The sequence below is a fragment of the Gossypium arboreum genome, chromosome 8 (assembly GCF_025698485.1).
Source record: "Gossypium arboreum isolate Shixiya-1 chromosome 8, ASM2569848v2, whole genome shotgun sequence".
Taxonomy (NCBI): Eukaryota; Viridiplantae; Streptophyta; class Magnoliopsida; order Malvales; family Malvaceae; genus Gossypium; species Gossypium arboreum.
In genome coordinates, this window is record NC_069077.1 from 1 (window position 1) to 103,274 (window position 103,274).

General features: G+C 34.7%; 4 protein-coding genes, 3 long non-coding RNA genes and 3 pseudogenes across 28 annotated transcripts; 2 read left to right on the forward strand and 8 right to left on the reverse strand.

Moving 5' to 3' along the window:
* Window positions 1-1,243: 1,243 nt before the first annotated feature.
* On the reverse strand, window positions 1,244-27,149 carry LOC108481907 (peroxisome biogenesis protein 5-like; annotated as a pseudogene).
* On the reverse strand, window positions 13,511-15,274 carry LOC128279434 (uncharacterized). Its single transcript, XR_008269608.1, has 2 exons — window positions 13,870-15,274; window positions 13,511-13,771 (listed from the first exon to the last, which is right to left on the reverse strand). It is a non-coding gene; the product is annotated as an uncharacterized LOC128279434 (long non-coding RNA).
* LOC128279433 (uncharacterized) lies at window positions 17,677-19,217 on the reverse strand. Its single transcript, XM_053018320.1, has 3 exons — window positions 19,035-19,217; window positions 18,833-18,951; window positions 17,677-17,949 (listed from the first exon to the last, which is right to left on the reverse strand). Exons 1-3 carry the CDS (start codon window positions 19,114-19,116, stop codon window positions 17,830-17,832), a joined length of 321 nt encoding a protein of 106 aa, XP_052874280.1. The 5' UTR covers window positions 19,117-19,217; the 3' UTR covers window positions 17,677-17,829.
* A 327-nt stretch (window positions 27,150-27,476) lies between the features above and the next one.
* LOC108465595 (lariat debranching enzyme-like) lies at window positions 27,477-59,564 on the reverse strand. 20 transcript variants are annotated; one of them, XR_008269606.1, is made up of 11 exons: window positions 34,549-34,563; window positions 34,314-34,407; window positions 34,118-34,196; window positions 33,894-34,024; window positions 33,493-33,575; window positions 29,655-29,739; window positions 29,204-29,310; window positions 28,994-29,107; window positions 28,667-28,807; window positions 28,247-28,312; window positions 27,477-27,919 (listed from the first exon to the last, which is right to left on the reverse strand). XR_008269606.1 is itself a non-coding variant. In XM_053018312.1 (11 exons), exons 3-9 carry the CDS (start codon window positions 34,659-34,661, stop codon window positions 29,711-29,713), a joined length of 588 nt encoding a protein of 195 aa, XP_052874272.1. In that variant the 5' UTR covers window positions 34,662-34,711; window positions 35,100-35,171; window positions 35,464-35,518; the 3' UTR covers window positions 29,050-29,107; window positions 29,204-29,386; window positions 29,655-29,710. The 20 variants fall into 20 exon arrangements, 10 of the variants coding, with proteins under 10 accessions (XP_052874275.1, XP_052874274.1, XP_052874272.1 ...); XM_053018312.1 differs by lacking the exons at window positions 27,477-27,919; window positions 28,247-28,312; window positions 28,667-28,807; window positions 34,118-34,196 and adding exons at window positions 30,508-30,596; window positions 33,709-33,776; window positions 35,100-35,171; window positions 35,464-35,518 and having other exon boundaries at window positions 29,050-29,107; window positions 29,204-29,386; window positions 34,333-34,407; window positions 34,549-34,711; XR_008269602.1 differs by lacking the exon at window positions 34,118-34,196 and adding an exon at window positions 35,100-35,150 and having other exon boundaries at window positions 34,314-34,647.
* On the reverse strand, window positions 39,789-43,180 carry LOC108451760 (uncharacterized). The gene is made up of 6 exons (XM_017749413.2): window positions 42,693-43,180; window positions 41,996-42,134; window positions 41,127-41,260; window positions 40,695-41,038; window positions 40,041-40,599; window positions 39,789-39,898 (listed from the first exon to the last, which is right to left on the reverse strand). The coding sequence occupies exons 2-5, from the start codon at window positions 42,041-42,043 to the stop codon at window positions 40,085-40,087; spliced, it is 1,041 nt and encodes a 346-aa protein (XP_017604902.1). The 5' UTR covers window positions 42,044-42,134; window positions 42,693-43,180; the 3' UTR covers window positions 39,789-39,898; window positions 40,041-40,084.
* Window positions 53,733-57,490, reverse strand: LOC108451764 (lariat debranching enzyme-like; annotated as a pseudogene).
* Window positions 59,565-60,414: 850 nt separating the features above from the next.
* Window positions 60,415-63,125, forward strand: LOC108451770 (uncharacterized; annotated as a pseudogene).
* Window positions 63,126-66,108: 2,983 nt separating this feature from the next.
* LOC108451347 (U-box domain-containing protein 35-like) lies at window positions 66,109-72,031 on the reverse strand. 3 transcript variants are annotated; one of them, XM_053018311.1, is made up of 10 exons: window positions 71,310-72,031; window positions 71,102-71,214; window positions 70,779-70,900; window positions 69,197-69,411; window positions 69,023-69,080; window positions 68,510-68,816; window positions 67,897-67,998; window positions 67,382-67,810; window positions 66,463-67,221; window positions 66,109-66,323 (listed from the first exon to the last, which is right to left on the reverse strand). In XM_053018311.1, the coding sequence occupies exons 1-10, from the start codon at window positions 71,515-71,517 to the stop codon at window positions 66,252-66,254; spliced, it is 2,385 nt and encodes a 794-aa protein (XP_052874271.1). In that variant the 5' UTR covers window positions 71,518-72,031; the 3' UTR covers window positions 66,109-66,251. The 3 variants fall into 3 exon arrangements, with proteins under 3 accessions (XP_052874271.1, XP_052874270.1, XP_052874269.1); XM_053018310.1 differs by having other exon boundaries at window positions 69,197-69,408; window positions 71,102-71,220; XM_053018309.1 differs by having other exon boundaries at window positions 71,102-71,220.
* LOC128279435 (uncharacterized) lies at window positions 67,110-68,435 on the forward strand. The gene is made up of 2 exons (XR_008269609.1): window positions 67,110-67,223; window positions 67,348-68,435. It is a non-coding gene; the product is annotated as an uncharacterized LOC128279435 (long non-coding RNA).
* A 7,646-nt stretch (window positions 72,032-79,677) lies between the features above and the next one.
* Window positions 79,678-85,081, reverse strand: LOC128296380 (uncharacterized). The gene is made up of 3 exons (XR_008286993.1): window positions 85,025-85,081; window positions 80,525-80,606; window positions 79,678-79,837 (listed from the first exon to the last, which is right to left on the reverse strand). It is a non-coding gene; the product is annotated as an uncharacterized LOC128296380 (long non-coding RNA).
* Window positions 85,082-103,274: the final 18,193 nt, after the last annotated feature.

Genomic DNA, 103,274 nt, shown 5'->3' on the forward strand with positions numbered 1-103,274 from the left:
CAAACGGAGATGGAATGAAACGGTGGAGTTTTATTGCCGGAGATATATCAGGAGAAGAGAGATTGAAATCGAGGTTATTCATAAACCCTATAACAAAGGACAGTGAAGCTTCATTTCTTAGCGGATGGCTTCCTTAGTCTCTTCCCTCATTGAGACGGTCCATTCGGTTTGTTGGATTAAAATCATGAATGGCCTAGAGTTGGCTTGTTGGATTTATTAAATCCACAGCCCCAAACAAGGAAACAAAAGCCCAAAAACACCAGCCCAACCATAAACCCAAGCCCCAAGCCCCTGGACCCCAAACCCGGATATCCTTGGACTGGGATATACCAAACCGGGGTGTCCTTACTTAGAATATCCCCCAACCGGGAAATCCGTTGAATTGGATATTCCTGGTTGGAATAAGTACGATAGGTAGCCCGGTCCAGACATGTAAAAAAACCTGAACCGGATACAAAAACAACTGAACCTGTATGGGATATAATGGGGATATTCCTGAAATAGCTTATCCCCAAACGGGATATGACGGGAATATTCCTGGATTAGAATAAGAATGAAAATTAACCCTTTACTTTTCTTTTTTTTTTTTTGAATGCAATTAACCCACTACTTTTTTTCTTTCTTTTTTTTTTTACGGGGATATCCCTGTACTTACTAAAACGTGGTGGTGAAAATATTTAATGTGATTCTCTGAAAATATTTAAAAACTCGATATGATTTAATGAGTGTTTTCTTATTCCCTCAACAAATGTAGTGTTTTTACTTGAAATAGGGAAAATGAGGAAACAATAAAAGGGAAAGAAACAAAAAAATGTCACCATTTATTTTCTGCTAATCAGTTAGGGTTTTAGGTTAGATACTTATATAGTTGTTAGAAACATATCTTCGCTATAAAATCATATAAATAGGACTAAAGATTTCCATGAAAAAGTCCCTCAATACAAAGGGAAGCAAACAATCGAAAAAAATAAAATAAAACAGATAACAGGTGATAAACTATCAAAAAAATGACGACATCACAAGATTTAAAAAGACGAATATAAGCAGCGTTTCATTAGGGTTTTAGGGTAGATACTTATATAGTTATTATAAACATATCTTCGCTATAAAATCTCATAAATAGGACTCAAAGATTTCCAAGAAAATGTCCCTCAATACATATTACAGAGGGAAACAAACAACTGAAAAAAATAAATAAAACACATAACAGGCGATAAACTATCAAAAAAATGACATCACAAGATTTAAAAAGATGACTATAAGCAGTGTTTCATAAGGGTTTTAGGGTAGATGCTTATATAGTTGTTAGAAATATATCTTCGCTATAAAATCTCATAAATAGGACTCAAAGATTTGCAAGAAAATGTCCCTCAATACAGATTAAAGAGGGAAAAAAACAACCGACAAAAAAAATAAAACACATAACAGGCTATAAACTATCAAAAAAATGACGGCATCACAAGATTTAAAAAAACGAATATAAGCATAAATCTGAAAACTAAAACAGAGATGAAAACTTGTTCTAAAAGAAGATAAGCATAGCGTTGAAACTAAAAAAAAACTTGAAAAGAAAAAGTTAGTGAAAGTGAAAATCATACCTGAAATTACAATCCGATGCAGCCTACACCCAAAAACATTTGAGCCAGAGGGGTTCACAGGGAACTAGCCCCTAAAATTTTGAAGCTCCCTAGCTAATTCATTTCACTTTCAAAGCTTCAACTCTCCACCCTATATACGAATCAATATAACATATTTGACACTCGCTTGCAGTAAATAAACAATTGTTTTTGTCACTGCAGTAAATATCCAATTCAATTCCCCTAGAAGTGTTTTACGGTCATTTTGACGGCCAGGAATTTTATCAATAAGTGAAGAGTCAAGAGACTCATGAAGCAATGAACGTGTACAAAACCTGGAAGAGATAACAACCATCAGAAGATTAATAAGCTCATTTTATACAAAATAATTAAATAAATTAAAATCAGATGAGCAATTTATTAAAAGTGCTCAATAAGGTGAATACCATGTTTAAAAATCCAGAAACAATGAAAAGTAAACAGAAAACTTAGTAAAGGTTAATTCAAGATGCAAACACAAAGAAGATAATATTTAGCTTAGCAAATAGGCAAATACTATTTGACTATTAAATGCAGCACTAAGTCCTAATCAAGCATATCAAATGAGAACTTTTACCATCTCAATGTCATTTTGATAGGTGTAGTAAGACAAGAAGTAAACACATCGGCAGGACATTCAGCACTTTGAGGAAGAGTCTCATGTGCTTCACACGCAGCCAGAAGAATGCAGTCTCTTGAAGATCCAGGGTAGTTAGAAGTGCCGGAGTCAAGAAGCTATCAATCAAATTCAAATAAAGAAAAAAAGAAAATCAAATAAGGCTAGAGAAGGAAGACAATGATGTCTATTTGAATAGCGCCAGCCAGAAAATATACTAGTGACAAATTGAGGATAGAACGCGAGCAAGTACCTCAATGAAGGCATTAACAACCATTCCTGCAGCAAAGCAATCAAATAAGGCTAGAGAAGGAAGACAAACAACCATTCCTGCAGCAGAGCAATCAAAAACATATATAGAAGGTGTTTTTAGCCAAGAATCAAGATCGCTGATAGGCAAGGGAATATACTGTGTATAACTCAGCACAGGAAATGTTCAGGCTTAGCAAGGAGAAAAATTGCCAAATAGAGCAAAAGAAAAGCAACAAGAATTGATTCCTAACAGTTAAACAAGTGAACACCTTATTAAACAGCCAGATTTCACCATTTGCAGTTGGCTTTGGAACACCATGTCCATTGTAATGACATAAAACTCTCTGACTTGGCATATCTGCAACATGTATTACAAAGTTTCTTCATTTCATCCACTGTAGGATCAACTTCGACCTTACTGCAAGCCTGGCCATGTTTAATAGAAAGAATTAGATTCTAAACTTGATGGAATAGCCTGTAATGAGACGTGGTATAAGATGGTGTTCAAACCTTGGGCTGCCACTTCTCATATTGATCTCTCAAGTTTTTCCCAATAGTTTCCACTGCTTTTTGTGGTGCCGTAGAAAAAGGATCTGCAACAATGAAAGAAAGAAAAAGTGGAACATGCTAATATCAATGAAGAACATTAGCTTGAAAAAAAAAATTATATGTTTTAATCATTTTGCGACCAAAGAATGGATGTTGGATAGAAAATATGATTGAAAACTTATTTTGTGCAAGTGCAGCACTAGGATTTCAACTTTTTCCTTCTTGGCAACCAATAAAGCAAGGCCAGTACAAGGGTTGTATATAGAAACAATAAATAGATAAGCATCCCTGAGACTGCATAACCATTAAAGCTTCAATAACCATTAAATAGAAAAAATGCAAAAATAAGAGAGAATTGACTCAAAAAACATACCAGTCCAGCACTCTATTCTTGCGCAAGGAGATATTTTTATTACATCGGGTGGATCGACACTGATATTTAGACATAAAACTAGGGCCACACATCCTGTCTTCATCTGCATATGAAGTTGTCAGTCAAGTGAATATGGTCAAGCACACCATATCAAGACAAATTAAAGGAAAAATAGTTAGGGGATGGTTTCTAATATTCATTAAGAAGAAACATACTATTATCTAAGAATCAAATTCAGTTCCAAGAAAGAAAATATTACTTAATGTATTGCAAAGAAACCCGAGCAAAGAGGCTGCTGAAAGATAAAAACAGTCTTTTTAATGCACACTTTAGGAAGTAGAATGCGAACAAATTTGGTATAGTATAACACTATTTCAAATTATTTGTATTCTGCATGTTTAGGCTTTATAAATCTCTTTAAGCAGACATAACAATCTTCCACAATATTGTCTCCTTATTTTGCTTTTAGATTCAAAATTCATGTCAAAACCTAAAAGGTAAAAATAGAAAACATTTCACCATGGCATGTTCAAAACACTAAGCTACAGGAGAAGGTATGGGAATTGTTACTTTACTACAGATGAAATTAAAAAGGATTAAAAGAATTGAGTTTCTACTGTGAAGGCTCTACTGTGCAAATACATAAACAACCAACCATTCAAAATATATTCCTTAGTCAGTAGTTCATCACAAGGCAAATGACATACTGGGATGGTAAAAACAACAGCAGATTACTTAATATACAAAGTAGTGAACTCTTCCAGACTCTAATGCTTTGATCTGGAGGAGTACAATGTCTTCATGTCTTCCGTTGCTAGGTGACCACGTCAAATTCAAGGATTTCAAACTTAATTGACTGTACTAATTCCATAATGTTATGCTATCTTGATTTAACGGAGAGAAACTTTGGGTTTTTATTTTATAACATAACAATATTATAATATTTTTATTTTATTTTCATCGGCAAAATAAATATTTAGAGGGGTAGAGTAATTAGTTTCGTAATTTTTAGGAGAGAATATGGGAATAAGCTGGTCATTACGCCACACGCCCAGTACAATTTCAGAATTAGAGTACTTCTCATTTTATTCAATTCAGTCCCAACCTGCTTTTTCTTGATAGAAATATATATCTCGTGTCAACTTTTACAAGATAATTTATTGTTGACCATAATGGGTTTCATTTTAGACCATAAAAATTTATTATTGACCAATCAAATAAGCTTTCATCTTTCCATCAAGACTAGTGTTATTTTGAACGAATTCTTTTTCATTCCTGATCACATACCCATAAATTTTCATTTAGAAGGATTGACCATCTCAGAAATATGCAAAAGGAAATGAAGACAATGAGAGAACAGTGCAGGATATAACAAACCTGGTTGGCGTAACTGATACCCATGTTTGCCCAAGCATACACATAGTTTGGCTTCAAATCTAGTGCCTAAAGATCCAGACATAGGCCAAAAGACTAAATTCAATAGTGCTGAAAATATGGCCACCACAGGCAAAGGGAAGTTTATCATCAAATAATTTTAAATGGACAATCTCAGTAACAGAGGCTAAACAAATCAAACTGCATATGCAAGATCTGAATGCATTAAAAAAAGGCATTTTGAAAGAGATGATCAAGGGTATATGTAAATTGAGGAAGTGCATAATCAAATCATCTAAATTAACCAATAGCTCCAACAAATCAAATAACTAATTACATGGAGCTTAATAGAAGAGCTAGTTTGTTTTCTAAGGTCCAACTAGGTGCAACATGTTATTTGGAGAATCTATTTAGCAGCCTAAGGTTACAAAGATGGAGCAAGTAAATAATTCAACCCTATAAGAGAGCTGTATAACACACCAATGCATCACTTTACCATTGAAAAATAAGAAAGAAGAGAAATAGAGGAAAAGATGATGCAACCCATATGAGTTTGGCACAAAGAAGATTGACATGTTGGGTTATCACATGTTTTGCATTTCTTTATGCCATCCTTTCAATTGATTAAGCACAAGCCAAGTCCTAGGCACACTTTTTTGTAAAAAAGTGCTTTTTTTACATCTTGCACCTCAAATGGTTCAGGTAGTTACAGCACCCTTGCCGACATTGTCAACACCTTCATAATTCATTTTTTTTATTCTGGCCTAACATGCAAAATAGTGAGAAACACACGATACAAATTGATCCTTAGTAAAATCCTAGTACTCATATATTTTGAATTTCACACATTACAGGTACTTCAACTTAGTAAAGAGAACCCCAAAATTTTAGGATAGGGAAAATAAATTTTTAATGATAAAAAAAGTAATTATGAAATTAACATATCAGGTGGTATACAGATAGGCCACCACTATTCAAGGGGGAATCATGAAGAGGCTACCTGTTGATAATTGCATCAGCACTCTGCACACTGGCTTGTGTTGCACCAAGCTTGTTCCAAAGAGAATAATCATTAGGTTTAAGTTTCAAAGCAGTTTTGAAAGATGCAATGGCCTTATCATATTCTCTCGACAAATTATACAGAACACCAAGGACAATGTGTACATCAGCATCCTCAGGAGACATCTGAGCAGCTTCATTGAATAATCTAGCAACCTGTATGGAAGAAAACACTTCGATTAACACCAGAATATAACAATAACATTTCCAAAATATAATCACTGCAGTCATGGAAATCATATGCAAAAAGACACTCTTGTAATCACAGCATTCACAACATAAGCAAACTATCCCACAGTAACATTAGAGGAAGCGGGTTACACTCAAACCAATAAACCCTAAAACCTAAAGACAAAGGTGAACTAAAGATTCATAACTGAAATGACTCTACGATGAAGAAGAGGAGTTCATATATTTTACAGATCAAATAAGCAAAATAAAAATCTGCAGTTCATGCTTTGAAGGAAATAAGTATCATAGTGCATGGTTATTCAATTTATTTTAGAGCTCCAAAAAACCTTTACCCCCCAAGAAATTTCTCATGAACCGAATTAAAAAAATACCCCAAAGAGAAAGACGAAAAATACCATACAACAGAACATATCAAAAAACAAACTAACGCAAACTACTACAAAAACAATAATTATTATTAAGGAACAAAAGGAGCAAACCTGGAAGTGGGGAGGGAAAGAAAGTTGTGAAAATGGTTAATAGCGAGATTTCAAAAATATTTTTCTAAAGGGTACTGGTTCTCAGTCACCATCTTCAGTTGGCGTTGGTATGCGGTGAAACGGCAGAGAAGTGGGTGGCAGTGTTTTTCTGGCTTGCCTTTAACCAAATCTAAAAAAGAAAAAGAAAAAATTGAAAAGAGACGGAGAGAAAGAGAAAGACGAAGGGGGAAAAGAATCGGCTAGGGAGCCATGGAATGAAGAGAGATATAAAATTGGACTGATGACAACGGTAACATTTATGGTAAATAAATCTTTCTTTAAATCACTAATGTTTTACATTTTTAATATTTATAGAATTAAAGGATTTATTTAATATTAAAATTTTTAATATATTTTAATACTAATTAGGATTAAGTAGAATTTTTCTATTCCTTCAATAGGATTATGTACGATTCTTAAATATTTTAAATTAAAATTGTCAATTTTATTATGCAATTCATAAATAATTTTATTATTAGGAAATTTAATAAAATATATTTTTAAAATATAAATGAGAATACAACCTAAAATTTTACACTATAAAGATAAATGTATATAACTATCTATTTAAAAATAAAATAATTTAAATTTACTGTTTAGAAATTTTAAATTGAATTATATTATTTGATTGATAATTAGAGTTACCTACATATTAAATTGGATCAAACTTGATAAATAGGTGATATTTTTCTTAAGTTAAACTTAACATTTCAGCTTTGAAATCTATTTTTTATGTAATATAAAATTTATAAAAATAAATAAATAATATATTTATTAATTAAATAAAATTAGAACTAATTCAATAATTTTTCTTGCAAAAACTACGACTCTTAACTATCAAAATAAAAATAGTTAACAGATTAATTCATTTTGCATAAATAAAAACAATAAAATGAAAATTTAAAGTAGAGTGAGCACACAATTATTATTATTTTTTATTAATAAATTTGTTAAAAAAGTTGTTAAGGAAACCCTTTGCTATTCTTCTATCTTGAAAAGGGTATAACAAAATTTAACATTATATTCAGTTTTTATGGATTGAAGATACAATCTTTTTCTAAATATTACTATCATGATGTACTTAAACCCAGATAAAATTAGACCTATTTTTTCAGGCTTTTATTTTGCTTAAGTCCTGATGATTTTATTTATTTTTACATTTTAATAATAACCCATATATGCAGACATAATTAAGCTCTGTAAGTCTATATTGGATCTGAAATTCTGAGTATTTCATTCTATTAATTTTATTTTATTTAATATACCAGCCTGATTTACTCAAAAAAATAATGGAAGTATGGCAGCTTATACTACCGTGGACGAAACGAGCATATCAATGAGATTGCATTTATGGATTGAGAGAAACTATAAAATATAAGTAAAGGAGGAGGCAGAAAACGTAAAAAATTTTAGATAGAATGAAATAGTGGCGTGTCTTCTATAACCTCTAATGAACACAATATCAATGAAAAGCCCCCAAATAAAATTCACAATCCAATGAGTATTAATAATCACAGAGTAAACCTGTGACTCAGAAGGCTGTACATTCTGAACATTGTTCATGTAATACTTCAGTGTCAACTCTAACAAGAGCCCCACTTAATCCCTGGCATATTCCATAAACTGATACCAACTCAAATATAAAACTCTAATGTATTTCCATTACAAGCATCCTAAGCCAATTGATTAGACCCAAAAACAATATTACAGACTTTTAGATTCATCTCCTTCTTCCATAGCCTTCTAAAAGGCTTTAAGATCTCCTTCCTCCACCATAACTGCACCATTGATTCTAGTTTTAGTTTCTTCAATATCAAAATTTACATTCCAATTTACAAATCACAATATCTTAAAATAAGAGTTCTTTTTATGTTCTATAAAACTAAGAATAAAATGCGAAAATTTCCTTTACAATTTTTCTAGTTCACCCTTCTAATATCCCTTTAAACAATTTAATAATCTTATAAATATGCTAATGGATTGTAACCAATGGCCATGTCTGAAAATTGCTTATTGAAAAAGAACAAAGTTCATGCCTGATTAAGGGTGCCATGCCTTGGATGTTCCTGGATGTCGGAATACAACAAATTACTAAATTTGCAAGAAGCAAGATACAAACTCCATGCTATTGTCATTTATCCATATTAATAACATCAATTCAATTAGAAAAGCCCCAAAAAATTTGAGATTCCAAATTCAAGCTCATATAATGAATGGGTGTGATAATAGCTATTGATATAATATTTGATGTTTATACATTATTTTATATAGAAAGAAAGAAAGAAACTTGTATAGGTGCTCTCCTCTACTGATGAAAGTTGGAAAAGTGTGGGCCATTAAACCAAGTTGCCAACTTCACAAACAAGTAAGGCCTCATAGTATAGCAAGATATTGCCATCAATTTTTTTGCACTAATAAACCTCTTGGTTGATAGAAAATATTATTCACATTCATGAGGACCGAATTTCATTATTCCGTTCTGCATCATCTTCTAGATCATCCTCATCTTCATTGGGAATGTCTTCGCTGTAATCATCTAATGAACCAACAGGAAAAACGATGTCACCTTAAGAAATTTAATGGATTTAGTTCAATCAACGTGGACGAGGCAAAGTTATAGCATTACGTATGATATGCACAAAGCTCAAAACATTAGGCGCATTCAATGTTCTACCTTGGTTGAAAGCAAATGATCAATTATCTATCCCATTAAACTATATTGGAGAGCATCAGCACCATATTAAACACGAGAAGCAAAAGGTATTCCTAGATTCATGTATACTCTAGGTTTGACTGCATCACTATGAAGATTAACAAAAAGCTGCTAAGTACCGTTTAAAGGGACAAGGCATCAAAACTGAGTGGGACAAGGTAAATAGAAAACTCTTTACCCTTTTGAGGCAATGAAGGAGGAGTATCCCTGGAGTCCGATGCATTATGAAGAACATAAGGAAGATCTAGTAATTACAAAAAAGATACAATCTAAGGATTACGGGGAGAACCTACAAAAGGTGAGAAAATTTTAATAATTAAAAAAGAAATCGAGCAAAAACAAATTGCAAAAGTCATGATTATTCTAGTTGCAAATCTAAATAAAAAAGAAAGCATTCACTAACCAACAATTAATTGAGCTAAAAGAAGATAAAAAATGAAGGATAGTGTTTCATAACCACTGTGATATTGAGATGCCTATAGTATAAATATGCAAACATATATGGTAAGTTTCTTAAATCCAAAAGATAGAACCATTAATGGAGATACTATTAGCACCTCAAAGAAGGAAAAGCATCAAAATATCACCATATTATTTACCAGAAAAAGTAAGAATCAAAGGGTTTCTGAGGTGGAGCTGTTTGAGAAAATTCACAAGGTTTGCTCCTCTGTCTTCCATCCTGCTCTTAACCCATTGACGACAATCTTGCATGTCGAGCTTTGTTCTCCTACCTATTAGAACAGTAGTTGTCAGCTCACAAGTTCTTGTAGAGTAATAGTACTTGCAAAAATAGAAAATTGCACATTTTCAAATAAAACATTAGTCCACCCCACCCAAGAGAGAGAGAGAGTGAGATGAGTGGCATGGTCAAAACAAAAATGTCATATATACACACACCCAACGTCTCCACGTCGGAAGGTCAAAGGAAAGACACAGTTCAATTTCCGTGTTATTGCCAGCCTTCTTCATCGTACTGAACCTCATAAGTTCCTAGATCAGATCAATATCAACAACCTAAAAGATCAGAGAAAGCCAGAATTCATTTATTAGCTTCCAGCAAAGACCAAAAGAAAGAACCTAAATGAAATGGTCAGAACATATGACAGATACCTGCAAGAACTTGCGCCCTGGAAGGCATTTATCGAGTGCAAGAAATTTTGTCACTCGACCACCCTCTTCATGTTCAACGAATTATTTTTTTCCAAAATATGTTGAGACCTATTTATTGAAAACAAGGTGATTTAATTCCTGATCACATGCCCATAAATTTTCATTTAGAAGGATTGACCATCTCAGAAATATGCAAAAGGAAATGACGACATAAAGAAAGAAATGCAGTTCCCTTTTCATGAATGTCAAGACAATGAGAGAACAGTGCAGGATATAACAAACCTGGTTGGCGTAACTGATACCCATGTTTGCCCAAGCACGCACATAGTTTGGCTTCAAATCTAGTGCCTAAAGATCCAGACATAGACCAAAAGACTAAATTCAATAGTGCTGAAAATATGGCCACCACAGGCAAAGGGAAGTTTATCACCAAATAATTTTAAATGGACAATCTCAGTAACAGAGGCTAAACAAATCAAACTGCATATGAAAGATCTGAATGCATTAAAAAAGGCATTTTGAAAGAGATGATCAAGGGTATATGTAAATTGAGGAAGTGCATAATCAAATCATCTAAATTAACCAATAGCTTCGACAAATCAAATAACTAATTACATGGAGCTTAAAAGAAGAGCTAGTTTGTTTTCTAAGGTCCAACTAGGTGCAACATGTTATTTGGAGAATCTTTTTAGCAGCCTAAGGTTACAAAGATGGAGCAAGTAAATAATTCAACCCTATAAGAGAGCTGTATAACACACCAATGGATCACTATACCATCGAAAGATAAGAAAGAAGAGAAATAGAGGAAAAGATGATGCAACCCATAAGAGTTTGGCACATAGAAGATTGACATGTTGGGTTATCACATGTTTTGCATTTCTTTATGCCATCCTTTCAATTGATTAAGCACAAGCCAAGTCCTAGCCACACTTTTTTGTATAGAAGCAAAAAAGCCCCCTTGATTCAAGAAGCACAAATTTACATATTCACCTTAATTTACTCAAAAAAGTGCTTTTTTTACATCTTGCACCTCAAATGCTTCAGGTAGTTGCAGCACCCTTGCCAACATTTCCAAAATGTAATGTTAGGAATCTTAAGGAAAATTATATCCTGTCACCGTATGTAAAACTCTAAGTCCAACATATAATCATTGCAGTCATGGAAATCATATGCAAAAATACACTGTTGTAATCACAGCATTCACAACATAAGCAAACTATCCCACAGTAACATTAGAGGAAGCGGCTTACACTCAAACCAAGATTGCAATATCAAGGCATGTTCCAAAAGACAAAAACCAACCAAAAAAACAAAGAATTATACCCTAGTGTACTTACATCAGCATAATACAAAGAATTAGCAAGCTCCAGCGGCGCAAGAGTACCATACTTTGGGTGATGACATAACCATCCATACAGATACTTTAAAGCAGCAGTCTGTTCCAATTCTGAACTTTTCAAACAGTATTATTTGTTTGACACTCCAAAATTTTAATCTCAACTTGATTAAAGGGATAAGCATTCACTAACCATTTGTATGACTCACACCAAGAGCAAGAAGTACTTCCAGATTGGTAGGATCGGCCTCCTGAGCATGCATCATTGCTGCAATAGCCTGTACAGAGATATCTAATCAGCGAACTACATTTTTTCTACAAAGTCAAATAAATGGACCCCAGTAAAAACCACATAAAACTGCAGAGTATAAAAAGGTCTAGCATCATCCATGTAAGTCTCAAGATAATGACAAGCAGACACATTAATCATCCAAAACAATTTGCAATAAATGTGAACCATTACACTTCATAGGCTTGATATAGACATAGTTTAAGATGGAACCTTATCCATTCAAATTAATTTCAATTAAGCCAAAAAGGTTTTGACATTGTTCAAGAATAAATAGAAGCGGATGATAAGTGAAATGTAATGCACTACTAGTTCATGTGACAACAAACGATAATAGGTTAGATATAACCAAAAGCATTTGTTTTTAAAAGAAACAGTAGCTGTTAAAAGCCTTTACGAAGGTTCTTAAAAAAATGTTACTAGATATTGAACCTCGTAACATAAGCACATATGAAAAGAGAACATGAATGAGATTCAAATGTTAAAGCAGACTATTCACTAGGAAAATGAAACATTAAAACACGACTTTCCCATTAAATCTTCTGAAGAACATCAAATAAGCATATATCTAAAGATAAACATCAAACACAACTTTCGAATTTTTAGATCACCAGAAAACTTTCAGTTAATGAAAAAAGTACTTACCGGGTCTTCCCAGGTGATTCTGGCTTGACATTGGGGGTCACTGCATTGTCAGTGGACTCTGGCTATACACTAGTTGTTACAGCACTATCGATGGACCCTCAATTCACACCGTGGATTCCTGCATTATTCACAAACTTGCATTAGTTTTTAAATTTGGCAATTTTGGAACCACAGAGCAAAGGCCAACTTCAGCTAGAAAACATAGGTAAAACCCCTATCTGTTATTTTCTGTTGACCTGAACTTGAGTGGAAATAAACATTGGTTAAATTCGCAGTGGGTTTCCAATGACATAAAGCTCAGTACGGATTACTGAACAGACCAGAAAAGCAGTGTCAATACTGCTGATATTACTGAAACAAAAACAGAATTCCAAATTTATCAAACTGCACTTGTACAAGGAAAGTGGCCTTAAATATATATCAACTGTAGATTAAATGAAAATAGCAAAGTGTTCAACCATGGATTGAAAAGTATATTGATGATGGGGAACTCTAGAATGAAATGATGGGGAAGGAAAGGGATTTGAAAAGACTGAGGACAAAGGGCATCTTCTTCTCGGAAGATTTTTTAAATCTCCAATGTATATTTAAGGCTCTTTCTAAATTACACTTTTACACGCTGAATTTATGAACTGACATGTAGAAAAATTTCTATTTCTCTACATATTTGTTGGCCTTTGTTTTATGTATTTTATACTTAATATATAAATTTTCAATATATGTCAGCGATGACTCTGGTTATGGTCTGCGTTTGCTCTGGCAACGTTTTCAACTCGATTGGCTTCATATTCGGCTTGGGTTTCGTTGAAAAGTACCAAATCATACTCCCAAACATCTTGTGTCCCTAAATTTATAGTAGTTGAGTAGATGAGGATGAACTGTGTTTTATTTCATTTAAAATAAACTATAACAATCCCTATGCCACTCCAAAATAGTTATTTTAAACCAACCAAAAGCATAAATTACAAACAAATCACTTTCTGAAACAACAAAGACAAAGAAATCCAAAATCCATTTATGGATTTATAATCCCAATTCACTCAATTGCTTACAATACAAAACAAAAACCCAATTTGGAAACCGATTCAGTCAACCATCCTATGATCGACCCATAATGCCAAACCAAAAGCTGTGTAAAAACGATAACGGCAAAGATTCAAATGAGAAGAAACTTTAGAAGAAGAGAAATAAGGAGTCGAACTGTGAAACAAAGGCACGAATTCTTACACGGGAGTCAATCTGAGCCGAAACCCAACAAACGGAGATGGAATGAAACGGTGGAGTTTTATTGCCGGAGATATATCAGGAGAAGAGAGATTGAAATCGAGGTTATTCATAAACCCTATAACAAAGGACAGTGAAGCTTCATTTCTTAGCGGATGGCTTCCTTAGTCTCTTCCCTCATTGAGACGGTCCATTCGGTTTGTTGGATTAAAATCATGAATGGCCTAGAGTTGGCTTGTTGGATTTATTAAATCCACAGCCCCAAACAAGGAAACAAAAGCCCAAAAACACCAGCCCAACCATAAACCCAAGCCCCAAGCCCCTGGACCCCAAACCCGGATATCCTTGGACTGGGATATACCAAACCGGGGTGTCCTTACTTAGAATATCCCCCAACCGGGAAATCCGTTGAATTGGATATTCCTGGTTGGAATAAGTACGATAGGTAGCCCGGTCCAGACATGTAAAAAAACCTGAACCGGATACAAAAACAACTGAACCTGTATGGGATATAATGGGGATATTCCTGAAATAGCTTATCCCCAAACGGGATATGACGGGAATATTCCTGGATTAGAATAAGAATGAAAATTAACCCTTTACTTTTTCTTTTTCTTTTTTTTTGAATGCAATTAACCCACTACTTTTTCTTTCTTTTTTTTTTTTACGGGGATATCCCTGTACTTACTAAAACGTGGTGGTGAAAATATTTAATGTGATTCTCTGAAAATATTTAAAAACTCGATATGATTTAATGAGTGTTTTCTTATTCCCTCAACAAATGTAGTGTTTTTACTTGAAATAGGGAAAATGAGGAAACAATAAAAGGGAAAGAAACAAAAAAATGTCACCATTTATTTTCTGCTAATCAGTTAGGGTTTTAGGTTAGATACTTATATAGTTGTTAGAAACATATCTTCGCTATAAAATCATATAAATAGGACTAAAGATTTCCATGAAAAAGTCCCTCAATACAAAGGGAAGCAAACAATCGAAAAAAATAAAATAAAACAGATAACAGGTGATAAACTATCAAAAAAATGACGACATCACAAGATTTAAAAAGACGAATATAAGCAGCGTTTCATTAGGGTTTTAGGGTAGATACTTATATAGTTATTATAAACATATCTTCGCTATAAAATCTCATAAATAGGACTCAAAGATTTCCAAGAAAATGTCCCTCAATACATATTACAGAGGGAAACAAACAACTGAAAAAAATAAATAAAACACATAACAGGCGATAAACTATCAAAAAAATGACATCACAAGATTTAAAAAGATGACTATAAGCAGTGTTTCATAAGGGTTTTAGGGTAGATGCTTATATAGTTGTTAGAAATATATCTTCGCTATAAAATCTCATAAATAGGACTCAAAGATTTGCAAGAAAATGTCCCTCAATACAGATTAAAGAGGAAAAAACAACCGACAAAAAAATAAAACACATAACAGGCTATAAACTATCAAAAAAATGACGGCATCACAAGATTTAAAAAAACGAATATAAGCATAAATCTGAAAACTAAAACAGAGATGAAAACTTGTTCTAAAAGAAGATAAGCATAGCGTTGAAACTAAAAAAAAACTTGAAAAGAAAAAGTTAGTGAAAGTGAAAATCATACCTGAAATTACAATCCGATGCAGCCTACACCCAAAAACATTTGAGCCAGAGGGGTTCACAGGGAACTAGCCCCTAAAATTTTGAAGCTCCCTAGCTAATTCATTTCACTTTCAAAGCTTCAACTCTCCACCCTATATACGAATCAATATAACATATTTGACACTCGCTTGCAGTAAATAAACAATCACCATTAAAAGAACTCCAGAATAAACACAAAATAGACAAGTAAAAGAACTTCAAACCCCACCTAAACAATAATTACGCGCATTGTAAATTCCGGAAAGTCCACCAATACGGATATTGCCAAACTTCACAACCCCAGCAAACCCCAAGAAGTATATATTAGGTGCTGCCCATCCCCCATAATACCTAAAGTTCACATATTTCAATTGCAGAAGGTAACATTCAAGGCCTTCTCATGAAAGAATCAAAATCCCCAAGCTAAAACATATGAAGGAAAATGGGTGACTTACAATTCCCATAAATAATTGGAAGCTTCATGATTTCCACCGATAAAAATGGTGGGAACTGAGGCAACCTCCTGACCCGAATAGTATTTTCAGAATGACTTCACTCTCCGATGAAGCAGGACCAGCCATTTTTCACTCTCCTCAAAACCCTCCTACTTTCCCTTTTGCTTTGCTTCGAGTGATGAATAAATATATCTGAAACAAAAAACTGAGGCAAAGACAAAGGATTTATAAAGATGAAAACTAAAAGTCTGAGATTTGACTTTCTTTTAAGAATCTTATTATTTGTTTTTTTATTGATTTTACATATAAAATATCATCATAATAAAATAATTTACTTTGTAAAAGAAAATATTTTTAATTATTACTTAACTGTGTATTGATATACTATATTATTAAATCTATACTATACATAATTACATATTTAACTTTTCAAACTATGAAGACATCAACTCAAGATAACCAAGTATTCAAGTTTAACCTACGCAATTACTATATCATATTTCATCACAATGCACTTTTGCAAACAATAAACATTTAGGCTTACCTAGCTGAGGCAGCCCTCTGTTCATGGAAATCAAAGGTATACACATATCCCGTTGGCGCCACAGCCCTTGCAAACGATGTTGTTAATGAGCCACTACCGGTCCCGGATTCAAGAACCAAACAACCCGGAACTACTTCCAAGTACATAATCACAAAGCTAATATCCACAATATAAAGAATCTGAGTCCTATGACTTAGAACCACCATAACTCTGGTGTCGAAGCCAATAGGTAAACGAATCCACCTCTGGTGCTGAATCTGAATGTTTAAACACACCGAAACGATTTTGAAGAACAGAATTCTTGCACACTTTAACAGCTACTCAAATTCCATCTCTAATGCAGAGATTGAAAGATATCTTCATCGAGGAATCAATAAGCAATATCCATAAAATACAGAAAACACATTCAATTGAAAACACCGATGATGTTGGACTAATAGGCAATGTCTGTACCAAAATTTACTCCCCAAAACGAAAATATTTACCACATATCCAAAGTTACATTAAGAATAAACTATCACCTAGAATGCCAGGAAGACCCGAATTCATTAATATATATATGTATATAAATAGGAAAAGAGCATCACCATTGTCAATGGAGATACCCATTATATTTGTAGTTTCTAAAGGTCACTTTCTCGAGCCAGTTGCATTCTTTCTAACTCTTACTTGAACATGAAAAGCCCTGGTATCTTCTTTTTTTGTTAAGACAACTTTCACTAATAACTGACAACACTCACAAAAGCATACAAAGGACAAAGACATTTCAGAACCAATATGTAGAATTAAAACATCAGTAGCACAAGTCAAGTAAGAACAGACAGCACCAGGACTTGGAAATACCAATGATCGCACAGAGAACTGAATAAAAAGAACAAATATCACCATCAAGCCATGAAAATACTTCCCTTCAAATGCCAACCTTACCTAATACATCTGCTATCTCATTTCCCAGGAAACATTTGACCAGCTGACTGATCAATTAATGAACCTAATAATTTCAAGGCATAAGGCCACTTCCACGTTTAATCCTTAGAATTCATCCTCTTAAATACAATCAGCATCCATCAAAATTCCAAAAAATTCTCATCTATTTCCCTTAGCAAGACCGCTAGTGAAAATAAATTAAACAAAAATAAAAAACACAGCCCTTATATAGACAGCTCTTAACACAAACAAAAGAACCTCTACTCTCTGTTGCACTGATTTATTGATTTATTGTAATAGTTAAAAGGTAACAACTGGAACTTAAAGGGGAAAAAAACAAGAAAACTCAGCTGTAAGTCTGCAACATGCAGCTTAATTAAAGTCTATTTCGATTATTTCGATTCTCGACCATTTAAATGTCCAAATTCTTGCTTCCAATAAGCTTGTGCTTCTTCGAGTGTCCAAAATGTCCAACTATGAGACTCAGCTTTCTCGCGAGCCTCCAGAATTTCCTGTTTTCAGCAGGACCAGTTCATTATTGGGGAACAGACAGCACAGGTAAAATGCAACTGCAATTTAAGTTTTTTCTACATGGAAAAACCAAATAGTTGGGCTGTCAATAAACCTCTCTACAGTTCCTAGTCATCGTTCCGTTTACATGAATGTTATCATCATTAGCATTCATAAAATGACATGATATGTTTTCTTACTCATCTCCTTCATTTCCCTAAAGCCTTGTTCAACACATATTCAAACATGAGTAAAGGGTATGCTCTTCCGAATATAAGAAGTAACTCTAAAAAAATTAAGTATACTCATATAGGACACATATCCGTATAACACAGTTTTGAACTTAACTAAACATTTTGGAACTTCTCATTAATTCATTATTGAAGAGATGAATTCACAGCATGCGAAACATAACAATAAAATTATGTTTAGTCGGTTATTGATATGTAAACCCTAAAAGTGAAAATGCTATCTTTTTTTCATTATGGTTCAGAGATTTAGGGCACCATTTACAATTCCCAAAAATATGGAAGATTTAGGATACTACAGAAAGACCTAGTTTAACATTACAATTGAAAACAAGCTAATCCCAAGCAATTAGGATTCTCAGTAGAACTTGATATCTCATTTGGATGGCACTCGCAACTAAAATTGAGATTTGTGATCAATGGCTGCTCAAATTGAAAGAGACATTACATTTATAATTGTTGATAGTTCATCTTCGACCATTCTCCAAACAGTTTATGCATAAGGCAACCACTAAGTAGCTTATTAACAAATTAAAAGCTAAAAAATTAAATATAATTTGAAATAATAGTTTTTCCTTAAATTTTTTTCCAATATTTTTAAATCGGAAAAGAAATTAAAAGAAAGAGGAAAAAGAACCTGGAGTTGAGAAGAGGGCTTGGTTTTCAAATACAAACAATCCCAAAGAGCACTCCATTTTCCATAGCAATTATGCAAAACTCCTTCTCTGTAATACTGTTGCAATTGATGAACCGGAGCTGCCCAACGAATTATCAAATCAATTCATATAAAAAATTGAAATTGGTAAAAAAAAATGGAAAATAGAGAGGGGGAGGAATACAATAGCAAAACCAGAGAGCGTCTAAGCATCTAGTGCAGGACAAGTGACGTTGAGAGACAGAGGATTCTTTTTCGGCACTCATCTTTCTTCTCCGTCAATCTAGTACAGGAGCCCCCTCTTAAGTTTGGCTGCTTGTGCAAATGTAGAAGGCCTTATAGATATGTTAAATCATTTTCAAGTTTAGAAATTACCTGACTTCTTGCCAAAAGAATTGTCACAATCCTCATAGTGGCATCATTAACCTAAAAATAAATGAAGAATGTTTGTGCAGTCGGATTGATTAGAGGTAATTAAGTTCATATACTATATCATCTTAACAAGTTGACTTTTCATCCGAAAAGGAAATAAGACGACAACCATCTATTAAACACAATCTTGAGTGTTGTCAGTTTATGTCTAACACTGATTTGTTTAATAATTTAAAGAGTTCTTTATATACTTGGAGGGTCATATAACATATCTATGTCCAGGTGTATATTACACATGGATCTTGAATACAAGTTCTTAAAAATAAAAAAGGAAATTGGGAGCAACATAAGTAACATGGAGCTAAAAAGTTAAAACATACCCGATAGCACTCGCAATACTATTTTAGGCATTTTGACCACCTGCATTTGCATCCGCTTTTGTGCCTGGCTGATGGAGTGTTCATCATGTCAAACACTTATCAAATTACACAAATTTAAAGGGAAAAACGTGTAAGATCATATAATTAGGGGAATCATTAGGTGGGTTAACAATAGGTGGAGCAAATGCGAGAGGGTTACGCAATTCAATTTGATGTCGAATATCAAGAACAATATCCTCATAATCTGGCTTGTTCAAACAGTTATCACATGCACAACAATCCTTGCAGTAGATCCCTGCTGCAAAGCACTCACAATAACTGCCAATCACAACAAACAACAAAACTCAACAGATGTTCCAAACATCTTCACTTTTTTTAAGCACCCTCTGAGCATTTGGAGTATGATGTTCCAAACATCTTCTAAATACATGAAGAAAACTTAAAAGAAAATGAAACATACCGATCTCGAGTATATGCTTAAACCAAGTCCGAGTAACATATTACTCAAGTGAAATGTTCTGTCTCGCATGTGAACTTACAGTTTCAAACATCTGGATCTTCCACAGTTGCAGTGTTTCCAGGCTTCAGTCTCATCTGGGAATGTTTATTCCTGAATTAAATAAATCCCACAGCTAAGAAAGCAATGTGAAACTTGCCTCTCCCCTTTTGAGCTATCTTGTGATTTGGATTGTTGGTCAACGCTGTCAGCAAAATGTTCATAAGGGATTATAATTTCTGAGAATCCTCCATATTTTCTGGTACACAAAGTCCATGGTGATCGCTATCAACATGATCACCAACTCTCCTAGCTGATGCGATCAAGGGATCAGGGTTTAATGGTCGAACTCCATGGTGATCATTATCAACATGATCACCGACTCTCCCAGCTGGTGAGATCAAGGGATCATGGTTTAATGGTAGAATATGAGATGGGAGCTGAATTAACGTGGCCTGATTTCCACCAAGTAAAAAGGGCTGAGAATCCAAACCTTGACGCACATGTTCCATAAATTCATCAGATTCAACATGTTCCCAAATGTTCTTAGATAAAAATTCCAACATCTTATCCAACCTTTCATTATTGGAAATCTCAACCATGCCATCATTCGTGTTATCATTAGTTTTTCCAGTGGTCACTTCCGAGGCATTGAAACAAGCACCATGTACAGAGATATCCTGAGCGCGCATCATTGCTGCAATATCCTGTACAGAGATATCTAATCAGTGAATTACATTTTTTCTACAAAGTCAAATATTTGGACCCCAATAAAGACCACATAAAACTGCAGATGCATTAATAAAGAATAACAGAAGTATAAAAAGGTCTTGCATAATCCATGTAAGTCTCAAGATAATGACAAGCAGACACTTTAATCATCCAAAACAATTTGCAATAAATGTGAAACATTAAACTTCATAGGCTTGATATAAACATAGTTTAAGATGGGACCTTATCCATTCAAATAAATTTTTATTAAGCCAAAAAGGTTTTGACATGGTTCAAGAATACATAGAAGCGATGATAAGTGAAATGTAATGCACAACTAGTTCATCTGACAACAAACGATAATAGGTTAGATCCAGAACATTAGCAGCCAGGCAAAGACTGCGGCCTTAGATCTGGTACTCTTGACTGACGCCTCAGGCCACCAAGATAAACGTAATACCAATCATATTGCAAACTTCAATGTATAAACGAAAAATAGCTCCTCCTATCCCTTTCCAGTAGAAGTTTTCATATATAAGAAATGAACATTGCATGGTACACCAACATGGCTATATCAAGCCAGAAAATAAAACACAAAATGTAGCGGTACAATAAAATAGATCCTTCGTGTTCAAAAGGTTTTCTTGCTTGCTTAATCAATAGGTTGTTCTGTTTCCTAAAATATGATGGTATTCACAGGGCATTAGACAAGATTAAAAATTATTTAGATTTAGGTGGCATAGAAAGGTAAATGGTCAACCTTGCCAGTCAAAGAATCATAACCAAAGATGCTGAACAGATGGCTGAACTAGACAAGCAGTCACATCTCTTAATAGAAATTCTTGTAGTATTAAAAAACATAAAAACAATGTCTTTTGGTGTAAGAATACACATGAACTATCCAACTCTGAACTAGAGCAAAGTGGATTACCTGCTGGTCATCATCATTTTCAGCATGGGTTATTCCTAGCAATCTCCAACCTTCAGCATTCTCAGGATTTTTCATAACTTCAGCCTCTAGGGCAAGCACTGCTTCACTCAAAAGTCCTTTCCTGAATAGCTCTTGACCTTCTTTTAAAGGATTTTGATGACCAACATATGGATTCATATCAGAAAATACATAGCCACCCCTTGAAGCGTCCGACCGCTGAGGAACATACAAGTTTTCACAACCAAAACATTCATGTAGAATTAAGAGAGGTTATAAAGTGAACTTCTTCAAGGCTACCACAATTACTCATCATATGAATTTGCCCAGTTACCAGATGAACTATCTCCCACAGCCCCCTCACCAACTTGACGATCAAATTCTTCTGCCCAGTCATCAACATGCAACTTTGAGAATTCATTGACCCATTGATCATCGACAGACTCTTGTTGCAATCTTTCAGCACCAAATTCATTGGCCCAATGGTCAGGTCCACGGAAAACCTATTAACCATCAAGTCAAGAACATTTAATGAAATGAAGAAAATTAGAATATTTCAAATAAGAATAAGAGCTTCGCACGGTTTAAGAGTCTCAAAATAATACATAACACGCAGAATCATTAGTTGCACTTTGTATCCTGAATAAACAAATTAAAAGACCCTAGTTGTTCACATACAGTAGCAAACTCCTCAACCCATTGATCAGGTTGAAGAAAATCAAAGAACAACCAACCAGAGTAGCAGATTCTGTATAATAAGAACTATTATACAAATTACAATGTTTTTTAGCTGGTTTAATACCAAACAGAGATATACAATTACAAGAATCATCAGTGACAGTTTATCTTCTAACTTATTATAATCAAGAAGCTCTCACTGCTCAATTTAGCAGCGAACTCCATGTCCCATTGGTTTGGCCCATAGAAATACTAAGAACCACCAAAACGGTGAGTAGCATATTTTATAAATAACAAATATAGATAATCTCATATAAGATTTACAGGTTTAGTTGATTTAAAAGTTCAACTGAAGATGTAATAATACAGAATCATTAGTCATTCACACTTTATTTGCTAAATTATAGTAGATATATAGATAATAGCACTAACCAAACCATCATTATCATTTGAGACATTCTCAAATCATTAAAACTAGTTTCAACCACCTAGGGTTGGTGAATGAGATTACTACCTAAGGTCAATGATGTTAGTTCCATTTTAGTCTACGTAGGCAAGGCAGACGAAAAGGAGGAAGAAAATGCTAAAAGGAATTTATGACTGATTATCAGGACATATTAATCTATAAGCTTCTTTAGCATCCACAAGATCTCTACTTGCCCCATCATGAGCAAATTCATCAGCCCAAGAAGCACCTCCATTATACTGTTGCTCATATTCTGTTGCCCAGTTCTCTGATGCTGGTTTGACCTGATTATCATCAATGATAAGTTCACCGCAACTCATCTTGGATACAAATTGAAGAAATTCTGAATTCTGCATGCCCCAAAACATACAGCACATAAGTGCCTATATTAACTCATGCATAGTAACAATTATATCATTAAGAGCTATCTTGACACATTGCAAGTATTTAGCCAACCAGTTTTAAATAACCCGAAACTTAGGATCACTGTTTTGAGAGAGTGTATGTGCAAGCATCCTAGTCTGCTGAATTGCAGCCAAACTTTCTATATTTCCCCCTCTCATTTGATCTACAGATGTTAACTGAGCTTGTTCCTGTATGTTTTAGCTCATTAATTGTGTTATGCAAGAAAACAAGGCTAAAAGGTGACATGCATGCAAAGACTACTCAAAGCACGAGATAGTGGCAAAAAGAAAAGGAAAGATAAAAACAAATTGGAAGGTATATCCATCTGCAATAGCACAAGGAGTTAGATATAGTTCCCTGGTAAAAACACATTAGCATGTCCTTTCAAATTTGCACATGATGCATTGGTAGAGAAACCTACATATCGAATAAAGCACTGAAAACATACCACTGAAAGAAATGAATGGGTGACTCACACGTGAAAATAAGATTGAAGATAATTTCAAGAGACATACAAAAATATTCCTAAATTCCTGTTGCAAAAGAGCAGAGCATGGAGGTCATAGATGCAGGTGATTATCAGCTTCACATTTCAAGCGATCTTATTTGGGTTGCCCAAATAAGTTGTCCAGCAAAAGAAATTTAGGACACTTACTGCTGGGATAACACTTGCCGACAGCAGAAATTGTAGAGAGAGATTGTAGAAAATTCACTTGAGATTGTAGAGAGAGATACCTTGGGTTAATATGAATGGCCGACGTCCTAAAAAGAGAAACCTTTAGAGAAAATATTACACAAGAAAAATAGCTAAACTACAATATTACACAAGCACAGAAACATATCAAAATCAATATAGCACCAATCATTTTAAAATGTCAAAACTTATAATAAATACATGACACCAACATGATTATGACATAGAAAACAAATGAACAAGCCTTGGATACACAAATTGCAAATTCTAACACTAAATTATTTCATCGGACATCTTTGAGCCTTATGTTTGTTTCATTACACACCTTACAAGTTTTTTAGTGATTGCAATAAGTTGATGGATTGAAATAACTTGGTGATGAGCTGTTTAATTCTAGACTCGGTGACATACTTTCTGTTCATTGGGAAGGTCATCTATTTTGACACAACGAAGGAGGGCTATATGCAATTTAACTCTAAAGGCAATTTCTTCCAACAAGGATGAATAATGGATATTGCTTTAAGGTTATATTAGGGTTTTTCATTGTACGGATATATTTAGAAGCTCAATTTATCTCATGGATTTATGGCCTATACCTATCAATACTTGCATATCAAGTTTTAAGGTTTTCCTCAGCATTGATGTTCTTTCAGTTCCCCACCTTCTTATAACCACAAAGACTCTCTTAGTCTTTACCACCAGAATTTCTCGATACAATTTCCATTAAATTTCACTCCAATTTTCCTTCTCTTTCTTTTCCTCATACAGCATCAAGAGTGAGCAAAACGCAAAAGGCAAATCAAATTGACAAAACTTGAGCAGCACTCTTTTAACAATACTCCATACTTTTTTTCCAAATTAATACCCAGCCATAATTGTAGTTTCCTCTATGATAGAGGGCATAAATGTTTACTGCTCAGTTAGTCCTGAGGACAAAAAAAATTGTACCTTAGACAAACCAGTTAGGCCATCCTTTGATTTTGGAATAATTAAAATGTGCGTAGGAGCCCGGGGAGATATGTCCCTAAAAGCTAAGACCTACAAACATAAAAAAAAGGCAAACTAACATAATGTTAGCACAAATGAATGTCAAATAAACTTAAACCTAGCAGAAAAGAATTAACATATTAACCTAAAGAAAAAGCAAGAATATATTCGTGTGAACCTGCCCCCAAACAGATAAATAAGAAAACTAGGTCATTCTCGCATTCAACTGACGAGGTGAATGCATGATTCATACAGAAAACAATAACATAAATTAACATTAGCAAATAGAAATCAAACTAAGAGGTTAAAAAGCTAAAACTTTCAACCTCAGATTATAGTTTTGCAAACAAAAACTATAATCATAGCTGAAGATTTTCATGCTTCTCTAATTAAAACTTTTGATATTTTGTTATCACGTTTCACTTAATGTTGATCAAATATCAGATATCAGCTAGTGTTAACAGAAAGGACAACACATTATCTTTGATTGTCACCTATTTAACTGCTCAACATGCCAAAAGCCCAAGCCAGCCTGACTAGAAGCTACAGAGAAATGAAAGGGCCTAACCTCGAGCCTAACGCAAAACTAAAGGCTATTTCTTAGCAAATTAACATGAGAAAACATTGATCCATATTTGGAGATCAACCAAATCCAATCGAACCAAATTGACTAGAAAAAATTAAAAACCCTAACTCAAAACTGACAGAAAAGTCTATCAAAGATTATTCAAACTCAAGGAAACTTTCCAATTGCTACATAATTGTAAGCAACAGACAAAAATGAAAAAGAAAGTTACAAAAATATGATCAAATGAAAGAAGATAAGATTCACTTGATAGTTCCAAATTAAGTAGTTCCTGAAGAGTCCAAGACTTAGTAGGATAACAAACTATTGATGACCTTCTCATCCAGTTCCATATGGAATTAATCACAATTCTATAAAAATATTTGTAAAATATAGCAAAGAGCTTAAGTTATGTTCTAGCATCTCCAAATTTAGGTCTGAACCAGGGCAGTGATAAATAGACCCAGATAAAATTAGGCCTATTTTTCCAGGCTTTTCTTTTGCTTAATTCCTGATGGTTTTATTTGTTTTTTGCATTTTAATAATAACCCAATACTTTTCATCAAAAAAAAAAAAAAAACCTAAACCAACGGCGGGATATCCTTTGAATGGGCTATAACCAAGCCGGAATATCCATTTATGGGATATTCCCAAACTGAGATATCTCTAAAATGGGATATCCCTGCCTGGAATAAGAGTGACAGGTAGTCCGGTTCGTGGAGATATTCCTCATCACCTTTGCTCTCCCTCCCAGAATAATAAGATAAATAAGATACTCAAATAGCTAGCCTAGTTTGAATGAATATAAAACAGAATTTAATGCATTAATAATCATGGGAGAATTTTTTAAAAATTAGGTGAACTTAAAAGGTAAGGTTGAGATGGGCTCAACCCAAAAAATAATCTAAAATTTTTAAAAAACTCAACCCGTGCATATTAAATTTTTTATATTCTTTTTTATATATAATTTTTTTAAAAACCCCAAACCGGGATAGATCCAAGCCGGGATAGCAACAACCGGTGTAGCCCAAAATTGGAATATCCAACCCCAACATATCCCTAAAATGGGATATCCCTGCCAAGAATAAGTACAAGTAGCCCGGTCCAAATAAGAAAAAAAGCAGGCTAATATTTGTGAACAGAGATAGCATAGAAGTGAGATATACCCGGAGTAGGCTATTCACTTAAAAGAATCTATTCACTTAAAAGATTACAACTCAATTTCCCTTCATATAAGGCTAAGTAACACAGATGAATATAATTCTATCTTTAACCAAAATCAGAGTATTTTCAATACATGCATATATCAATAATCACACAAAACTTCCCATTCAGCTGATATACAGAGATACCATGGGTCTACCTAAAACTTCCAATCAAAATCCATTTGCAAATCATACCCAACGGAACTAGGACAATACCAACTGTTTTAAAGAAAATATACCCAATACTTACTGACTAATGCAAGCACCTAACAGTATGAAAAAGAAAACATATATTCATACACGAATCATGACAATCTCCACCGTATATGATCATGAAACCCAAATCGACAAAAACCTTTGCAATTAGCAAGTCCGTTGAAATTCTCCAATTCTTATCAATATCAACAAGCATCCCAATTAGATTATTATTATTTTTTTAAAACTGAAGTACAGACTTTTTGAGAAATCTAAGAAACAGAATGTCACAACTCACAACAAATTAAAAAGACATGTTATCCAGAAAAACTACCAAATAAACTCTCGGCAGTGGCCATGTACCATATATCTAGATCTAGCTACCATTTTGAAACCAATGGCCATGTCTGAAAATTGCTTATTGAAAAAGAAATAAGTTCATGCCTGAAAAAGGGTGCCATGCCTTGTCCGATGTTCCTGGATGTCGGAATTCAACAAATTACTAAATTTGCAAGAAGCAAGATACAACCCCATGCTATTGTGATTTATCCATTTTAATAATATCAATTCAATTAGAAAAATCCCGAGAATTTTGAGATTCCAAATTCAAGCTCATATAATGATTGACTGTGATAATAGCTATTGATATAATGTTTGATGTCTATACATGATTTTAGAAAGAAAAAGGAAAACAACAAACCCCACAACTTGCATAGGTGCTCTCCTCTGCTGATGAAAGTTGGAAAAGTGTGGGCCATTAAACTAAGCTGCCAACTTCACAAATCAGTAAAGCCTCATGGAATAGCAAGATATTGCCATCAATCTTTTTGCACTAATAAACCTCTTGGTTGATAGAAAACATTATTGACATTCATGAGGACCTGTTTTCATTATTCGGTTCTGCATCATCTTCTATTTCATTCTTGTCTTCAATGGGAATGTCTTCACTGTAATCATCTAATGAACCAGCCGGAAAAACCATGTCACCTTAAGAAATTTTAATGGATTTAGCTCAATCAACCTATATGAGGCAAATTTAAAGCACTATGTATGATATGCACAGATGCTCAAAACATTAGGCGCATTCTATGTTCTACCTTGATTGAAAGCAAATGATCAATTATCTATCCTATTAAGCTATATGAGAGAGCATCAGCACCATATTAAACACGAGAAGCAAAAGGTATTCCTAGAATCATGAATACTCTAGGTTTGACTGCATCACAATGAAGATCAACTAAAAGCCGCCAAGTACTGTATAACGGGACAATGCATCAAAACTGAGTGGGACAAGATAAATAGAAAACTCTTTACCTTTTCGAGGCAATGAAGCAGGAGTATCCCTGGAGTCTGATGCATTATCAAGAACATAAGGAAGATCTAGCAATTCCAAGAAAGATACAGTCGGGGGTGAGAAAATTTTAATAATTAAAAAGGAAATTGACCAAAAACAAATTGCAGAAGTCATGAATATTCTAGTTGCAATTCTAAATAAATAAGAATGCATTCGCTAACCAACAATTAATTGAGCTAAACAAAGATAAAAAATGATGGATAGTGATCCGGAATGACTGTGACAGTAATATCAAGATGCCTAATCATGACAGTGATAAGTGGCATAAATATATAAACATACATGGTGAGTTTCTTAAATCCAAAAGATAAAACCATTAATGGAGATACTTTTAGCACCTCAAAGAAGGAAAAGCATCAAAATATCACCATATTATTTACCAGAAAAAAGTAGTGTTTGAAACTGAATGAGAGGGGTTGTGAGGTGTAGCTGTTTGAGAAAATTCACAAGGTTTGGCTCCTCTGTCTTCTATCCTGTGCTTAACCCATAGACGACAATCTTGCATGTCGAGCTGTGTTCTCCTACATATTAGAACAGCAGTTGTCAGCTCACTAGTTCTTGTTGAGTAATAGTACTTGCAAAATTAGAAAATTGCACATTTTCAAATAAAATATTAGTCCATCCCACCCAAAAAAGAAAGAAAGAGCGAGATGAGTATCATGGTCAAAACACAATGGTCAAAACAAAAATGTCATATATACACACACCCAAAGTCTGCACATCGGAAGGTCAAAGGAAAGACAGAATTTTCGTGTTATTGCCAGCCATTCTTCATCATATTGAACCTCATAAGGTCCTGGATCAGATTCAATATCAACAATCTAAAAGATCAGAGAAAGACAGAATTCATTTATTAGCTTCCAGCACAGACCAAAAGAAAGAACCTAAATGAAATGGTCAAAACTTATGATACATACCTGCAAGAATTTGAGCCCTGGAAGGCATTTATCGAGTGCAAGAAATTTGGTCACTCGACCACCCTCTTCATGTTCAACAAGAGCGGTGAATTTACAGTGCAAGTGAGCTGAAAACCAATATGATGGTTTGAGTTTTTCGAGCAGGTGAGCAGTAGGCTTGCTTCCAAGAGTTCCTTGCTGGATCTAGGAAATATGTTTCAACCAACAAGCAACCAGAAATGGTCAACAAGAGCCCCTTTTCTTCATATGTTCTAGCTTGGGATTTTGATAGTTGCTTGACCATTTCAGCTTTGAAAAGGGGGTGACTTACAATTCCCATAAATAATTGTAAATCAAGATCCCCAAGCTAGAACATATGAAGAAAAGGGGGTGACTTACAATTCCCATAAATAATTGGAAGCTTCATGATTTCCACCAATAAAAATGGTGGGAACTGGGGCAACCTACTCACCTGAATAGTATATCCAGAATGATTTCATCTCCCTATATTTTGGAGGCACATTGAGGCTATCCATATCTCTTTAATTCCTGACTGCCTAAGTTGCAAAGGGAAAAAAAAAATTAAGTTCATATAAAAAATGAGCATTTGGAAAGTGACAAATTTTCATATAAAAACAGCAAATTGAAAACTAAGGGGCATTTGATTCGGTGCCGGGCCGGGTACGACCCATAAAATTTTTATGATATTTATCCAATTATAGAAAATTGAAACTTGTTTTAAATTTTTAAATAAATTTTTATATTATTTAAAAAAATTCATTTTTCCCCTCCAAAGTATTTGGTTGATTAATAATATATGTTTTGATCAGTACGTTTTACTATTTATATAATAAATAAATTTAAATAATTAAAAAAGCATTCAAGCGATAAAAGAAATTCACTTTAAGTGGATATAATTAGGGTTATTTGAGATAAAAGAAATTCAATTTAAGTGGAGTAGGCTTCCCCTAACATACCTATATCTTGACAGTTCAGAAAATTACAGCATAACTTTTTCACATTGTCCTAATCAAATTTCCACATCAACCATTAATGATTGGGGAAATTTTGAATTAAACCCAAAACACCGCAAGAAGATTGTTCAAAGAATCAAATTCATGCAATATAAACCTAAGTCATTAAACAATGGCTTAAAAAGGAAAGTGGGCTCAATTTATTAGTTCCTTCTCCTTGGCAGGAGCCCCCTCTTAAGTTTGGCTGCTTGTGCAAATGTAGACGGCCTATGAATTAAGTAGATTTCTTCATCATGCAGTTCTGACTGCTAATCTTATTAAATAGAAATCTATGTTACTTACATCACTTACCGCAAAAAGAAAGCAACATCTTCCAAAAGCTGCTTAAAATATGAATTACACAAAATCCGAAGCTACTTTTTTTCGGATCAGATGCTATCCTGGAAGACGAGATTCTTCAAACAGCTTCGAAATGACATTAAGAAAAACGAGAACAAATACAGATGTAAGGAACACAAACTTTTAATCATAAAGCCAGTTTATTAGTCCAAGTAATGTTCTAGAGACCGGAGAATTTACGAAGGACAACATGAAAACGCAAACATCTGTCCTAGATGATTGACGAAAAAGATATTATCCATCCTATGACAATTTTCAAACAAAGTGACCCTAAACCCGAACCCCGACCCCAAAACCAAACCCCCAACCCTGAACCCTAACCCCCCAAATCCCAACCCCAAATAGGAAAAGAATGTAAGATACATGATGTAATCAATAGTTAAGGTAGAAAATTGAGAAAAAAAGACTTACCCAGAAGTACTTCTGAATTAGATAGCAATATTTTACAGATATGAAGAAGAAAAGAGCATGGAAGCAGCTAAAAACCCTGGGTTTTATTAAACTTCCATTGTTAACTAAATAGGGTTTTGGATATTTGATTATAGTGCTATTAAACTACACTGTGGTCCATGGGTCACTGAATTAAATGTGAATTTCCGTTTTAATCTTAAAACCATGAAAAATTACACTTTAGTCATCCAACTATTTGAGATTATATATTTTGTTCACCAGAAGACATGGCGTTTCTAATTGGTATATATATCATGTCAATTTGCTTTTAATTCTAAATATTTAACCCTCAACATTTATACACTACAATTTAGTCTTAATATTAAAATTTTAAAAGATTATAAAAAATTGTAATAAATTAAAATACTACATAAACTATTTCATTTTATATTAATTTTATAATATGAATTAAATAATATTATAATTGGTATATATATCATGTCAATTTGCTTTTAATTCTAAAATATTTAACCCTCAACATTTATACACTATGACAACACTGAAAAAAGAAAATCAAACAGCACTTGTACAAGGTAATAATTATCAAACGATTGGTCAAGGACAATTTTTAAATTCTGTAAGCTAACCCAAAACAGAAAAATCAGAAGAAAAAAAATTATTCAGAACCAGAATGCAATGCGACTAGAGACTATTCACTAAAAAGGTTACAACTCAATTTCCTTTCATGGAAGGCTAGGTAACACAAATGAATATAATTCTATCCAGTTTACTTGAAAGACGGAACAAAAGAGATGAAAACCAAAAACGCTAAGAAAAATCCACTGAAATACAAGTAAAAAAGCATGGAGCTGAAACTAAAAAAGAGATTGATACCTGAAATGAGCCTCCGTTGAAGCAACGAATTTCAAAAATCACAAAAATCAGAAACGCCAGAAAAACTTAGGGTTTCTCTTTCACGAAAACTCTCTTCCGACTCTAGCGTGTGTTTTTTTGGCCAGTGTATACCCAAAGCTAAAAAAGAATGACAGGAAAACGTTGAAAAGAGACCGAGAGTGAGAGAGAATCTTCGAAGAAATGGGGGCCAATGGATTGGATAAATATATTTGAGGATTTAAATTTCGAATGATGGGAAGGAAGCTGGCCTGATCGGAGGTAAGACGCTGGAAAGTGTGGAGGAAGCGGCAGCGCTTTGTTAGAAAGGAGAATAAAGGAGGAAGAGAGAAACAAAAGAAAATTAGTAGAAAAACGGGGAAAATAGGAGAGAATCAAGGGAGAACCGAACGTGAGAGAGATGAATGAAGAAAGAGTTTTTATATTATTTATTTTGAAAACGGTTTGAATTTTATTTTATTTTTTGAAAAAATATCGGACTGGATATTAAAATAACTAAATAAATAGTATATATACAAAACTGAATAAAACCCAAAGCAAGAGAACGAAATAATAATAAAAGGGCCCATCTGACTAACTAAATGAAGGCCCAAAGCCAGTCTAGTACATGAGATACAACCTAAGCTCAATAACCCAGTAACCAAAACTTAAGCGGTCCACAGCCCCAAACACTAAAACGAAAGCCCAAAAATACCAGCCCAACCGCAAACCCTAAGCCTCAAACCGAAGCCCCAAGCCTCAAACCCTTAGACCCCAAACCGGGATATCGTGGAATGGGTTATCCCCAACCGGGATAACCGTGGAATAGGATATCCCTACAAGGAATAACTATGACAGGTATCCCGGTCCAAACACGTAAAATATCTGAACCGGTTACTGAAACAGCAGAACCGGGCACCAAAAATGCTGAACCAGAACGGAATATAATGCAGATATTCTTGAAATAGTTTACCCGGAATGGGATATCCCCCATGCACAATAAGAATGAATATTAACTAGCTAGAAAAATCTGCTCCCACGCAAGCTAACCCAATATCACAGTACTTACTAAAACGTCGTCGTGAGAATATCTAACGTCAAATTCTCTGAAAATATTTAAAAACTCAGTATGATTTTATTAGTTTTTTCTTAAATATAATGTTTATACTTGTTGAAAAAGGGAAAATCAAGAGAATAAAAGGGAAAGAAACAAGAAAATGTTTCCCTTTATTTTCTGCTAATCAGTTAGGGTTTTAGCGTAGATACTTGTATAGTTGATAGAAACATATCTTCGCTATAAAATCTCATAAATAGGACTGAAAGATTTGTAAGAAAATGTCCTTAAATACAGAGGGAAACAAACAATCCAAAAAAATAGAACACATACCAAGTGATAAACTATCAAAAAAAATGAGGACATCACAAGATTTAAAAAGACGAATATAAGCAGTGTTTCATAAGGCTGAACACCAAAACGAATAACAAAAACGCAATGAAAAAACTAAAAAAGAAGCATAAATCTGAAAAACTAAAACAGAGATGAAAACTTGTTCTAAAGATGAAAACCACAATACCCACAGAAATAAGAGAAGATAAGCAGAGGTCTGAAACTAAAAAGACGTGAAAAGAAAAAGTTAGTCGAAGTGAAAATCATACCTGAAATTACAATCCAATGAAGGGTGGGATTTCAATATCCTGCTGTAGCAAGTGTGTTGTTTTGGCACGTGGTTACACAAAAGCTTAAAAAAAAAAATTCAGGAAAAAAATGGAATGAGACCCAGATAGAATCTGCGTAGTAAAGAAAGGGAGGAAGAGAATATAAAATAAAATAAAAAAACAAAAGAAAAAGAAAGTAAAAATCCCATCATTGACCTTCGCGTGATCCATTTTCCATTCACAGATTTCATACATGCGGAGCAGCGTTTCAAAGGTCCATATATCTGTGCATATTACAAGAGATAAATACAATTTATTCTAATTGTTGAAGAAAATAAAACATAATTCGTTCAACTCTACACATTATCAGTAATGGGAAGATTATTATACCACAACAGTACCTTTGAAAAACTCAACACCAAGGTTTTCTGCAACAAAATTGAGGTCTCTCAAAACTGTGAACTTGTTCATCCTGTTGAGCCAACAGGCTTTTAGTGTAAAAACTAAGCTACACCAGGCAAGCCAAAAGTATCTGCAAGGAATATCAATGGGATATTGATAGGCATATAACTTAAGTCCGACACAAAACTAGAATATAAGAAAGTGAAGTTGAAATAAAACTGACACTAGCATTAGGATACTTCTTTACTTTTCACTCGCTCTCCCAAAATGGAAAACCTAAGGCTTTGCTTGGTTGCAGAAATCTAAAAGAAAACAGCAAACGGGACCATGTTTCCAACAAAGCACATCATTATTTTCATTTGACACTAGGATCCCTTGAATGCAAAAATGGACATTAACCCATTAAGATAATAGGGTACCTAAAAAATGCCAGGCTACCTATATTTCCTCCGCAAGAACTTTCGTGCAATAAAATAGCGATGACAACTCTTCTTACTTTGCCAAACCAAAGCCCTGCCATCTTATTATACCAAATTTGTCAAGCAGGAAAATATACCTTCAAACAAGTGAAAAAGCATATTCTCAGACTAACAAAACAGAACTGTATGAATATTAGTTATGTTATTGATTAGGATATAAGAAACTTTTGATTACCCAGTTAGAAGGTTCAGTATCTTAAGTTCCTTTCGGAAGTAATAATGATCACCAAATGAATAAACAATACGCCTCTGAAGAGCATCCTTCGCTCCATCACTAGATTTCCTCATAAATCGAAGAAGCAGTCGTTTAATGGGATTCAAGCATAAGAGCCAAGAGTCTATAAAAGATACATGATAACAACAAATATATTATCATTTAGCAACACATAATAATTTCCAAACACAAGTATTTTAACAAATAACTTATATAAAACATAAAATCAGCTGCCAAGAATTTCCATTCAAATACAGTAAATAAAAGGACAACTGCTTTATTAATTATAGGCTGATCTGATGAGCTATAAGCTCAACTAGGACGGTCATAACTCATAAGTCATACGAGCATGGTTATCTTCTATTCTTGTTCGCTGTTTTATTTGTTTGTTATTATTATTGACTACAGATGCATGTAACTATAACTTCTTTCTAGCAACAGAAAATTGAGAATAGTTGATTCACCACACATGCCAAAAAGGAATGAAAAGTTAAATAGCAAAAATATAGAACCTCATTTAGTTGCAGGCTCTTGGACTCACTAAAGGCGTCATAAAAAGGCTTGCTCCAAGAGTCGACCATAGCCTGACAAGGAAAAGGAGTTAAAATGCATCATCAACAACAATAACCAGAAACAAGAGAAAAGAAAAGTTAGCAACCAAAAACATCTTTTGTTTCTCATGTTTTTGTTGTTTTCATGATTGAAATTTAGAGCTAACCCCTCCATTGCCATGGAGTAGCTGATATGCCTCTTATCACAATTTTAAAGCAATGTCTATTCAACATTCTCTTATCATGATAAAAATGGAAGATTTATAACATCATTAAGAAATACATAAATTTAATCCAGAACAAACATAGAAAAAGGAAACCATACCTGAGAGTTTGCTCTAAATGATAGACAGACTAAAGATGCTTCAGGGACAGCCAACTTGCTAGCATCAACGCCCCTTGCATCAAAAACAATCGGCAGCTTTGATTTTCTACCATCAGAATATATAACATCCACGGCAGGAAACTTCCTTGCTGCAATTCCGGGAATTAGAATCTTATTTGCCAGTGCAATCTGCCAAGAAAAAAAACCCACTAACAATTAAAATGTTTACAGAAAGTAACATTAATTTTACTCAGAAATCAGTTGCAATTCAACTAATTTGAACAGATTTTTAAATGATATAGCCTATATGTATATAAAAAGAACAAATCAGTTAATACCTTACCACCGTGTTGTTTTAGCTCAGACATATCATCAAAATATCCTCTATTCAATTCATCAGCACTGCCCTAAATCAAATTAAAACAATTATTTATATTAAATTTCATGGAAACGATTTTGAAGAACCGAATTCTCGCACACTTTAACAGCTTTCATAGTGTCATGCCTATCATATGCAATAATCAAATCTCCATCTTTAATGCAGCGATTGAAAGATATCTTCATTGAGGAGTCAATAAGCAATATCCTTAAAAGATGGAAAACACATTCAATTGAATACACAGATGATGTTGGACTAATATGCAATTTCTGTACCAAAATTTACTCCCCAAAACAAAAATATTTACCACATATCCAAAGTTCCATTAAGAAAAAACTATCACCTAGAATGCCAGGAAGACCCGAATTCATTAATAGATACAAAAGAGGAAAACAGTAAGCCAAATTCATTAATATTTGATGATTTGTTATGAAAGCAGAAGAAAAGAGGAAGAAAAAGAAAACAAAAGAGGGAGATCGAGAGAGAGAGAGAAAACAGCAAATAAATGGGGTTAGATGTAGATGTCAGATTTGAGGAAAACAGTAAGCCGAAAGCCATCATTGCAACTTCCTACTTCTTTTTTCAATGCCAATTCCACTTCCTGATATGTTAAAAGAAACGGAGAAGGTAGGAATTAAATTCATGCAAACTAATACGATAAATACCGAAGTCATTAGCCAATGGCCTAAAAAGGAAAGTGGACTCAATTTGTTAGTTCCTTCTCACAGTTACATCATAATTAATTAATCACTTCTTCTTTTTGGGTAACAATTAATCTCTTCTTTAAGTCTTTTTTTTTTTTTATAAATTAACAAACAACCAAAAAATAGTTGATAAAATGACACTTACAGTTTTGCACTAGCAGAATCAGGCTTTTGAACTCCAATCTCTGAAGTATTCATTGCTGCATACAAACCAAAATTTACAGGAAAATTTCAACTTTTTATAAAACCCATAAAAAACAATTCTAAGTTCTGAATTAAATTACTATTTTATAAAAAAATACCTTCATTGATTCTCACATGCTTGTGATTCCAGTCAAATATGATAGCAAAATGACGGAAACAGAAAGATCTTGTTCTAGTTCTGAAAATAATTGATGTCAGCTATTTCAATTATCGTTACTCAAACATAATGAACAACTGAGCTGAGTTTGGATCTTCTTTTTACCCATAACATATGGAAATAAATGAAAACTGGAAAACGAAACACTAAATGATTAATAATTAAACTTTTAGGGAAATCAATGTTGTTTGATTAATAATAAATGATTAAAATTAGAAAATATTATCTTTATTGATATATTTCCTTCAATTGTGGATTATATTCCTATTATTACACTTTAAAACAATATAAGAGTAACATGTTTAAAAATAGTTAGGAGATAAAATCTTTTAAATATCCTGTAATAAATAAAAAATATCCTGTAACATATTTAAGTGGGAATATTTCCCCCTTACAAGCTTTCGACTTTTAGAAGCCAAGGAAGGAAGTTTAAGCCATCTCAACTCTATAACCCACACCACACACTGTTAATCTTTATCTGACTTCTTATACACTCACCTCATTCATTCCACTATTACCAAAATTGCCACTCATTTTAAACCTTGCCCACCGTACACCCTGCCCTCTATTTTCCTTGTAAGACCTAAAATTCCCCATTTCTGATGGCCCTTTTTTGTAAGGCTCAAGTTAGATAATGCAGTTTCATTAGAGATTTAGAGAGATGATAGCTCCTGCTTCCGCTTCTCATTTAAACATTCAAGGCAAAAGAAAAGAGACAAAACATTGAAGGCAAAAGAATTATACATAATCTTAATAAGGCTTGCTAGAGAAAAACAAATCAAATCAGTGGAAAAGAAACCAAACTAGTGCAATGGAGGAAGCCAAACCAGTGGAAAAATGAGAGGTAATGAACAATTGCCTGCAACTAAATATAAAAATCTTACGATAGATTGGTGATCAAGTTATAATCTCTCTGTCCAATCAACTATCAACATTATGAAGGGGACCCTTAATTTAAATTGCATAAAACAGATGAAAATAGGTAGTTTTTAAGGAGAATTGCTATCCAACATTAGCAAATAGAAACCCAACTATCTGCTGGCTTCAAAATGTAGCGACAGACTAATAACAAAGAAAACCAGTAGATTGTAGAGAGATACCTTGGATTTTATATGAATGGCCGACGTCCTCAAAAGAGAAACCTTTGTTTTCTACATAATTAACAATACCAAAGCAAAAGATGAGTAATTTGGATTTTTTTTAAAAATAAACCAATAATACAATTCAAATATGAAACTTAAAAAGAAAACTCTCATTGTAAGATCAAAAAAGGCAAATATACTGTATTCTTCATAAGAAAGAAAACAACACTTAGTTAACATCTTCTAATGCAACACAATAACCACTCGAAACTACTTTGTAATATACAACCTTTTCAGTTAAATTGCATCCGTAATTCTAGCCATGCCATGCATTTAGATATTACCTGAATATTTCAATCAAAATCCATTTCCAAATCATGTAAGTACCAGCACACAAACAATTCCAACTAAGTTCATTGATGAGCTCCACTCAACTATTTTAAAGAAAATCTACCCCAATCCTTACTGATGAGTGAATGCACCTAGCAGTGTGAAAAGAAAACCAAATATGCATTGATCCATGGACGGACTAATATGCACCACCTTAGCACTAGATAAAATGCAAGACTTTTCACTCTAAATATGACCATGTTCTTCTAGTTAAAATTGATGTTAATTGAGCCCAGTGTCTCTTATTTTCGATTCTATTAGAAAACAGACAACAATGCCATACAAACTGCATTTTTCCTTGAAAAAAGAAAATCAAACAGCAATTGTATAAGGAAAGTGGCCTTAAATATATATTAACTGAAGATTAAATAAAAACAGCCAAGTGTTCAAGTAATTGGAAACAGCTATTCCCTGACCTTAAATATATAAAAAACTGTAGATTAAAGAATATCAACCTCATTTAACACTCAAGATCAAACTTACCAGTAAACAGAGAGTAGGCTTCCCCTAACATACCTATATCTTGACAGTTCAGAAAATTACAGCATAACTTTTTCACATTGTCCTAATCAAATTTCCACATCAACCATTAATGATTAGGGAAATTTTGAATTAAACCCAAAACACCACAAGAAGATTGTTCAAAGAATCAAATTCATGCAATAAAAACCTAAGTCATTCACCAATGGCTTAAAAAGGAAAGTGGGCTCAATTTATTAGTTCCTTCTCCTTGGCAGTAGCCCCCTCTTAAGTTTGGCTGCTTGTGCAAATGTAGACGGCCTTATAGATATGTTAAATCATTTTCAAGTTTAGAAATTACCTGCCTTCTTGCCAAAAGAATTGTCACAATCCTCATAGTGGCATCCTTAACCTAAAAATAAATGAAGAATGTTTGTGCAGTCGGATTGATTATAGGTAATTAAGTTCATGTACTATATCATCTTAACAAGTTGACTTTTCATCCGAAAAGGAAATAAGATGAACACATCTATTAAACACAAACTTGAGTGTTGTCAGTTTATTTCTAACACTGATTTGTTTAATAAGTTAAAGACTGGAGGCTCATATAACAAATCTATGTCCAGGTGTATATTACACATGGATCTTGAATAAAAGTTCTTAAAAATAAAAAAGGAAATTGGGAGCAACATAAGTAACATGGAGCTAAAAAGTTAAAACATACCCGATAGCACTCGCAATACTATTTTAGGCATTTTGACCTCCTGCATTTGTATCCGCTTTTGTGCCTGGCTGATGGAGTGTTCATCATGTCCAACACTTATGAAATTACACAAATTTAAAGGGAAAAAAGTGTAAGATCATAGAAGTTATAATTACAGTAAAATTAGGGGAATCATTAGGTGGGTTAACAATAGGTGGAGAAAATGCGAGAGGGTTACGCAATTCAATTTGATGTCGAATATCAAGAACAATATCCTCATAATCTGGCTTGTTCAAACAGTTATCACATGCACAACAATCCTTGCAGTAAATCCCTGCTGCAAAGCACTCACAATAACTGCCAATCACAACAAACAACAAAACTCAACAGATGTTCCAAACATCTTCACTTTTTTTGAGCAAACTCTGAGCATTTGGAGTATGATGTTCCAAACATCTTCTAAATACATGAAGAAAACTTAAAAGAAAATGAAACATACCGATCTCGGGTATATGCTTAAACCAAGTCCGAGTAACATATTACTCAAGTGAGATCTATGATCTCGGGAGAAAACTTGGAAATTCTTCTTTTCTTGGTGCATGGCCTGACTCCATAGCTGGGAGATGGGGTTAATAAATCTTTAACCTCAGGTTCACGAGTGACATCGAAACTAGGGACATGATCTTTCAAAACTGCAACTTCAGTGGTCAATGGTTTCCCTTTTCTCCATGACTCTTGATCTCCACTGGCCGCTACAAAAGCTGAAAATTGCTTCTGAATCCAATATTCCTTGTCAATAATGCTTATATTGGTTCCTTCAGCTGTCTCTTCACCAGAAAGGCTAGTAAGAACTGAGGAAGATGCTCGTACTGGTGAACAGACAACATCAAATGGCTGCCTGTGATATACTCCAAAAGTGCAAGTTTCCCCTAGCTTTTCATATTCCTCGTCAGTAGTTGATGGTTTCTCTTTTACCGATCGTTGTGGATCTTCATCAGCTTCCACAGCATATTTAAACGGCATGCCCCTCAAAGACTCGTTCCCAGCAATGCTCGTATCTGCACATTCAGCAGCATTTACCATGGTGAGGCCAGTACAATTGAGGTTGCCTTGCTAGGAGGGGGATGAATGAAAACTAGTCACTCTACATTACCTACTCCAAGATTGGATGACTTCCCTGGTTTTCTTGTCCCATATTCTTCAATGTGTTTAGATTGTTCATGACAAGCCTCATGAATGATGCTATGCAAATTATCTGCTGAAACAATAACCACTTCATTTGGATATGTTTCTGGAACAGTTTCACATGTATCACTGACTTCGTCATATTCATCCAAGTTATCACAATCATCTTTGTATTCAAACTCGTTTGGTTCAGTATAGCAGTGGAGCTCATCCATTGGTGAAACTTTAACTTTCATCTGCTCCGGCAAGCTTGGGAAACTAGCAGAATGATTTGTGTATTTGGTTGAGAAGTAGTTTACCGTGATGTTCAAGCTGATCAAACAACAATATAACACATTGGTTAACCAACTATTGACCTAAACAAAACAGGATTTATCAGGGATAAAAGGCAAGTATATACCTCCGCCAGGCAGGAAGGGCGAGCATCATATATGCAAGTTTTATCTTATTGGTGACATCAGAGAAGGATTTAAATGTTGCAGCTGCTTGCCTCACAGCTGCTGGTTCTTGAGGATGCTGCCAGGCCCACTCAAACTGCAGGCATCAACCCATCAGAAAACATTTATATATTAGTAATAAGCCATGAGTCAGAACAGTTATTGGAAGTATTACATATAATAAAATCAATTAGCTCAGAAAATTCTAAATTTTGGAAGCATTCTTCACCAATCAAGAATGTCTCTTCGAGTGTCAAAAAGCTGCCTTTTCTGCATTTAAAAAAATTCCAGCATTCTCTATCTCTTGTTGCCTTATGGCTCAATTTAACATTGCCTTATGGCTCAATTTAACATACACATTTATATATAGCACTTCATCAACTAAGCATGGACAACATAAGACAATTAAATTTCACAATAAAGTAGATAAGAACCCAAAAAATCCCCTAAACTAAAGGTTTCCTGCCACAGCCAAATCTCATCTAGGGTGAGAAGATATTCATCTGCAGTCGCTGGAATAAGTTACCCAAATACCATAAGAATAAAAAAGATAATACAAATGCATGAAAATTCAAGGTAGAATATAGCTGTTGAGCCCAACCAAATTCCTTGTTACAACAAGCAAGCTAGGATCCTGAGCGCATGTATACAAGAAAATCAACAAGCGCTAAATGATGAGACTTGTGAGATAGACCAATTCATAGTCATATAAATGGCATTTCAAGCATAACCTGCCAGTTTTCTACTAAGCCCAAAAGGTGATGCAACAGATTCAAATACAACCATGTTATAGACTATATATAAAATATAAAATATATATTATATATAAGACCTGAAGAGCAGATTCATTGGTTGGAAAACCATATATGCACACAACCATTTCCCACGGGCATCACCTCTTTGTCCTCCAAGCACCCCTCCCTATTTCCCCATTGTGCTGTCTTATTCGACGCAGTGGGTTCACAGTAAATCTGCAATTGGGCAACACTGCCGTTAGATAAATAGTTCAAGCTGCAAACTGTTTGGTCAGCTTGAATTTTTTACTAGAGATCCTCATATCAAAGGAAAACAACTGCAAGCTGATATTATTTAAATGACTTATTAAGCCACATAGATAGTAGCATCAATTTGTTCATGGTAGTGGTAACGAATCAAACATGAACCAGAAAAGAAAACTACACGGAAAATTTGAAGGGAAAAAAGCGAAATTTGAATTTAAAGATCATAACCAAGTAAACATCGAGTTAAAATTGAATTTACTCAGATAAACCTCAAAGGGTGTAAATACGAATCTATTAAAAGCCTTGGAACATATCATGTACCATTCAAAACACTCGACTGAGAAGTACAGAATCATAAAGCTGAACCTTAAGAGGTAAAATTGGAAAAGATATCTTGCCAAAAAAAGAAAATATCTATCTTTGACAGCAAAAAAAAGAAGCTTTAGCATCCATAATGTTGAGATAAGAAAGAAACACGGTGAGGATGAGGCAAAATATTAATATAGGAAGAGAACAGTAGAATCAGACCCGATATAGGTGTGGCCTTTATGACGAGGGCCGAGAGAGGTTAGCAGATAGCAAGCGAAGAACCCTTTTCCCGGCTTGCCCTTGTTTTCATTACCCGGTTCTCTTATTTGTTCTTGATTGTCAACTTCAAGATCCCGGCATTTGAAGTCTTCTGTTCGTGACTTCCTCTGCTAGAAATAGGCATTGAGGGATTTCGGGTCTCCTTTCTCGCTCCTCTTTCTCGCTTTTCTCGCTTCATTGCCACCTGAGGCAATTTTCCCCCTTCTCATCTCTCTCCAATTCACACACGGCACAGCAAATGGACTTGAATTTGGATGTAGTGGAAGTTAATTCGTCAAATTTAAGATAATTAATTTGAGGAAACCGATTAAACAAGAGTAGGGTAACATTGCATTTTACCCCTCTAATTAATCTTTGAGATAGTTGATGGGAACATTAAAATTAAAGTTTTTATGCTTAAAATGTATATAAATCGTACTTGAATGTTTAAATTTTAAAGTTATAGTTCAGATTGTGAGATGGGCACATATGTTGACCAGAGATCCACAGCCCAAACCACTGAAAAAAAGCCTAAAAATACCAGCCCAAACCTAAACCAAGGCCCCAAGCCTCAAACCCCTATTCCCCAAACCCGGATATCACCGAATGGGATATATCAACACCGGGATATCCTTCACTGGGATGACCCCAAACTAGGATATCCCTGGAATGAGATATCCCTTGCTGGAATAAGTATGACAGGTAACCCGGTCCAATCACATAAATAATCTGAACCGGATGCCAAAACAGCTAAACAGGGCACTAAAAATACCAAACCGGGACGGGATATGATAGGAATACACTTGGAATAGCTTATCCCGAAACGGGATATAACGGGGACATCCCCGCAGAAGAATTAGAATGAAAATAAACCCAGTACTTATTGTTATGCAAGCTTTGATTACTTTTAATTGTTATGCACGCTTTGATCACAAATCTTTGTGCGCAAGCCAAGAGGCATCCACATCGCAGAGATATGTTTTATGATGCAAGTAATAACCATATGACATTAAGATTATATCTATACATTTTTAATCACTTCGATATTTTCCAAATGCATAGAACCTAAAAATCAAGAAAGTATCAACCATTTATTACTGAGCAAACCACAAAAAAAAACCACACCACAAGTCTCAGTTTTCACAGTAACATACATGATATGATTAATCTCTCTCTATATAAACCCCTGCATTCTAGGGTTTTAAGATATTAGCATCTTAATTTCTTGTATCTGTAGACACAAGAAAAGGAATACTGAATCACATAATTTGCAGTTAAATAGTTCAATGTAAAATTATCCTTTGAACGTGTTAGGGGTACATAAGTGTTGACTGCAGAACCATCTCAATTCGGGCATTACAAAATAATGGAGGAAAAAAAGAGAAAATACTAGACGTCAAAAAATAACACAAAAATGGGTGGGGACACATCTAAAGTAAAAAGGTTTCTTCAAGCTGGATTACCATTAAAGATTATCTGTCAAAGAGAACCAGATACATGATAGCTGGAACAATGATATGCATGCTACAATGCGTTGTGCAACATTATCCCTTGTCAAAAAGAAGAAAAAATAGTTGTAAGTGAAAATAACTATACAATGTTACTCTGTTATCTCGGAAGTCAGATAGACATCTGCAAAAAGCAAAAGCTTTAACTAGAGGCATGCTGTTAGGGTTGAAAAAAAAGAGCAAATTAGATCCCCTGCCATGTCATTAAGTGTAGTTTTAGAATTCAAGCTTTCTGCAGAACCCCAAATCAATGACCCTTGATCTCCCAGTGAGTTTAATAGGAGCACCAGGGCAAGTATCAGAAACCCCATTTAGGCAAGGAGCTGAAGGGGATGTCTTACTACCATCAGAATCACATTCTATATTTGAAAATTCAGTAAGAAAACCCTCAGCTTGGTTTGAAACGATAACTTCCAAGAGATTTTCATAAACAGACTCAAACATTTCTTCATCTGAAATAGAATCTGCAGCAGTTCTATGGTTTACAGAACCCACTGTTCCAACAGAGATGTCACAATTTAGGCGGCGTGCAACAGTTATCCTCATTTCATCAACATATTTCCTGTAGGAAGGAGCAAACACCATGCATTCTGAGCCAGGAGCAAATGGGTCAAAAATACCATCCTTTGAGGTTCTAGGACTACTATGGTTGACAGAAACCATTGACACTAGGTTTATGGTGGTATCAGGATCAAAGTGAGGATGATTTTGGGCATTCTTCACTTCGGTGGGTGGAGAATTAAATTTATAGGGGAACTCTCCAATTCCTCTGTGCGCATCAGAGGTGATAGGCCCTAGAACCAACGATGGAAGCTGAGAAAGGCAAATTTCAGCAGCCATGTCCCATGCATCCCTGGAATGTGCAGAAGAAAATTTTAAAATAAAAAACTGAAAAACAAGTTGTAAAGTAAGTCAATATCCCTTGTAGTACCACATATAGTGCTGATGTGTTGGTGGCAACATTGGCTAAGAAATTGGAGAACAATTTGCAGAGCGCATAATCCTCTCGGCAAGCAAAAAATTTCTGAACAAACTAGCAACTAGTAAATCCTGTCTAAACAACCTTCGGAAAAGGTCTGGCTCAGAAAAAGAAGAGTTGATTAAATAGATTAGAATACAGGAACCGCTTAAATAAAAGAAGGCACACAACTGATCAATACACTGAAAGAACTAGCATGAGGGAGAACATTCCAAGCAATTGTGTCTGTCACTGCAGTAAATATCCAATTCAATTCCCCTAGAAGTGTTTTACGGTCATTTTGACGGCCAGGAATTTTATCAATAAGTGAAGATTAATAAGCTCATTTTATACAAAATAATTAAATAAATTAAAATCAGATGAGCAATTTATTAAAAGTACTCAATAAGGTGAATACCATGTTTAAAAATCCAGAAACAATGAAAAGTAAACACAAAACTTAGTAAAGGTTAATTCAAGATGCAAATACAAAGAAGATAATATTTAGCTTAGCAAATAGGCAAATACTATTTGAGTATTAAATGCAGCACTAAGTCCTAATCAAGCATATCAAATGAGAACTTTTACCATCTCAATGTCATTTTGATAGGTGTAGTAAGACAAGAAGTAAACACACAGGCAGGAAATTCAGCACTTTGAGGAAGAGTCTCATGTGCTTCACACGCAGCCAGAAGAATGCAGTCTCTTGAAGATCCAGGGTAGTTAGAAGTGCCACAGTCAAGAAGCTATCAATCAAATTCAAATAAAGAAAAAAGGAAAATCAAATAAGGCTAGAGAAGGAAGACAATGATGTCTATTTGAATAGCACCAGCCAGAAAATATACTAGTGACAAATTGAGGATAGAACGCGAGCAAGTCCCTCAATGAAGGCATTAACAACCATTCCTGCAGCAGATAAGGCTAGAGAAGGAAGACAAACAACCATTCCTGCAGCAGAGCAATCAAAAACATATATAGAAGGTGTTTTTAGCCAAGAATCAATGTCACTGATAGGCAAGGGAATATACTGTGTATAACTCTGCACAGGAAATGTTCAGGCTTAGCAAGGAGAAAAATTGCCAAATAGAGCAAAAGAAAAGCAACAAGAATTGATTCCTAACAGTTAAACAAGTGAACACCTTATTAAACAGCCAGATTTCACCATTTGCAGTTGGCTTTGGAACAGCATGTCCATTGTAATGAAATAAAACTCTCTGACTTGGCATATCTGCAGCATGTATTACAAAGTTTCTTCACTTCATCCACTGTAGGATCAACTTCGACCTTACTGTGAGCCAGGCCATGTTTAATAGAAAGAATTAGATTCTAAACTTGATGGAATAGCCTGTAATGAGACGTGGTATAAGATGGTGTTCAAACCTTGGGCTTCCACTTCTCATATTGATCTCTCAAGTTTTTCCCAATAGTTTCCACTGCTTTTTGTGGTGCCATAGAAAAAGGGTCTGCAACAATGAATGAAAGAAAAAGTGGAACATATCAATGAAGAACATTAGATTGAAAAAAAAAATTATATATTTTAATCATTTTGCGACCAAATAATGGATGTTGGATAGAAAATATGATTGAAAACTTATTTTGTGCAAGTGCAGCACTAGGATTCCAACTTTTTCCTCCTTGGCAACCAATAAAGCAAGGCCAGTACAAGGGTTGTATATAGAAACAATAAATAGATAAGCATCCCTGAGACTGCATGCAAAATACTATGTTAGTGCAGCAATAACCCTACAAAAAGTGACACTTTCTTAGCCACCGAACTTGATAATTATTTCAATTTTGTATCCAATTTTCTGTTGGTCGTTTGCCACTGCTTCAAACACCATAAACGGTAAAACAATACTTCAAAAGAACGTACTCCGAAGCTCCAAAATTTACCTTCCTCTTTGAAAAAGTCCAATATGTTAAAAGTTCCAAACTACTTATAGTTACAAAATTTTCCCTTTTTTACCCTAACATAAAAGGAGATACTTGTTTCCCAATTTATAAAAAGAAATATAGAGAAGAGCTCAGTTTGAAGTAGGATCGTAATTAGCACTCTTGGACAGGATTTATGGTAATTCTCAACATTCCAATGCAAATATAGAGACAACTAAGGAGCAGATACCGTTTAGAGCCAAGGGCAAACAATATCCAAACTTAAAAATTCATGCATGCTCAACGAATCAACAAGCATTTAGTTCCGTCATATATTAAAATAACACAAAACTTATTAAAGATTTCTTGAGGAATAATCATAAGCATTAAAGCTTCAATAACCATTAAATAGCAAAAATGCAAAAAAAAAGAGAGAATTGACTCAAAAACCATTAAATAGCACTACATTCTTGCGCAAGGAGATATTTTTATTACATCGGGTGGATCAGCACTGATATTTAAACATAAAACTAGGGCCACACATCCTGTCTTCATCTGCATATGAAGTTGTAAGTCAAGTGAATATGGTCAAGCACACCATATCAAGACAAATTAAAGGAAAAAAAGTTAGGGGATGGTTTCTAATATTTATTAAGAAGAAACATACTATTATCTAAGAATCAAATTCAGTTCCAAGAAAGAAAATATTACTTAATGTATTGCAAAGAAACCCGAGCAAAGAGGCTGCTGAAAGATAAAAACAGTCTTTTTAATGCACACTTTAGGAAGTAGAATGCGAACAAATTTGGTATAGTATAACACTATTTCAAATTATTTGTATTCTGCATGTTTAGGCTTTATAAATCTCTTTAAGCAGACATAACAATCTTCCACAATATTGTCTCCTTATTTTGCTTTTAGATTCAAAATTCATGTCAAAACCTAAAAGGTAAAAATAGAATACATTTCACCATGGCATGTTCAAAACACTAAGCTTCAGGAGAAGGTATTTACTACAGATGAAATTAGAAAGGATTAAAAGAATTGAGTTTCTGCTGTGAAGGCTCTACTGTGAAAATACATAAACAACCAACCATTCAAAATATATTCCTTAGTCAGCAGTTCATCACAAGGCAAATGAAATACTGGGATGGTAAAAATAACAGCAGATTACTTAATGTACAAAGTATTGAACTCTTCCAGACTCTAATGCTTTGATCTGGAGGAGTACAATGTCTTCATGTCTTCCGTTGCTAGGTGACCGCGTCAAATTCAAGGATTTCAAACCTAATTGACTGTACTAATTCCATAATGTTATGCTATCCTGATTTAACGGAGAGAAACTATGGGTTTTTATTTTATAACATAACAATATTATAATATTTTTATTTTATTTTCATCGGTAAAATAAAATGTTTAGAGGGGTAGAGTAATTGGTTAAGTAAATTTTAGGGGAGGGAAGGGGCCTACTGGAAGAACATAAAACTAATCAAAAGAGTAGCTAATAAAGGAGAGAGGAAAGCTAGAAATAAAGGAAAAATAGGAGAGAATATGGGAATAAGCTGGTCATTACGCCACACGCCCAGTACAATTTCAGAATTAGTGTACTTCTCATTTTATTCAATTCAGTCCCTACATGCTTTTTCTTGATACAAATATATATCTCGTGTCAACTTTTACAAGATAATTTGTGAGGTATGTACATGGCAAAGGGTGTGTCAAATAAGGGAGTATTCTTACCAAAAATAAATTAATCTTGGATACATGATGGGTTTCATTTTAGACCATAAAAATTTATTATTGGCCAATCAAATAAGCTTTCATCTTTCCATCAAGACTAGTGTTATTCGAATGAATTCTTTTTCCAAAATATGTTGAGACCTATATATTGAAAACAAGGTTATTTAATTCCTGATCACAGACCCATAAATTTTCATTTAGAAGGATTGACCATCTCAGAAATATGCAAAAGGAAATGAAGACATAAAGTAAGAAATGCAGTTCCCTTTTCATGAATGTCAAGACAATGAGAGAACAGTGCAGGACATAACAAACCTGGTTGGCGTAACTGATACCCATGTTTGCCCAAGCATGCACATAGTTTGGCTTCAAATCTAGTGCCTAAAGATCCAGACATAGACCAAAAGACTAAATTCAATAGTGCTGAAAATATGGCCACCACAGGCAAAGGGAAGTTTATCATCAAATAATTTTAAATGGACAATCTCAGTAACAGAGGCTAAACAAATCAAACTGCATATGCAAGATCTGAATGCATTAAAAAAGGCATTTTGAAAGAGATGATCAAGGGTATATGTAAATTGAGGAAGTGCATAATCAAATCATCTAAATTAACCAATAGCTCCAACAAATCAAATAACTAATTACATGGAGCTTAATAGAAGAGCTAGTTTGTTTTCTAAGGTCCAACTAGGTGCAACATGTTATTTGGAGAATCTATTTAGCAGCCTAAGGTTACAAAGATGGAGCAAGTAAATAATTCAACCCTATAAGAGAGCTGTATAACACACCAATGCATCACTTGACCATTGAAAGATAAGAAACAAGAGAAATAGAGGAAAAGATGATGCAACCCATATGAGTTTGGCACACAGAAGATTGGCATGTTGGGCTATCACATGTTTTGCATTTCTTTATGCCATCCTTTCAATTGATTAAGCACAAGCCAAGTCCTAGGCACACTTTTTTGTATAGAAGCGAAAAAGCCCCCTTGATTCAGGAAGCAAAAATTTACATATTCACCTTAATTTACTCGAAAAAGTGCTTTTTTTACATCTTGCACCTCAAATGGTTCAGGTAGTTACAGCACCCTTGCCGACATTGTCAACACCTTCATAATTCATTTTTTTTTTTATTCTGGCCTAACATGCAAAATAGTGAGAAACACACCATACAAATTGATCCTTAGTAAAATCCTAGTACTCATATATTTTGAATTTCACACATTCAGGTACTTCAACTTAGTAAAGAGAACCCTGAAATTTTAGGATAGGGAAAATAAATTTTTAATTATAAAAAAAGTAATTATGAAATTAACATATCAGGTGGTATACAGATAGGCCACCACTATTCAAGGGGGAATCATGAAGAGGCTACCTGTTGATAAGCTAATATTGCATCAGCACTCTGCACACTGTTGGCTTGTGTTGCACCAAGCTTGTTCCAAAGAGAATAATCATTAGGTTAAGTTTCAAAGCAGTTTTGAAAGATGCAATGGCCTTTTCATATTCTCTCGACAAATTACACAGAACACCAAGGACAATGTGTACATCAGCACCCTCAGGAGACATCTGAGCAACTTCATTGAATAATCTAGCGACCTGTATGGCAGAAAACACTTCGATTAACACCAGAATATAACAATAACATTTCCAAAATGTAATGTGAGGGATAAGCTTCTAGTAACCTTAAGGAAAATTATATCCTGTCACCGTATGTAAAACTCTTAAGTCCAAAATATAATCACTGCAGTCATGGAAATCATATGCAAAAAGACACTCTTGTAATCACAGCATTCACAACATAAGCAAACTATCCCACAGTAACATTAGAGGAAGCGGGTTACACTCAAACCAATAAACCCTAAAACCTAAAGACAAAGGTGAACTAAAGATTCATAACTGAAATGACTCTACGATGAAGAAGAGGATTTCATATATTTTACAGATCAAATAAGCAAAATAAAAATCTGCAGTTCATGCTTTGAAGGAAATAAGTATCATAGTGCATGGTTATTCAATTTATTTTAGAGCTCCAAATCACCTTTACCCCCCAAGAAATTTCTCATGAACCGAATAAAAAAAATACCCCAAAGAGAAAGACGAAAAATACCCATACAACAGAACATATCAAAAAACAAACTAATGCAAAACTACTACAAAAACAATAATTATTATTAAGGAACAAAAGGGGCAATCCTGGAAGTGGGGAGAGAAAGAAAGTTGTGAAAATGGTTAATAGCGAAATTTCAAAAATATTTTTCTAAAGGGTTCTGGTTCTGCGTCACCATCTTCAGTTGGCATTGGTATGCCGTGAAACGGCAGAGAAGCGGGTGGGAGTGTTTTTCTGGCTTGCCTTTAACCAAATCTAAAAAAGAAAAAGAAAAAATTGAAAAGACGGAGAGAAAGAGAAAGACGAAGGGGGAAATGAATCGGCTAGGGAGCTATGGAATGAAGAGAGATATAAAATTGGACTGATGACAACGGTAACATTTATGGTAATTAAAACTTTCTTTAAATCACTAATATCATTTTGGGGAAATTAACGAAAAAAAAGAAATATTAGAAAAAATAAAGCGAAATAGGATTGATTTCTCCAGATAAATATATGCATATATTTTACATTTTAATATTTATAGAATTAAAAGATTTATTTAATATCAAATTTTTAATATATTCTAATACTAATTAGGATTAAGCAGGATTTTCTATTCCTTCAAGAGGATTAAGTACGATTCTTGAGTATTTCAAACTAAAAATATCAATTTTATTATGACTCATATATTTTTAATGTAAATACTTTAAATTTTTCTAGCAATTTATAAATAATTTTATTAATAAAAATTTAATAAAATATATATCTAAAAATATAAATGAGAATATTACCTAAAATTTTGAACTATAAAAATAAATGGATATAACTATCTATTTAAAAACAAAATGATTTAAATTTACTATAAATTTTAAATTGAATTATATTATTTAATTGATGATTAGAGTTACCTACATATTAATTTGGATCAAACTTGATAAATAGATGATGTTTTTGTAAGGTAAACTTAAACTTTCAGCTTTGAAATCTATTTTTATATAATATAAAATTTATAAAAATAAATAGTATATTTATTAATTAAATAAAATTAGAGCTAATTCAATAATTTTTCTTGCAAAAACTATGACTCTTAACTATCAAAATAAAAATAGTTAACAGATTAATTCTTACTGCATAAATAAAAACAATAAAATGAAAATTCAAAGTAGAGTGGGCACACTATTATTATTATTTTTATTAATGAATTTGTTAAAAAATTGTTAAGGAAACCCTTTTGCTATTCTTCTATCTTGAAAAGAGCATAACAAGATTTGATATTTGAAAAATTATATTCAATTCTTATAGATTGAAGATACAATCTTTTTTAAATATTACTATCATGATGTGCTTAGACCCAAATAAATTTAGGCTTATTTTTTCAGGCTTTTGTTTTATTTAAGTCCGATGGATTTATTTATTTTTACATTTTAATAATAACCCAATACTTTTCTTAAAAAAAACCTTAAACCAACGTTGGGATATATAGGATATAACCAATATGAGATATCTATTTACGGGATATTCTCAAACCGGGATATCTCTGAAATGGGATATCCCTGCCTGAAATAAGAGTGACAGATAGTCCAGTTCGTGGAGATATTCCTCATCACCTTTGCTCTCCCTCCCGAAATAATAAGATAAATAAGATACTCAAATAGCTAGCCCAGTTTGAATGAATTAATAATCATGGGAGACTTTTTTAAAAATTGGGTGAACTTAAAAGGTAAAGTTGAGACGGGCTCAATCCAAAAAATAATCAAAAATTTTGTAAAAACTCAACCCGTGCATATTGAATTTTTTATATTATTTTTTATATATAATTTTTTTAAAAATCTCAAACCGGTATAGATCCAAGCCGGGATAGCGGCAAACTGGTGTAGCCAAAAACCGAGATACCCAACCCTAAGATATCCTAGAATGGGGTATCCCTGCTAGGAATAAGTACAAGTAGCCCGGTCCAAATAAGAAAAAAAGCTGAACCGAACACTAAAACTACCAAACTAGGCACTAATATTTGTGAACCGAGATAGCATAAAAGTGGGATATACCTGGAGTAGGCTATTCACTTAAAAGAACCTATTTACTTGTAAGGCTAAATAACACAGATGAATATAATTCTATCTTTAACCAAAATTAGAGTATTTTCACCACATGCATATATCAATAATCACACAAAACTTCCCATTCAGCTAATATACAGAGTTACCATGGGTCTACCTAAAACTTCCAATCAAAATCCATTTGCAAATCATACCCAACAGAACTATTTTAAAGAAAATATACCGAATACTTACTGACTAATGCAAGCACCTAGCAGTATGAAAAAAAAAAAAAACATATATTCATACACGAATCATGACAATCTCCACCGTATATGATCATGAAACCCAAATCGACAAAAACCTTTGCAATTAGCAAGTCGGTTGATACTCTCCAATTCTTATCAATACCAACAAGCATCCCAATTAGATTATTATTATTTTAAAACTGAAGTATAGACTTTTTGAGAAATCTAAGAAACAGAATGTCACAACTCACAACGAATTAAAAAGACATGTTATCCAGAAAAACTACCAAATAAACTCTCCGCAGTAGGCATGTACCATATATATAGATCTAGCTACCATTTTGAAACCAATGGCCATGTCTGAAAATTGCTTATTGAAAAAGAAATAAGTTCATGCCTGAAAAAGGGTGCCATGCCTTGTCCGATGTTCCTGGATGTCGGAATTCAACAAATTACTAGATTTGCAAGAAGCAAGATACAACCCCATGCTATTGTGATTTATCCATTTTAATAAAATATCAATTCAATTAGAAAAATCCCGGGAATTTTGAGATTCCAAATTCAAGCTCATATAATGATTGACTGTGATAATAGCTATTGATATAATGTTTGATGTTTATACATGATTTTAGAAAGAAAAAAGCAAACAACAAACCCCACAACTTGCATAGGTGCTCTCTTCTGCTGATGAAAGTTGGAAAAGTGTGGGCCATTAAACTAAGCTGCCAACTTCACAAATCAGTAAAGCCTCATGGAATAGCAAGATATTGCCATCAATCTTTTTGCACCAATAAACCTCTTGGTTGATAGAAAACATTATTAACATTCATGAGGACCTGTTTTCATTATTCGGTTCTGCATCATCTTCTATTTCATCCTCGTCTTCAATGGGAATGTCTTCACTGTAATCATCTAATGAACCAACAGGAAAAACGATGTCACCTTAAGAAATTTTAATGGATTTAGCTCAATCAACCTATATGAGGCAAATTTATAGCATTATGTATGATATGCACAGATGCTCAAAACATTAGGCGCATTCTATGTTCTACCTGGATTGAAAGCAAATGATCAATTATCTATCCTATTAAGCTATATGAGAGAGCATCAGCACCATATTAAACACGAGAAGCAAAAGGTATTCCTAGAATCATGTATACTCTAGATTTGACTGCATCACAATGAAGATTAACTAAAAGCCGCCAAGTACTGTATAAAGGGACAATGCATCAAAACTGAGTGGAACAAGGTAAATAGAAAACTCTTTACCTTTTCGAGGCAATGAAGCAGGAGTATCCCTGGAGTCTGATGCATTATCAAGAACATAAGGAAGATCTAGCAATTCCAAGAAAGATACAGTCTGAGAATTACGGGGAGAACCTACACAAGGTGAGAAAATTTTAATAATTAAAAAGGAAATTGACCAAAAACAAATAGCAAAAGTCATGAATATTCTAGTTGCAATTCTAAATAAATAAGAATGCATTCGCTAACCAACAATTAATTGAGCTAAACAAAGAAAAAAAAATGATGGATAGTGATTTGGAATGACTGTGACAGTAATATCGAGATGCCTAATCATGACAGTGATAAGTGGCATAAATATATAAACATACATGGTGAGTTTCTTAAAACCAAAAGATAAAACCATTAATGGAGATACTTTTAGCACCTCAAAGAAGGAAAAGCATCAAAATATCACCATATTATTTACCAGAAAAAAGTAGTGTTTGAAACTGAATGAGAGGGGTTGTGAGGTGGAGCTGTTTGAGAAAATTCACAAGGTTTGGCTCCTCTATCTTCTATCCTGCTCTTAACCAATTGACGACAATCTTGCATGTCGAGCTGTGTTCTCCTACATATTAGAACAGCAGTTGTCAGCTCACTAGTTCTTGTAGAGTAATAGTACTTGCAAAAATAGAAAATTGCACATTTTCAAATAAAATATTAGTCCACCCCACCCAAAAAATAAAGAATGAGCGAGATGAGTGTCATGGTCAAAACAACATGGTCAAAACAAAAATGTCATATACACACACACCCAAAGTCTCCACATCAGAAGGTCAAAGGAAAGACACAGTTGAATATTCGTGTTATTGCCAGCCATTCTTCATCATTTTGAACCTCATAAGGTCCTGGATCAGATTCAATATCAACAATCTAAAAGATCAGAGAAAGAATTCATTTATTAGCTTCCAGCAAAGACCAAAAGAAAGAACCTAAATGAAATGGTCAAAACTTATGATACATACCTGCAAGAACTTGCGCTCTGGAAGGCATTTATCGAGTGCAAGAAATTTTGTCACTTGACCACCCTCTTCATGTTCAACAAGAGCGGTGAATTTACAGTGCCAGTGAACTGAAAACCAATACGATGGTTTGAGTTTTTCGAGCAGCTGAGCAGCAGGCTTGCTTCCAAGAGTTCCTCGCTGGATCTAGGAAATATGGTTCAACCAACAAGCAACCAGAAATGGTCAACAAGAGTTCCTTTTCTTCATATGTTCTAGCTTGGGGATTTTGATAGTTGCTTGACCATTTCAGCTTTGAAAAGGGGGTGACTTACAATTCCCATAAATAATTGTAAATCAAAATCCCCAAGCTAGAACATATGAAGAAAAGGGGGTGACTTACAATTCCCATAAATAATTGGAAGCTTCATGATTTCCACCAATAAAAATGGTGGGAACTGGGGCAACCTCCTCACCTGAATAGTATATCCAGAATGAAGTATATTTTGGAGGCACATTGAGGCTATCCATATCTCTTTCATTCTTGACTGCCTAAGTTGCAAAGCGAAAAAAATTAAGTTCATATCAAAATGGGTATTTGGAAAGTGACAAAAATTTCATATAATAACAACAAATTGAAGGGAGAAAGTGGGAGTGTAAGAGAAAGAACCTGGAAATCACCACAACAAAGGAGGAGGTCGATTTTGATGTTGTGAGTGTTTTTTATGTATTTAATGGTCTCGTAGACATTGTCGAGATCTCCATGCATGCACCCTTCGAGATCTCCATGTTGCGAGTATTTTGGACACAATATTGTGGTAGGGTTTGAGAAAAACTGAAAACCTTAGGTTTTTTTCTTAATGACTTTATTCACCATTTTAGCCTTCTAAAATTTTTATATATTTCTTTAACATTTTTGTTACTTAAATTCTTATTCACATTTTGGTACTTAATTATCAATTTTGGTATCTAACCACTAACATCTATCATTTCCAATAAGGAATGAAACAGTGATTCTCTAAAGGTGAAACCATAAACCATGACAAAAACACAGAGAAAATAGAAGTGAAAAGGAGCATACATATTAAACTAAAAACAGAGATGAAAAGGCAAAGACAAAGGATTTATAAAGCAGAAAAAAAAAATCATAAAAATACCCACTGACATACAAGTAAAAAAGCATCAACCAATAAGCAAATTAAAATTATGTTAATCTAAGGATTGAGACTAGAACCTATTCGTTTAAAAGATTACAACTCAATTTCCCTTCATGTAAGGCTAGGTAACACAGATGAATATAATTCTATCTTTAACCAAAATCAGAGTATTTTCACCACATGGATATATCAATAATCACACAAAACTTCCCATTCAGCTGATATACAGAGATACCATGGGTCTACCTAAAACTTCCAATCAAAATCCATTTGCAAATCATACCCAACAGAACTCAGACAATCCCAACTATTTTAAAGAAAATATACCCAATACTTACTGACTAATGCAAGCACATAGCAGTATGAAAAAGAAAACATATATGCATCCACGAATCATGACAACCTCCACCGTAAATGATCATGAAGCCCAAATTGACAAAAACCTTTGCAATTAGCAAATTGGTTGAAATTCTCCAATTCTTATCAATATCAACAAGCATCCCAATTAGATTATTATTTTTTTTTTAAAACTAAAGTACAGACTTTTGGAGAAAACTAAGAAACAGAATGTCACAACGCACAACGAATTAAATCTCACAACGATGGGAAGGAAGCTGGCCTCATCGGAGGTAAGACGCTGGAAAGTGTGTGGAGGAAGCGGCAGCGCTTTGTTAGAAAGGAGAATAAAGGAGGAAGAGAGGAAAAGAACAAAAATAATAGAAAAAAGGGGAAAAGAGGAGAGAATCAAGGGAGAACCGAACGTGAGAGAGATGAATGAAGAAAGAGTTTTTATATTATTTATTTTGAAAACGGTTTGAATTTTATTTTATTTTTTTGAAAAATATCGGACTGGATATTAAAATAACTAAATAAATAGTATATACACAAAACTGAAAAAAGCCCAAAGTAAGAGAACAAAATAATAATAAAAGGGCCCATCTGACTAACTATAAGAAGGCCCAACACCAGTCCAGTACATGGGTACAACCTAAGCTCAATAACCCAGTAACCAAAACTTAAGCGGTCCACAGCCCTAAACACTAAAATGAAAGCCCAAAAAACAGCCAGCCCAACCGTAAACCTTAAGCCTCAAACCCAAGCCCCAAGCCTCTAACACTTAGACCCCAAACCGGGATATCCCTCCATGGGATATCCCAAAGCCGGGATAACCGTGGCATGGGATATCCCTGATAGGAATAACTACAATAGGTATCCCGGTTCAAACACATAAAAAATCTGAACCGGTAACTAAAACAACTGAACCGGGCACCAAAAATACTGAACCGGAAAAGGATATAATGGGGATATTCTAGGAATAGCAATTACCGGAATGGGATATCACTCTTGCAGAATAAAAATGAATATTAACTAGAACAAAACACTAGAAAAATCTGCTCCCACGCAGCTAACCCAATATCACAGTACTTACTAAAACGTCGTCGTGAGAATATCTAATGTCAGATTCTCTGAAAATATTTAAAAACTCAGTATGATTTTATTAGTTTTTTCTTAAATATAAATGTTTTTACTTGTTGAAAAAGGGAAAATCAAGAGAATAAAAGGGAAAGAAACAAGAAAATGTTTCATTATTTTCTGCTAATCAGTTAGGGTTCTAGGGTAGATGATACTTGTATAGTTGATAGAAACATATCTTCGCTATAAAATCTCATAAATAGGACTGAACGATTTGTAAGAAAATGTCCTTAAATACAGAGGGAAACAAACAATCGAAAAAAAATAGAACACATACCAAGCGATAAACTATCAAAAAGAATTGAGGACATCACAAGATTTTAAAAGACGAATATAAGCAGTGTTTCATAAGGCTGAACACCAAAACGAATAACAAAAACACAATGAAAAGACTAAAAAAGAAGCATAAATCTGAAAACTAAAACAGAAATGAAAACTTGTTCTAAAGATGAAAATCACAATACCCACAGAAATAAGAGAAGATAAGCATTGGTCTGAAACTAAAAAAGACGTGAAAAGAAAAAGTTGGTCGAAGTGAAAATCATACCTGAAATTACAATCCGATGAAGGGTGGGATTTCAATATCCTGCTGTAGCAAGTGTGTTTTTTTGGCACGTGGTTACACAAAAGCTAAAAAAAAAAAATCAGGAAAAAAATAGAATGAGACCCAGATAGAATCTGCGTATTAAAGAAAGGGAGGAAGAGAAAATAAAAATAAAAATAAAAAACAAAAGAAGAAGAAAGTAAAAATCCCATCATTGACCTTCGAGTGATCCATTTTCCATTCACGGATTTCATACATGCGGAGCAGTATTTGAAAGCTCCATATATCTGTGCATTTTACAAGCAAAGCTCATGATGCTTTAAAAGAAAAACTGCTTGAACAAGATAGGATAACTTGTTTCTAAGATAGGATAACTTGTTTCTAATATTCTAATTTTCTTCATTTCATTAAATGTTCTTGACTTGATGGTTAATAGGTTTTCCGTGGACCTGACGATTGGGCCAATGAATTTGGTGCTGAAAGATTGCAAAAAGAGTCTGTCGATGATCAATGGGTCAATGAATGCTCAAAGTTGCATCTTGATGACTGGGCAGAAGAATTTGGTCGTCAAGTTGGTGGGGGGGCTTTGGGAGATAGTTCGTCTGATAACTGGGCAAATTCATATGATGACTAAGACTGGTAGCCTTGAAGAAGTTCACTTTATAACCTCTCTTAATTCTACATGAATGTTTTGGATGTGAAAACTTGTAGGTTCCTCAGCGGTCGGACGCTTCAAGGGGCGTCTTTGTATTTTCTGATATGAATCCATATGTTGGTCATCAAAATCCTTTAAAAGAAGGTCAAGAGCTATTGAGGAAAGGACTTTTGAGTAAAGCAGCGCTTGCCCTAGAGGCTGAAGTTATGAAAAATCCTGAGAATGCTGAAGGTTTGAGATTTCTAGGAATAACCCAGCTGAAAATGATGATGACCAGCAGGTAATCCACTTTGCTCTAGTTTGTCAGAGTTGGATAGTTCGTGTGTATTCTTACACCAAAAGGCATTGTTTTTGTGTTCTTTAATACTACAAGAATTTCTATTAAGAGATGTGACTGCTTGTCTAGCTCAGCCATCTGTTCAGCATCTTTGGTTATGATTCTTTGCCTGGCAAGGTTGACCATTTACCTTTCTATTCCACCTAAATCTAAATCATTTTTAATCTTGTCTAATGCCCTGTGAATACCATCATATTTTAGGATCTATTTTCTTGTACCGCTACATTTTGTTTTTTTTTTTTTTGGCTTGATATAGCCATGTTGGTGTATTTTGCAAGGTTCATTTCTTATATATGAAAACTTCTACTGGAAAGGGATAGAAGGAGCTATTTTTCATTTAAACATTGAAACTTGCAATATGATTGGTATTACGTTTATCTTAGTGGCCTGAGGCTTCAGTCAGAGTACCAGATCTAAGGCCGCAGTCTTTGCCTGGCTGCTAATGTTCTGGATCTAACCTATTATCATTTCCCCAATCTTATATAATCCCCCTGGCCAGTGTCCGCTTTCTTCTTATCACAAAACATATAACAAGATCAGAATAAGAAAAACGCTGCTTGGAGTTATATCTCACTACAAATTATCTGTCTTCTTTGTTTTCCACTTTTTAATTTAAATTTTCAATATTCGAAAGATGGTGGGTTGGATCCTCATCCCTCCACCGGAAGATGAGTGATTTGAGTTATGATCAAACCAGTCACCCTTTAAGTTTAGGACTGGTAGTAGCAAACTAGTATATGACCTTTTCTTTTTGATCGTTACAATGTTATTGCCGTTGTTAACTTGTTACAGTATGAGAAATTGTCATGTCTGAAACAATGATGATGATCTGGATCTGGATCTGGATATTTTGGCTGCTGTTCTTCACTTCGATGATTTTTATGTCTCAGATCACTATCTTTCCTTTGTGTTCTGGCTGGCTCCATGTTTAGTGTTTAGATCAAATCCTTAATATTAAGACTCTCTTTTCCAGTCCCAATCTTATATAATCCCCCTGGCCAGTGTCCGCTTTCTTCTTATCACAAAACATATAACAAGATCAGAATAAGAAAAACGCTGCTTGCAGGTATATCTCACTACAAATTATCTGTCTTCTTTGTTTTCCACTTTTTAATTTAAATTTTCAATATTCGAAAGATGGTGGGTTGGATCCTCATCCCTCCACCGGAAGATGAGTGATTTGAGTTATGATCAAACCAGTCACCCTTTAAGTTTAGGAATGGTAGTAGCAAACTAATATATGACCTTTTCTTTTTGATCGTTACAATGTTATTGCCGTTGTTAACTTGTTACAGTATGAGAAATTGTCATGTCTGAAACAATGATGATGATCTGGATCTGGATATTTTGGCTGCTGTTCTTCACTTCGATGATTTTTATGTCTCAGATCACTATCTTTCCTTTGTGCTCTGGCTGGCTCCATGTTTAGTGTTTAGATCAAATCCTTAATATTAAGACTCTCTTTTCCAGTCCCTTCAGCTGTTCCTTGCTTGGCTGCTTCTGCTTCTCTCTTTATACACATATGCCAACCAATTTATATATCCTCTGGCTTTAAATCTTGCTTCAATTGACAGTCGTAGAAGGATTGCGATCTATGTTAACTAATTTATTTAGTATTTAGGGCTTCCTGTAGTTTCTTTTATCAAAAGAACAAAATGTTTTGAACATTTTTCTAATAACTTTATTTGATTAATTACTTGGAAGCTTTGCTATTAAGGTATGTCATCATCCGATAAGCCAGAATTTGTTGAAAGGGATTTTAAGGACAAGGTGGATGACAAAGAAGACAACAGTGGATTTATAGACAAGGTCAAGGGTTTAATTCATGACATTGGGGAGAAGATGGAGGAAACAATCGGCTTTGGCAAGCCTACTGCAGATGTAGCTGAGATTCACCTCCCTTATATCAATCTTGAGAAAGCAGAAATTGTCGTTGATGTCATCATAAAGAACCCAAACCCTGTTCCAATCCCCCTCGTCGTCATTGACTACCTCTTTGAAAGTGATGGTAGAAAACTCATTTCAGGCTTGATTCCAGATGCTGGAACCATCCATGCTCACGGTGAGGAGACTGTCAAAATACCAGTTACTTTAATATATCATTCCATATAGGCTGAAAGTTGATCTCATTGTTGATGTTCCTGTTTTTGGGAGGTTAACTTTACCTCTTGAGAAAACTGGAGAGATCCCTATACCTTACAAGCCGGATATCGATATGGAGAAGATACACTTTGAGAGATTCTCTTGGGAGGAAACTATAGCAGTTCTTCATTTGAAATTAGAAATTAAGAATGACTTTTACTGATAAGGCGAACCGCTGGCCAATTCAATTAAGAAGCTAAAGAGAAGTTACAGAAGTGACAGATAAGTCTCTTAGCCGAGGGAGTCTATCCGGACTCGACTCGAAGATGGAATAACAACAGGCTATTCTAGATCTTTCCTTAGTCGGAGCACTTGCTAACACACTAGTACGGAATGGAAAGAGCGGATTCAAGCTTTGAGAAGAAGAATCAATCACCAATGCTTCTAGACCCCAATTACCAGTCACTCGAGATAGGACTTCTCCGACCTCCATGGTTAGAAGGTAGGAGTTCACACCGGGCAATCTCTTTCTTAATGAATTGAAAGCAGATGCCATTGAAAGAGAGTGAGGGAACTGACGGGAATAAGCTTAAGCCTGACCTCAGGGTAGGAAAAGATTTCATCACAAATGAACTTAGATAGAGGCTTATCCTGTCTAGATAAGAGATTTGAAGGTCGATAAGGAGTTGGTAAGCGCATTGACTTGAGTTCTCCTCCACCGGTCTTGATGTTGGAACCAATCCACGGAATGGGGGAATAAGAAGACTTGGGACTCAATGCACTTGACTGTGAGGTCTGGCTATCTGAGGTCAGCATTGGATCTGCAGAACTTGAAAAATCTGCAAAGATAGACAAAAACGGAATCAGTTACATTGAGATTCCTATCTCCTTCAGGCCTAGGATTTCGGATCTGCTCTGTGGGACATGATTAGGGGAAAAGGAACAGGTTACACTATGAAAGGTCACATCAACGTTGACACTCCATTTGGAGCATTGAAATTACCCATCAGCAAGGAGGGTGGCACAACCCGCCTTAAGAAGAATAGGGAAGACGGTGGTGATGATGATGATGATGAGGTATGTTAATTACTCCTGACTTGTCTTTTTTGAAGTTTGAAACTTGCTATACGAATAGAATCCTATGTTTCCTTATTTCATTCTTGTTTTGGGTTAGGATGTTACTCTTATGTTCGATTTGATTCTTCTTTTAAATACAAGAGGATGGTCTTTATGATTCTTTAGTAACTAACAAATTGGATTCTACCCTTTGCTATTTGCTTGTCTTATTTCTTTGAAAAGCAAAAGGTAGGAAGCATGTTTGAATGTAAAAGCAAGCTATGTTTATGAAGAACTAATAGTTCAAATGTAAGTTTCTTTAGAACGAGAAACATGATTTACTTTACTGTAAATTGATCATGTTAGAATTGTGTTGTCTAACAAGTATTTGTTTATTTTTAAATAATTATGATTTTGCTTTTATCATTTGATTTTTACTTTAGCGCCTTTTAGGAGCAAAAAGCAAATAGCATATATAACAAACCAAACAGGCCTTGTAAATTTTTGAGATTGTTGATGACTGAGAAAGTTCTAATTGGATATTACAATGTATTGAAAATCAGTAGGAGGAAGAGTTCCTGGTTAAAATTGGTAAGAGCCACTCATGAAAAGCATGCACTTCTAGGTGTAACATATCCATATATCATTGTCCTCTAAATGAATATCAGAGATTCAGAGTGAAGAAACTTTGAAAAAGATTGTTATTCATTCTGCTAATTAGTTTACACCTATAAAGAGAGAAATTAACACAAACAAGGAAAACAATCCCTAAAAAACAGTAACTTCCTAAGAATCAGTGACTGAGATTAGTTTCTATTTAGAAGGGAACTCCTAGTAATAAGGTAAGTTTTCTGTCCTTAATCTTAGGAATTCCAACACTCCCCCTCAAGGTGGAGTGTAGATGTTTATCAAACCCAGCTTGCCAATAAGTTCTTCAAACATGTTTCTGTTCAAACTTTTAGTTAACACGTCTGCAACTTGTTGTCTAGTAGGTAGGTAGGTGATGCACACTACTCCTGAGTGTGTTTTTTCTTTTATAAAGTGGCAATCTATTTCCACATGTTTGGTGCGACCGTGATGCACAGGATTATGTGCTATGCTGACAGCTGCCTGGTTGTCACAGTACATCTTCATAGGCCTGGTGTAAGGCACTTTTAGTTCCCCCATAAGTCTTTGTATCCAAACTCCTTCGCATATACCATGAGATAATGCTCGATACTCTGCCTCTGCACTGCTGCGTGTTCTGATGTATAAGTTGTCTGTAATGAATCAAGAAGTATATAGCATGACTTGAAAAATATGCGGCATATTATATGTGCAATAAACCGTTAGATTCGTGCTTGAGACATCTTATGGAGGCCAAGGAACAAAGTCCCGTAATGCTTGAGTTCAGTTAGGTTTTTATTTCGATTCCCTTACCCAACTTTCAGCATAAAGCCTAAAGGCCTCCTTCAAGACCTAAAGAAAGATGACAGGTTTTTACTACTTATATACTAAAAATAAATAAATGCCTATTATTCCCTAATGCATAGGCAAATAATAGGTTCTTGAGCATTATTTGACATTCAAGTGGTTAAGTTAACCATCAAGTAAGCAGAACAGTACATAAAAGTCATTTGATCATTTCAATATCCCAATGATCTAATTTCCACCCTGATCACCAGCTAGCATCTGTGAAATTTCAAATTTTCATTATGCTTCTTTAAAATTTGTTAAATGGAACAAAAGCAAAAAAATATATATTATAAAAAGGAAGTGGCAAAATCATCATATTTGAGTAGAAATTGCTAATAGTTCAAGCTTAAAGTACTTCCAAACATACGTTCTTGATTTAAAGTAAAAAACCATGCATTTTTTTCTTCCAAAAAATGGCTTCAGAATTCTAAAATGTTTTATTGAGAAAATGAACAAAAAAAAAGTTAAAAGAACTAGAATTTATTGAGAAATCTCAGGAAACAAACAAATCGGGAAAATCGAGAAGGATTAGAGGAAGATAGAAAGAGGAACCTTGATGATTCTTCGAGGGAGATTACTATTGGCAATTGGCAAGCTTCGATTGATGAATCAAAAAGGGAAATCAAAAATATATAATTAGGGTTTTGAGAATAGGGAGATAGAGAAAATTCAAGAATACAAAAAACAGAGGAAAGAAGAAAGGTCCCTTTCCCTTAAGGATTTGTGTTGTTCTTTTTATTTACCTATATATGTTGTTTTTGGAGAGAAAGTAAAAAGGTTAGATGAAAACGCGCCCTATGAGAAATTTTCATTAAAAAGCCTCTTTGATTAGATGATTAAATGTTAGACTTGATTTATCATTTAATATAACAAGTAATTTAAAGTGGTCGCAAAACAATTAATTAAAATTTTATAAAAATATTGTGATACAATTGGATCAGACCTGATCTATCATTTAATATAAAGAATGTTTAAAATATAAAATTAACTATAAAAATATTAGTAATAATAAATTTAATTTTTAATATTTACATTTTGTTCAAATTGGTCATTATTTATTATTTTTCAAAAGAGAGAATAAAGGAAAAAGAAACATGTCATTGAGAGAGTTTCATTCATTGTAATCTTTATGGAAAAAACAATATATATAAGTAACATTTTCTCTTTCATTTATCATTTGTTCATGTATCTGTCACATATCTTTAGATATGCATTTTTTTTTATTTCAGTCCTTTTATTTAGAAATGATTAATTGTTTCCGTTTAAATTTAATTGTTTCTATTGTTCTCTAATACTCCGAAATTTTAATACAGCGACGAAGACATGTTAGAGGTGTTACAATATAGAAGTCAACCAACTGCTATTTGTTATTAATTTGCTTGTTTTTTTAGTTTATCTAATTTTACAATTTAGTCCTTTTGCATATTAAGTAGTTAATTAGAGTAATTCATTTCCAAATTATGTTTGATCGTAATATAGAAATTAGTGAGTAGCTAGTTAGACTCATTTCTTGCATGCTTGTTAAATAGAAATAATTAAATCGTTGACTCCTTTAGGTGATGTTGTATGCTTGCTGTTAAAATCGAACTCTTAAAATTGTTTTTTTTTTTGTGCACACACACAAGGAGTCACCTTCCTCCCTCATTTCTAATCATCTCATTACATCTCATTTGATTCCATTTTATCCCATTGTATTCTATTCAAAGTTAGTGAATATGCTTTGAGAGCATTTTTTCAAATACCTTGTAGGCATTACTTTCTTATGATTTTTTTTTGTTCTTTCATTGTTTCTTTGTCTTTTAAGTTGTTTCCGCTTTATTTTTAGTGTCTTGGAAAACTTTCATTGTGAATTCTTATTTTTCAAGAGTTAGGTTGACTTCGGCTAATTTAAAACAAAAAATTCGCCTAAAACTACACAGATTATCAGACTAAAGTTGTTAAAATAAGTTCTAGAAATATAAATTTTCATTTAAATTTTTAATTAAAAATATAAAATAATAACACAACAAAATTTGATTGATAAACGCATATGTACATATTAATTAATTATGATGTCATCAATTTGCCATGGAACGACCTATGGATTCTCGTTGGGAGGGCTTCTTGAGTATTCATCGGAGTGTAGAAAATTAGGACAACTGGAGTGCTCCTGACGTGCGAAGAAAAAGAAAAGGAAACAAATCAAGTGTTATATTTGAAGTAAGTTCAACAAAAACCATAAAAATGTGAAGTAAGATGATATGGTTAGGAAGAAATTAGGACGGACACTTTGTAATTAATTAACTTACTAGTTGCAGCGAAACTTGGCTATAGTTGGGGGAGTGTCCTGGACTTCCAGCTTCCCAAGTGAGGTGCATGGTTTCTTCAGCAAGTAATCGCAGCCTGTTCAGTTCTGGCAGGACGACTTTGCCCAGATCGGGTCTATCTTTCCTCCTTAGCTCTGCACAGTTAAGTGCAATCTTTGCGAAGCTCAAGGCCTCTTGAACCGGCCAATTATCAATAGATGGGTCCAGCATTTGAGCAAATGTCCCCTTCTCAATAGCCCGTTGCACATGGTGAGTCAATCCCATTGGTGGTTTTGCTGTTATTATTTGTAGAAGCATGATGCCAAGGGAGTATACATCCGACTTCACTCCCAGCATGCCTGTCTGCTGGTATTCTGGATCTATGTAGCAGAAAGTTCCTGCTGTGGAGGTCATCCGATACTGGGTTACATTGTCAGCCACAGATGGAGGAACTAGTCTGGCCAACCCAACATCACTAATCTTGCTCACAAAGTTGCGGTCAAGTAAGATATTGGCTGGTTTCAAGTCACGGTGGACTATGGGTTCGGGTTTAGTCTGGTGGAGGAACAGCAAGGCTGTTCCAATTTCGGCTGCAATTCTGAACCTAAGCTGCCAAGAGAGAGTCGGAGTGTTCCCTCTCCTGAAGAGACGGTCCTCTAAGCTCCCGTTAGACATGAACTCATACACTAGGCATCCATACTCTGGGCAGGCTCCCAACAGGAGAACCATGTTTGGATGCCGTATGCAGCTTAAAACTTCTACCTGTAAGTTTAATTCTTAGAGCAGCCGAATTTTAAAATTCATTCTGTAAATACACTAGTAACTAAAGCATGCATATTCAGCCTACAATGTTTTTGTTTCTCAGTAATTAGAATTAATGCTCTACAGGCTCATAATACTTAAATCCATTTGGAAGCCATACCTCTTGCTGAAACTGTGACCTTCCTTGTGCTGCATCTGGTCGCAAAACCTTAATTGCAACGGGAGTATGATCTAGACGGGCTTTATACACGGGGCCATAACCCCCTTCCCCAATCTTGAGAACTTCTGAGAAGAATTCAGTGGCAGCTTCAATTTCCTCTATTGTGTACTTCCTGTACCTGTAATCTGAATGTGCTAATGCATCAAGTGCCTTTTTCTTTTCCACTGATTCCTTGAGCGCTTTCATTTCTGCGTTCACCCTTTTTTGTGATTCAATTTCTGCAATTCTCTGAGCCGCTTCAGCGGCTTCCATTGCTGCTTTTGACTTAGCTTTCTCCTTTTCTGCTATTGCTAATGCAGCTTCCTCAGCAAGTCGTGCCTCTTCCAATCTCCGTTCCTCTTCCAATTTCCACAGCTGGAGTTCTCTTGCCTGTTGTGGTGTAATTATGCACAAAGCTCTAACTAGTCAAAGTATGTTGAGGAACAGTATAAGCAGATATTAGTTGACACTCTAACCTTCTGTTTTGCTGTGAGTGCTTCTTTGCAGGCAGTACTATACATTTCCATAGTTTGCTTTAGCTCCAGCTTTAGCCTCCTCATTTCGGCTTCCACGTCCTCCTGTATGTTTCCCCCAATACCATAAAACTCATCCATATTATTATTTCCAGATATTGCACACACATTTTCCTAGAACATAGAATAATACAAATAATTAATTAAATATATGCATATATTGTAACGTAAATGGGAAGTGTGTAAAGAGGGTGAAACCTGGACTTGGTTACTTCATTCCACTTTCACCGATGATATTTGATGATTTTGAGGTGAAACATCGTATTTTTTTATTGTTATCTCGTTTATAAGTATTAGTTAGACAAACCTGAAAAGTGTATATATCTTTTTTGAAAAATACGTATGATGAAAATTTATATTTTAATCGAAGTGAGAACCGGTGCTTTTGATGGTTTATTTTCGTTGGTGAATATAATGTGTTGTGTTGTACTAGCCTGTCTCACAGTCACATCAATGAATTTATGCATGCTTTCCAGGCTTTAGTCCTTGAGTAATTTAATACACATATATATCTGTTCGTGCGTGTGTGTATATATATCATATCTTTTTTACTTACCATTGAAGTAGATAAGTTTGAAAAATTGTCACTGTCCTGCGAAACGTATGAGAAATCATGTGGAGAGCTCAAATCCACTGAGTTCCGTCCAAAGTGCATTGACTCGAAGCTAAAATTACTTTCATAGTCTGAAACATTGGACAGTCTTGGAGCAGTGGCAGTGCGGCTTGCTTCTTGGTAATCGTAGAATTCGGGAAACATACGGTCAATGCTTGGTCTGCCAGAACTGACAAAGGATATATCTGTAAATGGCATAGGGAGTGCTGGATATGATTTCACATTTTGGCCTCCCCTGTTAAAAGGCGACCTACATTCATCCAAAATTGCTAACAACTAAATTAATAATAAACTAGTTAATTTTAGCTCCAACTACATCTCTTTCATTTATTGTTATTTTGTTTAATAGTAATATACAAGGTAAAAGGGGGGGAATGAAGAACAACAAACAAACAAAGCATTTGAAGTCAAGACAAGTAATTTTGGTTCCGGTCCCAGGTACAGGTAGCTCGTTACCTTATGGAATCCATGGAATCGGTAGATTTACGCTGAGGTTCAAGTCGCGGCTTCTCAACTGTTAAAATTAATATTCACAGATATTTTTTAAATTTAATTAAAATCAAGATTGAGTAATGGCAGGTAACTTGGAGTATTATATAACTAAAGCTTGAAGCTAGGAATGAAACAGACCTCTCGAGCTATTAGCTGGCAGGATATGCGATTCAAGAGGAGTTGGTATTAAGCCTGGCTGGTTAAGAAGGTGATTACGCAATGGGGAGATAGCTGGAGCTGGACGAGAAGCTGATCGCATGGATGAAATTTTGCTTTTGGATATCACATAAACACTACAAAAGTCTGGTGCATTTTTTGATACCATTGCTGGAATATCTGTTGCTTTAAATCTACTGAGACAAAATACAATCTTTTTTTTTAGAAAAGTGATCCACATATATTTATTTATTACAGTCATAAATTTGTATTAATAATAGTATTTATAATCATAATATTTGGTGTGAGAGTTAACACACAAAATGAGTAAATTATAAAAAATCCAAATAATAAAATAAATTTATATAGTTATAAGGTTATTTTTAAGTTAAAATTTTAGAAAATCTACTAATGTTTTCTTAGCTGCTTATGTTTTTATTCATCACTACTAACCTTTTTGCCATGAATTTTTTAATTTTAATTCATTTGGGCGTCATATTTCTAGTGTAATTAAAGATGCAAAGCATGTATATTCAGAAAAAAAGAATGTAGAAAATATTATTTTTTTTAAAACTAAGGATTATTTATAAAAAAATGTAGTGTTTTAATTAAAAGGACTGCATGAGAGCCTAAGAAAAATGTAAAAGTAAATAGTAAAATTAGAAAAAAAATTTAAACAATGATAAAAAATGCCTGGACGAGGAACAATGAAAAGAAAAGTGATTTCTTAAGATTTTTTAAAAATTAAATTACTTAAATATTTTTACTAGTGCATTTTTGTTTGTGATTTACTCAATTGAAATGGTGTTGACAGTTTACACCAACTAGTAAGAGATTTCCTTATAGTATAAATAGATTCCTTCAAATGTGTATGGTACGACAAAGATAACAATTATACAGCCTTATTGACCAATAAACTGGAAACCTATCAATGCTTTAATGAATCCTGTTAAACAACCCTATGCTTAAATCATTTTGTTTATCCAAATTATACAAGCACTAGACTAAATCATTTTAACTGTTTAAATCGTAAATGAAATTGTGATACTTTATTTATTCAAAGCTTTCTATTCTCATCTTGATAAGAAGCACAAAATTTTTAGTAGATATTATTATATTTCTATTTTAATTTGAATTAAGTAGGACAAATCATCTAAAGTTTATTCTGTGGCATAATTAGATAGGAATTATTACTCTCCTGTAAATATCTAGATATATCAACATGGTTATCTACATGAGTCTTTTTACCTTTCCGGTTCTCAACCCTAGAATGGGTGAACTAATCTTTTATTCTCTCTCATTTTTTTTTATCTCCATTGATAACGTGTATCAAGAGATACACTAGCTTAGATGGCCGCTAATAGATTTATCGCTTAGTAAGTCTAGGTATAGAGGTTATATTATACCCAAATTCATTGTTTTCTTTTGTGTCTAGGTATAGAGGTTACATTCTACCCAAATTCGCTCTATTCTTCTGTAAAAACCAAAGAGAAGCGTAGAAGTTGTGATGATCCTGGCATTTATCAATAGAAAATTTTGTTGATGTCGCATAAGAGGCACATACCTAAGAAAGCCTGTTTTTGTGGAGGCACCTACGACCAAAATCTCGATTCCAGCCTGGCTAACATATTCAATCAATGCTTTAGCTACGTCTGTCTCTTCTAGGACAACATCTTTGCAGGGTATCTAAAGCCAAAATTGAACATTATACATAATTAGAAATTAAATCTATGTATTAGAAGCATCTGTGGAATGCAGATGCTAAACTACTGCGAGAATTAATAATCAAAGCCCTGGAAAAAGGTATATTTTAGTGAATACATCTAGAAAAATGTTTGAAGTAATCATTATTAGGAGAGAGTGTATAATGTGATTTAGCAATCTTACATCCTTACGAGTACAAAAGCAACGGAAAGGAAGGAAAAGTTCCCTGGTCTGTGGATCAGGATCTTTACATACCAATGGTAAGTCACCATTCATTTCAGAAAATTGGTTCAACCCTGTACCTACCAGAAATTTAAGTAGGTGACATGTAGACTAGGCATTGGAACTAATGAGATTTTGTAGAATAAGAAACATAAAATAAAAAACATACGAGATGTAGGGAGAGGCGGCGTGTAAGGAGAGAATGGTTTGACTTTTACATGGATGAGAATGAGGGTTTGGCCTTTTTGCAGGAGATGGTCAATTGCCCATTTCAGGGCATTGTGGCTGTTTTTGTCCTTGTCTATGGCCACTGCCACCAACCCCACATTTGTTCTTATCTCTCTCCTTTCGCCATAACTACTTCTTGGCGTCCACATATCCAATCTCTTTCTATCTTAATTATATATATTTGGTAGTGCAAATAAGACGCGCCGCTGTACTTCAAGATCGAATATATGTACGTACGTACCGGTTGTTTTCTACAAATGGGTGTGGTGTCACTGGCTGGCTGGGCAGGCTTTACATTTTTTAGGGGAGAAGATTTAAACTGAGGTTTTAATCCCTAGCTAGGTATATTTCTCTCTAAAAAACCCTTGCCTGCATTATACTTTGGTCTAATAAAAAATTATGTCTTAAGTTGTTTCTGTGAAGAGGAGGCTAAGAAACACCAAAGAAACAAGGGATGGCAACAACCTATTTCTGCATGGCATTGGCATGCATGCATTCCATATTCCCCTTGAGAAGAAAGGGACAATTTTCAACCTCAATCACATATTTTTCTGTCAATTAATTGTCTTATTTTGAATTAATTAACTTGATAAAAATATAAACTTCGAATTGCAGCAAAAATTTCACCAAAAAGTCGGAGTTAGACTATGAGAGAGCACCCTTGTTTTGCGGATAGTAAGGTGCTTGACCTCTTATTCTTATACAGTTTCCTCCATATTTGGTCACCTCCCCTCTCGTTCCAACTACAGATTAAAATCAAAGCCTCTTAATTGCTTTTCTTCTCTAATTCCTCTCATATAACATATAGATACACAGATAAGTTAAACATATATATACATATTGATAGTTGCTAAAATTAATGTTTTTTTAATCTTATTCTTAATATGTTTTTGAGTGATTTGTTGATGTTAATGGTGAATTTTATGCTTTTAGAGCAAAAGGAGCGAAAAATGAGTGAAAATTGAAATATCGGAGTAAGTTATAGGAACCACCCGGGCTGGACCATTCCACACGGCCTGGACACACGGTTGTGTGAGCCACACGAGTTGCCACATGACCATGTGGCAGGCCGTGTCGATTTCACGAATTTGCACTCTAAAATTACAGTAAAACATGATTTTTAGGTTTTTCGGATATTCTGAGACCTATATATGACAAAAATAAGAAGATAGGGGAGAGTTGTCAAAACCATTTTTTGAAAAAGGGAATCGACTTTGTTTAAAGGCGAAAATCAAAACAGGAGTCGCCACCGATCTTTATTTGGTGTGATCGGATCACCTTTGTTTTAATAAAACAATTTTAGTTTACTAAAACAGCATTTTGGTCCACGAAATTGAAGAGAACAAGTTCGGGAGTCAATTACGTGTGAGGAAGGATTAGCACCCTCGACACGCCCAAAAATTGGTACCGAATTGATTAGTTAGTGTCTTAATGTCGAAAATTGAAAATCGGGAATGGATTTGAAATACGATTATTTTTTATTAACATCGATTTTAAAATTCTTGAATTAGCTCAAAACGATTGCTTAAAGATTTCCTTATCCCGAGATATCAGAGTATCACATCCCGTAAGTTAGGACACAATACCATGAATTCCCAAGCGCAAGGTCATCTTTTAATTTAAATAAGAATTTCATGTGTTTTAAAACTTGAAAAGGATATTTGACATTTAGAAACAACGAGAAAATCGAAACCCCATAAGTTAGGGCACAATTCCTCGATGTTCCAAAATGCAAAACATTGCCTTATTTGGAAAATTTCGTTTTTGAATAGTAGCGAATACAATATTTAAACGACGTGTATTAGTTATTTAGGTTAGAATAAAGCAATTTGTTGGATAAATGTATTGGGGTCTAATTTGAGGCAATGATATGAAATGAAGTATAGTGCGACAAGGAACAATGATTCATGCATAAAATATTCTACAAGCTCATGGCAATAATATGAATACGAGTAAGCAAATTAACATACATGCAATAGCAATAATTTCACAACATACATTATTTAACATTAAGCTTAATAAATATAGAAATGAAGTAATAGTATAAAACAAATTAAATCAAATAATAAAATAATCTTAAATATAAAATATATATGTAAAGGGTTTAAAATAAATACTAGAAAAGCAAATTAAAGTAAATGATAAAAATAATTTAAAATCATTAATGAAAAGTCTAAAATAAATAATACATAAAAATAAATTTAAAACAAATAATATACATAGTATATTAAAAAAACAACTTAACCTAAATATATATATATATATATAAAATAATGTATAAAGAGTTTAAGATAAAAATATGTGGCAATTTGAAAATAAATGATCCATACAAAAGGAAGTTTAAGAATAAACGTTGTATAAACTTAAAATAATAAGCAGTTAAAAATAATATATAAAAAGGATTTTAAAATAAACAATAAAAAGCAATGTGAAGTGATGAACATGTATATAATAATTCAAAATGACCTATGTAAAAAGTTTAAAATAAATGATATGTAAGATAATTTAAGATAAATAATAGAAATAAGTTTAAAATGAATATTATGTAGTAATAAATCTAAAATAAGTAATATACAAAACATTTAGAAAGGGTATATATAAAACAGATAACACATATAAAAATTTGGAAGTAATAATATACAAAAAAAATTAAAATACATAATAAAACAATTTAGAATGGATAATACATATAATGATTTAAAATAAACAATGGATAAAACAATTTAAAGTGTATAGTGCATGAAATAATATATCTAAAGCAATTTAAAACAATATAATATATAAATTTTAAGAAAAATAAAAACATTTTAAGATGAATAAATAAATAAAAAGTCCAGATTTATAGAAAAAAAGGGAAAATTACAAATAAAAACGAAAATTTAGGGTCCAAATTCAAATAAAAAATAGATGCAAATATTTTAAAAGGACTAAATCAAAATCTGAATAAAATTAAAGGGAAAAGTCGGGTAAAAAAATGAAGCGACGGGCCCATTTAAATCGCGCTGAAACCTGAAGGGACCGATCGCGCAAATAGCCCATAGGTCCAAAACACACGGGTTCCCCCCTAAACTGCGCCGTTTTGGGGCGTGGGGGTATGTGTGTGTGCAAAACGGTAGTGTTTTGCATGGCTATTAAAGCCAAAATTTTTTATTTTTTTTTAACTTCATTTTTTTCAAAAAAAAAGGCAGAGAGCCTTCCTACACTCTCTCCCTTCTCCTTTTCCTCCGGTCACCGAGGTAGTGATTCACCTCCACACCGGCCGCCATAAGCAGTGGTCGGAGGTGCGACAATGGGCTCCCCTATTTAAACACGCACGAAGGCCCCCTCTTTTTAGCCCCGAAAGGATCGAGAAGAGAAGACCCCTCTTCCCCTTTTGGGCTCGAATCTGGCGACAGAGGAGGAGGTCCTAATGGCGGAACCACGGAGTAGATCGGTAAGTTCCCTTTCCTCCTTTTTTACTTTTGTCTATTTTCGTATAAAAATAATTTAAAAAAAAACAGAGTAAATGAACTCAGAATTTAAAACGAAAATGGAGATAAAAAAAATCAACCTTTTCGGTTCTTTCGTTGTTTTTATTGCTTAATGCGCGTAAAAAACAATACAAGGCTAAAGTTCGAAGCTTTATAACCGGATATAAGATCCGTTTTTGTCCATATTTGTTTTGTTTTCTACCATTTCTTGTATTTTTCTTTGCTGTTTCCTATTACTTTGCGTGTAGATCTCTCTTTGCAGGTGACGTGACGCGGGGAAGGTCGGTGGTTGGTGCCCCGAGTGGTAGCTGAAAGCATGCGGTGGCTGCATCTTGGGGAAGGGTTTGCTGCTGAAAATCTTAAGCAAGTGGGCTATTATTTGGGCTAGAGTTTGATGTAAATTGGGTTTGAGTAGGTTTTGTCTTAATTTTGGGCAATGTGTTGGACTGTTTTTTTGTTTATTTGGTTTGGGTTCTTTTAGGCCAAAATTGGCTACTACAGCTGCCTCTCTTTGCTCATTGTCATGTAACGAGAATGGAGCAAAGACCTTAAAGGAGTCAATTTTGCCTAGTCTCACTGAATCTTGGCTTCTTAGCGCTTCTTTTCTTCTAAAAGCCTCGTTCCATCGCACTGCATCTTCAAGGGTATAGGGACTGGCGCTATGATTTGCTTCAATGTAATTTCAGGAAGAAGAGACTTGTGGCTTCGATCTACTCCTCTAGAACTTCAAAGGGTTAAGATTTGATAATTTTAACTTGCTCCACTGCATCTTCAGGGAGATGAGGTTTGCGACTTCAATCTGCTCCACTGCAACTTCAGGGAGATAAGATTTGCCACGGTAACTTGATCCGACCTACTGCAACTTCAGAGGTATATGATTTATAGTTTTAATCTGCTCTACTACAACTTCAGAGAGATAAGATTTGCTATCTTTAGTTTATTCCACTGCAACTTCAGGGAACTAAGACTTGGTAATTTCAAACCACTCCACTGCATCTTCAGGGAGATAATGCTAATGGCTTTAATCTGCTCTACTGCAATTTCAGAGAGATAAGATTTGCCATGATAGATTTGATCCGACCCACTGCATCTTCAGAGGTATAGGATTTAGCCATAATCTGCTCTACTGCAACTTCAGAGAGATAAGATTTGTTATCTTCGATATGCTCTACTGCAACCTCAGGGAGACAAGATCTACAATATTTAGCCTGCTCCACTACAACTTAGGGAGATAAGGTGGTGGCTTAAATCTGTTTCACTGCAACTTCAAGAAGACAAGATTTGTCATCTTCGATCTGTTCTACTACAACTTCAGGGAGACAAGATCTGCAAATTCACTGATGTTGCTACACCATCCTCTTGTAACATGATCTATAGAATCGGCTTCATATGCCTATTTATGCCAAATGATTAGGATGTCATGATCAGAATGAATCAAATGCTCCTAGCTAGATGTGTATGAATGATGTTTTCATGAATGCGAAAATGTCATTTTTTAATGCTTGATTTGATATCACTCGTTGTTCATCGAGGTTTTATCGTTGCCGTATTACTCTGCCTTTTTCTTCAACTAGTATCTTTGGCAGAAAACCCGAAGAATAATTACAATTTGGGCTATTCTTTCCCCCACGTTTCCAATCATTAAATTTGGATAATTCAAACTAATTAGTCCCATTTCAGGTCTTTGTATCATTTAGGAACATTTCGGAGTAATGCGCAGAACTCTTTTTTGAATATTATTAGTCCATTAATCATTATTTCAACGAAAAACGCTTGAAAAAGATTAATGCGGTAGACAAGATGAAATATTATTGAGAGCAAAGCTAGAATGAATAGGGTAATCCAAATAGAAAATTTGCTAAGATACAAAATAAGAACTAATAAATTAATCAAGATAACACATTTTTACAAAATGAATGAGATAAGAATAGGTACCCCAGATATCGCAGTATGAGCTTCGTTGCGCAAATCCTCTCGAGGACCCTTTGAGCTTAGTATGTGTTTGGGAGACCAAGAGTACTTTGTTGATGCCTTAAAATGTAGCATCATTCCTTCTTGTTAGTCCAGAGAGGACAATATTACTGCATGCCCCATCTTCAATTTGAATTGCCCATTTCTGGATTTTCAATTTAAAACCCCTTTGGTCTCAAAGCGTCTTTTTACGAGTTTTCACTTTGGCATCTCCATTTTTTTTTAGGTAAAATACCTCTTGACCGAATCTGAATTCACGGGATTAGGCAGGCTTTTACCATCCATATCGGTCAAAATCAGAGCTCCTCCAAAGAAAGTCTTATTTACCACATAAGGTCCTTCCCAATTTGGCATCCATTTCCCTCTGAAGTCATTTTGTATGGGGAGGATCTTTTGCAATACGAGGTCTCCTTCATGGAATTCTCTAGGGCGAACCTTCTTATTATAAGCCCGCATCATTTTTTTTGATACATTTGACCATGACGAATGACCTTTAGCCTTTTTTCTTCAATCAAGTTCAACTGATCGTATTGAGACTAGATTTATTCTGCTTCGTCTAATTTTAGTTCTGACAGCACGCATAGAGAGGAAATCTCGACCTCAATAGGTAAAACTGCCTCCATTCCATAAACTAAAGAAAAAGGTGTTGCCTCGGTAGAGGTTCTGACTGACATCCGGTAGGCACAAAGGGAAAATAGTAATTTCTCGTGCCAATCTTTATAGGTCTCAGTCATTTTTCCTATGATCTTATTGATGTTCTTATTGGCTGCTTCCACTGCACCATTCATCTTTGGGCGATATGGTGACGAATTATGGTGTTTGATCTTGAATTGGCTACAGACCTCTGCTATTGTGCTATTGTTCAAGTTCAGTGCATTGTCTGATATGATCCTCTCAGGCATTCCATATCGACAAATAATTTCTTTCTTTAAGAACTTACTGACTACTGACTTTGTGACGTTAGCGTAGGAGGTGGCCTCTACCCATTTGGTGAAATAATCTATGATGACAAAGAGAAATCGATGTCCATTAGTTGCCTTCGGTGAGATCGGCCCAATGACATCCATGCCCCACATGGAGAAAGGCCATGGAGAAGTCATGACACGAAAGGGTGAAGGAGGTACATAAATTTTATCTCCATAAATTTGGCATTTATGGCACTTCTTGGCATAGTTGATGCAATCTCCTTCCATAGCGGACCAAAATATCTGAATCTCATGATTTATCTGGCCATGGTGAAACCATTAGCATGTTTTCGCAGACACCCTCATGAACCTCTTCTAGGATTTGTTTAGCCTCGACAGCGTCTACACATCTCAGGAGTACCTGATCCTTCCTTCTTTTGTATAGGATCTCTCCATCTAAGACATAGTCACTAGCCAGTCTTCTTAATGTCCTTTTATCATTCTCAGTCGCTTGGTCTGGGTATTCACGGCTCCTCACATATCGTAAAATATCCTGATACCAAGGATGATCATCTTTTTCTTCTTCTTCGATGTTGCAGCAATGAGCCGGAGCCTCATAAATACTCATTTGGATAGGTTTCATATTCTCTTGTTTATTCACTTTAATCATAGAAGCTAAGGCTTCCAAGGCATCAGCCATCTGGTTTTCATCTCGTGGGAGGTAGCAGAAAGTGATATCATCAAACTCCTTGATTAACTCAAGAACCAACCTTCGATAATTGATCAACTTAGGGTCTCTTGTCTCCCATTCACCTTTAAGCTGATAGATCACTAATGTCGAATCCCCATATACCTCTAGAGCTCTAATCTTGCGTTCTATGGCCGCACAAATTCCCATGATACATGCTTCGTATTCGGCTATATTGTTTGTGCAATCAAAATCCAATTTACTGGTGAAAGGATAATGATCTCCGTTTGGAAATACCAAGACTGCCCTGATTTCTTTCCCTACAGCATTGGAAGCTCAGTCAAAATTCAGTTTCCAGGGGTGGCCTTCTTGAGAGTATTCTTCCATGGTCGCGACATACATTAGATCTTCATTCGGGAAATCAAAACTCAACGACTCATAATCTTCTAGAGCTCTACTGGCCAGAAAATCTGCTATTACACTCCCTTTTATAGCCTTTTGGTTTACGTAGACTATGTCAAACTCAGAAAGCAAAATTTGCTAACGAGCCATTCTTCCGTTCAAAGCATTTGACTCCATCATGTACTTCAAAGGGTCTAGTTTTGAGATGTGTAACGCCCCCTTTACCCGAGACCGTCGCCGGAGTCGAGCACGAGGCATTACTAAACTTATTTGAGCACTTAAACAAATTCAAACAATTTATATCACACTTTCCAGACAAGCTGTCCAACTGTGTCATAGTTGCTAAATAATTCATATCTCGAGTTATAAAACTCGAAATCCAAATCCGTAAATTTTCTCTGAATTTATACTCATATATCTACTTACCAATTTTTTCTAGAATTTTGGTCAAGCCAATTAGTACAGTTTATTATTTAAAATCTCCCTGTTTCAGGGTTTGACTACTCTGACCTTTGTGTATTACAAATCAGATATCTCTCTGTACAGAGCTTCAATGACTATGCCGTTTGTCTCTAATAAAACTAGACTCAATAAGGAATCTGTACATATAAAGTATGACTTCTAATTATCTTTTTAAAATTTATGGTGAATTTCCAAAGTTAGAACAGGGGATCCAGAAATCGCTCTGGCCCTGTTTCACAAAAATTTAAACATCTCATAAAATATAGCTCATATACCTGTTTTGCTTCTTCCATATGAAAATAGACTCATCGAGATTCGATTCCATAATTTATTCATTATTTAATTCCATTTCTACTATTTTTAGTGATTTTTCAAAGTCAAACTACTGCTACTTATTGAAAACTATTTTAGTACAAATATTGTTAACTAGTTTATAACATCTTTACTTCAATTCATTCAAACTCTATACATGCCATATAAATCTTCAAACATAAAACAAAAGCTACCGAATTGATCTGGATAGTGTGCTTTGTTGTGTTGATCCGATCTACCCACTTCACTTCAAGTCAATCTACATAAAATATTAAACACACACAAGTAAGCTTATTGAAGCTTAGTAAGTTCATAGGTTAAAAGTAATGCTTACCAAACATAATATTTCCAAACAATACCAAAACATTTACTAAAGTTTCTGCGATTCACAACCATTGTTATAATAATTCACATAGTTGAGCTCAACAAGAACAACTACTCAATCTCTTTCATTTGGATCACTTCTCTTTATTTCTTATAATCAAATTAGGAAACGGCTTACGAAATTGAGTACGTCATTGCTCAATGCCACGATTCACAACTCAGTATGGTTTTCCTCATTGAAATACCATACCTACATTTTTTAACTCGGTATGGGAAATGCCATACCTACATTTCTTAACTCAAGATGGATTTGATAATACCATACCTACATTTCACTGATTTCGGTATGGATAATACCATACCTACATTTCACAACTCAGTATGGATGATACCATACCTACATTTCACACTTTTCCATGGAACAACCATGGTCTTGTCCGTCAATTCATCACACGTCACGATACAAACGTACTCAATCCTGCGTTTTTCCTAATTTGCATTTCCACATTTATTCTTTCATTAACAAAATCTACACAATCCCACAACAAATTCGTATATAATAACACATTATATACTTCAATCATTCACAAATAAACATCTAATTTCAACCATATGAACTTACCCGGCTAATTTGTAGAAGATATTGAAATTTAGGGACTATTCCGCAACTTTTTCTTTTCCTCGTTCTTCTTTGGATTCTTGATCTATAATATAAAATATTTCTACTCATTAGCATTTATTTGATTTCTATTTCACTTCACAATTTATGCTGTTCAAATTTCGAAATTGCACTTTTACCCCAAAATTTACAGTTTTCACAATTTAGTCCCTACTCAATTCACCCATCAATTGAACTAATTTTTCTCAATTAACACTTTATTTTATCATTATAAACTATTTCAAAACCTTTTATATTCTGAATTTCAACAGCAACCTTCAATTCACAACTTTTTCACAATTAGGTCCTAAATATCATTTCCTATCAAAATCACTTAATAAAACCACCTTAATATGAAATTAGAACTTAAATTTCATAATAATTCATCATAAAATTCCCTTATCCATCCAGGGTAACTTCCAATTTCACCCATAAAATCAAAAACTAATGAATTCTACAAGTGGACCTAATTGTAAAAGTCATAAAAACATAAAAATTATCAAGAAAAGCAAGAATTAGACTCACATGATGTAAAAATATGAAAACCAGCTTTCTCCAGACCTTCTATGGCGTTTTGGCTGAGAAATTATGAAGAAAATGTCTAGATTTTTCAATTACATCATTATTTAACTATTAACTTTTATCTATTTCCAATTTTGCCCCTTGTTCACATTGTTTTCTTGCTTATTTCATACCCAAACCGTCCAGCCATTAACCTTTGGGTCTAATTGCTCTTTAAATCCATCTTTTTAAATACTTAAGCTATTTACTCACAATTTAACAAATTTTGTGCTATTTTCAATTTAATCCTTTTCAATTAATTAGCCATCGAAGCGTTAAAATTTTCTAACTGAAACTTTAATACTAACTCAATGACACTCCATAAATATTTATAAAAATATTTATAGCTCGATTTTCAACTTTGAGGTCTCGATACCTCATTTTTGACCCGTTTGACCTAATAAATTCTTTTAATTCACTAATTTCACCATTTCACAAATTCTTCTAAATTCTTACTTGACTCATAAATATTAAATTACTATCTTGTTCAATCTTATTTGTCGAATTTAGTGATCTCAAATCACCATTTCCGACACCACTAAAAATTAGTAGTTACAACTCTCCCCCTTTAAAAATTTCGTCCTCGAAATTTGTTACTGAAAATAGATTTGGATCTGTGATCTTATTGACTCCTCTGTTTCCCAGGTTGCCTCCTCCATACCATGTCGATGCCATAATACTTTAACCAATGGTACTCTTTTGTTCCGCAATTCCTTAACTTCACGAGCCAAAATCTTCACTGGTTCTTCTGAATAAGTCATATCCGGTTGAAGCTCAATTTCGATGGGGAATTACGTGTGAAGGATCGACCTATCTTGCCTTAGCATAGACACATGAAACACATTATGAATCTTCTCAAGTTCCGGAGGTAAAGCCAAACGATAAGCCACAGGACCAACCCTTTCCACAATTTCATATGGCCCTATGAATCTCGGACTTAATTTTCCCTTTTTACCAAATCGTAACACCCTTTTCCATGGTGAAACTTTTAAAATACTCGATCACCCCTGCATATTCTATGTCTCTTCGTTTTAAATCCGCATATGACTTCTGACGATCTGAAGCAGCTTTTAGACTATCTCGAATAATCTGGACTTTCTCTTCGGTTTCTCGAATCAAATCAACCCCAACTATTTTTATTCACTCAATTCAGACCAACACAATGGAGTCTTGCATTTTCTACCATAAAGAGCCTCAAATGGTGTCATTTTTATACTAGACCGATAGCTATTGTTGTAAGCAAACTCATAACGGTAAATACCTTTCCCAACTGTCACCAAACTCGAGTATACAACATCTTAACATATCTTCTAAAATTTGAATCACTCGCTCGATTGTCCATCTGTTTGAGGATGAAATGTGTACTAAAATTCAATCTGGTACCTAAGGCTTCTTGCAATTTATTCCAAAATCTTGAAGTAAACCTCGGATCCGATGCGAAATGATAGATATTGGAACTCCGTGTAGTCTCACAATCTCGACACATACAATTCGCTAACTTATTAAGTGAAAAATCTATTTCGATTGGAATAAAGTGTCTGACTTTGTCAATCTATCAACAATCACCCATATCGAATCTTTCTTTCTGAGTCACAGCAATCGACACAAAATCCATTGAAATATGCTCCCACTTCCATTCAGAATCATAATGGGTTGTAATAAACCCATTGGCACTTGATGCTCTGCTTTAACTTGCGGCAAATCAAACATTTTGCAATAAATTCTGAAATTTCTCTTTTCATACCAGGCCACCAATATGTCTTTTTCAGATCACCATACATTTTTGTACTACCCGGATGAATAGAATACATACTATTATGTGCTTCAGAAAGAATATCATTCTTTAAATCAGAATTATTGGGAACACAAATCCTATTATGATAGCGCAATATACCTTCATCATCAATACTGAACTCTGAATCTAAATTATCCCGAACCATTTGTCGTTTCAGCACCAATTTTGGATCTTCATTCTGCAGCTTCTGAATTGTTGAAGAAACATTGGTTTTACCTTCAATTCTACTAATACAACACCTTCTTCATTAAGAGCCAAATGAGCATTCATTGCCCGAAGTGCAAACAAGGATGACTTTCGACTCAGTGCATCAGCAACTACATTAGCTTTCCCTGAATGATAGTCAATAACCAAATCATAGTCTTTCAGCAACTCTAACCACCGTCTCTATCTTAAGTTCAGTTCCTTCTGAGTCATTAAGTATTTCAAACTTTTGTGATCCGTATACATATAACACTTCTCACCATATAAATAGTGTCTCCAAATTTTTAAGGCAAAAACAATTGCAGCTAACTCAAGATCATGTGTAGGGTAATTCTTTTCATGTGGTTTTAATTGCCGTGAAGCATAAGCCACTACCTTTCCCGACTGCATTAACACACAACCCAAACCACTTAAAGATGCATCACTGTACACAACATACGGTATACCTGATTCTGGTTGAGTTAAGACTGGAGCTTCTGTTAACATTTTCTTTAACTGATCAAAGCTCACGACATTCATCGACTACATAAACTCAACATTCTTCGTAATAAACGAGTCATTGGTGAAGCAATCATGGAAAAATTCTTTACAAAACAGCGATAGTATCCTGCTAATCCCGAAAACTTCGCGACTTCATTTACATTCTTGGTGTTTTCCAATTCACCACCGCGAAACTTTACTTGGATCCACACGAATTCCTTCAGCTGATATAATATGACCCAGAAATCCAACCTCATGAAGCCAAAACTCACATTTACTAAATTTCGCATATAACTATTTTTCTCTCAAAGTCTGCAGTACAATTCTCAAGTGCTGTGCATGTTCGGATTCTGTCTTTGAATAGACCAATATGTCATCAATAAATACCACCACAAATCTATCCAAATAAGACTGAAAAATTGATTCATTAAATCCATAAATGCAGCAGGGCATTCATTAAACCAAAAGGCATTACCAAAAATTCGTAGTGACCATACCGAGTTCGAAAAGCAGTCTTTGGCACATCACACTCTTTAACCTTCAGCTGATAATACCCAGATCTAAGGTCTATTTTTGAGAACACTGCAGCACCTTTCAGTTGATCAAACAAATCATCGATACGAGGTAATGGATATTTATTTTTAATTGTTACCTTATTCAACTGCCTGTAATCAATACACAATCGCAACGAACCATCTTTCTTTTTCACAAATAAGACAGGTGCGCCCCAAGGTGATGTACTCGGTCTGATGAACCCTTTATCCAATAACTCTTGCAACTGTGTCTTCAACTCTTTTAACTCAGCTGGTGCCATTCTATACGGTGTTATTGATATTGGAGCTGTACCCGAATTACATCAATTATGAATTCAACCTCACGATCTGGGGGTAAACCAGGTAATTCCTCAGGAAACACATCAGTAAACTCATTAACAACTGACAATTGTTCCATCTTCAATTCAGAACCCCGAGTATCAAGAATATAAGCTAGAAATGCTTTATTACCTTTCCGAATCAATTTTCGAGCTGTAAAGGCTGAAATAATCCTGACATCATTCTTTTTATCCCCAAACTCAGCTGAAACTATTTCCCCTGTCTGACATTTTAAATCAATCCGTTTTTCTCTACAATTCACTATGGCATCGTGTCCAATCAACCAATCCATTCCAAGAATAACATCAAATTCTCGGAAAGGTAACAACATTAAAACAACAGAGAATTCACAGCCTTGTATTTTCAGTGGACAATTCCGACATATTAAATTAACCAACACACTTTGCCCTAGTGGATTAGTGACTTGCAATTCAAGGTCAGTGGACTCAACAGGTCATTTTCTTTTCGACACTAATGCAGTGCAAATATATGAATGTGTAGATCCAGGATCAATTAAAGCATACACAGAATCATCAAAAAGATAGAAATTACCAGCTATCACATCTGGAGCAGAAGCTTCTTCCCTTGCCCGGATAGCATATGTACGTCGCAGTACTCTTGTCTCGATCGGGTCTGCTCCGAATGAACAGTCCCCAGAGCACTACTTTGACTGAACGTTTACCTTTCGAGGAGTATTTGCTTGCTTCTCCCTTGTTCTCTATCTTCTTTTAATAATTGAGGACAGTCCGAATAAAATGATCAGTTCCACCACATTTATAGCAAGCTCGGCTCTTCCCCAACACTCACCAATATGAAATCTACCACAATTTTTACATCTAAGTCTCGGAATATTTTGCACACTACTAACACTAGTCTGCTGGTTTCTTAGTTACTCCGACATCTTGTTGAGTCGTTTTATTGTTATTCGATCGTTCGGGATTATAACAGTCGACGTAATCATTTCGAACTTTTGGCGAAAAAGTCAAAGTTGGTCTAGAGAAACTTCTTTTGTATACCTCTTTACATCTTCTTTCTCTTTGCATCTTTCTCGTTATACACTTCTTCCATCTTTTGAGCTCGATCGACAGAATCACAAATTCGAATCTCTGTACCTCCAATCATCATTCGATTTCATCATTAAGCCCTTCTTCAAATCTAATGCACATTTCTTCCTCTGTAAATTTACAACATCCCGAGCATATCTCTTGAGATACACAAATTCTCTTTCATATTCGCCATTGTTTTATTCCTTGTCGAAGATCAAGAAATTCTCTTCTTCTTATCTAAATATCTCTTTCCCACATACTTCTTCTTAAATTCGTTTTGGAAGAATTCCCGTGTAAGTTTATCTGCAGTACCATCGCCTCAATGGTTTCCCACCAATTATACGCTTCTTCTTTCAATAAATAAACGCACATCCCAAATAGTCCTCCGGAGAACACATCATCTGTTTAAAACTCTCTCCAAACTCTTTAACCAATACTCGCTTTAACCGGATCATCGTCCGATCTCCTCGAAATTCTTCACTCCAAACTTTTCGAGTTTTTCAATTGGTGTTCTTTTGCTAGATTCATCTATTAAAGGAGGAGCAAGCAGGGTTGTATGGCTGGTGGTACAAGAGGGGAGGAGGAGGTTGTTGTGCTGACTTCTTCCTTGTATTGTTTCATGATACCACCGATTCATTAATCCGTAAATCATATTTTTAAGTTCTTCCTCTATCATCAAAGAAATCAGGACATTACCACTTGTTCCCCGCTCGAAGTCTCAGTATTCTACTATTAACTTCCTCTTCCGACTAGCACCATCGGGTCTATCGACATCTTTCCAATCTATAACAAAATTAGTAATTAGATCGGATCATTCACATCACACTATCACAGATTTATATGGCATGTATTTTTAAACACTTTACACATCAAATTCGTTCCGAGAATCGACTAAACCAGGCTCTGATACCAATAAATGTAACGCCCCCTTTACCCGAGACCGTCGCCGGAGTCAAGCATGAGGCATTACTAAACTTATTTGAGCACTTAAACAAATTCAAACAATTTATATCACACTTTCCAGACAAGCTGTCCAACTGTGTCATAGTTGCTAAATAATTCATATCTCGAGTTATAAAACTCGAAATCCAAATCCGTAAATTTTCTCTGAATTTATACTCATATATCTACTTACCAATTTTTTTCTAGAATTTTTGGTCAAGCCAATTAGTACAGTTTATTATTTAAAATCTCCCCTGTTTCAGGGTTTGACTACTCTGACCTTTGTGTATTACGAATCAGATATCTCTCTGTACAGAGCTTCAATGACTATGCCGTTTGTCTCTAATAAAACTAGACTCAATAAGGAATCTGTACATATAAAGTATGACTTCTAATTATCTTTGTAAAATTTATGGTGAATTTCCAAAGTCAGAACAGGGATCCAGAAATCGCTCTGGCCCTGTTTCACAAAAATTTAAACATCTCATAAAATATAGCTCATATACCTGTTTTGCTTCTTCCATATGAAAATAGACTCATCGAGATTCGATTCCATAATTTATTCATTATTTAATTCCATTTCTACTATTTTTAGTGATTTTTCAAAGTCAAACTACTGCTACTTACGAAAACTATTTTAGTACAAATATTGTTAACTAGTTTATAACATCTTTACTTCAATTCATTCAAACTCTATACATGCCATATAAATCTTCAAACATAAAACAAAAGCTACCGAATTGATCTGGATAGTGTGCTTTGTTGTGTTGATCCGATCTACCCACTTCACTTCAAGTCAATCTACATAAAAATATTAAACACACACAAGTAAGCTTATTGAAGCTTAGTAAGTTCATAGGTTAAAAGTAATGCTTACCAAACATAATATTTCCAAACAATACCAAAACATTTACTAAAGTTCCTGCGATTCACAACCATTGTTATAATAATTCACATAGTTGAGCTCAACAAGAATAACTACTCAATCTCTTTCATTTGGATCACTTCTCTTTTATTTCTTATAATCAAATTAGGAAACGGCTTACGAAATTGAGTACGTCGTTGCTCAATGCCACGATTCACAACTCAGTATGGTTTTCCTCATTGAAATACCATACCTACATTTTTTTAACTCGGTATGGGAAATGCCATACCTACATTTCTTAACTCAGTATGGATTTGATAATACCATACCTACATTTCACAGCTCAGTATGGATAATACCATACCTACATTTCACAACTCAGTATGGATGATACCATACCTACATTTCACACTTTGCCATGGAACAACCATGGTCTTATCCGTCAATTCATCACACGTCACGATACGAACGTACTCAATCCTGCGTTTTTCCTAATTTGCATTTCTACATTTATTCTTTCATTAACAAAATCTACACAATCCCACAACAAATTCGTATATAATAACACATTATATACTTCAATCATTCACAAATAAACATCTAATTTCAACCATATGAACTTACCCGGCTAATTTGTAGTAGATATTGAAATTTAGGGACTATTCCGCAACTTTTTCTTTTCCTCGTTCTTCTTTGGATTCTTGATCTATAATATAAAATATTTCTACTCATTAGCATTTATTTGATTTCTATTTCACTTCACAATTTATGCTGTTCAAATTTCGAAATTGCACTTTTACCCCAAAATTTCTGAGTTTTCACAATTTAGTCCCTACTCAATTCACCCATCAATTGAACTAATTTTTCTCAATTAACACTTTATTTTATCATTATAAACTATTTCAAAACCTTTTATATTCTGAATTTCAACAGCAACCTTCAATTCACAACTTTTTCACAATTAGGTCCTAAATATCATTTCCTATCAAAATCACTTAATAAAACCACCTTAATATGAAATTAGAACTTAAATTTCATAATAATTCATCATAAAATTCCCTTATCCATCCAGGGTAACTTCCAATTTCACCCATAAAATCAAAACTAATGAATTCTACAAGTGGACCTAATTGTAAAAGTCATAAAAACATAAAAATTATCAAGAAAAAGCAAGAATTAGACTCACATGATGTAAAAATATGAAAACCAGCTTTCTCCAGACCTTCTATGGCGTTTTGGCTGAGAAATTATGAAGAAAATGTCTAGATTTTTCAATTACATCATTATTTAACTATTAACTTTTATCTATTTTCAATTTTGCCCTTGTTCACATTGTTTTCTTGCTTATTTCATACCCAAACCGTCCAGCCATTAACCTTTGGGTCTAATTGCTCTTTAAATCCATCTTTTTAAATACTTAAGCTATTTACTCACAATTTAACAAATTTTGTGCTATTTTCAATTTAATCCTTTTCAATTAATTAGCCATCGAAACATTAAAATTTTCTAACGAAACTTTAATACTAACTCAATGACACTCCATAAATATTTATAAAAATATTTATAGCTCGATTTTCAACTTTGAGGTCTCGATACCTCATTTTTGACCCGTTTGACCTAATAAATTCTTTTAATTCACTAATTTCACCATTTCACAAATTCTTCTAAATTCTTACTTGACTCATAAATATTAAATTACTATCTTGTTCAATCTTATTTGTCGAATTTAGTGATCTCAAATCACCATTTCCGACACCACTGAAAATTAGGCCGTTACAAGATGAGCCAAGTTGTGTGGTACAACATGTATTATCTCAGTCTTCGGGTTGTCCAAATCAAAGCACAACACAACTTCTCGATCGACGAATACCTTGTCTCACATTCGGTGAATTTCTTGCTGAGATAGTATATCGTTTTTTCTTTTTTTCCTGGCTCGTTATGTTGGCTTAGCACATATCCCATGGAGTTTCCAAACACTGCCAGGTACAGTATCAGTGGTTTATCCGGGCAAGGTGGCATCAATACTGGGGCATTGGACAAATAATGTTTGACCTTATCAAAAGTTTTTTGGCATTCCTCATCCCAAACATCTGGATTATGCTTCCTAAGGAGACGGAATATTGGGTCACATTTCTCCGTTAGTTGTGAAATAAACCGAGCGATGTAATTTAATATTCCTAGGAAACCTTGAACTTCTTTTTGAGTGCGTGGTGGGGGTAATTCTTGTATGGCCTTGACTTTATCTAGGTCAATCTCAATTCCCCTCTCACTGTCTACAAATCCCAACAATTTTCCTGACCTGGCCCCAAAGGTACACTTTGCAGGATTGAATTTTAGTTGGAACTTTCTTAACCTCAATAATAGTTTCCTTAGGACTTGCACATGCTCCTTCTCTGTTTTGGATTTTGCAATCATGTCGTCAACGTAGACTTCGATCTCCTTGTGCATCATATCATGGAACAAAGTTACCATGGCTCTATATGTTGCTCCTGCGTTTTTCAGTCCGAATGGCATCACCTTATAACAAAACATTCCCCACATGGTTACGAATGTCATTTTTTCCATGTCTTCAGGAAGCATCTTTATCTGGTTGTACCCCGATAAGCCGTCCATGAATGAGAAAAGCGAGTAACCTGCCGTGTTATCCACTAGCATATCAATATGAGGTAATGGAAAATTGTCCTTTGGGCTGGCTTTACTCAAATCTCGATAGTCCATGCACATTCGTACCTTCCCATCTTTCTTAGGAACCGGGACTATATTGGCTACTCATTCTAAGTACTTGACCACTTGTAAGAAACCAGCATCGAATTACTTCTTGACCTCTTCCTTTATTTTCAACAAAACATCGGGTCTCATCCTTCAGAGTTTTTGTTGAACTGGCCTGCATTCTTCCTTTATGAGGAGTCGATGTACTACAATATCAGTATTCAATCCGGGCATGTTTTGATATGACCATGCGAATACGTCCTTGAATTCCCGGAGTAACTCGATGAGGTCTTGCTTTATTTTTGCAATGATACTAACTCCAATCTTCACATCTTTTCCTTCTCCAAGGCTAACAATTTCCACCAACTCTTTGTGAGGTAGTATTTGTTTCTCCTCTTGTTCTACCATTCTTAACAAATCAGGAGATAGGTTATAATTTCGGTCATCTTCAAAATCCTCAGTGTCTTCCATACATAAATCTTGCTCGAAAGGAGTCTCTGAGTCAGTAGCAACATTGCTCATATCATTAATATCTGGAGACCTGTTATGGATGAACAACGAAATCCAAAGAACAAAAGAATCTAAGAATATTTGATTTGTGTGGTATGATTATGAATGAAGTAGAAAGAATAAAAGAATATTTGCTCAAGATGATATGCAAAAATGCATTTTTTATTGAAATAATGATATTTGGACATATGCCTATTTCATAAAAGGATTCTTATTGCCCTTAGGCTTAGAGCAATAAGCTTGTTTTGAACACTACTCTGAGTTAATTCTAAAAGTTACAGGGATCTCCTCCGCGGTCCAATTGTTCAAAACACTTCCCCGTATGTAAGGGCGAATTCCAGATAAATTCCCTTCTACGGTTCTTTCTTCGGATATGACGTTAATGCTCAAAATTTCCAACATTTCTTCCGCCACTTTCTTCACTGTCATCTCTTATTTTGGGTAGATAGTTCCTCCAGACACAAACGTTCGGGATAAATGAGGAAAGGTCATTGGTTCCCACTTGACCTCCTCACCGCGCAGATGCGCTCTTCTCATCTCTTGCCTTTTCTCCAACTCTTTCTTCTTTTGCTTCGCGTCTGGCTTAAATCCTAAGCCAAAGCGGTCTCTTATTTCTCTTAGCATTGGTACCTCGCTCCTTCCTTCGAGGCACCTTTCAAGTCCTCTTCCTGGCAGGGCTCCTTTGCCGACCGTCAATCACAGACCCATCCTCGTAGTTTAGAATATTTTGAGCATTGGAATCTTGTTTCCTTCGACAATGAATGTTGCATTGACGAATTCTAGCTATTGAAAGGAACATTCTATTGCCTCATCGTCCGCACCTATGTACGGTGCGTCACTGGTAATAGATGCAATGATGCCTTCTTCTGCATTTATCGTTATGAATCTACCCTCAGTCACCAACTTTAATTTTTGGTGTAATGACGACGGTACTGCTCCCGCTGAGTGGATCCACGGCTTCCCCAATAGGCAATTGTATGATGGCTTGATGTCCATTACCAAGAAGTCCACCTCGTTTGTATTTGAGCCAATCAAGAGAAGTATCTCGATTCTTCCCATCACTTTTCTTTCCGTACCGTCGAATGCTCTCACGACGTTTCGACATGTCTTTATGTGAGAGTTATCCATTATCAATCAATACCCCCGGCAATGTGTATCCCTTGCAGCGAGTGGTAATGTGCAGGGACTTTGTGGATCCCATGCCTTCCGGTGGTATTTCATCATCATTAAAGGAAATAAAATTATCCGTGCTGATGTTATTGACCAGACGATCGAGCTTGTTGACAGAGATATCATCTGCAACATATGTTTTATTCAAAACCTTCATCAATGCACTTCGGTGAGTTTCTGAACTCAAGAGCAAGGATAGTACCAATATGCGAGCTGGTTGTTTGTGCAATTGTTCCACAACGTTATATTCACTGTGCTTCAGGAATTTTAAGAATTCCTTAGCCTCCTTTTCAATTACAGGCTCATTGACAGGTGATTCAGGTCTGGTTGTCTTTTTCTTTTCTTGTTCAATGACCACGGATTTTCTTTTAACTGGTTCTACTTTTGTGTTCGGGGTATAACGCCTTTCACTGCTTGTATAGAAACCCTCGTCTTGACCTTTCTCCGAAGTGCCAGTTGGGTTTTCCCCTCCCAGGATCGTACGTTGCATTCGTAATTCCAAGGAACTCTATTGCTATCTTTATAAGAGAAAGCGAGGGGCTTCTGGATTATGACCTTTGGCGCAATTAGTACTCCGACTTCATTGACTCTTGGTCGGGATATAATTACGACCGGGTGATTGAACCCATGGACTTTGTTGGTTGGCCCTTGCTCTGACGTGCACACATCTTCTCCCTTCGGGCCCTCAGTATGCTCAAAAAATTTAATCTCTTTATTTTCTATCAATCTCTGTACCAGGGCCCTAAATTCATTACACGTTTGGATCTCATGCCCTTCCTCCTCGTAGAATTCACAGTAGTACTTTGCTCCTTCAGGCTTCTCCCTTAAATCTTCTATGAGTAGGCCTTCTTCCACCATTTTTTTCAAACCCATCTCAACGGAGTCTTTACCTCTGATACGTCCATCTTAGTTCTCCTTCCTCCATTTTCGACTATCCTGTTTACCCCATTGTCTCAATGACTGGGCAACGAATTTCCCGCCACATTAGGTCCTGTGAGATCATCGAACTTCATAATGCCCATATTTATGAACCTTTCGACTAATTTTTTGAAGGCTGTGTAGTTCTCAATTGTGTGCCCCACAATTCCTGCATGGTATTCGCATTGAGGGTTTGCGTCATACCACTTAAGGAATAGAAGTTGCATGGGTTTCAGGTAAAATAGAGACACCACAGGCGCATCGAACAGATTCTGGTAAAGCTCCCTATACGTCATTGGGATTGGCGTGAACTGGACTCTTTCCGTGTTAGGTATTGGGTTGGAATCTTGTCTTGCGGAGCCCTGATGGCTAGCAGTCACTGCCCTCGGCTGTCTCACTATGACTGGCTTAGAATAACCCTTATTGCATACACTCGCATTGTTCACCTCGTTTTCTTTCCTTCTTGGAGCCGATCTCTTGGCACTTTCCCCCTCTTCAATTTTCCCACATCTTACCGTGTTTTCTATCATCTCCTAGGACATTACTATGTCCGAGAAGCTTTTATTAGTGCTCCCTAACATGTGGTTAATGAATGGGGCCTTTAGAGTGTTGATAAAGAGCATGGTCGTTTCCTTCTCTAGGAGGGGTGGTTGGACCTGCATTACCATTTCCCTCCATCGTTGGGCATACTGTCTGAAGCTCTCACTTGACTTCTTTTCCATGTTTTGTAGAGTAATTCTGTCGGGTGCTATGTCTATTACGTGACCGTATTATTTCATGAAAGCTTGAGCCAAGTCCTTCCATGAACCAATTTAGGTACGTCTGAGCTGGTTATACCACTTGGCCGCAAATCCGATCAGACTGTCTTGGAAACAGTGGATTAACAGCTGATCATTGTTAACATACCCTGTCATCATTCGACAAAATATCGTAATATGAGCTTCGAGACAGCTCGTCCCATTATACTTTTCAAACTCCGGGGTTTTAAATTTTGGTGGGAGCACCAGATCTTGGACCAAGCTTAAGTCCTTAGCATCGATCCTGCCACGGTAATCAGCAGTCTCCATCGCTTTGAACTTTTCTTCAAGCCATTTACACCGATCATCAAGTTGTTTCGCCAGGTCTACTTTTCTTTCTCTATTTCTGCCATGTCATCAAGTTCCGGGACAAATAGATTAGCTAGATTATCCCCGGGATTAGAGCCTGAACCTATAGGAATATTCATTGGTGTCGAGGCATTGGCCTCGTATTGCTGGGGCCTGATAGTGAGGGGTACCGTTCGTAGGTGTACCTCCGATTGTGGTTGAGTGTTTACCGGAGCAAAGCCTTGAGGATAGATAGGGTCTTCATTATCGTTCCCTATAGTGCTCTTCCCCTTTTCGCGTTCTCTAGCCAGCAACTGCGCCAACTGGCCTATTAGATTATTTTGGGATTCTTCCATTTTTTCCTTCATATCTTGTTGTATTTTAGCCACTTGCTCCTGCATCTGCACTTGTAACTGCTATTGCATTTCTCTTTGTATTTGTTCTATCCCTTCCAATCTCTGATCTATTGTTTTGGTTTTACGGCGGGTATAGTAGCTGTGTTCGGTTGGTTGATTCTTGTTGGTTTCCAGATTAACTGAAATAATTTTGCTTAATCAAGGTCTTTTCGTGAAATTTAATGCATATGATGAAATGTAATGCAAATGAATGAATGCAAAAAGAGACGTTGACTCTAATTCAATTTCATTAGAAGAACTTCACTAGAAGAAAATTTTCTTTACATAGAATAGACGATTACATATATGACTTTGCCCTAATGCCCAAAGCCTTAACTTTCCTAAGAAGTTAAGCTAAGTTTCGGCCTTGCTCTGATTCTGACTCGTAATTTAAGCTCAATACATCAGCCTGAACTGCCAAGGTTTGCAAGTGATCGGCTACCTTCCAAACCTGAGCTACAGTTTTGCCCATGACATAGTCTCTATCTCGAATCTGGTTCTGAGAGTGGTGAAGCTGTTCCCTGCAATGGTTGTTGTTTGCCTCAAGAAGTTCCACTCGAATTTTGCTACCTCGTAGTGCAGTCTCGAGTTCTTCTACTTCCCTTTTCAACTCTTCGATCCTGCTCAGACTAGCCTTCAGCTTAATTACCGAATTACGGCTACGATGTTGATGAAGTAATCTTTCCAATTCAACCACCCGAGTTCGTAACTTCTTCTTTTCATTTTTGGTTTCTAACAAACTCTTCTTCAGAGTGTCCTCTCGTACTCGGGCATCTTGAAACATTTTTTTCCAATAGTCGGCTCTAGTCTTTTCCTCTTTGATCTCTTGACGCCATTGCTCCGACGTTTTACCTAAACCGACAGTTCTTATTGACATACACAGCTTCTTGTAATCGGTTTTCAGATTATCCAAATATTCCTCGGCCTTGTTCTTTCCCTTTCTCAATTTCTCAGCCTCTAACTTGTGGATATCGACGTCTAATCTCAACTGCATTTTCTCTTCTTCTAGCTGCTCTATCTTCTTCCCCAACTCCAAGTTCCTTTTCTCAAAGTCTTGTTTAATGATCTCTAACTCGGATGGGATAACCCGTAAATGCTCCTCTATCGATTGAGTATTCTCTTAATTTATTCTTAGGATGTTGTCGTTGACTCTCCTACCCCACCACCATTCATACTCGGGGGTCGTCATCGGGCCTGTGGTGAATTCTTTCATTCTCCAAGTTTGGTTCCAAGCATCCGATATCTGGCGAACCCTCATCTTATAATTATTTTCTTTATAGGGGAACTCACATTGTGCCAACCCTTGTGTCACCAGTATAAATTGCCTTGATCGATATTGCCTTAACACCATCAGTGGAACGTATCCAACGACTCCCCATATTCTCGCCAGAGGGACCCAGTCAAAATCACCGCACCTATATAAGATCTCGTCAGGGATCAACTATGGAGCCCTGTATTCAACGCCTTCGGCTCGCAAATTTTGGAGAATAGTTATCCATTTCTCTTCAGAGATGTCGTCTCGCCTCGATGTAGCCACTAATTCTCTTAATGGGGAATAATCCTTAGAGAAGACCCGATAGGAAACCTTTTCTACCTTTCAAAAATGGCTATGGAACCAAGCTAGAAGAAGCTGTGCACAACCAGTAAATCTTCCCTCGCTCGCTTTCCGACATGCATTCAAGGATTAGGATTGCCGGGACGGGTGTGGTACCTTTATCAAGTTGATCGAATAAATCTAAGACGGCTTCATCTATGTGTCTGAGTGCCTTAGGAAAGATGATCAAACCGTAGAGGCTTAAGGCAAAAACGTCAACCCTTTTCTTCGAATCCGGGTGTGCAAGGATCAAATCCCTCAAATTCTTCAAAGGAATACACTTACTATCCCCTTTTTGCTTGATGCGGGCTGCAACCCATTGCTCGCTCATCTCCATGATATTCATCAATTTCTTCAAAAAAGGAGAGACGTTGACAAGTCTTGAATAGGCCCTATCGGCCTGAATCTTCGGGCAATTAAGTAACTCCATGTATTCCGTCACAGTAGGTACTAAATCGACTCTTCCGAAGGTGAAGCAACTGTAAGCAGGGTTCCAAAACTGTGCGAGGGCCCGGAACAAGTACTTGTCCACCGTTACATTGAAAAAATAGGGTAGGTCGCTGTAGTTACAGTAAAAGAGTTACTTGACCTCGCTACTCCAACTATTCTATATATCCCTTAATTCTTGCAGGTCATTCTAAATCACACTGATACGAGTGAAATCCCACAACCCCGATTCATATCCCTCGGTTAAACTATCTCTTTTCTTTTGTTGCGTTCTCTCGGACCACACTCGGACGGTCGCACTATCCTCCACTCTATCAAGAAATCCTTTTTCCATGCTAAACTCTCCTATCTAGTAACCGAACGTGAATCAACACCCTTTTATGATGAGATGCCATGCGAAAACAACAAAACACAACAAGTCAGTATTATATACAAAGAATAGATTTCAAAACAAATAAGGAATAATTAAGCACCTAATCGGGTAACCACTAGGGTTCGGTGTAGTTCTACCTAGGGTAGGCTCTTAGGGCTCATTACATGTAGTTTGGTTCTAAAGTAAAGGTATCTGAACCAGCAGATTCCTCGATCCTCACCCATTATAGGCTCTTACAGACCGAGTTCGATTTAGGGGAATACATTTCCCTACGGCTATACGGAGATGAAAACCTCACGAAAACCAGGTACGGATGTATCCCGAAAGTGATCCACTATCCTATACGGAGGTGAAGACCTCACGAAGGAGTAGTTTCTCACTTCCACTTAAGAGGGTAAAATTGACCAATAATGCGATGCGATATGCAAAGATACATCAAAGAATTAAACCACTTAAAGTAATCATATTATGAAGAAAATCATGAAAATAACAGACAACATGTAATACAGTAAATCTAAAACTGATTTTCAATTTTTGACGAAAGACAAAAATTAATCAATTTAAGGCTTGACTCTCGACATCCCCAACAGAGTCGCCAAGCTGTCGAACCATTTTTGAAAAACGGGAATCGACTTTGTTTAAAGGCGAAAATCAAAACAGGAGTCACCACCGATCTTTATTTGGTGTGATCGGATCACCTTTATTTTAATAAAACAATTTTAGTTTACTAAAACGGCATTTTGGTCCACGAAATTCAACAGAACAAGTTCGGGAGTCGGTTACGTGTGAGGAAGGATTAGCACCCTCGACACGTCCAAAAATTGGTACCGAATTCTTAATGTCGAAAATTAAAAATCGTTAATGGATTTGAAATACGATCCTTTTTGATTAACATCGATTTTAAAATTCTTGAATTAGATCAAAACGATTGCTTAAAGATTTCCTTATCTCGAGATATCGGAGTATCACATCCCGACACAATACCTGAATTCCAGAGCGCAAGGTCGTCTTTTAATTTAAATAAGAATTTCATGTGTTTTAAAACTTGAAAAGGATATTTGACATTTAGAAACAACGAGAAAATCGAAACCCCGTAAGTTAGGGCATAATTCCTCGATGTTCTAAAATGCAAAACATTGCCTTATTTGGAAAATTTCGTTTTTGAATAGTAGCGAATACAATATTTAAACGATGTGTATTAGTTATTTAGGTTAGAATAAAGCGATTTGTTGGATAAATGTATTGGGGTCTAATTTGAGGCAATGATATGAAATGAAGTATAGTGCGACAAGGAACAATGATTCATGCATAAAATATTCTACAAGCTCATGGCAATAATATGAATACGAGTAAGCAAATTAACATACATGCAATAGCAATAATTTCACAACATACATTATTTAACATTAAGCTTAATAAATATAGAAATGAAGTAATAGTATAAAACAAATTAAATCAAATAATAAAATAATCTTAAATATAAAATATATATGTAAAGGGTTTAAAATAAATACTAGAAAAGCAACTTAAAGTAAATGATAAAAATAATTTAAAATCATTAATGAAAAGTCTAAAATAAATAATACATAAAATAAATTTAAAACAAATAATATACATAGTATATTAAAAAACAACTTAACCTAAATATATATATATATATATAATATAATGTATAAAGAGTTTAAGATAAAAATATATGGCAATTTGAAAATAAATGATCCATACAAAAGGAAGTTTAAGAATAAACGTTGTATAAACTTAAAATAATAAGCAGTTAAAAATAATATATAAAAAGGATTTTAAAATAAACAATAAAAAGCAATGTGAAGTGATGAACATGTATATAATAATTCAAAATGACTGTGTAAAAAGTTTAAAATAAATGATATGTAAGATAATTTAAGATAAATAATAGAAATAAGTTTAAAATGAATATTATGTAGTAATAAATCTAAAATAAGTAATATACAAAACATTTAGAAAGGGTATATATAAAAACAGATAACACATATAAGAATTTGGAAGTAATAATATACAAAAAAATAATTTAAAATACATAATAAAACAATTTAGAATGGATAATACATATAATGATTTAAAATAAACAATGGATAAAACAATTTAAAGTGTATAGTGCATGAAATAATATATCTAAAGCAATTTAAAACACTAAAATATATGAAATTTAAGATAAATAAAAACATTTTAAGATGAATAAATAAATAAAAGTCCAGATTTATAGAAAAAGGGAAAATTACAAATAAAAACGAAAATTTAGGGTCCAAATTCGAATAAAAAATAGATGCAAGTATTTAAAAAGGACTAAATCAAAATCTGAATAAAATTAAAGGGAAAAGTTGGGTAAAAAAATGAAGCGACGGGCCCATTTAAATCGCGCTGAAACCTGAAGGGACCGATCGCGCAAATAGCCCATAGGTCCAGGTTCCCCCCCTAAACTGCGCCGTTTTGGGGCATGGGGGGTATGTGTGTGTGTGCAAAACGGTAGTATTTTGCATGGCTATTAAAGCCAAAAGTTTTTATTTATTTTTTTTTAACTTCATTTTTTTTCAACAAAAAAGGCAGAGAGCCTTCTTGCTCTCTCTCCTTTCTCCTTTTTCTCCGGTCACTGAGGCAGTGATTCACCTCCACACCGGCTGCCATAAGTGGTGGTCAGAGGTGCGACAATGGGCTCCCCTATTTAAACGCGCACGAAGGCCCCCTCTTTTTAGCCCCGAAATGATCGAGAAGAGAAGACCCCTCTTCCCCATTTGGGCTCGAATCCGGCGACAGAGGAGGAGGTCTTAATGGCGCAACCACGGAGTAGATCGGTAAGTTCCCTTTCCTCCTTTTTTACTTTTGTCTATTTTCGTATAAAAATAATTAAAAAGAAAAAAGAAAACAGAGTAAATGAACTCAAAATTTAAAACGAAAATTGAGATAAAAAAAATCAACCTTTTTGGTTCTTTCGCTGTTTTGACTGCTTAATGCGCGTAAAAAACAATACAAGGCTAAAGTTCGAAGCTTTATAACCTGATATAAGATCCGTTTTTGTCTATATTTGTTTTGTTTTCTGCCATTTCTTGTCGTTTTCTTTGTTGTTTCCTATTACTTTGCGTGTGGATCTCTCTTTGCAGGTGATGTGAAGCGTGGAAGGTCGGTGGTTGGTGCCCCGAGCGGCGGTGGCTGAAAGCATGCGGCGGCTGCATCTTAGGGAAGGGTTTGCTGCTGAAAATCTTAAGCAAGTGGGCTATTATTTGTGTAACACCCCCTACCCGTATTTCGAGCCTAGAATAGGGTACGAGGCATTACCGAACTTAATATGATCAATCATGTAAAAATCATCCATAAAATTTCTTCTAAATTAAAAACTTTCATACATATGTTTAACGTCCCTTATATGGGCCCAAAACATACATTCGGGATGGTTCCGGACCAAACCGTAAACATATGAAACTTTTGCAACACTTAGAAAATTTTCACACTTTGGAGAGTCACACGGCCATGTTTTCAACCCGTGTAACTCTCTGTTTATAACTTCATCACCCTTGTCAGTTGTACACTTCATATAAATAACAAGAAACGTGTATGGGCTCATTTCTAATTAAATTTCTCATATATATACACAATTTCACGTTATGTAATCGTACAACATATATCAGCCATATCTCTGTAATCTAAATATATTTTTATAACAACTTATCTTGATTTCACACTGTTTCACATTTAAGCTTAAATAACCAAAGTATTTGAAATATCATCTCTATGCAAATAGTACACATGAGGTATATAATTCCATAATTATGAATAAACACATTTATCAAACATTTTCCATATTCATATACCAATGTCTCATGTCCCCATATATCAATAACCGTCATTTTCATGAATTTCAAGTTCAATTTCATAATTATTTGTCTCGTATTCAATTTATTCCATGTCGGAACTTTATTCATTAATACGTTTGAATTATCAATACATATGGACAGTACATTCAAGATGAACAATTATATAATCACAAATAAATTCATTTATCAACCAAGTTCTATACTCATATCTTATCAACTCGTACTTCCTGTATCACATAATTCCATGTAACACTTACCAAACTTTGTCAAATTAATGAACGTCTTACGGAATTGAGTACTTCGTTTACTCGATGTCATAGTTCAACTATGGTCTTACACATCTTCATATATCGATGTCATAGCCCAACTATGATCTTACACGTAATCACATATCACATATCGATGCCATAGCCCAGCTATGGTCTTACACGAATCACATATCTCACTGATGCCATATCCCAGATATGGTCTTATACAGTAGCATATATCACACCGATGTCATATCCCAAATATGGTCTCATACGGAAATCACTTGTCACTTGTAGCCGAAGCTACCACTATTCACTGATCAGGTAGCCGGAGCTACCATTTTTCACTGATCAGGTAGTCGGAGCTACCATTTTTCATTGACCAGATAGCAGAAGCTACCACTTTTCACTGATCAGGTAGCTGAAGCTACCACTTTTCACTTGTCATTTGTCCTTGATCAGATAAGTGTAGCCGAAGCTATTACTTATCACTTTCACTTATCCTTGATCAGATAAGTGTAGCCGAAGCTATTACTTATCACTTGTTGCCATGGTCCAACCATGGTCTTTTCCTTCAATTCATCTTGTCACTGAACTGAAATGCTCAATTTGATCATTTATTCAATTTTCATGCTTTTACATTATTCACGATTTTATCATCAATACATATGAAATAACACATCATGAAATTCATAAAATTAACAAATAATCACTAAAATTTAGCCATATAAACTCACAAGTACAAATTTTGTATTATAACGATAATCATAATTTCATAATAAATATTCCACATAAAACACTATATCAATTCTAATCCAACACTTATTGATTATACTCGGGCATGTGTTTAATTTATACACGAGTCATTCATATATTTTTCCCCCTCCTCCTCTCCATCCACATCCTTGGTATAAATAACACACTTGTAAGTAACATTATCCATAATTTTCACTAATTACTTATGTGAATATTCAGACTATCCACCCGTGTCATAGTCACTAAATTATTTATATCTGGAGCTACGGAACTCAAAATTAAGCACCGCTAATTTTTCCTGAAACTAGACTCACATATCTTCTTACCAAAAAATTTGATAATTTTTGGTTGGGCCAATTAATACTGTTTATTTATTGAAGTCCCCCCTGTTCTGCTGTCTGACAGGTCCGACCCTTCTTCACTAAAAAATAATTATCTCCTTGTACAGGATTCGAATAATATTTCCGTTTGTTTCTTTTGAAAATAGACTCATTCAAGATTCTAAACATATAAATTTAAGCCTCTAATTATTTTATCCAATTTTTTATGATTTTACAAAGTCAGAACAGGGGAACCCGAAATCATTCTGACATTGTCTGACAAAATTTATCATATCTCATTATTTACAATTCCATTGCTTACATAATTTCTTCTATAAGAAACTAGACTCAATAAGATTTAATTTTATATTTTATTCATCCTCTAATACCATTTCTAAAATTTTTGGTGATTTTTCAAAGTTAGACTACTGCTGTTGTCCAAAACAATTTTAGTGTAAAATGTTGATTTCCATTTTGCCCGAAAGTTCACAATTCATACAATTCAGTCCTTGCTCAATTAACCCCTCAATTAAGATAATTTTCTCAAATAATACTTTTCCTAGACATTATAAGTTATTTCATAACTATTGAAATTCAGAATTTCTACATAAAACTCTAACTTCAAACTCTTTTACAATTAGGTCCCAAAACATTCACTTTCTATTCAATTCTTTCAATACAATCAGCATATAAACAATTTAAAGCTCTAATTCCATGCCAAATCATCATATTCCTCCAGCACATATTCATATAAACTTTCAATTTTTTCATAGAATCAAAAACTAATGAATTTAACAAGTGGACCTAGTTGTAAAAGTCACAAAAACACAAAAACTTCAAGAAATAATCAAGAATTGAACTTACTTGAAGTATAAATATGAAAAACCAGCTTAAGGGAACTCTTACATGATGTTTTTTCTGATGAGAATGCAGAAAAATAAAGAGAAATCTAGATAATTCCACTTTAGTCCTAGTTTTATTAAGTAAATTTTGCAATTTTCCAATTTTTCCCTTAATTCTCCTTATTTTCTTGATGATTTCATGCCATTGCCGTCCAGCCCAAAGATACCTTGGGTCTATTTTCCTTTTAAACCCTCTTTCTTTTATCATTTAAGCTATTTAATCATTTCCCACAATTTTGCATTTAATACAATTTAGTCCTTTTTGTTCAATTAACTATCAGAACTTTAAAATTTCTTGACGAAACTTTAATACTGACTTATTAACACTCCATAAATATTTATAAAAATATTTATGGCTCGATTTAAAATTCTCGAGGTCTCGATACCTCATTTTCGATTCTAATTATTTTAATATTTATTTTTAGTACACTATTCACAACTTCAAAATTTTTCCTAACTTCACATTTAACTTATACTCACTAAATTAATAGTATTTCCTACTCATTTGTCTGATTTAGTGATCTCGAATCACTGTTCCGACACCACTGAAAATTAGGCTGTTACAACTCTCCCCCCTTTAGGGATTTTCGTCCTCGAAAATCTTATCAGAAGAAGTTGCTTTCAACACTCATGAAACACTTTTACTAACTTCTCAGAATCACAATTCGGTTGAACCT

Coding starts and splice junctions, on each gene's coding strand:
- LOC128279433 (XM_053018320.1), bottom strand. CDS start 19,116: ATGAGTGCCGAAAAAGAATCCTCTGTCTCTCAACGTCACTTGTCCTGC. Junction 18,952..19,034: donor CGCTCTCTGGTTTTGCTATT/GTATTCCTCCCC, acceptor TTCGTTGGGCAG/CTCCGGTTCATCAATTGCAA. Junction 17,950..18,832: donor AGCCCTCTTCTCAACTCCAG/GTTCTTTTTCCT, acceptor TGCTGAAAACAG/GAAATTCTGGAGGCTCGCGA.
- LOC108465595 (XM_053018312.1), bottom strand. CDS start 34,661: ATGAGGAAATCTAGTGATGGAGCGAAGGATGCTCTTCAGAGGCGTATT. Junction 30,597..33,492: donor TCATTGGATTGTAATTTCAG/GTATGATTTTCA, acceptor CTCGTCTTCCAG/GATAGCATCTGATCCGAAAA. Junction 29,740..30,507: donor GATGTTGCTTTCTTTTTGCG/GTAAGTGATGTA, acceptor TTTGCAACTTAG/GCAGTCAGGAATTAAAGAGA.
- LOC108451760 (XM_017749413.2), bottom strand. CDS start 42,043: ATGGTTGTGTGCATATATGGTTTTCCAACCAATGAATCTGCTCTTCAG. Junction 41,261..41,995: donor CCAATGAATCTGCTCTTCAG/GTCTTATATATA, acceptor TGATGCCTGCAG/TTTGAGTGGGCCTGGCAGCA. Junction 41,039..41,126: donor GCCCTTCCTGCCTGGCGGAG/GTATATACTTGC, acceptor TTGTTTGATCAG/CTTGAACATCACGGTAAACT.
- LOC108451347 (XM_053018309.1), bottom strand. CDS start 71,517: ATGTGGACGCCAAGAAGTAGTTATGGCGAAAGGAGAGAGATAAGAACA. Junction 69,412..70,778: donor ACAAAAACAGGCTTTCTTAG/GTATGTGCCTCT, acceptor ATTTTGTCTCAG/TAGATTTAAAGCAACAGATA. Junction 67,811..67,896: donor CACTCACAGCAAAACAGAAG/GTTAGAGTGTCA, acceptor ACACCACAACAG/GCAAGAGAACTCCAGCTGTG.